This window comes from Orcinus orca, chromosome 14, assembly GCF_937001465.1.
Source record: "Orcinus orca chromosome 14, mOrcOrc1.1, whole genome shotgun sequence".
Taxonomy (NCBI): domain Eukaryota; kingdom Metazoa; phylum Chordata; class Mammalia; order Artiodactyla; family Delphinidae; genus Orcinus; species Orcinus orca.
The window spans coordinates 55,741,758-55,885,936 of NC_064572.1; the positions used below are offsets into that span (position 1 = coordinate 55,741,758).

The 144,179-nt window shown below is 39.9% G+C and overlaps 1 protein-coding gene across 4 annotated transcripts; it reads left to right on the forward strand.

The window, feature by feature from the left end:
- Nucleotides 1-29,479: 29,479 nt before the first annotated feature.
- HECTD2 (HECT domain E3 ubiquitin protein ligase 2) lies at nt 29,480-112,548 on the forward strand. 4 transcript variants are annotated; one of them, XR_007471133.1, is made up of 21 exons: nt 29,482-29,768; nt 42,042-42,171; nt 68,873-69,011; nt 70,074-70,176; nt 70,590-70,679; nt 73,685-73,749; nt 75,970-76,015; nt 77,760-77,869; nt 79,291-79,439; nt 80,021-80,144; nt 82,533-82,629; nt 85,693-85,800; nt 86,502-86,634; nt 87,525-87,613; nt 91,201-91,359; nt 94,622-94,696; nt 95,397-95,484; nt 95,572-95,678; nt 104,708-104,823; nt 105,346-105,536; nt 106,875-112,548. XR_007471133.1 is itself a non-coding variant. In XM_004279390.4 (21 exons), exons 1-21 carry the CDS (start codon nt 29,631-29,633, stop codon nt 106,993-106,995), a joined length of 2,331 nt encoding a protein of 776 aa, XP_004279438.1. In that variant the 5' UTR covers nt 29,488-29,630; the 3' UTR covers nt 106,996-112,548. The 4 variants fall into 4 exon arrangements, 2 of the variants coding, with proteins under 2 accessions (XP_049552476.1, XP_004279438.1); XM_004279390.4 differs by having other exon boundaries at nt 29,488-29,768; nt 105,393-105,536; XM_049696519.1 differs by lacking the exons at nt 94,622-94,696; nt 95,397-95,484; nt 95,572-95,678; ... (1 more) ...; nt 105,346-105,536; nt 106,875-112,548 and having other exon boundaries at nt 29,481-29,768; nt 91,192-91,311.
- Nucleotides 112,549-144,179: the final 31,631 nt, after the last annotated feature.

Below are 144,179 nucleotides of genomic sequence, written 5' to 3' on the forward strand. Positions count from 1 at the left end.
GTTCAATGGATCAGCACCCAGAGAGGAGGATGAACTATTGGCTTCCTAGATGTCATAGATCGTAAGTTTAGTTGGGCAAATCTAATCAACCAAATGTAATTCACTTGAAGAAAGACTGAAAGGAAAGTGAACGGTCAGCCTAAAGCTACATTTAGCCTTCATAAATCCTGTGGAGAACTTATTTAAAATGCAGGTTCCAGGGCCTCTCCATTCTGATTCTGGAAAATCTGGGACGACACCTGGGAATGTGAATATTTAAGTTCCCCAGTGAATTTAGATGCAGGTATTTTCAGGCCAGACTTTGAGAAACAGTGGCCTAGATAATAAAAAGGGGAAATTTAGAGCACCTAAGGTTGCTGGGGTCATGTAAGCAGTGCCCAGGGGATAGTCATTCTGTGTTGGCTACATCCCTACTGTAACTGATATAGCAAACCACCCTTGTTCTGGCTGTGGACTTATCTACACCCTTCAGGCCACAATTCGACTCCCCTTGTCACTTGCCTGCAGGGTGGGGGGGGGGACCTACGGATCTGCTGACATGAAGACTCTGCTCTGTCGACAGCTGTCTTTCTCATTATAAACCAGTATATCGGCATTCACTTATATTTTTATTTCTGTGGCTTTGGTCACTCCTGAAAGCAGAGCTTCTCCTCTCGTGGTGCGGAGGGAAACGGTTTTCTGGCATGACAGAAACGGAGCCTTACTGTCAGCTGAATCGATCTCCTCACGCACCGACACGTCCAGAAAAATGTTCAGAACAGTAACTTCCTGCTCCTACCATCTGCTCTAATTCCAACAGCGTCTATGCTGCGCAGAGCTCCGCCCCCGCCCGGCCTTTGTTCTCCACTTCCAGGGCCACCCACGCCGTCATCCTTTCCCAGGGCACTGGGGAGTCCCTCCCTTTACCGAGTGCTTCTGACTCCCTGCCACCTCTCGTCTTTCAAATCCGTCTGCTCCTCTCTCTGATCTCTCTTTCCCTCCTGGCTTTGGGTCTACGTTGTCAATCATTCTAATCTGTCTCTTTTTTGTTCTTTTCCCCCTCGTGGGATGGAGCTGCTGAGTTTCCAGTCCCTGCTGGTGGCGGAATCTGGTTGACAAAAGACCGCTTTCTGTTATCCTTGTTTAGTGCCCGACCCAGAGGAGCTGGCTGCGTGCGGTGCCCAGGGAAAGGGGGAGGGAAAAACTCATCCGCCCACAGGGTTAAAGCCAGCTGCTCTGCTGTGTTCAATGCACTCCAGTGAGTGTCACCCTGTGCTTTGTCTTGGCAGCCGGCTGGCTTTCCTGGGCGATATGTCGCTGTGAATCCTCTGAACCACATGCATTAGCACTCACATTGCATCGCCAGTCAAGGAAAAAAGCAGAAGAAAGGCTAAACTAGATTAGACCAATCTTCCTTCCCAGGCAGTCCTGGGCTCTTAATAGCAGCCATGACTGACAGGTTGCCCTTCAAGCTATTTACCTCAATAGGTTAGGGACAGCCCCCAAACAGCTTCTTTTCTTTAGTAACCTGTTATTTAAGCTTCTCCTTTATTCCCTCTATCAAACTGGTCATCATGTGCTGCCAATTTCTGTTCTAATTGCTCTAATCCTCATTATCTCACATCCTGGCTCTGAGTGGGTCTGATTTCTGTGCTGTCTTCCCTCAGCCCCACTAGAGAGCTTCTTGGTGGCTTTCTCCATGTCACTTGCTGGCTCAGAATCCTACAAGGACAATTAGATCCAGGCGCCCCTTCCCAGATCTCAACACCCTTGCTCCACCGGACCCCTCCCTTAGTGGTACACCCTTCGCTCTGTATTCTGGCCCAGTTTGGTCCAGTGTCCCAAGGCTTCACCCTCATACCTGCCTGCCGTGCCCTCACATGTACTCTTTTCAAAATTCGACCTCTTTTTAAAATGCCAACCTCAAACCTGGCTCTGTTTCAAGTGGGCAGCTGGGATACAGTGAGAAGGCACTAGGCGTGGTGTCACAGGTCCCAGCTTTCCAGCTTGGAGACCACTTCCCAGCCATGTGACCTTGGGCAGGTAACTCAACTTCTCTGAACTGCAGTGCTAGGAGACAATCATCATACTTCACAGGGTTTTCGTACTTTCAACCAGTTTGTTAACCTGAACTTGATGAGGGACAAACAGGAAACGGTTTTACTTTCCTCCAGCTCCTGCCTTCCACCATGTTATATCACTTCTCCCTTCCTGGCCCTTGAACAGCAGATTTATGGAAACTTCAGGTTACAAGGACAAGCCTCACTTCCAAATATTAAAAAGTACTGTCCAGTACAAATACGAACCTAAAAGCTTCTCCTCACCCCCATTCTTGACTCAACTCAACTTGACTCGTGACTCAGGAACCCTCTCATTCCTTCTTGGTCTTCCCATTCCTCTTTTACCTGCTTCTGGGTCTTCCAGAGTCAGGGCAGGAGGAAAGAGAAATAGAAAAAATGTGGCAAAGTCTTTTCACTTAGCTGGCGCTCTCTTAGACACTGATGCCTCTGCCATGACAGAAGACTAAAGCCTGGCTCTTGTGTGGGGTGCAGATTCTTTGGAGACCCCTCAAGGACCTCTGAACTGCACAGGCCCTTACGGCAGGTGATGTGTTCCCCGCCGGCTTCTAGATCCTGTGCCCAGGAGCACACACCCCCTTGGCTTTTTATGTGGGTGTCTCTCCTTGGCAAGAAGGCCTTTTTACTTCAGTGGCGTCCCATTAAGATGGGAGGAGGGCTTCCCTGGTGGCGCAGTGGCTGAGAGTCCGCCTACCGATGCAGGGGGCACGGGTTCGTGCCCCGGTCCGGAAAGATCCCACATGCCGCGGAGCGGCTGGGCCCGTGAGCCATGGCCGCTGAGCCTGCGCTTCCGGAGCCTGTGCTCCACAACGGGAGAGGCCACAGCAGTGAGAGGCCCGCGTATCGCAAAAAAAAAAAAAAAGATGGGAGGAGCCCACTTTTCTTCTCCAACATCTAACTGGCCCTGAAAAACCTTGTGTATCTTTGCCCTACCGGTACTAGGCACACGTGCTGTGGCCTCCACACTCTCTCCTCCCCCTGCCCTTGTGGGCAGCTGCAGCCTAGCACCCACCTTCAGAATCTCCAAGCAAAAGGCAGCTCAGCCAGCATCCAGCTGAGGCAGGAGATCCAGTCTCCTCGTGGCAGCACCCCAATCATTCTTGGCTCGCACTTCACCGACCTTAGGGGAAGGTGGAGCACAGAACTTAGCTCTAAGTCACCAAGTCAATACCTCTTCTGCCTCAATGACATTTTCAGCCTTCTCTCTTCCAGCCTTCTCTTTACAAAGACTATGGATGGGTAACGGCAGTGAGGGATGAAAGACCAGTTTGTCAACCTCTCAGCTAGTCTTGCAGGGATGTGTCTAAAAACTCCGGTTAAAAATGTGGGGTGAATTTAAAAATGAATGAAATAATGCCATTTGCAGCCACACGGATGGACTTAGAGAATATTATGCTTAGTGAAAGAAGTCATAGAAAGAAATACTATATGATATCACTTACATGTGGAATCTAAAAATTGACACAAATGAATGTATATGCAAAACAGAAACAAACTCAGACATAGAAAACAAACTTGTGGTTAACAAAGGGGAGGGTGGGAGGCGAGACAATTTAGGGGGATGGGATTAACAGATACAGACTACTATATATAAAATAGATAGGCATCAAGGATTTATTGTATAGCACAGGGAATTATACCCATTATCTTGTAATAATATACAAGATATATGTATCTTGTATAATGGAGTATAACCTGCAAAAATACTGAACCACTATGCTGTGCACCTGAAACTAAGACAATATTGTAAATCAACTGTACTTCAATTTTTTTTAAATGTGGGGCTAATTATCATCCATTGTTCTCAGATTTGTAGGCCTTATCTAAAAGTCCAAGATCTTAGGAAAAGTCCCTTTCAATATTCATCCTATGTAGAACAAAGCAAATAATGTCATACTCGCTACACAGAGGCAGCATAGTATATACTCAATAAACGGTCATTGTCATTGTGATGTGGCTGCCCTCTAAGAATGGTAAAAATAGCATATACACATGAAGTAATCTGATGCTGGTGCTCTGTCAACTTTGTGTAATATTTGTTATCTCTGCACTGCAAAATGAATCTATTATATACTATCTATTCAATTATTCTTTCATATATCTATGCATTGGATTTTTAATTAGAATGTAAACTTCTCGAAAGCAGTAGTTTTTTTCTCTATTCCCCATAACATCAGAAATGGGGAGGAGCATGTCATAATTGTTTAATATTGTTGATTAACTTACTCTCCCTTTCCCTTGTTTGATCTTCAATGGTATTCAATTGAGAATTTTATTATATTTTTCTTTGGTGATTTTATTGTTTTGTGGGTACATTTTGCTATACCAAGGAAGCTATAAATTTGCTGAGTGTACGTGTCAATGTATTTGCTTCCTTGCCATCCCCTGTTCAATCTAATCTAAGAGCAAAGGTGAATAGAAGGGAATGATAGAGCACAGGTTGCAGGAAAAAGGTGAGGCCCCGTGAGTATTTTGGATTTAATATAGAGTTAGGTCATTAGTGACTCCTGAAGGATAGTTTAAGTCTTAGAGATTCCTACAGAGAAAATCAGACTAGTTGAGGCTGAGGATTGTAAGCTAAGGGCAGCAAGTGTACTTCAAACTTAAAGGAAGGAGAGAAAGAGAAGAGTGCCTGCTGAGAAAAATTGGGCCAAGGAAGGATAAGGGCTTGGAGCAAGTTTGTAGGTCAAAGGCAAGGAACTGATGTGGCCTGTCTCAGAGGCGGCAAGGGGACCAGCATTGAGAGCCTAAGCAGAGATTGGTCTAGAACAGATCTTCTCAGCTGGGGGTGATTTTGCCCCTCAGGAGACATTCAACACTGTCTAGAGACATTTTTGATTGTCATGACAGGGGGAACTATTGGCATCTAGTAAGTGGAGTCCAGACAAGCTGCTAAGCATCCTACAATGCACAGGACAGCCCACCCACCTTCCCTCCAACGGCAAAGAATTCTCTCACCCCAAATGTCCATAGCGCCAAGGATGAGAAACCTGGGCCTAGAAAGAGGCCAAACGTTACCGTGAAACGGACATCCATTAAAAGCAGCACAGGTGAAACTCAGGGGTTATTGATGGGATTCAAGGGAATTTCCCAGAACCTAAGTTCGGAGGTATAGCTTCATAGGAACTGGAAAGTGATTTGGAAGACGTTCTCTCCCTCTCGCTCACTTTGGAGTCACAGCTCTCTGCTCACCTGCCTGATTTCCTCCTTCCACTCTCTGCTTCCCCCGCATGCAGTTTGTGGTTCAAGTCTGTATATAGGTGTGAGTTGCAATCTTTGTGCTTTTTAATTTTTCAAAGGGAGACCCAGATTGGCCAGTCCTGGCCATTGGAAGGTCTAGCTTTGAGTCAGACTGTAACCAACTATGGCCAGAGGGCAAGAGCCTATCCACTGTCTGCTCAGCAGGGCTATGCCAGGCAATGCAAGAAGTATTTCCTCAAAGATGTAAAGAGAAAACAAAACAAAACAAAGACATTTGAGGCCAAGGGAAGAGAAACCTAAGGAGTTCAAACCATATAGCCTGAAATCTTGATAAATAGATGGCCAGGTCACCTGCCATGAGTGGCCCTCTGAGAACAGCTTGGAAAAATGCTTCCCTTTTCTTGGGGGAAGGGGGGGTGTCTGTTATCCATTTATTGCCTCTCAGTTCCAAATACACTCTTCATTACCTGATCTGTGATGATGCAAATGGACCCTGAGTGTCTTTCCTTTGCCAAAAGGACAGTGTTAAGCTTTATCAGCATAGGACACTAGAGGGACTTTGTAGGAGGAAGAGGCTTCCCTTTCTAGTTCTAGTGTTTCCGTGTGCTTTTTTTTTTTTTTTTTTTTGTATTTGTCATAATACAAAGCTGTAGAGGCTGTGGAGTGTAGAGCATTACTGGCGCTCCACCTCAGCTAAGTGCCCAGAAATGCAGCCCCTTGGCAAAGTTGCAGCCCAGGCCTGGTGACCACCTCATCGTGGCCCTCCTGATGTATGTAACTTGGCATGTCATTTATTTATACAGACACACCCACCCAGCCATGTTGTTAGGCATAAATAAATGACATCCATGTGGTGTGCGTGTGTGTTAGCAATGATCATCTCTATGCTGTGGGATTATGGGTAATTCTTCTTATTACATCTATGTCGAGGCCAAAGATATGAATTCTCGAATTTTCAAAGATAATCTACTTTCTCCTGTCTTTTGGAAACAAAAATCCCCTGGGTTAAACTGGTATATGTCAGTAGACTAGCTGCCCTCATATAAGTGCACAGAAATACTAAACTGAGCTCTTACATTGTTTTGGACTCCACGGAATACACAGAAATAGAGCAGTCACTTCAAGTCTGCTATTTACCTGCTACCAATGACAACCCAACCGGGAGGATATTGTACATAGAAAAATACAACTTTTCTTTCTCAAAACTTGGGAGGTAGGAGGAGAAATTAAAGGGAATGCGGAATGCAAGAAAATAGAGGTAATTACATGTGTGCATGTGTAGTTACTTATTCTTTGGGGGCATTTCATTTAGCCCTTGCAAATGTATATTCTGGAACCACACAGGATGATTAGTATATACCCTGAATCTCTACCTTAATTGCCTTATTGATTTTGGTGTTCCACGAAGGAAAACCCCAGGAGAGAGAGGGGAGTGGTGTATTGGGGATGGGGGTTGCATTTGCAACAGTAATTCTCCTAAAATACTTCTTAAGCCCAAACTCTCTGCCCTCTTTCTGTGGGTTAGAAATGTTTGTCCTTAATGACAAAGTAAATTTATTCTTTGGCATTTAAAAGAAACACCCACGTAATTTAATCTCAATGTGTTAAATCAATTTCAATTTCTGGGAAGTGAAGGAGTGTATGTACATGTGTGTATGTAAACCCTTTTCCAAGTCTCTTGGATTGTACTGACACCATTGTTATTTCTTGAGAATATATCCTTCCTAAGTCACCCACTCATATTTTGAAATTTGCCAGGATTTGAAATAATTTAATGCTAAAATTATCCTTGGAGGAAAAGTTCTACACACCAAGCGTTCACCCCAAAAAAGGACTCTAAAAATGCAAGTGCTCAGTTGTTCATGCCAGGAATCAAGGCTGGAGAAGAAGTGAATGCATCCCTGCCCAAGTCAGGGAGGGAAAAAAATCTGCTATGTCTCTTACAGCACAACTCCATCACCGTCGTGGCTTGGAAGCCTGTTCGTCATGCTGCTGTGGTGCTCATTTACCTCACAATTGGCATTCTAATTTGTGAGCGCTCCCTTTTCAGCTAAGCAAAAGGAGAAGTGAATCTAAGATGTCCACATCCACTGAAGAGCTGGGTTACATGGATGGGATGGGCAAAGGCAGAGTGAATAAATAAGCCATATTGTTATCTAAGCAACTTTTGCCACTTTTTAAGGTAGTTTTTGTCATCTAGAAGACGCATGGGTTTCTTTAAGGAAAAATCCATCACAGGAATATCTGTGTATATAATAGTATTGGCACCATGACTCCGTGGACGATTATCCCTATTCTGATTAGGGTTAGAGAGACCGGTGACTTAATAGTTTTGTTTCATCTTTCATTGGAACATAGCTAAGTTATTGCAGAGAGAGGTAATGGTTTTTCTAAGAAACTTCAATTAGCCGGGCTACACAGCCCATTCATCTCACAGTACCATGTCCAACGTACACATAAGTAAACGACCAAAATGTGACGACCTAGAAGATGTATTTTGACCACAAGTGTGGACTTCAGCTTCTAGCCTCAATAATTTGTGCTTTCTCTTCCTGGAAAAGTCCCCCTCCAGCACCCGCCTCCACCACCCTCTCCCTCACCTTTGCACTTTCCCTTCCCCCCAACCCCCATGCATATTTCTCTCATTATTCACAAGAAAAACTCTTATGTATTCTTCCTGATTCACTTTACCTGCCCACCTCACCCCAAGGATCAATTTAAATTAAGTGCCCTTCTTCTCTGCTTCTTTAGCACCTTCTACCTGTATCACAGCACCTGTTAAACTGAATTGCAGCTGGTTTCTCATCTACCTCTTCCCACCTGACTGAGGGGGCTTCTGGAGGGCAGGGATTTAGTGCTTTACTCCCAGCATTTTATGTGGCACAGAGCAGATTCTCAGTCAACGGTGGTTGAGAGATGTTGAGATGCCCTCCCTCACAGGGCTGGCTGAGGATTCAATGAGATGAGGCATTTGAGATTGAGTTTCAAATGGTAAGGCCCTTTCTGGATGTTAGGTAGTTTTGGCAAAACGGAATACATGTAAAAGTTGTTCTGCGGTGCTCATGTTTAAGCAGAAGTTTGCAACAGCTTATGCTTGTTACAGTGAATGAAGGGCGTCGGGAAGGGAATGGATCTCTACTGATCACGTTCTCTGTGCCAGGCACTTTTCATGTATTCTTATTAATCCCTCCAGTAATCCTGGAGGTAGATGTTAATATCTCAATTTTACAGATGAGGAAACGAGCTCAGGAAGACCAAGGTACTTGCCAGTATCACACAGCTAGTAAATGGCAGAGCCAGGATTTGGTCCCAATCTGTCTGCCTTCAGAACCCAAGTTTGCCCCCTACAGGATGCTGCTTTTGCAGAGGAAAGAATCTTGGGTCATAGATTATAGATAATCACACCTCCATCCCTCCCCCATTCCACAGACCTGAGCGGGAGGTGGGGGGTGGGGGGGCGGGAATGGGCACCAGGAGAAGCTGCCTAAGGCATGCATCTCAATGGTGGCAGAGCTGGGGACGGCCCAAGAATCTGCACAAGTGTTGACTAGATGTCCAGAAGCCAGAAAGGTGCTGCATTTTCTGCACAACAAAAGATATACCCACAAAGTCAGTCAGCCAATCCACAAAACACTGGAGTCTATTAGTTAAGTAATTGTATTTTTTCAAGCTCTGATTTTTTCCCCCACAAATTAAGGACATAGGAATTTTAAAAGGGATGGTAGAAGAAAGTACTATACATCCAGGAAGGGGAGGATGGGAACTATAGTGTGCGTTAGAACAGTGATCTACATTATTAAGAACACATCACTTATAATTTATTATAAAATTGTATTATATGTGTGATATATTATTGTTAGAATCATGATAGGTATAATCATGGTAGAGCAAAATCTTGACTTTAATATAGATGCCTATTTGATTTAGTTTATCCCAACCTCTCTAATATACAACCTGCAGGAAGTTTGTGAAGCGTTTTGTGAGTATATGTGAGTATGCAGGATTATAACAGGACAAAGCACGTTTGAATCTCACATGAAAGGCACCTAGCTGTCACCTGAACACATTATGCATTTTAATAGTTAATAAAGGACCAGCTTCCTTTATTCAGGCTGCTTCTTCAATCATGAAGACACACACACACACACACACATACACACACACACACACACAGGTCTGGAAAACTCCTATGCATTTTTCAAGGTGCTTCTTAAGTGTAATTTGTTTGAAAAGCCCGTCCAGACACACTTAAGGGGAATTGGTTACCTTCTCTGCGCACTCACAGTACGTACTTCTCCTGTAGTTCCTTTTCACACTATGCTGTTGTTAAATACCCCTACTGCTAGGCCAACAGCTCAACAAGAGTACAAACTGTGTCTTAACATCTCAGTATTCTCAGAGCCTACCTCAGTGCTAAGTGTACAATAGATGCTCAATAAATGTTGAATAAGACTAAAAGGAAATGTTTATTGCACTTATACCCTCATGATACCACTAGAGGGCAATGTAATCAAGAGTACGAAACACCACTGATACAGTTCCAAGATGAAAAAGGAAAGCAGCTTTTAAAAAGTGTATATTATTTCTCAGATGTTCTTTGTAATTTTTTGCCATGTCTTTTCATTAATTCTGTATTTAAGTTTGAGGAAACATTCCACAAATGTAAAAAGAACCCTTGAAACGGGCTAAGTGCCAGAGTGCGGAGTCTAGGGATCAGTTCCCTGACCCGGGGAGAAGAAACTACCAGCTACAAGTGTGACTGGAGATGCTCTTACTTCCTCTCAGATATGAAGCAGCTATTTGATATTAGTGCTGTATCTTTTCACATTTTAAAATGCTTGATCCTCCACATTAATCCCAGGGTAAAGTTAAGCATCACGGCGGCGTGTAAGTGAAAACTGAGGGACAGGGGAATAAGTGAGTGCTGAGAAAATACAAATCGAGTGCAACTTTCAGTCTAAAAAGTTCCCGCCTATTTATTTCTGAGGCATAGCAACTCTACAGCTGGTTTTCCGTCTGTTTACATATCAGGCCATAGATAAGGCAAGAACTCAAGGGGCAAGTTTCTAATGAGACATCTCTTCTGGAACATGTAAATAAACTTTGGAGGAAACTCCACTCAGTGGTCCTTGTCATGGTGCCAGATGACGCTTCCTCCATGAAACATTTTTGCCCCTTCCAGCTTCAAGTGAGCCCTCCACCCACTTCCCTCCCACAGCTCTTTGTGACTCCCTGATAGCTCCCCTCACATTCTACCTCGTGTTGTTTGTATGTGGGTACAAGCCTTAGCTCCCCTCCTACACCGCAATTCCTCCGGGATCAAAGCATGTTTGCTCATCCTCATGATCCAAAGAGTGTCTATTAATATCTTACATATAGTCGGTGTTCAGTAAATTTCATTTAATTAAATTGAATGGAATTGAGTTCCCGTTCCAATAACTGAATCTGAAGCTGCTTTTTTTAGTCTGTTTCCACTTTCCCTTCACACAGCTGATTTAGCAGTAGCACTTATCAGTTTTAAATTTGGAAAGATTTTTGTTTGATTAAAAAACTTCTTAGTATAAATATTTAGAGCCAGTACCACAATTTAGCTAACAGTTACAGACTCATTTAACCTAACTAATTCCCCTCATCTGTATGGTTAGAGGTAGGATGTGGACAAACATGTGGACAAACAACATGAAATGAAAATCTTCAAATGAAATCTTGAAAACAGATTAATAACTGATGTCTTTTTTTTTACTACTTTCCCCTGCCCATGAAGCCTATGATTTGAATCAGCTGGCCAATCTAACTTCATTTACAATACAAATACGTTTATTATTACCTCTCTAATGAGTTCAAAACAAGTAATTGGCAACAGCTGAATAATTGTTGTTATAATACTGACTTGATATAATCCTGGCCCAAGTCATTTATTTGATTTTTTGAAAAATGTTTATTAAGTGCCCATTGGGTATCAGGTTCTGTTCTTAGGGATAATGGTGAACAAAAGAGAAAGCATCCCTGCCCTAGTGGTACTTGTATTCTAGTGGGGCTAGAAACAGAGAAACGATGGTTATCAAGTAAATCTGTACAGCAGTATTTGGTAATAAATGTATGACAACGTAGACTTCTAAATATTTGAAATAGCCTGCGGTTTTACACTGTTTCCTGTGTCTAGAGACCTCCTTTGTCCAGGGAGCTAGGGCACTAGATCCATTCTGAGGTTCCTTCTACCTTAAATATTCTGGTCGCATTTATTCCTGACTATATCAGTTTTCTATTGCAATATAAAAAAAATAGCACAAATTTAGGGGTGTAAGATAACACCCACTTATGAACTCACGGTTCTTTAGGTCAGAAGTCCAGGTGGGCTTGGCTGGGTTCTCTTTTTAGGGTCTCACAAGGCTGAGGTCAGGGTGTCGGCCTTGCGTGGAGGCTCTTCTGTGGAGGCTCTGGGACGATCTCACTTTTAAACGAATTCAAGCTGTTGGCAGAATTCAGTTCCTTGCAGTTGTAGGGCTGAGGTCACTGTTTCCTGGCTAGCAGTCACTGGGGCCCCTCTCTCAGCTCCTTAAGGCTACACATTCCTTCTCGTGGTCTCCTCCAGAGGCAAAGCCAGCAATGGCACACGGCAGCGCACTCACACTTCGAATCTCTCCAACTTCTGCTGCCAGCCAGCGCAAGCACTCCGCTTTTCAAGACCCGTATGATTCGATGAGGTCCACCTGGAGAATCTCCCGCCCCTAGGGTCAGCTGTGTCCCATAACACGATCACACGAGGGAGAGAGCTTCACATTCACAGGGGCTGGGATTAGGGTGGGACATTTTGGGGGAGCATTTCAGAAATTCTGCCTACCATACTGACCAATGGAACTTCTGCCTCAAGTGATCAGCCTTGCAGAGACCTCGGTTGCCAGACAGAAAGATTTCAGACCTGTGCCACAGATAAAGGTTTTAGAATCATACAAGGTTATTTTATTTAATCAAATAGAGGTCTTTTAATAGTGCATGTTGGAATTTTATAGAAAACTTTTTAAGATTGTTTTGGTCCCTTTTCCTTCAGGTCTTTTCCTTAGAAAATATCTTTTTGGGAAAGTAACAGGTTAATCACAGATACAATGAGTACCTTCAAGTAAAAAGAATATTAATATTAATGAGTTGTCATTTATGGAAATCTTTTTATACCTAATCCTCCAAGGTATGAGTTAATAATCAATACAATTTTCTTTTGCCCATTTTGATCTATGATTCATTAAATTTTAGTATTTCACTATCTCATCAACAGTGAGATATATTGTAATAGGGAAGAAACTTTGTATTCTATTACAAGTTAATCACAAAAGGCATGTTGCCTATAAGCTTAAATTATACATAATTGCCCATCTTTGGGAACCCTGCCTCCCAGGTAATGGATGTTAAGCTAAAATACCTGTGCTTAGCTTACAGGAAACATCCTGACCAGGCCCACCTGTGAAGGCCTGCAGGGAGGACGAAATTAACACATCCCCTCCGGGGGCTGACCAGACCCTGGAAATGTTTGACTTCACTCCCTCCCCTTTCAGTATGAAAGAAGCCTGAATTCTAACTCAGGCAAGATGTTTCTTTGCGACAGGAGTCTGCCATCTTCTTGGTCTGCTGGCTTTCCGAATAAAGTTGCTACTCCTTGCCCCAGCAACCCGTCTCTCGATTCATTGGCCTATCGTGTGGTGAGCAGTATGAGCTTGGACTGGTAACAATATCTGAAAGGGCAACATGGCAATGATGGTGCATAGCAATTTTATGCAGCATTTTTTACTTTAATGGAGTTGAAGAGTAAAGGAACTCTTAGCTTTGTTGAAATTTTCTGATCTGTTGGCTCTTTAAGGTGACAGTTCAATTTTCCCTAAGTAATGATGACTTAAAACTCATTTTCTCCGATTTACCACATGAGACATAGCAATTGTTGTCATTGTGGTTGCAGTGAAATCATTTCTTACGCTAGCAGAGCAGAAAATGTATGAGTTTAAGTTTCAAAAGTCATTTATCCTTGATGGATGCATTATGGACAAATGAGTCAAAGCTTCAAAACACAACTCACTAAATATGATTTAATTAAACATTTTTTATTAACCTACATATTTTCCTTAGTTTTCAAAAATAAGCTTATGAGGCAGACACCTCTACTCTGTGAAAATGATACCTATCCAAACGTATTAGACTAGGTTCACGGCCACCTAGTTTAAAATCACCTGGAGTAGCTTGTTTACAACGAGGATTCCTGGGGCAACCTCACAGTTACCACAACAGCTAGGACTTATTTCACTGCAAGTAATGACGACAACTGAACAACAAACAAACAAAAAACACCACAGACACACATACATACACACACATACACTGTTTCTCAAAAGAAACAGGAGTTAAGGAGCCAAAGAAATTGAGTGGCTCGTCAATGTCATTAAATATTTGGTCCCTTTTTTTCCTTCTCTGTCCTCCATGGGGTCAGCTTTACTCTGAAGAGCGGTATCCTGAACTCCTTGGGAACTTGCTTATTCTACCACATCTTGGAAGAGAGGAGGTTGTTCCTGTACGTGGTCTATGTAAGAACACATCCTCCCCTGAAAGTTCCCATAAAACACTTCTTCACCTCTTATTGGGTCAGGTGCCCATTCCCAAGCCAAACACTGTGATGGAGAGATGGGATCGTGCTGATGAACTCCGAGCAACGTGTGGACCCAGGCAACCAGACATGGTGACACGGTCTCCTGAAGCACACTGGGTGGGGATAGAGAATGTGTGTATGAAGAATGTGTATTTACCAAAAGATGGGGAAATGGTTATTAGGAAGACTCTACAACACCCACCCTACTTGCAAGACTCTACAGGCACAGAGGTGGTACATTCACATTCTAGAGATTACCATTCTGTTGACTACAGCATGAAGGCCTACCCTTCCCCCATTCCCACCTGAGGATTTTGGAATTTGACAGTCTTAATCTCTGGGTGAAGTCTGAAAGTCTGCATTTTAAAAAGCTACCAAGAGAGTCTGCTACACAAAAGTTTGGGGACCATGGCACTACACTGTAAACTTCTGGGGATAGCTTCATAATCTTGTATCCTAAGCACCCAGTCCAATATGTCGCCTGCTGTATAGTAAGCGATCAGTAATGTTGGCTAATTGGTGATTGAATTATCAATTTTATCAACCAGATAAAGGTGGTCATGTAACCAAGCAGGACCCTATGAGGCCTTCCCAGAATAAGCCCCTATGCATGTCGTCTGGCTGCCTTTTGTCTGTAGAAAAACTTTAGTAAAAATATAGTCAGAGAAGTGAGAAAATGCAGAAAGAAAGGAAAACAGTAAAGCAAGACAAAATAATAATACTTTAGCCATTAAACAAAGTCAAGGACCTTTAGTTCTTCCTCAAGGACTACAGATAACCATTCTGAACCATGTCCTTTCAGCTGTTTTGCAGATACTGAAACCCCCCACCAGGTGGAAGAAGTTAACTGTATGCTGCCCACAAGCACGTAGACCCCAGACCAGTTAGAACCATAAGGTTGATGATGCTGACTCCCAATTACATCACCACCAATCAATCAGAAGAATGCCCATGGGGCTTCTCTGGTGGCGCAGTGGTTAAGAATCCGCCTGCCAACGCAGGGGATGTGGGTTCGAGCCCTGGTCCAGAAAGATCCCACGTGCCAGAGAGCAACTAAGCCCGTGCACCACAACTACTGAGACTGCGCTCTAGAGCCCGTGAGCCACAACTACTGAGCCCACGTGCCACAAGTACTGAAGCCTGCACACCTAGAGCCTGTGCTCTGCAACAACAGAAGCCACCACAATGAGAAGCCCTTGCACCGCAATGAAGAGTAGCCCCCGCTCGCCACAACTAGAGAAAGCCCGCGTGCAGCAACAGACACAACACAGCCAATAAATAAATAAATAAAATAAAATAAAAGAACGCCCACGAGCTTATCACACACTGCACAAACCCCCTTCTTCACCCTGTCTTATAAACCTTTCCCTGAAAGACTTCAGGAAGTTCGGGTCTCGGCACTAGCTGCCTGGGACTCCTTGCTTGGCACCCTGCAATAAAGCTACTCTTTTCTACCTCACCCCAAACTTTGTCTCCAAGATTTATTGCAGCACCGGGGTACAGAGGCCAAATTTTGGCAACAGTCAGGAAGGCCTTCTAAAATTAAAACTTTCAGCGGCACATTATCTACAGTGGGAGATAGCCGAGGGCATTGACATTCATCCTGGCTTTTCTGGGCTTATAGACTAGTGTCCCATCTGCGGCGATGGACAAAAGAAACTAACGCTATGATAGGGCCATCATGAAGAGTACAAATTTGTCGTTAGAAATGGGTTTCCAAAAGAGGTTTGTAATCAATATAATTATAAAAGCATTTGAGTATCAAGGTAGTCATGGAACTTCTTGACTTTCACCGTGAGTTTTTTACCATGTATTAATACTTCTACGTTGACAGCACTTTTTTTTTCAAGTAGATGTTTTAGTGCCATATAGCGTTCTGTCACAAAGCAAAGCTCCTGCATGGTGAAAAGAAGGCTCAGAGATAAGAAACAATGGTCCATAATCATCAGAATGCATTAGCACAGACACTTAAGCAAGGAACTCCTTGACATTCTGGAAGGTGTCCTCATGTTGGCAATCCTCACATCACAGGGTACCTTTATCCTGCCACTGATGAAGTGACGCAGGGCTTCAGCTTCCTATGAAGAAAAATCTGATAGAAATAGAGTCATCCCAGAAAGGTTTAATGCATCTCTTTTGTTTTTGGAGGAAATTTACCATGTGAGTGTATCCCCCAAGTGCTAATGCCTCCACCTAAACAGTGATACTGGGAATCCCAATTTCATATTCGCCTGCCCTTCAGAAATAAACTCTAATACCTAATATATCTAAATAATGTAAGATTTACTCAGATCTTTCCAGAATATTCTCTGTTGCTCTCCTGATCAAAACATGACTGTAACATAGTAACATTTGCAGAGCCTCCAAAAGCAGCGCCTTGGTGAAACATTTAACATTCATCCATTCAAAAATGTTTGTTGAGCCTGTGGGCCAGGAGGTTACAAAAGGCTGGAGATCCTCTGTATCTGTCCTCAAAAACATCTAGAGGCAAGAGAAATTGTTAGCCAGAGATGCTGAACTTGGATTGCCACCTTAATAAAGGATGATTATTTCAGTATCTGTAGTAGAAAATGTTCCATTAGGAAGTCAGGCAAGAGGGAGGTGCTGGGTAAGCCTTCAGTAGCCATCCTTTATCATGGCCAAATCTATGAGTTTACAACATCCTAAATGGTATACAATTACAGGATCTCAAAAGGAATAAAATGCACATCTGTTCCTGCCTGAAGTTTTTTGGGTTTTTTTGAGCAACTATGTTGTGCTTTGTGGGAAGTAAAGAGATGAATCTGCACAGTCTGCTAGATGATTCCTTAATTTCCCCATCTATAAAATGGGGGTGAGTTCCTATTCTATGGCAATATTCAAAGTAGATTCCTAAGGAGAATACATGAACCTATCCTGGGAAAGTGCTTAGCAGATTCTCTTACTTAGTAAGAGCTCATTAAGTTAGATTTATTAAAATGCATTGTAATTCAAAAGGCACTTTTGTTTGTTTTCTCATTTTGCTTCACAACACCCATGTAAGGATCAGGAAGCTAACTCAAAGTTAGTTAGTTTAATTAGTTAAAAACTGGAAGAACCAAAACTAAAAGCCAGTTTTCATAACTCCTAATTTAACTCTTTCCAGTACCTTGAGTTGAAATTTAGAGGCATCTTTTCTAACTCTGAACAATAAAGTTCATGCTTTTATAAAGGTTACTACAATTTCTGAAAATCTTAGAATTAAGATGAGACATTTTACTTGATTAGGGTGTGTCTTTATAACTGAAACAACAGGTTAAACCAGTAGAAATCCAACCAATTAACTAGTTTTGGGATCAACTAAGAAAAAAAAATTGTGGGTTAGTATGTGTGCAAGCTGAGTGTAAAAGAAATGTGTTTAGCTACAAATGACAGAAAAACCAGATATAGACAATCCAAGCTGGTATATCAGTTCCCCAATTTCATGAATGTTCCAAAATCCTTCTGTCTCCCCACTACACTGTCCTGAGTCCTTTGACATTCATCCTCATGCTTGCAGCCTCATGGTTATAAGATTGTAGCACCATATACACACATCACACCCTCATTTCAGGCAGGACAAAGGTAGCAAAAACTTCCCCTAAACCATTCAGCTTACACCTCATTGGTCAGAATTATGTCACGTGCCCACCTCTAGCTGCAAGGAAGTCCAGAAAAGAAACCACTTTTAACTGGGCATATTGCCATGCCAAATTAAATCAGTGTTCTGCTAGCAACACAAAAAGAAAGAATGAATAACAGTGTCTGCCATTCTGACTTGTTTTGCCATCTTCAGCAACCTTAGGACATAGAGAGTTTCTGTTAACTTAGACTCATGAAAATTTGAAATAGGTGCATCATGCATGGAATTATAAATTAATTAATTAATTAAAATTATAAATAAATGCATGCTTTTATTATGAAATTTATTGTTTTATTTTTTTTTGTCTCGTGTGTAGAAAGCAAATGCAAAATTGGGATTAAGATTTAGATGAGGTATAAATATATGTAGATATATTTATCTCTTTGGATATTGTTATTTCTTTGGAAATGTCTAAAGAGGGCATCCAAAACCAACTTGAAAACATATACAAACATTTCAACTTTACTGCCATTAACACTTTCTTTTCCGTAGCACCAGATTAAGGTCATTTCTACATAGCACTGGGCTAAGACAAGAGGCAGTCAAATGTAGTTAATCTCATCCACTTCTGAAAATGCAAATTTCTGTGAAAATAGTAAAGAAAAGAACCGTCCCCCTCAAAAAAAGAAAGAAGCTATTTAGTCTTTTAGGCTTAGCCATTTAGAGCTCGTTTAGACCTGCCCTCATCATTTGGGAAATGTTTGCTTGCATATATTCTGAAGCATGAAGTTAAGATACATTAAAGTTTATTAATAAGGGTGCCACTAATTTGGGGCTATTCTTTTCAAGTTCACACTCTAGAGCTGTGCTGTCCAATATGCTGGCCACTAGTCACACCCGGCTACTCAAATACAAGTTAACTAAAATTAACTACAATTTAAAATTCAGTTCCTCAGTCACGATAGTCACATTTCAAGTACTCAGTAGCCACATGTGGCTAGTGGCTACATATAGGACAGTACAGATAGAGAACATTTCCACCGTTGCAGCAAGTTCTATTGGACAGCACTGTGCTAGAAGATCAAGACTTTTTTAAGAAGCAATACCAGAACAAATCATCTAAATTAGTGCAGCTCGATAAAGAAGATGTGATATATATATAGATGTATGTATGTGTGTGTGTGTGTGTGTATATATATATATATATATATATGTGTGTGTGTAATGGAATATTACTCAGCCATAAAAAAGAATGAACTAATGTCATTTGCAGCAAAAAGGATGGACCTAGAGATTATCGTACTAAGTGAAGTAAGTCAGAAAGAGAAAGACAAATATCGTATGATATCACTTATATGTGGAATCTAAAATAAATGATACAAATGAACTTACCTATTAAACAGAAATAGACTCATAGACATAGAAAACAAACTTATGGTTACCAAAGGGGAAAGGGGATGGGAGGGATAAATTAGGAATTTGGGATTAGCAGATACACACTATCATATATAAAATAGATAAACAGCAAGGACCTCTTGTACATCACAGGGAACTATATTCAATATCTTGTAAAAACGTATTCTTTTCTAATGGAAAAGAATCTTAAAAAGAATATATATATACATATATATATAAAAAACTGAATCATTTTGCTGTATACCTGAAACATTGTAAATCAACTTCAATTAAAAAAAAAAGTGCATCTCATCACTTGAAGCATTTTTGTCATTCCTCTTTGGAAACAGTTTTCAGAGCCCCTTAAAAGCCACGTTAAGAAAACATCTTATTTTCCTTTACTCTGAGTTTACTGAGTGCCTTCTCAACAGCACACTCCAGATAGTGTGCTACATGTGGGGATTCAAGGTGCAATTAGACATGGCCTTTCCCTTCTCTGCCATGACCTACTGGGGGAACAAATAACTACAATGTAGTGTAATAGGTGCATAAATATGTGTGTACAACACTCTGGGAGCAGAAAGAAAGAAACAATTGATTCTAGTTAGGACATTAAGAAAAGGAGCTCTTTATAAAGAATTCAGGTGAATGTTACACTAGGGGTTTCAGAGTTTTGCTTTGAGACATCATTGAAGTATTGTTAAAGAAAGGTCTGACAAGAAGTTATGTATTTTGAAAAGGGCATTCTGGTAGCAATAGGAGCAGGTAAAACACTGAAGGCAAGACCTGTTGGAAAGCTATGGAATTAATTTGGGTTAGAGATGTTAAGGGATTGACTAGGTTAATGGCCATGGGAATCCAGAGAGAAAGAACAGATTCGAGAGAGGTCTGATTCAAAATATAAAGTTTGATCATCATCCACTCTATTCCTCAGTTTGGCCCTCCATAACATTGAGTAATTTTTAAAAATGCATCCTCAAAAGATATATTTACCGCACCACTGAGGGTATTCTCAAGAATGAGTTGCACAGATACAAAACAGTATTTCAGGATGTTCTGTTTTATAAAAACAAAGCAAGAAACACTATGTGTGTGTTTAGATAGATAGGTAGACAGACAGACAGATGGGAGATTTTGTAAACATACAGACCAAGGTCTTAGTGACTACCTGAAGTTGGGAAGGATCCAGAGTTTATTTTCTTCATTTTGCTAATCTGTATTTTATAACTTTTTCTGTAATGGAAATGTATTGTTCATGTAATAAAGGTAAGCTATATTTTTTAACAGTAGTTTTTAAAAGCCACAGCAATTAAATCTAAGGAAGAGTTCTAACAATGTTTTTCAACAGTGTCAACATGGCTAAAGTTCATTTCTCCAAGTTTACTACTTTAGAACAACACTCAGTTGAAATGTGAAAAAGATGTTTTCTTTAAAAAAAAAAAAGTTCACGGCCCTGAACCAAGATGGCAGAGTAGAAGGACGTGCTCTCACTCCCTCTTGCGAGAACACCAGAATCACAACTAAATGCTGGACAATCATCGACAGGAAGACACTGGAACTCACCAAAAAAGATACCCCACATCCAAAGACAAAGGAGAAGCCACGATGAGACGGTAGGGGGGTGCAATCACAATAAAATCAAATCCCAAAACTGCTGAGTGGGTGACTCACAGACTGGAGAACAGTTATACCACATAAGTCCACCCACTGGAGTGAACGTTCTGAACCCCACGTCAGGCTTCCCAACCTGGGGGTCCAGGAACGGGAGAAGGAATTCCTAGAGAATCAGACTTTGAAGGCTAGCGGGATTTGATTGCAGGACTCTGACAGGACTGGGGGAAAAAGAGACTCCACTCTTGGAGGGCACAGACAAAGTAGTGTGCACATTGGGACCCAGGGGAAGGAGCAGTGACCCCAAGGGAGACTGAAAGAGACCTACTTGCCAGTGTTGGAGGCTCTCCTGCAGAGGTGGGGGGCAGTGGTGGCTCACTGTGAGGACAAGGACACTGGCAGCAGAAGTTATGGGAAGCACTCCTTGGTGTGAGCCCTCCCAGAGTCCAACATTAGTCCCATCAAAGAGCCCAGGCAGCCTCCAGTGTTGGGTTGCCTCAGGCCAAACAACCAATAGGGAGGGAACCTAGCCCCACCCATCAGCAGTCAAGCAGATTAAAGTTTTACTGAGCTCTGCCCACCAGAGCAACAGTCAGCTCTACCCACCACTAGTGCCTCCCATCAGGAAACTTGCACAAGCCTCTTAGATAGCTTCATCCACCAGACTCTTAGATAGCCTCATCCACCAGAGGGCAGACAGCAGAAGCAAGAAGAACTACAATTCTGCAGCCTGTGGAACAAAAACCTCATTCACAGAAACATAGACAAGATGAAAAGGCAGAGGGCTAAGTACCACATGAAAGAACAAGATAAAACCTCAGAAAAACAACTAAACGAAGTGGACATAGGCAACCTTCCAGAAAAAGAACTCAGAATAATGATAGTGAAGATGATCCAGGACCTCGGAAAAACAATGGAGGCAAAGATCGAGAAGATGCAAGAAATGTTTAACAAAGACCTAGAAGAATTAAAGAACAAACAAACAGAGATGAACAACACAATAACTGAAATGAAAACTACACTAGAAGGAATCAATGGCAGAATAAGTGAGGCAGAAGAACGGATAAGTGACCTGGAAAACAGAAAGGTGGAATTCACTGCTGTGGAACAGAATAAAGAAAAGAGAATGAAAAGAAATGAAGACAGCCTAAGAGACCTCTGGGACAACATTAAATGCAAAAACATTAGCATTATAGGGGTCCCAGAAGGAGAAGAGAGAGAGAAAGGACCAGAGAAAATATTTGAAGAGATTATAGTAGAAAACTTCCCTAACATGGGAAAGGAAATAGTCAATCAAATCCAGGAAGCATAGTGAGTCCCATACAGGATAAACCCAAGGAGAAACACGCCCAGACACATAGTAATCAAATTGGCAAAAATTAAAGACAAAGAAAAATTACTGAAAGCAGCAAGGGAAAAACGACAAAAAACATACAAGGGAACTCCAATAAGGTTAACAGCTGATTTCTCAGCAGAAACTCTACAAGCCAGAAGGGAGTGGCATGATATACTTAAAGTGATGAAAGGGGAGAAATTACAACCAAGATTACTATACCCGGTAAGGATCTCATTCAGATTCAATGGAGAAATCAAAAGTTTTACAGACAAGCAAAGGCTAAGAGAATTCAGCACCACCAAACCAGCTCTACAGCAAATGATAAAGGAACTTCTCTCAGTGGGAAACACAAGAGAAGAAAAGGACCTACAAAAACAAACCCAAAACAATTAAGAAAATGGTCAGAGCAACATACATATCGATGATTACTTTAAACGTGAATGGATTCAATGTTCCAACCAAAAGACACAGGCTTGCTGAATGGATACAAAAACAAGACCCATATATATGCTGTCTACAAGAGACCCATTTCAGACTTAGGGGCACATACAGACTGAAAGTGAGGGGATGGAAAAAGATATTCCATGCAAATGGAAATCAAAAGAAAGCTGGAGTAGCAATACTCATATCAGATAAAATAGACTTTAAAATAAAGAATGTTACAAGAGACAAGGAAGGACACTACATAATGATCAAGGGATCAATCCAAGAAGAAGATATAACAATTATAAATATATTTGCACCCAACATAGGAGCACCTCACTACATAAGGCAACTGCTAACAGCTCTAAAAGAGGAAATTGACAGTAACACAATAATAGTGGGGGACTTTAACACCTCGCTTACACCAATGGACATCCAAAGTGAAAATAAATAATGAAACAGAAGCTTTAAATGACAAAATAGACCAGATAGATTTAATTGATATTTATAGGATATTCCATCCAAAAACACCAGATTACACTTTCCTCTCAAGTGCGCATGGAACATTCTCCAGGATAGATCACATCTTGGGTCACAAATCAAGCATCAGTAAATTTAAGAAAATTGAAATCGTATCAAGCACCTTTTCTGACCACAACGCTATGAGATTAGAAATGAATTACAGGGAAAAAAACCGTAAAAAACACAAACACATGGAGGCTAAACAATATGTTAATAAATAACCAAGAGATCACTGAAGAAATCAAAGAGGAAATCAAAAAATACCTAGAGACAAATGACAATGAAAACACGACGATCCAAAACCTATGGGATGCAGCAAAAGCAGTTCTAAGAGGGAAGTTTATAGCTATGCAAGCCTACCTCAAGAAACAAGAAAAATCTCAAATAAACAATCTAACTTACAACTAAAGGAACTAGAGAAAGAACAAACAAAACCCAATGTTAGCAGAAGGAAAGCAAACATAAAGATCAGAGCAGAAATAAATGAAATAGAAACAAAGAAAACAATTGCAAAGGTCAGTAAAACTAAAAGCTGGTTCTTTGAGAAGATAAACAAGATTGATAAACTATTAGCCAGACTCATCAAGATAAAAGAGGGAGAGGAATCAAATCAATAAAATTAGAAATGAAAAAGGAGACGTTACAACAGACACTGCAGAAATACAAAGCATCCTAAGAGACTACTACAAGCAACTCTATGCCAATAAAATGGACAACCTGGAAGAAATGGACAAATTCTTAAAAAGGTATTACCTTCCAAGACTGAACAGGAAGAAATAGAAAATATGAACAGACCGATCACAAGTAATGAAATTGAAACTGTGTTTAAAAATCTTCCAACAAACAAAAGCCTGGGACCAGATGGCTTCACAGGTGAATTCTATCAAACATTTAGAGAAGAGCAAACACCTGTCCTTCTCAAACTCTTCCAAAAAATTGCAGAGGAAGGAACACTCCCATACTCGTTCTATGAGGCCACCATCATCCTGATACCAAAACCAGACAAAGATACTACACAAAAAGAAAATTACAGACCAATATCACTGATGAATATAGATGCAAAACACTAGCAAACAGAATGCAGCAACACATTAAAAGGATCATACACCATGATCAAGTGGGATTTATCCCAGGGATGGAAGGATTCTTCAATATACGCAAATCAATCAATATGATATACCATACTAACAAAATGAAGAATAAAAACCATATGATCATCTCAATAGATGCAGAAAATACTTTCACCAAAATTCAACCCCCATTTATGATAAAAAACTTTCCAGAAAGTGGACATAGAAGGAACCTACCTCAACATAATAAAGGCCATATAAGACAAACCCACAGAAACACCATTCTCAATGGTGAAAAATTGAAAGCATTTCCTCTAAGATCAGAAAAAGACAAGGATGTCCACTCTCACCACTATTATTCAACATAGTTTTGGAAGTCCTAGCCATGGCAATCAGAGAAGAAAAAGAAATAAAAGGAATACAAATTGGAAAAGAAGAAGTAAAACTGTCACTGTTTGCAGATGACATGATACTATACATAGAGAATCTTAAAGATGCCCCCAGAAAACTACTAGAGCTAATCAATGAATTTGATAAAGTTGCAGGATAAAAAATTAATGCACAGAAATCTCTTGCATTCTTATATACTAATGATGAAAAATCTGAAAGAGAAATGAAGGAAACACTCCCATTTACCATTGCAATAGAAAGAATAAAATACCTAGGAATAAACCTACTTAGGGAGACAAAAAACCTGTATGCAGAAAACTATAAGACACTGATGAAAGAAATTAAAGATGATGCCAACAGATGGAGAGATATACCACGTTCTTGGATTGGAAGAATCAATATTGTGAAAATGACTATACTACCCAAAGCAATCTACAGATTCAATGCAATCCCTATCAAATTACCAATGGCATTTTTTTACAGAACTAGAACAAAAAAATCTTAAAATTTGTATGGAAACAAAAAAGACCCCTAATAGCCAAAGGAGTCCTGAGGAGTGGAGCTGGAGGAATCTGACTCCCTGACTTCAGACTATACTACAAAGCTACAGTAATCAAGACAATATGGTACTGGCACAAAAGCAGAAATATAGATCAATGGAACAAGATAGAAAGCCCAGAGACAAACCCACGCACCTATGGTCAACTAATGTATGACAAAGGAGGCAAGGATATACAATGGAGAAAAGACAGTCTCTTCAATAAGTTGTGCTGGGAAAACTGGACACCTACATGTAAAAGAATGAAATTAGAACATTCCCTAACACCATACACAAAAATAAACTCAAAATGGATTCGAGACCTAAATGTAACACCGGACACTATAAAACTCTTAGAGGAAAATATAGGAAGAACACTCTTTGACATAAATCACAGCAAGATCTTTTTTGATCCACCTCCTAGAGTAATGGAAATAAAAACAAAAATAAACAAATGGGACCTAATGAACTTCAAAGCTTTTGCACAGCAAAGGAAACCATAAACAAGAAGAAAAGACAACCCTCAGAATGGGAGAAAATATTTGCAAATGAACCAACGGACAAAGGATTAATCTCCAAAATATATAAACAGCTCATACAGCTCAATATTAAAAAAACAAACAACCCAATCCAAAAATGGACAGAAGACCTAAATAGGCATTTCTTCGAAGAAGACATACAGATGGCCAAGAAGCACATGAAAAGCTGCTCAACATCACTAATTATTAGAGAAATGCAAATCAAAAGTACAATTAGGTATCACCTCACACCAGTTAGAATGGGCATCATCAGAAAATCTACAAACAACAAACGGTGGAGAGAGTGTGGAGAAAAGGGAACCCTCTTGCACCATTGGTGGGAATGTAAATTGATACAGCCACTATGGAGAACAGTATGGAGGTTCCTTAAAAAACTAAAAATAGAATTACCATACGACCTAGCAATCCCACTACTGGGCATATACCCAGAAAAACCCAATGACAGACGAATGGATAAAGAAGACGTGGTACATTTCTGCAATGGAATATTACTCAGCCATAAAAAGGAATGAAATTGGGTCATTTGTTGAGACGTGGATGGATCTAGAGACTGTCATACAGAGTGAAGTAAGTCAGAAAGAGAACAACAAATATCGTATATTAGTGCATATATGTGGAACCTAGAAAAATGGTACAGATGAACCGGTTTGCAGGGCAGAAAATGAGACACAGATGTAGAGACAAATGTATGGACACCAAGGGGGGAAAGCCGTGGCAGTGGTGGGGTTGGGGGTGCAATGAATTGGGCGATTGGGATTGACATGTATACACTGATGTGTATAAAATGGATGACTAATAAGAACCTGCTGTATAAAAAAAAATTCACTAATTCATAGCTTTACCTTATATAATTAAGGTGTTATTTATAAACCACTTTTAACCAACCTGTCAGAACTTACTTTGCTACTGTTCACTGTAGTATCACTGTATATAATTACAGTAGAATGTTATCTATAATTTATACCTTTCATTACCTTGTAATTTGGTCTTTGCTTTTCTTTCACGGAAATAACCAGATCTGTAGCTTCCCCACCCTGCCCCCAAACTCCTATACCCCATAGGTATATGAATGAGCTCACGGTGAAATGCTTCTCCTGCCTCACTCCCACTTTTTCCTGGGCTAACGGGTTTGTACTTAGATGCCATCACTGTTGCACTTTTTGCTGACACTTGGCAGAGCTGAAAGGCATCTTCTGCACACCTCTGTACAGAATGACCAGAGCTCTCTGTATGTCCTGTACCACAACCCTTTCACTCCTACCTGGGCCTTCAGAAGCATGTTGGTGGCAGGTAGGAGTATGTTTCTCAAGCCCACTGGAGCCATCACTCTGCAGCTTTCCAGCAGCCCCTTTCCCACTCTCCAGCCTCCATCCTGGAGCCCATGAGCATGAAGAAGGGATGCGGTGGTGCATTGAGAGCAAGGTATTTAACAGGAAGTAAAAGAGAACATCAACGAATTATCATTTTTTTGTATGTAACTCACAGGTGAATTAATCAGTGGACTTGTGTAGAAGTGGATTATCTATTCTGGTGCAGTAGCAGAAATTAAAATTTCCGACTTGCCTTGTTTTGCCAGTATTAAAGCATTTTGTTCTATTGAATGTGACATGTACAAACTTTTAGTCTCACACATGAAAAGAGAAGGCATAAGGCATGTAATTCACGTGGTTTCTCATCCAATCATTTTAATCACCGATTACTAAATCTAGTTGAAAACACTAGGAAAAAGGATACAGTTGTCTCTCCAACCAAGGGGGATTGTTTCCAGGGCCCCTGTGGATACCAAAATCCAAGGATGCTCAAGTCCCTTATAAAATGTTATAGTCTTTGCATATAACCTACACATATGGTCCCACATACTTTATTCATTTATTTTTTATAAATTTATCTTTGGCGGCATTGGGTATTCATTACTGCATGCGGGCTTTCCTCTAGTTGTGGCGAGCGGGGGCTACTCTTCTTTGCAGTGCGTGGGCTTCTCATTGCGGTGGCTTCTCTTGTTGTGGAGCACAGGATTTAGGCGCGCGGGGTTCAGTAGTTTTGGAGCACAGTCTCAGTAGTTGTGGCTCGCAGGCTCTAGAATGCAGGCTCAGTAGTTGTGGCGCCCGGGGTTAGCTGCTCCGCGGCATGTGGGATCTTCCCAGACCAGGGTTCGAACCCGTGACCCCTGCATTGGCAGGCGGATTCTTAACCAGTGTGCCACCAGGGAAGCCCCCCACATACTTTAAATCATCTCTAGATTACTTATAATTCCTAATACAATGTAAATGCTATACAAATGGTGGCAAATTCAAGTTTTGCTTTATGGAACTTCTGGAATTTTTTTTCTAATATTTTCGATCGGTGGAGGCAGAGCCTGTGGGTGTGGAGGGCTGATTGTGCTACTTTCCCTACTATTTGTTCTATTAACCTAGCTTCGCAGTATAGACTATCTTGAACTGGAAAGTCTTCCGTTTATAAAATAACATTTCAGTTGTTGCTGTATCAAAAGATCAGCACACTCACCTGCTAAAAGTAGGAAATAACTGTATGTTCCTCCCTATAGAATGAGTATTTCAGAGGTCTAAGAAGGAAAGAAAATTCTGAAAAAGAATTCAAGAAAAATAGAAAGGAGAATGCTTCAAAGTAATGTGTCCACATCATTTCCCTCCAAGGCTAATTAGCAATGAAATACTTTTTGCCGACTATATGGCACTTCAAACCTTTTCCTAACTAACATTTAAATAGGTGATGACAGCAACTATAGTAAAACTAGAAAGCCTTTCTACAAATGAACGTCAGAATTTACAATTTAGAAGGTAATCTGGAATACTAATTATTATATTCATTACATGGTTTGCTTCAGATCTGCTTGTTACAAAGTCTGGGTTTGAAAAACATGCAACCTCATTTCACGATGCACTGTAACTAGTACTTAGTTATGCTAATAACTCTGAATTATGTAAAATAATAGATAACCCAAACATCGTCTCAAACATGTTTCAGAGATTTTTTTGGTTATTTGGATCTCGGTATCCTTGATCTGAAAATTCACTCAATCTCAAGTAAAATAACAAAGCCGCAACCGAAAAATCTGAAGATGTGAACGTCAAGAAATTCCCTACTTTTAATAGGCGATGCAGCGCATTCTTGCTCTCTCCCTTCCCTTAAATCAGCAGGTGTCTCCGCAGCTCCAGCAGACTGAGAAAAGCAAAAGGAGGGGCGGAAAGGAAAGGAAATGTCTATGTGGCTTCATCGTGGGGGTGGGGATGGAGGCGGGGCTGGGGGTGGTTTAGTATCATGATTAAAAGCTTTCCTCCTCGGTTTTAAAGTTCGTTCCCATATTAATGATGACATTAATGCGGCAGAGCTTGGGTCTGTCCATCTGTAACTTATAAAAGGAAGGGATCGGAGGCAGCAAAGGGATGCAGGGAGAGAGCGAGATGTAGGCGCGTGGGGACGGGAAGGGAGAGGCGGATTTGGCAGTCCAAGTGGGGACGAGAGGAACAGGAATGGAAAGTGTGGCCTGGCCGTCCCACCCTGCGGTGCGGAAGGTGGGGCCCACGACGTCTCACTTCCCTTCCCCCCACCCTAGGCTTTTCCTTTGTAGGTAGGGGATCTCTGGGCATCTAGAAAGGGTCGGTCGACTAAAAAAGGATGCGCACGCTCGAGACCTCTCTCCTGGGGCAAGCGGGCGTGTGGGCGGGCAGGGGTGGCAGGGACAAGCATTGGCCCCAAGGCGACGGCTTTGCGGGCGCTGGGGAGGAAAAGGCCACCAGCCTAGATCCCGCGGGTCTACGCGCCCCAAGTCAGGGCCGTCCGTGCAGAGGAGGCTGCCGCGCTCGCCCCGCCCCACAGACGCCACTCGGGAACGCTCTATCCCTGCGCGACCCTTTGCAGGCCTCGCCTTGTCCCCCCCCAGTCCCGAGCCTCTAGTCCGAACCCCCTCCTTGCCATCTGGGGCGACAGTCCGCAAACAACAGGGCGGCGCAGCGGCGGCGGCGCCTCGTCTCCTGGCCCCAGGGGTTAGCAAGGGCGGCCGCGGCCAGCGTCCAGGACGCGCGACCCGCGAGCCCAGCAGGGGGCGGGGCGGGGGCGATTGAGGAGAGCAGCAAGCGGGAGCGGCTGGCGGGTGGAGCAAGCGGGGGCGGGGGCGGGGCATCCGGGCGCGCGCGCGGTGCGGGTGCGCGGCGGGTGCGCGGGCGCGGCGCGGGCGCGGGCGCGGGCGGGGGCGGAGCGGCGGCTGAGGTTGGACGCGACGGCGCAGAGCCCTCTCGCGGCCGCGGCGGCAGCAGCGCCAGCCCCAGCAGCAGCCCGGCCGCCGCTGCCGCCGCCGCCTAGCGCTCCCGCTGCTCAGCTTGACATGAGTGAGGTGGATCGGGTGCCCTCGCCCGCCGCGCCGCCGGCTGTGGCGGCGACTGCGCCCGAGGAGAAGAAAGGGAAGGAACCGGAGCGCGAGAAGCTGCCGCCCATCGTGTCGGCTGGCGCCGGTGCGACTGCGGTAGGTGCCGGGCGGGGGCCGCGGGGCGCCCCGACGGCAGGTCGGGACGGGGGGAGAGGGCTGCCCGGGGACCCGCGTATCCTCCGGGGAGCCCCGGACCCGCCCGGGGAGAAGCGCTCAGGCTCCCCTTTCTCGGGCCGAAATCAAAGAGTTGTGCCTCGTGGGCAGCCGTGATCACTTCGCGATCTGCACCTTCCACCCTCGGGAAATGTCGGGGTGGCCGGATACGCTGGCTGTTTTCGGTTATTTTCTGGCTTGGGGGGTTCCCACTTTCTCTAAGGAAATGACCAGCATCTTGGAGTCGGCATCATCTGTTGGATAAGGATAAGGTGTCAGGCAGGCGGGAGTGGGTTTTCCGCTGAGCTTGGGAGAGCGAATATTTCCCCCTTTTCCTCGCTTTTCTTTCCGTTCCCCTTTCAGATTGAACAGTCTGCGGCGAGTTTCCACCTAATTGTGACCTTTCCGTTACTGTCAGCCTCGATGGTGGTTTTATTTTTCATATGATACAGGCGTGTGACGTAAGGTGGGGAAGCATTTTTAACCTTTTATTTAAACTCAAGTGATCTAAGCTTCACGGGGATGATTTCCCAGATGGATTTTTTTAAGGATTATTTGGAGAGCGCTCTCAGGCTTCAAACTACATATTGCCAGATGATGTAATGGGACAGCCCCTCTTCCCCGTTTCTACTGGTGGTTTTGACTGTTTACTTTGGAGCACACACACAAAATTAACCTCTGATTTTTGAGATTTTTATTTGACATCATATTTAAATACTTCTTGAAACTTTAGTACATTTAAAGCGCATGACTTGTCATGCAGCCGTGCATGACAAAATGGTAAAAGTTTAGAGACCATGGTACATTTTGTTTATTCCTGCTTGCAATTCATTTCTTAAAACCTCCCTCTTAAATGACTAAGAACTTACTAAAATAGCTCACTCTAATTTAAAGTATTATAGGAATAATGTTTTGATTTGGTAGGTTTTTCGAAAATGTCTAAGGACTGTGAACTGGAAATTGTTAGAACAAGCTCTTTACGTTAAATGAGCACAGCAGAGTGTAGACAGTGATAAAATGACACTTTACAAAATTAGTACAGTTGATTGATAAGTTGGAGTTGCGGGTAGAAATTACCTTGGGAAATGCTTTGAAGGAATTTGTCACCCAACTGCTTGTAGACCCAGTTCTTGCTGTTGGTTTCCTGGGCTTTCCGAGCTTATCTGGGAAGTTCTTAACTGGCAAATAGGCAGTGTTTCAACAGTTCATTTCTAAGTCAGTTTAAAACAGTGAATGCATACATGCTTATAGGAACAGTTATGTGAATGAATTTAGGTCCTCAAGTAAGCACGCTCCCCCAAACTTATTTATTTCTGTGTAATTGAAAAACTGAAGGCTTGAAATAAAAACTTGGAGAAATTGATACAGTGTGGATACAGGTCTACAGACTGTTATCTGAAACCTTGGGGCTTTGAAATTCAGAGTTCTTCGGATTTTAGAAAGGTAATTCAGTACATAAATTATGTATAATATCCACAGTGGGGTCCTGGCCATTTCCCCATAATCAAGCATATTAACAGCTCTGCAGTGAAATGTATGTGTTGTTCACACCAAATGAGGTAAGGTCTATAAGTAGCTTCCTGTCAGTTCAGCTCAGGTTGGATTGTCGGAGAGTTCAGATCAGGTACATGTTTTATCACCAAATAAGCTCTTTCAGTTTTAAGAGCTTAGAGGATTTTGGAAGTGTAATAAAGGAATATGGACTTGTACTACTAGACAAACAGAAGAATAGAGTGCAAGAAGTTTTTTAAGATCTTGAATAAAACCTTGAAAAGACCGGTTAAATCAGAAGAGGATACGAATGAATAGTAACACTTGAGATTTCTGAAGGCAGTTTCTGGTGCCTTACAAGCAGGGTTGGTAGCATTGTTTTTTTGTTTTTTTAAGTGACATTCAGAATTTAAGCCTCTTAGAAATGACAGAGGTTTATCATTAGCACTGATGTTCTGAGTCACATCAGGAGAGAAAAGGACTTAGGTTTTGCAGCAAGAGTTAGGAGAGCAAGGGAGAGATGAGCAACTTATTGATGATGATATGTGGTATGTATTTGTCAGAGATTTCTAGAGCTGGAATTCTGAGCTATAGCAATGTAAAGCCTTAGTCAAGAAAATCTGTGCTTGGTCCTCCAGAGGGCGAGAAAAGCAGGGAGCTGGCACAATGTCCGAATTCATCTGTAGGTGGAGAATGCCTTGGTGTGGGGGGCAGGGAAAGACAGCTTGTGGCTGCTTGGTTGTTTTCCAGCCTCCATGTGGATCAAATAGAGCTTCTGGAGGTTTGCTTAGGAACCTGATTGCCATCAATAACTTAGCTCTGAACCATTTTAGTGATTCTTCCTTTTTGCCCCAGGTTAACAGCTCTTTCTATGTAGATTGAGTTTATGACTCAATTACTGTAGCCCTACAGTACTAGCTTTTTCCAATAATCATTGTATCACATTTCTGTGAGAGTTTGGAAATAGTTTAGAGCGACGGTTCCCTGAAATAAGTAGAAGGTCAGGTTATGATGACCCCAATTAAGCTTAAAGAGTTGGGATTGTATCCCAAAATTTTTTAAAAAGGTGCAGGGGTGGGATTGAGGGTGCAGGAAAGAACAGGCCTAACATGATTGATCCTAAGACTGCCTAAGTGTGCAGGAAGTGCATTCTAGCCAGCAAGTGCCTAACACGGTGGTCTCAAACCTGGCCATCATTGCCCAGGCCCGAATGCAGGCCAGTTAAATCAATTTCTGGGAGTGGGGCTCAGGCATCTTCTTTTTTTACATTCTCAGGTGTAGCTAAGATTGAAAATTGACGCTCTGTGTAGTGAATTAAAAGCTCCTTGGAGTCTGTATTTTAAGTACACTGCCCCGAGTCTGCTTAGTTAATGGAGCAGCATTTGAAATGGAGTAGTGAAAGGTATGGATTAAGTGAGTGAGGCACAGCAGAAATCAGATTTAGTGGGGAATTGAGAGAAATGGCTGCAAAGGTGGTTCTAGTTAGAGATGCTCACAGGTCCAAGATAGAGCCCTCAGAGGCCTCTCAGTGTTCGGGGTTGGCCTTGCTGCTGTGGAGAGGTGATGTAGGCCTACAGAGCTAAGGGGAATAAGGAATATGAAGGGCTAACGATATGAATATTTACTGAAGTTGACAGATTAGAGTGGAGAAGAATATTATAAAGTAGTTGCTGCTGTAATACAGAAGTTAGAAAAAATTGGTGAATGGGGAAGAGGAAAAGGGTCAAAGGAGGAGCAGATAATAGTGATGAGTGAGGATGAGTTTGCCTACTTCATCATTTAAATCAGGTGAGAAGAGAAAGGGAGATTCTCCATGGCATAGGGTTCAAGAAAGAGCTAGACTTTACTTAGGTCAGAGAGGTGAAAGGAAACGGAGGAAATCATTTTAGGATGGTAAAGGGAAGTTTGCCTACAATGAAGGTCAGGAGACTTGTCAAGCAGGGGGAAGGTGAGAGCAAAGCTTAAGGTATGTGGAGAGGATTTGGTAGGAAGTCGGTAACAAGAGTGAGAAGTTTGTACTTGTTGTGTCAGGAGTGTTTAAAGGGGCTTGATGGAACCTCTGGGCCAAAATGTAACTACCAATTATTGAACATCTATTATGTTGAGCTTTGGGCTAGATGCTACAGAAAACACAAAGTTTTAAAAAAAAAAAAGATTCCTGCCTCAGGGTAGGCAGGGCTGACACATGAAAACACAGCAAAGCAAAGCAATGTGTAAAAGCCACCATGTGCCATAGAAACAATTTGCTCTATAGGAGATCAGAGAAAGGATATCAGTGGGTGCAGAACTGTAAAGAGAGGGCTTAAAGTAAAGGTAATTTTTTAGGCTGGCTGGCCATTGAAGGATGATAGGATTTGGATGGGCAAAAGCAAGTGGGAAAAGTAATCCAGTGGGGAAAACAATGTGAACGAGGCTTAAAGGGAAGAATTAGGGAGTAATAAAGTAAGCCCAATGGGAGCATGCTGGCAACTTGTGGGAGGTAAGTGAGATTGCATGGGGGCTGGACCAAATCAGCAGGTGGGGAAGTTGGGACTTTTTTTTTCCTGTTCTTAGCAAGAAACCATTGGAGTTTCTTAAATAGAGGAACAACATAATGAAATTAGTGGTAGTAATTAGAGGTAGTTAGACTGGAGGAGGAAGGAGAAAGAGGGCAAGGAAGGAGCTCTGCAGTTCATACTGGAGATCATGGGGCATCCGCTAGAGTTGTGGCCATGTGATAAGGTATAAGGGATGGAAGAATCCACACGAAGTGGAATCTAGTGGAACCTAGATAACAGGGATGAAAGAGAAGGAAGATTAATAAAGAAAAAGGATTCTAAAGTTTGCAGATGAGTTCTCTCAGAGAAAAACATTTACGTAAAAAGGCAATCCAGCCAACAGCATTCCAAATAAACGTGTATGTGTGAACTTCGATAAAACTTGCCCATCTAGGTGTTTGGAACAAACTTATTTTTGGAAAATTTTGTACCCTTTTCAAACGAGATGAGATGGGAAAGAATGAAGGCTATGGTGGTAAAAGTGTCTTAAGCAATTTAATAAACCACAGATATTACAAAAATGCATCATTTATGCATATGTGTAATACATATAAATAATACAAGTGATTGCCACCGTTTACTTCAGTACCTACTCTGTGCCAGGCATTTTCCATGTATCTTTCATCTAGTCAGTTAGTGCAACCAAAGCCAATCACCTAACTGCTGTGACCATGAGGAAGATACTGTTCCCACTTAACAGACAGGAATCTGAGAGTCAGGTTATGTGTAGTATACCTTGCCAGAGGGTAAAATGACTAGTAAGGGGCAGAGCTCGGTTTCAACTGAGACTTTTCTGGCTCAAAAAAATGCCATGCTCTTTGCCTTATTCCATGTACTCTGTATCTGTGGTCAGAGACCATGGGGTTCAAAGAACCCGTACCTATAGCAGTATTTCCTAGTTTAGAAGAAAGGATGTGGCCCAGGGACAAATTTGTTCAAAACTTTGTTCCTAGAGATAGAACTGGTACGGGAGAGAAATATGTATTCTAGAATATCTGATAATATCAGTTTTAATTATGGTATGAATGTATCATTAAATTCTATGTAAAGTAAAGCAATCTCATTAAAGAAGAGTGACCAGAGATTCATAAGACACAAAAAGGGAAGGCTGTCGCTACATAAATACATAACCAAGGTGTGTCTAATTTTGAGTGGGTTGTAAAGTCGTCTGCCAACTGTTTTTTTAATTGCAAAGCCATATTGTAGTTGCTACTTATCCTCCCATTCAAAATTAACTCAGGATGTTAGGACATGAATAATTTGACTATATTTACAGTTGAAGAAAAATGGTCATTATAAGTTACAAACCAGGGGCTTCCCTGGTGGTGCAGTGGTTGAGAATATGCCTGCCAATGCAGGAGACACGGGTTTGAGCCCTGGTCTGGGAAAATCCCACATGCCGCGGAGCATCTAGGCCCGTGCGCCACAACTACTGAGCCTGCGCGTCTGGAGCTTGTGTTCCGCAACGAGAGGCCGCGACAGTGAGAGGCCTGCGCACCGCGATGAAGAGTGGCCCCCACTCGCTGCAACTAGAAAAAGCCCTCGCACAGAAACGAAGACCCAACACAGCCAAAAATAAATAAATAAATAAATTAATTAATTAATTAAAAAAAAAGAGAATCTGCCTGCCAATGCAGGGGATACAGGTTTGAGCCCTGGTCTGGGAAGATCCCACATGCTGTGGAGCCACTAAGCCCGTGCACCACAACTACTGAGCCTGCGCTCTAGAGCCCGCGAGCCACAACTAGTGAGCCCGCGAGCCACAACTACTGAAGCCCGTGCGCCTAGAGCCCGTGCTCCTCAACAAGAGAAGCCACCGTAATAAGAAGCCCACGCACAGCAATGAAGACCCAACACAGCCAAAAATAAATAAATAAATTTATTTATTTATTTAAAAAAACCCATAACTTATGAACCAGAGAACCTCTAGAAGTGTCCAGTATGATACTGCCTTGCTATTTGTAGCTCCCTTTCTATAAAATGGGGAAAATAGTAATAGAACTTACCTCACAGGGTAGATAAGAAGACTAACTTAGTTAATACACATAAAGTATTTAAGAAAGAGCCTTGACAAAGTAAGCATTCACATAAGCCAGCCAGCCCCTTCCCATCCTGTCCTGTGGCTTCAGTACTTTCCTTTACAAGCTTTCTTGGTTTTTTTTTTTTTTTTGGCTGCGACTTGCACGCATCTTGCGGGATCTTGGTTCCCTGACTAGGGGTCAGACCCGGGCCACAGCAGTGAAAGCCCCGAATCCTAACCACTAAGCCACTAGGGAACTGCTTTACAACCTTCTATATCAAGCCTCAAGCTCTACAGATACCACCTTTATCAACCTACCTGCACCACCACCCCTACACACACACACACACACACACACACACACACACACACACACACACACACACACACACACACACACGGGCCCTCTCTGAATTAAGGGATGTCACGCGCTCTCTGAACTCTTCAGGGCTGGGGTATGGTACATATGAATTTTTCTGAAAGGGAAAAGCAATGGCTTCAGAAAGGGGTACTGCTCACTGTTCCAGTGTAGCAGCTTAGTCTGGCATAGTGTACGGAAATTAACTTGCTTATATTTACTTGAATTGAGGAAGAGAGAGTAGCGAAAGATCAACAGAAGATGAATGAAGAAGGAGGTGGAGCTGAGAAAGCTCTGGAAAGTTTGGATTTTTCTACTTTTTCTCCTGTGATAAGGATCCCTTCTTGCACTATAAAAATGTTAAGACTGCTAAGCCTTATATGAATAACTAGTTGTTCTTAAGTTGATATTTATAACTTGGTGACAGTTTAGTAAGCAGTCAAAAAACATTTTGCAGGGAATAATTATAATAAATGTCTGTGCCTTTTAAAAATAGAAACTATTAAAATTTTACTAATTCACCTTAATTGAAAGGTCATTGTGAAGTTTGAACCTAGTCATTAAAGAAAGCTGTGTTTCGAATTAACTTGGTTTTGATCCAGACATTTTTATTAAAGAACAGTAAATTGGTTGAGAATTGTGACTACCTCAAATCACACATTTTAAAAGTAGCATTTTATCCTATAAGGGTAACCTGTTGATGCAATTTCCTTTTTTCCCATCTTGTGAAATAAGTGAATAAAATCACCCAGGCCAGTTTGCCTTTCTGATAAGCAAACACTGAAATTTCTGAGCATCAGGACTAACATTTCCTTTGTATTAAGTAGACTTAGTTTTCAGTTATCTATAAGGTCAATCGCATTGTGATTTTTTTTTTTTGAGTGTTAAAGTTTTGTTTCAGAATCCACATCCTTCCTAGTCTCCTTTGAAAGATGTGGTTTACATCACTTAAAGAAAGCAGTTTCACTTGGGCCGGTGCTATTTAGTTGGGGAGGGAGATTCTTCACACCTTGAAAGTAGCCAACTTTTCACATCTTAGTAGAAGGTTATAGAGCACTGATTTTATAACCTAGTATCCTAATAAGGAACTGTGAAAAAACATACAAAAAAGAAGAACAAAATACCTTTACCCAGGAACAGGGCCTAAAATAGTCTCCTTTGTAGACTCTAAATACGGTTAAGGCCTCTCATCTGGTGTGGCCCTAACTGGTAGTTTAGGTCAGTTTATTTTAAAAGTTGGTAAAGCAAAGTATATTCAGTGCTTTTTATTTTAACTTAAAACATATAAATGTACATTTGTTCACCAATCTTTTGACATAGTAACATTTGCTTAGTATCTCAGGAAGCTACTCAAGTCTTTTGTAAAGTAGTTTTTCTATGCACCATGGGTATTCCCTGGACTCATGGAGACTGAAGGATCCCTGCTTTATATTAAGAGCACTTAATGTATTGCTGAACTATTCATCTTTGGGTTTGAAAAATAAATTTCATTGAGGTGTGACCAAAGTGTACAGATTGCCATTGTCCCTATATACATATCTGAAATGACCAAAGCAAGAAACTCAGTTTTTATTACTTCAGATATCTTTGATTCTTCGTCTATATTTTATACCGTATTTAAATTTGCTACCTGTCCAGCAAATCTTTTCTTCCAGAATGATGCAGGGAAATGATGAAATCAGAATAATAATTCTGTCCTAATTCCTAAGATTGTATGTTGGATTGGATCTAGTTTAGGAAATTATTCTTTCATCTATATCAGCTCTGTCCAATAGAAATAGAATGTGAACCACATACATAATTTAAAGTTTTCTAATAGCCACATTAAAAAGAATAAAAATAAAGATGTAAAATAAATTTTAATAATGTATTTTATTTAATACAGTATATCAAGAAATTTACCATTTCACCATTTAATCAATATAGACGTTTAATGAGATATTTTATCTCTTCTTCATACTAAGGCTTTGAACACTGTGTATTTTACACTTACTAGCACATTTCAAGTGCTCAGTAGCAAATGGTTATATTAGTGCAGATTTAAATGTTGTCTTCTTGTTCTCCCAAGATTTCTTAGATTCATTCTTCGTTCTAATTACTGTTTATTCCTACTGCAGCAGTCCTCAACATGTGGTCCTCAACATCCTTTTAGATGTCCATGAGGTCAAAACTACCTTTGTAACGATACTGGGATGTTATTTGTGTTGCCTTGTTCTCTCTCATTCTCTCGAGTGTACGGTGTAGTTTTCTGTGTGACACATGATATTGCAACAAATTGAATGCAGAAACAGATATAAAAATAGATTTGCAAAATGTAAACCATGCCACTCTTCTCACTGATTTTTGTTTGGGAAAATAGTTAATTGTCCATAAATGGGTTTATTCTATTTTAAAAGGAATTGTACATACATACAGTAATTTTTAAGAATGCAGAGAGGTCCTGAAACTAGAAAGTTTGAGAACCACTATGCTAGTGTATGTAGAATTTCCTTTGTATTATTACCATTAATGCTTTTTATTTGGTATTACTGATGACAGATATTCTACATAAGTGAATTTTCCAACTAGCCAAGTGTTGTTGGACATTTTAGAATACCCAGTCATTGATTGTATGGAACATTTTCTGAAATAACATTATGTACATCTCTTCTCAAATAGAAGATACTGAACATAATTTAACATATCCTGGTGACTGGATCCCCTATGACAACTTTGCACAGCCAACTAAACCAAAGAGCTCTATGGAGAATCCATCTACCTGTGCATTTGTGTGTGTTGTCTCTATAGTAAATAAAACTTCTGCCAGTCTCACTTATCTAATAGCTAGAATGCAACATTAATTTTTACTTGATATGATTTAAAATGCTAGCATTTCCAGCTGGTTGCAAAGCTAGTAGTTTAAAATATGTTGTGAATAATGAATTTTGTAAACATTACAAAATAATGAATTTTGTAAACAGTTAAAAAAATTTACTTCAGATACTCTAATATAGTGAGATATTATGACTTTAAAAAGTGTTTCATGATGGAACAGAGCCAGCAATTATTCTTTTATCAAAGATTGGTTTAGGGACTTCCCTGGCGTGCATTGGTTAGGACTCCACGGCTTCCACTGCAGGGGGCAGTTATAACAAGGAATGATATACTTTTTCAAATGTGTAGGCTATTTTAATTTTATTTTTCTAATTAGCTAGGTCTGTGAACTTGAGCATATTGTTTTAATTTACCAAGATTATGCAAATTATGTAATTTACAAAGACTTTTATAGAAAAGTATTGCATATAACTATTTTATTAATCTCTTTCTCCAATTTTCTCTGTCCTCCTTGGGAATCTACATTATAAATCTGTTAGAGATTAGAACTGATAGTTGTTAAATGGCTTTATTGATTGAATCAGTTACTTGTGGGTTTTTTTAAAATTATTTGAAGATTCCACAAGTGAACCAAGCAATATTCTTTGGGATCTCCTTTTATTAAGAAGGAGTAGAGGAAGGGGGAGAAAAATAAAATAAAACATTGAGTCTTTCCCAGATTGCTAGAATATCAAAGATTTCCCTAAAGTACAGTTAGTTTTTCTGCTTATGTTAATTTCCTCTGGTTAGGTGAGTTGCTCCTGAAGCTATTATATTTCATTCAGCATATATCTATAAAAGTAGAGAAGATAACATCAACCACAAGAGTTGTGAAAACAGGCTGATATATGTAACATACTTCCTATCGCATGATAAATCCTTAATAAGTGATAGCTACTGTAGTGAGAAACTCTGAGCTATAGTGGTTTAAGAATACAGACATTAAGGTTATTCAGACTAGAGTTTGAATTCCCACTTCCCAGCTCTGTGAACTTCGGCATGGTACTTCAGTTTCCTCATTTGTAAAATAAAATGTAAGTATGCAACTCATAGGAATGTTGTATTAAAGCACCTAATATAATAGTAGGCATATACCTAGTACTCAATACATGACTTGTTTTAGTGAGTTATTATCATAGGAGTAACCATTTGTGAAACACTCAGCGTGTCATATGTTCTGTACAAGACCCTAGATGACGTTGTCTGTGATTCTGAAACTTCAGATTCATATCCTACATCTGTTAGAAGATGACTTTATTTCAGTTGGGCAATATGTTTAACTTTTTTTAGGCTGGATCATGTAGCCTAATCCTAACACAGAAATATTGATTCAGACTTCACTGAGCCTAAATTTAGCCAAAAAGCAAGCAAAAACAAAGCAAACAAACAAACAAACCCAAATTCTTTGAGCAGCCAAAGATGTCACACACACAAAATCGCATATGTACTTTCCTTATGGAAGCATTCCTCAAGTTCTCATTTAGTGCCCCTCACATCTCTGTTGTTTTGTTAGCTGAATGACTTTAGGTGAGTCTCAATTCCATTTTCCTCATCTATGAAATAAAGGAGTTAAATAACTAATTTCTAGAAATCTCAAGTCCAGAAACTTTTAAATTCTATGTGTATAGCATCTGAATTTTTTATGGGTTATTTTTCTATACTAATCTCTTAAAAAGAAAAAACAATAAATTTACTCTGAAGTATAGGATCTATGCACAGGATTCCCTGGACGTCAAGCTCTGTGATGAATAAGGAATTTCTAGTCCAGCATGAAGGACCAGTATGACACCAATTATAATTTCAGTGGAATAATTTAAGTAAATCACAAGTATAAATAAGAGTGATTGATTTTTGTGGAAATGGTGACCACCAGAAAAAGCTTTGCAGAGAAGTTATGATAGAATGGGTTAGGCTGCATTTACAAGGTAGTCCCAAGTTTCAGTGTTTGAAAATTGTAAAGGTGCATTTATTGCTGATGGTATAATCTAATGTTGGTCAGCAGTGGCTCTGCCTCACATAGTGATTCGGGGACCCAAGCCAACGAATGCTGTAGCATCTCAGCTTGTAGCCTCTGGGATTATTACAGTGGAAGAAAAGAGAGAGGAACTGGAGATTGTCCCACCAGCCTTAAATGCATCAGTACTTTCTGGTCCCAAAATGGCAGACATCACTTCTGCTTCTGGCCTGTTAGAATTAATCAGATGGCTGCATTTAGCTGTAAGAGAGTGGGCGATGTGGGAAAGTGAATATTTGGTGAGTGTAAATGTTTTTGCAACATGGCATCTGAGTTGATTCTAAAAAGCTAAGTGGAAATCAGTCTGGTAAATGAGGAAGGAGGAAATGAAAAACTCTCTACTCTGAAAGCAAAGAATGCCTAGCCATATTTTTCTTAAGTCCCCTTACACCCAAAGTCCAATCTCGTGTTTAGAGAAATAAATGAACTCTAAAAGGTTTATCTTTTGACCTGAGCTTTTGAAGTTGCATCAAGACTAGAAAACCTTTAATCAATCAACCTGCGAAGTATCATATGCATGTTAACTACTGAAAAAATATTTGTGGAGGTCACAAAAACAGTGTTACCTAAATACCAAGTTAAAATAGCAGATAACATGAATGAAACGTGTACTGTGGGCATGGAACTCTGCTCATTGTTTTACATGCATTATCTCAGTTAAACCTCACAGTAACCCTGTGAGGAAGGTACTGTTATTATCCCCATTTCCAAACTTTATCAACCTGTAAGCAGTTAGATGGCATGACTGTTTTCCTTTTATACTTAAAACAATTTGGTCCTGGAAAAGGTAAGTCAATAATATATACAGGTTTTATCTATCTATCTATCGTGCATCTATCATCAGATTAAAATCTCTATTTTAAATGTTTATGATTTTTGCAGTAAAATAATTTAAATAGAGTGACTAGGAATTATGCTGCAATGTTAACTTTTCTGTTTTTAGGGTTTGGACAGGGGATCCAAAGGCCAGATTTCTACTTCCAGCAGTTTTGTTTCAACTGTTAACCAGAAGAAAGAAGCCGCTGAAAACAGAAGTTCACCTACACATCTTGTTTTCCCTAACATCAAGAATGGTAAAAAATTTTTAATTTTAAAAATTAATGTAGTTACAATTATTAAAAGTATATGTAGTATGTGTATCTTGGCGCAAGTATATTATTGAACTATTAAAAAGTAGATTTTAATTATTCAGTGTTGTTCTACTAGGTCTAGTTAGTTAATACAATAAAAAATAAGCTATAAATATTTACAGAAAGGAGCAAAATCATTATTTTTAGGTAATTGTTACCTAGAGTAAGAGAATCACATACAAAGCTCATGAATAAGAAAGTTTGGTTAGGGAGCCTGACACAATATAAACATACAAAAATTCAGTAGATTTCCTTTATTTGAGCAGTAATCAATCAGAAGAGTTGATGGAAAATATACGAAATATTTAGAAATAAACCAAGGAGAAAGTGAGCAAAACCTATACGAAGAAAAACTATGAAACTTTATCAAAAGGCTAAAAGGTGGTTTGAACGGAAAAACTTAAATATCATAGAGATCTCAGATACACCCGATTTACTCTCTAACATTTAATGAATTTTTCAACAGTTTTTTTGGGGGAAACTTAAGAAAATGATGCTCTATTTGATTTATAAGAATAAATGAGAGAATGCAAGGAAAAGTAATGAGGGAACCCATTCCTTCGTATTACTATATATTATAAAGCTGTACCAATGGTAGGACTACCACCAGGGTAGCCAAATACATGGAGATGGATCAGTAAAACGTAGTGTATATAAATGATATTAAATTATTCAAAAGATGGAATTAGGCCAACTAGCCAACTTTTTGAAAATGGTAACTTTAGATTTTTAAAAACTACAAAAGTACTAGAAGAAAACACAGGAAATTGTTTTTATAATAAAATTCTTGGAATGATAGCAATGTGAACAGCCATAAAACAAAAAAATTGAAAAGTTTGAAGGCATAAGAAAATTTAAAAGTTCTATAGGAATTTTAGAAGGTCATAAGCAAAGTTAAAGTAAGATGTCATAGTCAGTGAAAACAAATCCTTGAATCATAGAGATCATTAATAAATCAGTAAAATGAACATTTCATTAGGAAAAAAAGACAAAGTGTATGAACAGACCCATCAAAAAAGGAAATATGAATAATTAATACACGTGAAAGGATGCTCAGTCTCACTAGTATTAAAGGAAGTACAGATTAAAACAAGTACTTAACATTTCCCTACTCAGTGGCAGAGAATGAAGACATGTGTATCTGTGGGGTTGTCTAGGGAGTGTGAAAATGGGCACTTTTATGAGTAGAGGGCTTGGAAATTGATACAACTTTTCTGGAGAGCAAATTATTTGACATACATTCAATTTTTAAAATGTTCATATACTCGCTGATCTAGTGTTACATTTCTAGGAATTTATTCTAAGGAAATTACGTATGTTGAAAGACCTATGGAAAGAATGTACATTGTTTATAATAGTGGTATTTGAAGCAATCTAAATGAATTGGTTGACTAAATTATGGTAATCCATATTGTAAATACCATGCTTTTATTAAGAGATGACAGGTATATAAATTTTCTAGGAGAAATACTTATAATACATTGTAAAATGAAAAATGCAAGTTACACAGTAATAGGTAGAATATGACTCCAATTTTTTTAAGTGTGGGGAAACCTTTTATACTTCTTTGAGCAGAATAAAGAAGTATGGAAGGATGCCCACCAGCCTGTTAATGGTTTCCTCAGGAAAGTAGGATTGGGTGGATATTATTAATATGCTCGATTTCTTTATACAACTCTATATTGTTTTATCACAGGGAATATATACTACTTGCGTAATTTTAAGTGCCCCTTGCCCTGTAATAAAACAAAACAAATCTGCAAAGGTTTAGATGTCCCTCACACCTGGACAAAAAACAACAAACCTCAGAATGTTTAAGGACCTTGTTCCTGGTAAATTGCTGTGTCCATAATCTGCACATGGCATAAATTATTCTTGCACATATTTTCTGTTGACACTCCAAAGGATTGCTAGACCTATTCTACACTCTTGCAAGTTAGTATTTATATTGTCTCATTTATCAACCTTTGCCTTTGATAATTTCTTCCTTCTTTTATTTATTTTTATTTTTTTTATATTTTATTTTATTTTTTTTTTTATACAGCAGGTTCTTATTAGTTATCTGTTTTATACATATTAGTGTATATATGTCAACCCCAATCTCCCAATTCATCCCACCACCACCACCACCACCACCACCCCTGCCCCACTTTCCCCCCTTGGTGTCCATACATTTGTTCTCTACATCTGTGTCTCTATTTCTGCCTTGCAAACCAGTTCATCTGTACCATTTTTCTAGATTCCACATATATGCGTTAATGTACGATATTTGTTTTTCTCTTTCGGACTTACTTCACTCTGTATGACAGTCTCTTGGTCCATCCACGTCTCTAAAAATGACCCAATTTTGTTTCTTTTAATGGCTGAGTAATATTCCATTGTATATATGTACCACATCTTCTTTATCCATTCGTCTGTCAGTGGGCATTTAGGTTGCTTCCGTGACCTGGCTATTGTAAATAGTGCTGCAGTGAACATTGGAGTGCATGTGTCTTTTTGAATTATGGTTTTCTCAGGGTATATGCCCAGTAGTGGGATTGCTGGGTCATATGGTGATTCTATTTTTAGTTTTTAAGGAACCTCCATACTGTTCTCCATAATGGCTCTATCAATTTACATTCCCACCAGCAGTACAAGAGGGTTCCCTTTTCTCCACACCCTCTCCAGCATTTGTTGTTCATAGATTTTCTGATGATGCCCATTCTAACCTGTGTGAGGTGATACCTCATTGTAGTTTTGATTTGCATTTCTCTAATAATTAGTGATGTTGAGCATCTTTTCATGTGCCTCTTGGCCATCTGTAGTCTTCTTTGGAGAAACATCTATTTAGGTCTTCTGCCCATTTTTTGACTGGGTTGTTGGTTTTTTTAATACTGAGCTGCATGAGCTGTTTGTATATTTTGGAGATTAATACTTTGTCCATTGATTCGTTTGCAAATATTTTCTCCCATTCTGAGGGTTGTCTTTTTGTCTTGTTTATAGTTTCCTTTGCTGTGCAAAAGCTTTTAACTTTCTTTAGATCCCGTTTGTTTATTTTTGTTTTTATTTCCATTACTCTAGGAGGTGGGTCAAAAATGATCTTGCTGTGATTTATGTCATGGAGTGTTCTGCCTATGTTTTCCTCTAAGAGTTTTATAGTGTCTGGCCTTACATTTAGGTCTTTAATCCGTTTTGAGTTTATTTTTGTGTACGGTGTTAGGGAGTGTCCTAATTTCCTTCTTTTACATGTAGCTGTCCAGTTTTCCAGCACCACTTATTGAAGAGACTGTCTTTTCTCCATTGTATATCCTTGCCTCCTTTGTCATAGATTAGTTGGCCATATGTGTGTAGGTTTATCTCTGGGCTTTCTATCCTGTTCCATTGATCAACATTTCTGTTTTTGTGCCAGTACCATATTGTCTTGATTACTGTAGCTTTATAGTATAGTCTGAAGTCAGGAAGAGTGATTCCTCCAGGCCCGTTTTTTTCCCTCAAGATTGCTTTGGCTATTCGGGGTCTTTCTTCTTTTATTTACATACACACATACAAGCATATTTCATTACCTCAGTCTTATTCTAAGGAGGCACCAGTGCCCGTATGTCACAGTCCTGCAACACACAACAAAACAAACTTATAATTGTGATACCATTATACCATAAATAAATAAAGTGAGCCTATTTGATGGGGGAGAGGAGTTGAGAGAGATGATTTCTATTTTAGACATGAACTAGATACTAACTGTAACCTTTATTTGTATAATATTTACAATTTAGGGAAACCTTTCATGTAATTTTCTTTGAGCAATCACATAAAATAGAATAGGTATTAGAATTGTTGCCATATAGTTTTCTGTTGCTGCTTAACGAATTATCACAAACCTAATGTCTTAAAAACAACACCATTTATTAGCTCACAGCTCTTTTAAGTCAGAGGTCTTGGTGGGTGTGGCTGGGTTTTCTACTTGGGCGTCTCTCAAGGTGGAACCTGGGCTGGACTCTGGGGAAGAATCCTCCTCTGAGGTCCTCAGGTTGCTGGCAGAACTCACTGTATGCAGTTGAGACTGAGGTCCCGTCTCCTCGCTGACTGTCAGCCAGGGCTGCTCTCAGCTTCCAGGGACCCTCACAGGTTGCCACGGGCTGCCCCCAGGCCCTTTGGCTGTATCTCAGCCTACTGTTTCAGGGCTGGCAGCAGGATCCCTTGTGTCGAATCCCCTTAGTACTTCCAGTGCCTCTGCCTTTGCCTTCTGCAACCAGTGGGAGAAAGCTCTCTACTTATAAAGGCCTCACATTACAAGGTTTTGCCTACCTGGATAATCTCCCTATTTTAAGGTCAACCAGTTAGTAGCCTTAATTAGATCTGCACAACCCCTTTTGTCATGTTATGCAAGGTGATCAGGATGGAACACCAGGAGGCTGAGAATCGTCCAGCCATCTTAAAATTCTGCTTCTCACACCCATAAGAGAATTGGCTCAGACAGGGTAAGTGACTTGGCCACAGTCATGCTGCTAAGTGACAGAACCACACACAATTCAATCCCACATTTTCTGACAACAACTCTTGTTCTGAGAGACAGAGGAAACTCCTGATTGACTTGTTTCTCTTGGCTGATTAATCATATCACATTAATCACACAACTCTAATTACATCATCTCCATACTCCCTAGCTTCCAAAATTAAATAAAAATTTTTTACTTTGACACGCAAGGATATTCATAATATGACAGCTTTTCAACTTTATCTCCTGTCTTTCTCCTACATACTTACATTTCAACCATTCTCCGGGATGCCTCACACCTTTTTACCACAGAGTTTTTGCAGTTTTTTCCCACTGCCTGGAACACTCTGTCCCCTCTTCTCTACCTGTCAGATCCTGTCTGTTCTTCAAAGCTGCCTTTTTACTAAACCTTTACTGATTCTCCCTAACCAGATGTAATTCTTCCCTTCTTACAATTTAGGGTTTTTTTTCTCACCTCTTTTAGTCTCTCAACCTTGTGTTGTATCACTTGTGTACTTTAATCTCCTAGACTGTATGTTTCATGAGGGAATAAATACCTTTGTAACCCCTGCAGAGCCTAGGACAGTCCCCTTATTCATCAGGGGATCTTAGCAAGTATGTATCGCATAGGGTGAAACGAGAGAACTCGGGACTGGAAAGAGCTGTGCGAGTGGGCGCACCAGAGCAGTAACACCAGCAGCCACACCAGCGACTTCATATAGTGCCTACTGCGCATCGGGCACAATTCCAAGCACTGCACAGATATAGACTCCAGTAGTCCCTACAGCAGCCTGAGATAGGAATTATTTTCCTAGTCCAAGGGTATGGAAACTCAAGCCACAGAGAGTTGTAAGTGCTTGCCCTGCATGAATTTATGTAGCTAATGAATGGCAGAGACAGAAAAAGGAAAAGAGAGTCAAAGGTAGTTTAAAAGGAGAGTTGGTAAAAAGAAAAGGAAATGAGCCCTGAAGGAGCTAAGAGACCCAGGTTGTGCTATGACTTGGAAATTCAAGGGAAAAGAAAATTTAAAGAAGAGGATTTAGTCAATAATGCCATTGGTAAGAGAGGACAAGATGAGTAAGCACTGCGGCAGAGCCAAGGATTTGTTGGTTAATGTGTTTATGGTGACTTTGAGAACAGTTTCAGTAGGATGGGATGAGGAGAATTCAAATTGTAAAAAGTTAAGGATAGATCTAATTAAGGCTACTAACTGGTTGACCTTAAAATAGGGAGATTATCCAGGTAGGCAAAACCTTGTAACGTGAGGCCTTTACAAGCAGAGAGCTTTCTCCCACTGGTTGCAGAAGACAAAGGCAGAGGCACTGGAAGCACTAAGGGGATTCGACACAAGGGATCCTGCTGCCAGCCCTGAAACAGTAGGCTGGGATACCGCCAAAGGGCCTGGGGGCAGCCCGTGGCAACCTGTGAGGGTCCCTGGAAGCTGAGAGTCAGCGAGGAGATGGGACCTCAGCCTCAACTGCATACAGTGAGTTCCGCCAGCAACCTGAGGACCTCAGAGGAGGATTCTTCCCCAGAGTCCAGCCCAGGTTCCATCTTGAGAGACCCCCAAGTAGAAAACCCAGCCACACCCACCAAGACCTCTGACTTAAAGAGCTGTGAGCTGATAAATGGTGTTACCACTAATCTGGTAAGAATCTAGGGGCAGTGTAGACAGCCTTTAGAGTAGCTTGAACTGGAAGGAAGAAAGAAAGAACAGTGGAATTTTTTTTTTTTAAAGCCAAGTCAAAAAAAATTTTTTTTAACATCTTTATTGGAGTATAATTGCTTTACAATGGTGTGTTATAAAGTTGAAACTAGAACAGTGGAATCTTGCAGGGTAGTGTGGTCAAGCAAAAAGATCTGGCACAGGGAGAGGTTAAAGTTGCAGTAGGAACGTAAAATAATAAAATGAACAGAGAGAATAGGATCCAGGATGAAGACAAGCACAGGGGTTGAGGTGTTGGCTCCAGCAAGGAAAGAAGGGCACCTCTTGCTCAGACTATGGACTTGAGGGAAGAGAGGGAGTGGGAGAAGGAAATGGAAGTTTTTCTTGCCATGAATTTAGTCATCTCCTTGGAGAATGTGTTAGTTTCCTAGGGCTTCTGCAACAAAGCACCACCAACTTGGTGGCTTAAAACAATAGAAATTTGTTCTCTCCTGGTTCTGGAGGCTCTAAGTCTAAACTTAGGGAATTGGCCGGGTTGGTTCCTTTTGAAGCTTCTGAGGGAGAATCTGTTCCATGCCTCACTCCTAGCTTCTGCTGGTTGCCAGCAATTCTTGGTGTCCCTTGGCTTGTAGATGCCTCACTGCAATCTCTGCCTCTATCTTTACATGTCCTTCTCTCCTGTATGTCTCTCTGTGCCCAAATTTCTCTCTTGTTGTAAGGACACCTGTCACTGGATTAGGGCCCACCCCAATCCAGTGTGACCTCATCTTAATTCAGTTACAACTACAAAGACCTTATTTCCAAATAAAGTCACATTAACAGGTCCTGGGGGTTTAGGACTTCAACATATCTTTCTGGCTGACACAGTTCAGCCTACAGCAGAGGGTTAGAAACCTTATGAACACTGAATTGTCTGCTAAGGAGAATGATAGGGAATCAAAAGGAAAGGATGCATAGCCATAACCTTCTTCATTTGGGCTGTTTGTTCAAATTCCTTAGCTTTTGATTCCCACTGACACTATACTCCATTCTTTCTACACTGCTACTATCTTAATCTCTGAGCCCAGCTCACCAGCGTGTTGCCCACACCTGCCTGTCTCCTCCCTGGGTGCATGTATTGATTCAGAATGTGGTCCACCTACTTGGGCTCCCGCCACTTGTCTGCTTCCCTCTCATCTGTTCCATTATTGTGGAATCTGCAGTCAGCCCGACCCTAAACTTGGAGTATTTGTATATATGTCACTCTATAGGAATAAGCCTGTTAGCAGACTTCCTTTACCATGTTGGAACTCCTAGTGCTGACTTCTCCTAGCTGTTCTGTCTGGATGCTGCTTGAGTTCGGCATGGAGTTCATATGTCAAGGCTGCTGCAAAAGAAGTCTTTTATTGAGTGGGAAGTTAGACAAAGTCTTCCAAATGTAAGTGTGTTTATAATTCCATGATCTTTTGCAAAGCCTCTCTTGCCAATAAGTTTGTTTCCTCAAAGATGCCTCATTCTTGGCATTTATTACAATTTCCCTCCCTCTAGCGGGACCTGTGCTGGGTATTCTCTAACAGCTTGTCTCCCCGTCTGATCTTCAAATGGTATTAGAGAAGCTGCAAAAGCCCAGCGTGGGTTTACCTAACAGCTGAGGGATGCCTTTCCTCCCTGTAGATCACATGACTAGGTATGCCTCTCGAGTTGGCTGTCCTTTTAAAGATCAGACAAGTGTGGGAGTTTTACCTACTATAACAGCTGCTGGAGATGATACATCTTCAGAAAAACAATGTAAATGGTAAGTAATGGTGTGGGGTGGTAAGCACTACATCCTCTCTTACTCTTTTGTACCTTCCTTTCTACAGTGATTATGCTCCTGTCAGATTATTTAAAACATCTTTAAACAGCACAGACCATCTTTAAAAGAAAGGAAATAATTCCTCTCCAAACCTTTTAAAATATCTTTGCGCTCTTGGTAATTCAGAAAGAGTTGACATTAACTCTGACAGTGCTCCGGGGCACCGTTCCTCTCCCAGCTCAGTCTGTTTTATGAGTTTACTCTAGAAGAGCCCTGAGGTGACATAATGAACTGTGCAGTTTTTACACGCTCTGGAGAAATGCATCCCATGCTCTTTGCTGCTCTGAAAGAGCCAAGAGAACAGAGTGGTCTTCAGCTCAGATGGTGCTGGATCTGTGTGTGGTGGGATGCTGTGATCTATTCGCAGGTGAAGTACCACAGAGTTTTCACAGTTTCTCCAAAAGCAGCTTTAGAGGCAGACAGGGAAACAAACTGTGAGAAGAAACCCAGCACAGGACTTGCCATCTGGGGAGAGAAAAGTACTCACAATAACCGCTGTAGGATTTCCATCTTAGAGAAAGTATCTCCAAGGCCTCAAATGACCCCATTTCCAGGATTCCTGGGAGAATGAATTGATTTTGGACTAAATCTCCAAGATCCTTTTGTAGGTCCCTCAGTAACCTTGGACTTAGCTTTTCTTAACCATGCCTATGGGAGCGATATATCTGTCAAGAACTTAGAGTACCTTGCTGCATTAATTTGTTGATTCGTCTGTCTCTTTACTAGTCTATAAACTCCTTAAGCTTCTTTTTGGAGAGGGAAAAGCCTAGTCTAATTTTTTTTATATTAAAGTTAATTTTTTGAATGGGTAGCACACTTCCGTGTTTCAAAAATCAAAACTATAAAATTAGGTATGTTTCAGATGTCTCACTTTCACACTCTTCCCTGCTGTCTTCTGTATTCTTTCCTGTGTTTCTTTATGTAAATGAAAGCAAATATAAATATTCATTCTGATTTTCCACTTTATCTTAAAATAAAGTAACTACCTACACATTATCCAGCACATTGGTTTTTTTCTTAATGTACCCTGGATAGCTTTCTATGTCAGTACATAAAGAGCTTCCTTACTCTTTTTTTATAGTTATATTCCATTGTATTGGGCTTACTAAGAGCCTATTAAAATAAATTAGTTGTTTTTTTGTCTTTTGCTATTGTAAACAATGCCACAATGAATGGCTCTGTACATATGTCATTTTGTTCCTGTGCAGGTTTATCTGTAGGATTTCTTAGAAGTGGAATTGTTGAGTCCAACAGTAAGTGCCTTTGCAATTTCTGTGTATCTCCAGGATCCAGTGTCCATGGTACACGGAGTCTTTACTCAGTAAATAATTTACTGAATGAGGAAATATATGGGAGGTACTTTCTCTGGGTTTCTGGCCAGTTCACCCTGTAACCTATCTCAAGGCTACAATAAGTTCTCTAAGATACGTCCAGTATAGGGTGTCTATTCTATTAGAGATAACCTTGTATAAAAAGGACTTTTGAATATTTTTATAACTAGACCCATAAAAGAACATTTTATGTATGCTTTCATTGTAGTTTTACAAACACACATACCATTGAACTTAGTAAAAAGTACATCTCCAAACACTAATGAATGTGTCACTTTATTTGTCTCTGATGGCTAAAGTCCTGTGAGTCAGAGTGGGTTTTTTTTTCCCTTCTTTCTTCCTTTCTCTCTCCCACCTTCAATTTTATTTTTTGCCAAATGTTCAGAAAAGTCATCCTATAGACAAGGATGTAAACACCACCTGTTATGAGTAATCCACTCTGGTCTCTCCCTGTTTCCACGGCTTGCCACTACTGAAGTAGTCGGAAGCAGTACAGAGTACTGAACTGCTAGAGGGATCCTTCAGATTGTAGCTCGCTTATTGCCTGCCCAGCGCTCGCAGGTTGTCAATTATGATACTAAATAAGAACTGCGTCTTTGAGTTTACTACTACTAGTAGCTGTCATTGGGACCTTAGACGTTAAACCTAGCCCTCGAGACCCTTCGTTTACTCATCTATAGACTGAGAAAATGGAGAATTATGAGTTGTAAAATATCTTCTACACCTGAGTTTTTTGATTTAAAGGGTTAATTTTCCAACATACTGATTTTGTTTGATCCTTGTTGAGTTTTGTTTGACATTTCATAGTTTACTAGCACCTACTTCCATGTAAATTTAGGATTCAGTTTTGCTACTTGTTTTTATACATGATAGAAAGTTCAGCTTTATTCTGTAATCTAGTCATACAGCATTCTGCCACATTTTTCATCCGCAGAGAGCCACTAAAGCTGGCCCAGGTTCAAAGGGAAAAGAATTAGACTCCATCTTTTGATGGGAGGAATATCAAAGAATTTATGGACATATTTTAAAAGTACCACATCATGCGAGTTGTAAGATGCAGATCCAGAAAGAGAAGCCAGGTCTTCTGAGGCTTATTTCAGAACTTTTTCCTTTACCCTGTTGTAGGGCAGGAGGTTGTAACTAAAATCAGGTGTTTAAATGACATATTCATGTTAAGTTTCCAGGCTCCTTCAATTTTTCTATTATAGGTCATTATATTATATTGTATAATAGAGAATTTTTACCTTTTTTGGTCGGTTTATAAGTCCTGTCCATTTTGTTCTTAAAAGTTTTAGAGATGGAAGTTAGAAATTATTGAACCAGTGGTTTTCAAACCTATTTTTGTTACTTTTATTTTCGGAGCAAAATACTTTTTGAAAAACAATTTTTCTCAGACCATCAGTATATTAAGCAGAGGAAAGCTGAGCTTCCCTGAGTAGACACGTCGACACAGCACCATTCCCCTGAGGTGGCCCTTGAAGTTCTTCTTAGGAGCCTTGGGAACAACAGACTTAGGCCATCTGTTTCATTTTATAATGTCACAGCTGAGGCCCAAGGAGTTTCACTGACTTGTCCACGGTTATGAAAGTTAGTAACCTAGCCAGCAACAGGACCTAGGGCCTTACTTCCAAGGCTGGTGCTTTCTCCATTCCTTATTACTTATTTAATTACAAATTATTTGAGATGACACTTAGGGTATAGCATTTTGCAACAGTGTGTCACCAGCAGCAAACCTTTATATCAGTGTTTCCTCTCCAGCAGTAGGGGGTTAAGGAACAGAGACCCAGGTGACTCCTACTGGACACCTAACCTACATAGAGACTCTTGTTACCTTTGATGCTGCTCTTGCTACCTGTGCTGGCCGACCAGGAACTGTCTTCAGTCTCCTAATCAAATGACCAGTTTACAGTGTCAGTCTTCATCCTGGTGGTGCAGCTGTGGAAAGCTACATATTACTCATCTCCAACCAGAGTCAACCTGCACTAGCTTCTTGTAAACAGTCAGCTGGTAAAATTTGGCTAATAATCTCACACCCATATATATCGTTATATTATGATCTTCACATTTTTAAAAATACACTACCAGCCCCCACCATAACCCTTATTCTTCTTGCATGGCATTAAGTGTTTTACTTAATGTTTCTAAGCAACCAAGTAAAATTGGCAACACTATATTAAAAGAAAGGGAGAATGATTACCGTTTATCAATTTAGCACAGAGTAGTCCCAAGTATTGGCTGAATGAAACCTAAATGACAGGTTCACTGGTAAATATATTTTGACTTTTCTCAGTGTATTACGATATTCTGTATTGCAAAGAAAGCTGCATATGATAGAACAAAGATTTGCCTGTTCTATATAATATCGGTTTGAGATTTAATTAATCCTTCATCACCACAGTTATTGATTTTCTCTTTTGAATTAGATTTTAATAACCATCTGCGAGAACAGGCTGAAAGCCTGTCTCTGGAAACAATGCCTTGATATTCGGGGACGCGAGAGCAGCTGTGAGCTGTTAATTCTTCCTTTCTTAATAGGTGAATGTCACATCCTGTAGATTGGCTTTCATTCACTAATGTGAGCAAAGGAGTCTGCCTTTCTTTCTGACTCCAGTCCCATTAACATCGTACGTTAGCATTCTGCATTACTCTTCAGTCCAAGTTACCTTCCAAACTAAAAATAAATTCCATCTAGGCCTCTAATTCTAACCTCACCCTATAATCCTCTCGGCTTTGGCATTGCGATTTCTCTTATGTAAGAATCTCCCCACTCTCAGTCTTTGCCAAAATCCAGTTCTCTTACTAAATAAAATTTCACTCTTCCACCTCAGTATGGTATTAATAAAAATGAGTGGGTATAAAAATGTGTATATATGCTCTATGAGTGAATAAGTTAATTTATATATGAATGAGTTTGTTTCTTTCTAATAGTGGGTGTTTATAGCCAGGTTGAGAAAGGTGTGCAGGAAGAGATAGGAAAGGGTAAGCCTGGTGAAGAGGAAGAGAAACTGTAGAGGAGCCTCAAAATATAATAATAAAAGACTGGTGTTGGAGAGAGGTTCTTGTCTGCAACATTCTTTCCCTTTAATAATGATTGCCAAACATAACCCATAACAAATAATTAACAGAGATACCAAATTTTACTCACTAATAAATTGAACTTCTGTCCAATTTGTACTTAAAGTACAAATTGCTAGAAATTAGTTATTTCCACATTTAATAAAGGGTTTAAAACTCAGTTATAGAACTAAATTAAAGAAATTTAATCATCTGTTTTATGTTGTCGGCATCATTGTTCTCTCCTTAAACCACTGAACAACATTTCTCAGTGTGATCCTCAGACTTGCATGTTAGAAATGCAGATTCTTGGGCCCCACTCCAGACCTACTGAATCACAAACTTTGAGAGGGCCTAGTAGTCTTTGTTTTAGTTCAACAAGGTCTTCAGGTGATTCTGATAGACAGTAAAGTTTGAAAACCGTTGCTGTTGAGTATAAGAAATTGGCATCTCTGTACTATCTTCTAACGTGAAAGGTTATTTTAAAAGATACTCTTGGGACTTCCCTGGTGGCACAGTGGTTAAGAATCTGCCTGCCAATGCAGGGGACACGGATTTGATCCCTGGCCTGGGAAGAACCCACATGCCACGGAGGAACTAAGCCCATGCACCACAACTACTGAGCCTGCGCTGTAGAGCCCACGAGCCACAACTACTGAGCCTGCATGCCACAACTACTGAAGCCCGTGCACCTAGAGCCCATGCTCTGCAACAAGAGAAGCCACCATAATGAGAGGCCTGTGCACCGCAACAAAAGAGTAGCCCCGGCTCGCCACAACTAGAGAAAGCCTGCACACAGCAACGAAGACCCAATGCAGCCAAAAATTAAATTAAATTTAAAAAAAAGATACTCTTAACACTAATAAAATTTGAAGTCAGTGATAGATCCAAAGTTAGCTGCTTAATTGGGAGAGTGAATAAGGAAGGAAGGAGGACCTTATAGCTGTGTTACTGCTGTGATGATTGATGATTCTGTTTGCTTAGTAGAAAATATATTTTGATTACATTAGAATGGAATTACATTTCATTATTGTAGAATTTAGAATCTGTAGAATATTCATCTATTCTATTGGTTTGGAAGTATTAATACTTGACAAAATACAGTGACCAAAGTAAAATGCTTAGTGGATAGACTCAGCAGCAGAATGGAAGAGACAGGAATTAAAGAGCTGGAATATAGAACAATGGAAATTACCCAGTCTGAACAATAAAGAGAAAATAGACTGGAAAGAAAAAGAATCATCTCAGAGACCTGTGGGACTATAACAAAAGGCATTACATTCTTTTTTTTTAACATCTTTATTGGAGTATAATTGCTTTACAATGGTGTGTTAGTTTCTGCTGTATAACAAAGTGAATCAGCTATACATATACATATATCCCCATATCTCCTCCCTCTCGTGTCTCCCTCCCACCCTCCGTATCCCATCCCTCTAGGTGGTCACAAAGCACCGAGCTGATCTCCCTGTGCTATGCAGCTGCTTCCCACTAGCTATCTATTTTACATTTGGTAGTATATATAAAAGACATTACATTCTTGTCATTGTAGTCTTAGAAGGAGAGGAAGAAGAGGGTAGGCTGAAAAAGTACTCAAAAAGTAAATGAAAGCTTCCCATACTTGGCAAGAGACATGAACCTGTAGGTTCAAGAAGCTGAGCAAATCCCATACAGGGTAAACCCAAAGAAATCCTCATCAAGTCATATCATAATTAGACCTCTGAAAACTAAAGACAACAGCAACAAAATGTTTAAAAGCAGCCAGAGAAACAGGATACCTTTACTGCTAGGGGAAAACCTTTCAAATAACAGCAGATTTCTTATCAGTAACCATGGAGGCCAGAATGAAGTGGCTGGGAGAACTCCCAGCACAGAATCCTACACCTGGTGAAAATGTTTTTCAGAAATGGAGAGGATATCAAGACATTCTCAGATGGAAGAAAACAAATAGAATTTGTTGCCAGTAGATGGTCTAAAAGAGTGCATTAAGAGGTTCCCTAAACAGAAAAGAAACAATAAAAGAAGGAACCTTGAACATCAAGAAAAAGAAATAACATGATAAGCAAAAACTAGGTAGTACAATAGACTTTCCTTTTCCTTTTGTGTTTTCTAAATTATGGTTGACACTGGAAACAAACATTATAACACTGGTATGGTTCTAAATGTATGTAAGTAAATACTTAAGATAATTATAAACAGAGAAGTGTAAAGAGATGTAAAAGCAGGTACAATTTCTACACTTTACTCCAGCTGGTAAAACGATGACACCGTAGACTAAAATAAGTTAAGTGTATGTAATGTAACATCTAGAGTAACCTTTCGGTAATGCTACAGATAAATCAAAATGGAATTCTAAAAAATGTTCAAGTAACTCACAGGGAGGCAGGAAAAATAAGAACGACCAAATAGAAAACAAAAATATTAAATGGTAGAACTTAAGCCCTAACATATCAATAATTATATTAAATGTAAATGGTCTAAATACATCAATTAAAAGACAGAGATTGGCAGAGTAGGTTAAAAACATGCCCCAACTATATGCTGTCTACAAGAAACTCAATTCAAATGTAGCAATATAGGCAGGTTGAAAGTGAAAGGATTGGAAAAAGGTATATAGTAATGGCTATATTAATATCAGATAAAGTAGACTTAGAACAAAGAAAATTACTGGAGGCAGAGAGGGATATTATGTAATGATAAAAAGAATGATCATCAAGAAGATATAGCAATCATAAATGTGTACATACCAAACAATAGAGTTATAAAATATGTAGAGCAAAAACTGGTAGAACTGAAAGGAGAAATAGAAAAATCCACAGTTGGGTGTTGAAGTCTCTAACTGTAACTGTGGGTTTGATAGACAGTAGAATACACATGCCTTTCAAGTGCCCACAGAATGTGTACCACACTGACCACATCCTGGACCATAAAACAAATCTCAGTAATTTTTAAAAATTGAAATAATGCAGAATATGTTCTCTGACTACAGTTGCATCAAATTAGAAATAAATAACAGAAAATAAAAGGAAAATCTTCAAACACCTGGAAACCAAACAACATACTTCTAAATAACCCATGGGTTAAAGAGGAAGTCTCTAGGGAAATTTTAAAAAATGAATGGAACTGAATGAAGATTAAAATACAGCATATCAAAATACTTCTAAAGCAGTTTGGAAAGGGGAAATGTATAGCAATCAATGCATGCATTAGGTAAAAGGGAAAGTTTCAAAACCAACATCTAAGCTCCCACTTTAAGAACCTAGAAAAAGAAGATCAAAAGAAACCCAAAGCAAACAGAAGGGAGGAAATATAAAGATAAGAACAAAAAATCAGTAACAAAGAGAAAAGAGAAAAATCAGTGAAGCAAAGAGCTGGGCTTTTTTTTAACAAATGAATAAAATTGAAAAACTTCTGTCATAAAATTGACAAAAAGAAGACATAGCTCATCAATATCACAAATGAAATGGGATATCACAACAGACCCTACAGGCAGTAAAAAGGGTGGGCAGGGGATGCCACAAACAACTCTGCATAAATTTGACAACCTACGTGAAATTGACCAATTCCTCAAAAAAATACAAACTACCACAACTCATCCAGTATGAAGTATATAGTTTGAATAGCCCTATAAATATTAAAGAAATTGAATTCATAATTTTAAAACTCTTAAAAAAGAAATCAGGTCCAGACAATTTTACTGGAGAATTCTACCAAATGTTCAGAAAAGAATTAACACCAATTTTATCCAGTCTCTTCCCAAAGTAGGTAAGGAGAGAACATTTCCCATTTCATTTTATGAAACTAATGTTACTCCAACACCAAAACCAAACAAGTATAGTAAAAAAAAAAAAATTATAGACCAATCTTTAACAAAATATTAGCAAATAGAATTCAGCAATATATAAAAACAATTATACACCATAATCAAGTGGAGTTTATTCCAGAAATGCAAACTGTTTCCATATTTGAAAATCAATCAATGTAATTTACTATATTAGCAGTCTAATAATACAAATCATATGATTATATCAAAAGCATTTGACAAAATTCAACACCCATTCATGGTAAAAAAAAAATAAACAAAACATAAAAAGAAAGTCTCAAAAAATAGGAATAGAGGAGATCTTCCTTAACTTGGTAAAGAGCATCTATAAAAAATGTACAGCTAACATTTTACTTAATGGTGAAAGACTAAATGCTTTCTCCTTTTAAGATTGGGAACAATGCAAAAAAATGTCTGTTCTCACCACCCTTATTCAACATAGCATTGGAAGTTCTAGTCAGCAAAATAAGGCAAGAAAAAGAAGAGCCATCCAGATCAGAAAGTAAGAAATAAAACTGTCCCTATTTGCAGATGACATAATTATCTACATAAAAAAATCCCCAGAAATCAACAACAAAACTCCTAGGACTAATAGACGAGTTTAGTAAGTTGAAGGATATAACATACAAAAACCAATTGTGTTTATGTTAGCAATAAATACATGTACACTGAAATTTAAAATATATATCATTTATAATCACATTAAAAAATAAAATACTTAAGTATAAATCTAGCAAGCATTACAAGACTTATATGCTAAGAATTACACATTGCTAATGAAAGAAATTTTAAAAGACTTAAATAAGTGTAGAGACATACTGTGTTCAGGGATGGGAAGACTCGATGTAGTAAAGATGCCAATTCTCCCCAAATTGATATACAAATTTAATATAATTTGTATCAAAATCCCATAAACCTTTTCTTTTTTTTTTTTTAGCAGCTATAGACAAAATTATTCTCAAATTTATGTGGAAGGGCAGAGGAACTAGAAAAACAATTTTGAAAAAGAATAAAGTGGGAGAAATCAGTCTACCTGATTTCAAGATTTACCATATAGCTACAAGTAATCAAGACTGTGAGGTATTAGTGGAGGGATAAATACAGGGATCAGTGGTATAGAATAGAGAGCCCAGAAATAGATCCATGTAAATATGCCCAGTTACAATTTGACAAAGGAGCAAAAGCAATTCAATAGAAGAAAGATAGCCTTTTCAACAGTTGGTACTGGCATAATTGAACATGTATAAATATCGACCCAGATCTCACACCTTATACAAATATTAACTGAAAATGGATAACTGACTTAAATGTAAAACTATAAAACACTTAGGGAAAAAAAAACAAAACAATAGGAGACAATCTTCAGGATCTAGGGCTAGAAAAGAGTTCTTAGTCTTGACACCAAAAGCACAATTCATAAAAGGAAAAACTTGTAAAATCTGACTTTTTGGTGATGGCCATTCTGAGTGGTGTGAGGTGATACCTCATTGTGGTTTTGATTTACATTTCTCTAGTAATTAGTGATACTGAGCATCATTTCATGTGCCTGTTGCCCCCATCTGTATGGCTTCTTTGGAGAAATGTCTATTTAGGTCTTCTGCCCATTTTTTCATTGGGTTGTTTGTTTTTTTTGATATTAAACTGTATAAGCTGTTTGTATATTTTGGAAATTAATCCCTTGTCAGTCGCATTGCTTGCAAATATTTTCTCCCATTTCATAGGTTGTCTTTTCATATTATGGTTTCCTTTGCTGTGCAAAAGTGTTTAAGCTTTTAGGTCCCATTTGTTTATTTTTGTTTTTATTTCCATTACTCTAGGAGACAGACCCAAAGAAATATTGCTGTGATTTATGTCAGAGAGTGTTCTGCCTATGTTCTCCTCTAGGAGTTTTACAGTATCCAGTCTTATACTTAGGTCTTTAATCCATTTTGAGTTTATTTTTGTGTATGGTGTTAGAGAATGTTCCAATTTCATTCTTCTACATTTAGCTTTCCCAGTTTTCCCAGCACCACTTAGTGAAGAGACTGTCTTTTCTCCATTGTATATTCTTACCTCCTTTGTTGTAGATTAATTGACCATAAGTGTGTAGGTTTATTTCTGGGCTTTCTATCCTGTTCCATTGATCTGTGTGTCTGTTTTTGTGCCAGTACCATACTGTTATTACTGTAACTTTGTAGTATAGTCTGAAGTCAGGGAACATGATTCCTCCAGCTCTTCTTTAAAAACTAAACATGCAATGACCATTTAACCCAGCAATTGCCCTCCTGGGCATTTATCTCAGAGAAATGAAAGTTCACCCAAGAACCTATACACGAATATTTATAGCAGCTTTACTCATAGTAACTCCAAACAGATGTCCTTCATTGGGTGAATGGTTAAATAAACTGTAGTGCACCCATGCCATGGATTACTGCTCAGCAATGAAAAGGAATACTGTTCATACATGCAACAACCTGGATGAATCTCTGGAGAATTATGCTGAGTAAAAGAAAGCCAATCCCAAAAGGTTACATATATGTGATTCTGTTTATATAGCACTTTTGAAATGACAACATTATAGTCATGAAAGAACAGATTAGTGGTTGCCAGGGATTAAGCAAGGTGGAGACAGGGGGAAGTAGGTGTGGCTATAAAGGGTACCATGAGGGCAACACGGTGATGAAATGTTCTATATCTGACTGTCTGTGTCAGGGGTACATGGGATGTCTCTGTATTATTTCTTACAACTACATGGGATTCTACAGTTATCTCAAAATTTAAAAAGTTTAATTATAAAATTAAGTATGGCAACTCTAGAAGTTTAGGGAAAAACAGTTTTTTGATCCTCCGATGTACAGAATTTGATTAATCACAATTCTGGTTCATGACACTTACCTTGGTCCATGCAGAGCTCTATTGGTTGCTTTATTTTAATAATAGGGATATGAAATAGTATAATATAGTATAATATAACATATTACAGTGTCATAGTTTATTTCCACTGCATGCTGTGTAAATATTGTGTTGTCTAAATATACCACAATGTATTCAATTCTCTGAGTAATGGATAACTGGATTATTTTCAGATTTTTTTTCCTGAAACAATACTTTTGTGAATATTCTTGTATATGTCTTCTGATGTACTTATGCAAAATTTCTCTTGGATATGTGTTTAGGAGTGAATTGCTGGAAATTATTACCTTTTTTTTTTGCGGTACGCGGGCCTCTCACTGTTGCGGCCTCTCCCGTTGCGGAGCACAGGCTCCGGACACGCAGGCTCAGCGGCCATGGCTCACGGGCCCAGCCGCTCCGCGGCACGTGGGATCTTCCCGGACCAGGGCACGAACCCGCGTCCCCTGCATCGGCAGGCAGACTCTCAACCACTGCGCCACCAGGGAAGCCCTGCTTTTCAGTTTTTTAAAGTGTTTGTGAAGTTAATACACCTACCAACAATACGTGAAATATCAAATTAATCTACATCCTCTCTAACATTATCATACTTTTTAATTCTTGCCAATTGAGTGGATATAAGATTGTGTCTCATGTTCTTTATTTGCATTTTCTTAATCACTAATGAGACTGAATGTCTTTTGATGTGTGTATGGTATATGTGTTTCTTTCTCTAGAATGCCTGTTTGATTCTTCTGCACATTATTCTGTTGGATTATTTCTCTTTTTCTCAATGATTTTTAGGAAATATCTCTCTATTCTTGGTGCTCATCCTTTGTTGTATGTGTTTCAGATTTTCCCTCCAACTTGTAACTTATATTTTTAATTCAAGATATCTTTGATGATCAGAAGTTTTTAATTTTAACATAGTCAAAAATGTCTGTTTTTTTTATAGTTGCACTTTTTAGTTTCTCTTAAAGAAACATTTCTCTGTCCCGAAATCAGAAGGATTTTCCTATTCCTAGTTTTTAAGGTATGAGATAGGAATCCAACTTCATTTTTTCCCCATGTGGTTAACCATATTTTCAAATCCTTTCTTTCTTCCAATGATCTGCCATATATTTCATATATTGAACTTTCATGTGTGATATGATTCTGGGTTCTCTAGTCCACTGGTCAACTTATCTAATCCTGTGTCAGTAAAACACTGCTTTAGTTACTCTAAGCTCAAAATTTTTGATATCTGGTAGAGCAAGGTCCCCACTTCTTACTCGTGTTTCTTTAGAAATGCTTTTCTTGTGCACTTCGTCTTCCATATGACTTTTAGAATCAGTTCTATGACTTTTAGAATCAGCAAGTTCCAAAATATTGCTGGGATTTTTATTGAATTGCATTGAATCTGAAGAACAGTTCAGAAAAATTGTCTTCTTTATGATCGTCAGCATTTCTAGCCATAAACATGGTATTGCTTTCTATTTGTTTAGACGTTTTTTTCAATCTCTCAACAAAGTTTTAGTATTTTCTCTACAGAGATTTACAATTTATTTATTAGTACTTAATTTTTAATAGTTCTACAAATTTTTAAAAATTGTATTTTCTAGTTGTTTGTTGCTGGTGTTTACAAATGCAGTTGACTGTTATATATTGATTTTTTTAAATCCATCCACCTTGCTAAACTCCTCTATTATTTCTAATTGTAGATTCTTTTGGATTTGTCTGTGTTTATAATCAAATCATTTGAAAACGACAGTGTTTTATCTTCCTTTCTAATCCTGAGTCTTTAAAATCTCTTTTCTGTCTTTATACATGCTAGGACCTCCAGCACAGTGTTGAATAAATGTGCTGATAGTACCTTTATTCCCATGTTATTCCAGTCCTTATTTAAAAGAGAATGTTTGTAATATTTCTCCATTAATTATGATGTTTGCTGAAGTTAACTCACTTTGTCCCCTTCAAATAGAATATAAATCTTTTAAAAAACAAAATTTCATAATATATGGACAGAGTTGTTTTCAATAAATTATTCATATGAGGGATTGTTAAGTTTATATTCCTTGACCGCAATGGCACAAAACTAGAATTAATAATAGAAATTTAAGCATACTGGCTGAAAAAAATTTTTAAATAGATTCTTTAATTTCTACATTAAAAAAATTAAAACTGAACTTATAGGTTTAGAAAATAGCAACTATGAGAATACTGCATGATGAATTATGAGATAAGACTAGAGCTATATTCAAAATAAAAGTCAAGCCTTTAATATTTTCACTTTGAAATAAAAGAGGGAGAATTAATTAGCTTCCAGTGTTGGATTGCTCCAGGGCTCAGTCCCCAGAACTCAGTTCTCAGGCTTCTTCTCTATTTACACTCCCCTTAGGAATCTCATTAATCAAGCATTTTAACTGAGCTATAAACCTTCACACTTCCCTGAACTCAAGATTCATGTCTACTCAACATCTGCATTTAGATGTCTCATGAGCATCTTACCTTTAATGGGGCCAAAAGAAAACTTTTGACTCCTCCCCCAGCCCCACTCCCCCATGCCAAAAAACTTTCTCTAGTGTTCTAGTGTTCTCCATTTCAGTAAATGGTCTCACCATTCACCCAGTTGGTGAGGCTAAATTATCAGTCATCTTTGGCTTATCTTTCTTTTAACAGATTCTGGCATTTCTACCTTTCTGCCAATATACCTTCCAACAGCATATCCTATTAATTCTATATGCAGAATATGTCACAAATCCAACCATTTCTCATCAGTTCTACTACCACCGCTCTGGCCCCAGCCACCAACCATCTCTCACCAAGCCTACTGCCTTACCAGGTATTGATAGATATTATTAAACTATAGTAATTGAAATTGTTTGGTACAATAATAAACAGGTCAGGGGAATCATATGAATAGCCCAATAATAGACCCCTGTATATAAAAGAACTTAATATATGATAAGAGTATCAAAAAACATTGTGTAATGACATACTTTCATAAATGATATTCTGAAATGGGCCATTTAGGAAAAAATACTTATATTTTATATTGTATTACCTCTTATATAATAAAATAATTTCTAGAAATGATAGAGAACATTTATTGAGCATTTACTCTTTGCCAGGCAATGTGGTAAGTGTATCCTTCACAAGTACTATAATGAAGAAAACAAATTAAAATAGATAAAAGGTTATCTGATCTCTAGAGAGGGAAGGCTTGGCTTACTAATCATAAAAAATACTAAAGGAATAGGTTGATAAAATTAAACTAATACAAGTATTATTTAAATACTTTTCTGTTTTCAGAAATAAAATTAAAAGGCAAAAAGATTTTGTGAAGGTAGCAGCAGAAGCAGCATTGTTTTTTAATCTCCCTGAATCCCCAATGAAACATGCACACCACTTATATAGCAGAATTAAACATCATGGACATCATTTACTATAAAATTAGCTCGTAAGATGTTCCCATAAGCCCCAAAAGACAGCAGGACAGATCACCAAAATCAGAAGATCTCTATGGTGTAAGCAGAAGAAAGCATCTGGGCTGTTTGATGGACCCGAGAACAAGAGAGCTTAAGAATAAGCAACATGTACCTGTCCAGTTTTCCCAGCACCACTTATTGAAGAGGGTGTCTTTTCTCCACTGTATATTCTTGCCTCCTTTATCAAAGATAAGATGACCATATGTGCGTGGGTTTATCTCTGGGCTTTCTATCCTGCTCCATTGATCTATATTTCTGTTTTTGTGCCAGTACCATACTGTCTTGATTACTGTAGCTTTGTAGTATAGTCAGAAGTCAGGGAGTCTGATTCCTCCAGCTCCATTTATCATTCTCAAGATTGCTTTGGCTCTTCGGGGTCTTTTGTGTTTCCATACAAATTGTGAAATTTTTTGTTCTAGTTCTGTGAAAAATGCCAGTGGTAGTTTGATAGGGATTGCACTGAATCTGTAGATTGCTTTGGGTAGTAGAGTCATTTTCACAATGTTGATTCTTCCAATCCAAGAACGTGGTATATCTCTCCGTCTATTTGTATCATCTTTAATTTCTTTCATCAGTGTCTTATAGTTTTCTGCATACAGGTCTTTTGTCTCCTTAGGTAGGTTTATTCCTAGATATTTTATTCTTTTTGTTGCAGTGGTAAATGGGAGTGTTTTCTTAATTTCACTGTCAGATTTTTCATCATTAGTGTATAGGAATGCCAGAGATTTCTGTGCATTAATTTTATATCCTGCTACTTTACCAAATTCATTGATTAGCTCTAGTAGTTTTCTGGTAGCATCTTTAGGATTCTCTATGTAGAGTATCATGTCATCTGTGACAGCCTCTTCAGTAAGTGGTGCTGGGAAACTGGACAGGTACATGTAAAAGTATGAGATTAAAACACTCCCTAACACCATACACAAAAATAAGCTCAAAATGGATTAAAGACCTAAATGTAAGCCAGAAACTATCAAACTCTTAGAGGAAAACATAGGCAGAACACTCTATGACATAAATCCAGCAAGATCCTTTTTGACCCACCTCCTAGAGAAATGGAAATAAAACAAAAATAAACAAATGGGACCTAATGAAACTTAAAAGCTTTTGCACAGCAAAGGAAACCATAAATAAGACCAAAAGACAACCCTCAGAATGGGAGAAAATATTTGCAAATGAAGCAACTGACAAAGGATTAATCTCCAAAATTTACAAGCAGCTCATGCAGCTCAATAACAAAAAAACAAGCAACCCAATCCAAAAATGGGCAGAAGACCTAAATAAACATTTCTCCAATGGAGATATACAGACTGCCAACAAACACATGAAAGAATGCTCAACATCATTAATCATTAGAGAAATGCAAATCAAAACTACAATGAGATACCATCTCACACCGGTCAGAATTGCCATCATCAAAAAATCTAGAAACAATAAATGCTGGAGAGGGTGTGGAGAAAAGGGAACACTCTTGCACTGCTGGTGGGAATGTAAATTGATACAGCCACTATGGAGAACAGTATGGAGATCCCTTTAAAAACTACAAATAGGGCTTCCCTGGTGGCGCAGTGGTTGAGAGTCCGCCTGCCGCTGCAGGGGACACGGGTTCGTGCCCCGGTCCGGGAAGATCCCACATGCCACGGAGTGGCTGGGCCCGTGAGCCATGGCCACTGAGCCTGCGTGTCCGGAGCCTGTGCTCCACGAGGGGAGAGGCCACAACGGTGAGAGGCCCGTGTACCCAAAAAAAAAAAAAAACTACAAATAGAACTACCATACGACCCAGCAATCCCACTACTGGGCATATACCCTGAGAAAACCATAATTCAAAAAGAGTCATGTACCAAAATGTTCATTGCAGCTCTATTTACAATAGCCAGGACATGGAAGCAGTCTAAGTGTCCATCATCGGATGAATGGATAAAGAAGATGCGGCACATATATACAATGGAATATTACTCAGCCATAAAAGGAAATGAAATTGAGTTATTTGTACTGAGGAGGATGGACCTAAAGTCTGTCATACAGAGTGAAGTAAGTCAGAAAGAGAAAAGCAAACACCGTATGCTAACACATATATACGGAATCTAAGAAATAAAAAAAAAAAGGTCATGAAGAACCTAGTGGTAAGACAGGAATAAAGACACAGACCTACTAGAGAATGGACTTGAGGATATGGGGAGGGGGAAGGGTAAGCTGTGACAAAGTGAGAGAGAGGCATGGACATATATACACTACCAAACGTAAAATAGATAGCTAGTGGGAAGCAGCCACATAGCACAGGGAGATCAGCTCAGTGCTTTGTGACCACCTAGAGGGGTGGGATAGGGAGGGTGGGAGGGAGGGAGACGCAAGAGGCAAGAGATATGGGAATATATGTATATGTATAACTGATTCACTTTGTTATAAACTAGAAACTAACACACCATTGTAAAGCAATTATACTCCAATAAAGATGTTAAAAAAAAAAAGAAAAGAAATGAATAAGCAACAGGTATTCATTGGAAAGCTCAGGAGCCCAGTTTGAGAACAAAAGCTGAAACTGGGAGGGGTTTTGCCAAGAACAGGTGAATGCAGAGGGCCCATGCTGAGATCTGAAGGGAGCAGGTAACCCCTGTGAATTCTCCAAACTAGGGATCCCTTCCAGGAAGGGGGGCGGAGGGGCACATTCTGAGATTAGAATCAAATTTGAGCATCACTGGGACAATAAAGATTAAAGACAGAGATCACCTGAACAAAAGTGGAAGAGGGAAACAGGGCCTGGAAATCCCAGAAAGAAGCTACCATGTATTTGAGTTCTACATAAAAACAAAAAAAGGGGGTGCTACACCTCCTTCTGAAAGTTTGGGAAGATTAATTTCAAATAAAATTGGCTAGAGAAAAGAAACAAGGTCAAATTCTATAATTTTTAATTACAAAATTGTATTATAATAAAAAAGAATAAGAAACAGAATAACAGCCACTTGAACAATGGGAGCACATCAGAAACACATGCCCACAAAAGTAGATAAAATACTATTTCAAAATGAGCTAAAGCTCATTAAGAAAATGATATGACACTTGAAAGAATGCCATAAATCAGAATTGCAAAAAATGAAAAGTGAGGTGACAATAAAGGAAATAATTAGATTTTTTTTAAATTTTAGAAATAAACTAGAAGGAACACAAAAGCAAACAAATGTAACAGATAATGCCTTAAGAGAACTAGAAGATGAGAAGAAGGAAGTATTTAAAATTTTAAAAAGAAATGAGGAAAGAGATAAAAAGAAACTGAGAGAAATTAAAATTAGAATAGGCAGAACAAGAAAGGGTTGGTAGCACTATTCCTTGACTGGTTAGTGGTTTCAGAGGTGTTTGCCTTATAGTAATTCATTAAGCCATACATTTGTTTTGTGAGATTTTTCTGTGTTTGTTTTATTTTACAATTAAAAGGTTATAAAATGCAACAAAAAGGCAAACGATGAACTGGTGGATAGTTGGAAAAAAAGAAAAATACATAAAATGTTCATGCAAATTGATGATAAAATGCTAAATCTCCAATAAAGAATTGCAGAGGATATAAATAAATGATGTACATACACAATTGACCCTTGAACAACATGGTTTTGAATTGGGTGGGTCCACTTAATGTGCTGACTTTTTCAATAAATTTCGATAAATACATAGTATAGTACTACAGAATCTGTGTTTGGTTGAATCCGCAGATGCTGAACCACAGATGTGGAGGGCCAGCTGTAAAGTTACATGGGGGATCGGTGCCCAAACTCCACATCATTAAAGGGGCAAGTGTATTCAAAAGCTAATAAACACTAAAAGCATCTAGTCTCACTGAAATAATCCCTGAAAGAAAATTTATGGGAAGGGAGGCGATGAAAGAAAAACTCTGTATTGTATCTACAGATAACTTTTAATGTCAGATACAGCCTAATTTATCTGCTATGGGTGAAGTTGGGTAGGTGGCAACAGACCCTCCAGTAAGTGCCCTTCAGTGTGCTGGGTTTTTCTGTTATATGATCCCAAGGGAATGCAATACAAAATAATCCGTTGTTTTCTGTTCATGTTGAGTTAGCCTGGCATTTTATAATTTGGAAAGATTTTATGATCAATTACATTGAAAACTTTTTTATCCTTCACAGTGAGAGACCTACCACCAATTTGCCTTGATGTTAGACAGAAACAGCGCACCTCTACAGATGCTTTATCATCTGAAATGAAGACCCCGGTTCTTCCAGAACCCATCCTTCCCATTCAGCCGAAAACTATGAAAGACTTTCTGTAAGTTTCGGCTCACTGTTACATGTAGACACATAGTCATCTGCATGTCAGCACTTTACATAATTTAATATTTTTGTGTGAGAAATTAATTGAACTTGTGGCTCATTATAAAGTATTAGCCAAGAGTGAAGACACAAAAGACTACCTGTCTCAAGTTGAAGGTGAAAACAAACATATAATTAACCAGTAAGGGATAGATAATGTTACAGCAAAAGACACTAAATAAGAGAAAATGAGTCAAAACAGGCAAGAGAGACTTCCCTGGTGGCACATTGGTTAAGAATCTGCCTGCCAATGCAGGGGACACGGGTTTGAGCCCTGGTCCGGGAAGATCCCACATGCCGTGGAGCAGCTAAGCCCATGTGCCACAGCTACTGAGCCTGTGCTTTAGAGCCCATGAGCCACAACTACTGAGCCCACATGCCACAACTACTGAACCCCACGCTCCTAGAGCCCATGCTCCACAACAAGAGAAGCCACCACAGTGAGAAGCCCGCACACCACAACGAAGAGTAGCCCCCGCTCGCCGCAACTAGAGAAGGCCCACGTGCAGCAACGAAGACCCAACACAGCCAAAAATAAATTAATTAATTAATTTTAAAAAAGAAAAACAGTCAAGAGGAGGTAAAGATGGTAATAAAATAATAGAACGTGACATATAAATCATAAAAACCATGTTAGTAGTAAAAACTACTAAAAAAACCCAAATGGACACTTGAAGGACGAAGTGGGAAAGAGAAGGTAGGGACAGAATGTAAACAAAATCTGTCAAGAAATTTGGCTCTGAAGTGAAGGAACGGAAGAGTGATAATTGTAAGGAGCACGTCAAAAATTAACTTTTTAAAAAGCAAATAAATGGGGAAGTTGAAGCTGGATTAATATCTTAATGCAATTAAGAATTATAAATTCATAAGCTACCTTTACATTAACTGGAACATATTTCTGTATTCAGCTTCATTATTTCAAGTTGCATGTTGGGTGACATTTATCTATAAAGAATTAATGCTATTTTATCTGAATAACATTTTTATCCGTTAAGGCTAATAAATGTTTTTATTTTAGGGAAGATGTAGAGAAAGCTAAGTCATCAGGAGATTGGAAACCAGTACATGATTTTTATCTCACAATGTTTGATTCTTTCCCAGAACTAAATGCTGCATTTAAGGTAACGATACATAAAGCACATTTTTCACTTTTAGTTTAAATTTTCCAAAAAAAGATACTATAAATTAACTTCTTTTTCTACCCAGTATTGGCCTAAGCAGCTGTTTAAGCAAACGTAAATAGGTATTAATTCTGAAATTGTATGTATCACAAATAAGTATTACTTAAGTGATATCTTAAAGATTGTTTTTATTTGTACTAATGTTAATGTTTGACTCCATTCTTTCAGTTTTAAAAAGGAAAGTTACTAAAATAACCCTTATATATTCATTTTTAGCAATCTTGCCCTGATAGTCCTTTTTTATCATCATACTAGGAATATTAGAAATTATGTAGGAATAGTTATGGTTCAGATATTACTTAGATTAGTTCTTAAAATGTTGTATACACTTGGTTCTTTAATTGAATTTGCAGAAAGATGCCTCTGCCTCGTTTAATACTATCGAAGACTCTGGGATTAATGCTAAATTTGTGAATGCTGTATATGATGCCTTACTTAATACTGTAAGTATTATTTATGAACACATGCAAATAGCATAATTGTTTGACTCTTCTGTATTTTAAAAGCAGCCAGACAAATATTGTAAAACTCACCTTGTAACATAATTACATGAGAAACTCTGATATAATTTTTGGTAAATTTAGTTGAAATTCTCAGAGAGTTAGATTATTTTATTCTTATATTTTTCTAATTAAATGAAAATTCAGTAGAAAATACTTTTATGTTCAGTCCTTATTTAAAGGCTTGCTAAGATAAAAATCATGCTTTACTGACTCAGCAAAAGGAGGTAAATTATTTGGTTGTATTGGAATTACATTGAATCTGTAGATCAGTGGTTCTCAAATTTTAGCATGTATCAGAATCACAGAAAAGGCTTCTCAGTATTCAGTAGGTCTAGCATAGAGCCCCCAAATTTGTGTTTCTAACAAGCTCCAGGATATGTTGATTCTCCTGATCCGGGGGGCTCTCTGTGGCCATGTGAGTTTGAATTTCATTGTAATTATAATTGAAAGTCATTGAAAGATTTGTGTTTCTAACAAGTTCCAGGATATGTTGATTCTTCTGATCCGGGGGCTCTCTATGGCCATGTGAGTTTGAATTTCATTGTAATTATAATTGAAAGTCATTGAAAGATTTTAAGCTGGGAACAAAGGGGTGACAGACATGATTTATAGTTTAGAAAGATCTCTCTGGATGTTATGTGGAGGATGGTCTATAGTGGGGCAAGAGAAAGGAGTTAGGAAGGCATTGCTGAAACCTAAACGACGGTCAGTGTTTGGACTAGGGTTTTGGCAGTGGAACTAGTGAGACGTATTCAGACTCTGAGTATATTATGGAACAGAGCTAAACATACTTCTGTAGATTGGATGTGGGACTTGAGGGAAGAAGGAAACTGAGTGGATGGTATTGCCATTTAATTAGATGGATAGGGCTCAGCTATCAGCAGAGAGAAAAAAGGTGTTTCAAAGAGGTAATAATTGATCCTGTCAAATGCTGCTGAGAGATTTAGTAAGATTTGGACAGAGAATTGAGCACTGTCTTTGATAAGGTGAATAATTGATGACTGAGTTTAATAAGAGCCGTTTCCGTGAAGTTGTGGAAACAAAGCCTACTTGGAATGGGCTGAAGGGACCGTGAGAGGAGAGGAAGTAGAGATAGTGAATACAGACAGCTCTTGGAGAGTTTTGCTGTGAAGGGAAGCAGAGAAATTAAGGGTTAGCTGAAAGAGTACATGGGTCCAAATGAAAGGTTTTTAGCATGAGCAATATATTAGCCAGGGTCCTGGCAGGAAACAGATGACACACTCTAACTGGTAACCTGGAGAGGACTGTTTACAAAAGTATTAGCAGAACAAGGGAGGCCCTCAGGAGTAGTACAGTAGAGTGAATCTGGAGATGAGCTGTCGGGGGGAGAGGGCTGCCTTACAGGAGATGAGGGGCATAGCCAGCCCATGGTGACCTTGCAGGGAGGGCTTTGGGGGAATAAATACCCCAACTTTCCTCTCTTCCCTCTTCTGTCAGTGTTCCCTATAGCTGAATCCAACCAGAAGGCAAAAAAAGGCAAAGGAGTCTGGTTGATGTAGTCCTTAGTAGTCAGCCTCTTAGGGCATAGATCAGGGTGGCGAAGAGTGAAAATGCAGAGACACATCTGTGCAGATGGTATTAGGATGTCGTGTTCTACTGATGGGAACGACCTAGTAGTGTGGAAGAAATGGATGATATGGGGGAGATAGAAGAAAACTGAATAACCAGGTCCTTGACAAGGTGAGAGAGGATGGAGCATAGGGCTCAAGTGAGGGGGTTGGGCTTGGTCAGTTGTAGTGCAGGTAAATGATTAGAATAATAGTGGCAAGATGAATCTGTTCTCATTTGGGTGCATCTGTTTTCTCTCTAAAGTGTGTGGCAAGATCAGAGCTGAGAGTGATGATGGGAAGGAGGTGTTGGAGGTTTGAGGAATGAGAAAAAGGTTTGAAATAGTTGTCTTGGAGAGCAGGGAAGTAGATGAACTAGGGAAATGTTGAAGGACTGTCAGTGGTGTTGAGTGTCCTTTTGAGATTTGTGACATAAACTCAGTGTGTCTAGTCAGCACACTTGTGTGATTTTTCTCCTGCAGCCTTCCATTGCTCTGGGGTGCTGTTTGCCTGCTGGGTGTGAAGGGTCACTGCAAGCAGAGGAGGAGAAAGGAATGATGTATTAAATAAGTATATTAAGAAAGGTGCTAGGCTGAATGAGTGCTGACAGACATGTCTTAGAAGTGATGATTGTGTTTTTTTAAAAAATAAATCCATGATATATGCTTGTTTTCTTGACGTTTGCCCCTTTCATATAACAATATGACAGAGAAATTTTAATGACTGTTTGGAGCTTCTAGTTAATGAAGGGTTTAGTCATTACTTCTTATAAGCTAAAAGCACCATCTAGATGTGTTTTCATTCATTCTTATGGGACATATTTGGTAGTAATTAAGTTTTTTTAGTATTTGAATTATTAAACTATAAAAAATGTTATTTAGTACCTTTTTTGGATCCTATAACAAAACATCTTTATCTTGTTATTTTTTTATTGAACATAATTTGGTTGTACTTAATAATGAATTGTGGGCTTAACTGCTAATTATAACATGGTATTGGTAGGACTAAATATGTCCAAAACGTATGCAGTCATTTTATATTGTTAAACATGCTATTCTTAGACTTATGTTCATGATTTTATCCTGTCAATCCAGAGAAAGTGAAATTGTTTTTCTTTTTCTGTTTTCAGTGTTATATAAAACTGATGGTAGTCATCAAACAGCCACCATGTATGTTTGTGCAGGTTGTACAGTGCACACCCCAGGGAGCATTCTCATTATAATCTCTCAGATGTGAAATTGAGACTACCGTTAAGTGGTAGTCCTTGGTCATCAAGTCTGGTTTTAACTATTGAAACAGATCTGTAAATATAATTAACATATAAAAGTCACCTAAATAGCTAATCCTAATTATTTCATGATTTTCTTTTGCCTACAGCCTCAAGACATTCAGAAGACAGTATTAAAGGGAATCATTAACAGCCTGTTACGAGAATGGAAAGGGTAACTGAAACTAATATTTGGCTAATCAGTGTAGATGGTTAATATACACAGCTCATCCATCTTTAATATATACATATGTGTTTTACTCTCAGAAAAGATTTTAGTTGCTACAATAAAAACATAGATCAGAATGAAATTATAAACCATTTATAACAAAGCTTTTTAACTTGAGACTTATGACTTCTCAGGATGGTCCACAGGTGAGCTTCAGAGGACCTGTGAATTCTTTAAAATTGTATGTAAGATCTGTCATGTACAGATATATGTGCTTTACAAAAATAGGATGGGTACTTAAATCAGTCACCTAGAATGAAATAATATGGGCGTTAAATTTAGCCTTGGGCTTTCTGGTAGCAGAGCAAAATTTTTCTTATTTCTAATATAAGAGAAGTAAATTTAGCTACTGAAATATTTTTTCCTGGAACTAAATATTGAATTGTTATGTAAGGAATGATGGACAGTGTAATTGATAATGTTTTGAACTGTGAATATGCAGAACACAAAAATATACTTTTAAAAGTACATATGATTTAAATTGGTGTTACTTAACATTATAATTTAAATGATAGCTTCTATTAAAGCCAAATAATACCATTAAATTATAATTTAAATGTTTATATTAAGCCCAATTTGAAAATACCAAACTAGAGTTCTTAACTATAATGTTAAATGTACCCTATATATTTTAATAACATTGTTCCAACTTTCAGAGGAAATTGTGGTTTTTATAGAAAATTGAGAAAAGTCAAGGTAGTATAAAAAAGTAAAAATGTAACATTTTGCAGTTTTTTTCTAGTCATCTTTTTAAAACAATTGAAATCATACTGTATTTTTCATGTGATTTTTAACTTAACAGTATTTTCCTAGTTTATCATTCTAGTAATACTTGTGCATTTTCCTTGAATTTTATGTTTCTGGTTGAATACATAATGCTTCATTGAAAATGAAGAGGAAAATTTGGAATGTAAAGTGAACACTTAGGAGAGTGGGGAAGTCCAGTGGTCTGAAACTGCTGGGACCTCAGTCCCCTCCAAGCATGCTCACACAGCTTTCTAACCCCCGCTTCTCAAATGTGTGCCAGAGACAGATTAAAATAATTTGATGCAACTTACTTATCAAAGGATCATGTGGTCTTTACCCCCAAAATCTTGTTTTATTTTGGATTTATAATAACGACAACAAGATCTACAGTTTATTGACTATTTACTATGGGCTAGGCACCTTTCAAACGATTTTGCATGTATTTCTCATTGAATCTTCACTACAATCCTGTGAAATAGGTAATATGATTAGTTTCATTTCACACTTGAGGAAACTAATTTACAGAGAAGTAAATTGCCCGAGTTAACACAGTAAGTGCCTGAGTCAGAATTAGAACCCAGGCTGTCTGGCAAAAGAGCCTGTGGGGCTTCCCTGGTGGCGCAGTGGTTGAGAGTCCGCCTGCCGATGCAGGGGACACGAGTTTGTGCCCCGGGAAGATCCCACATGCCGCGGAGCAGCTGGGCCCGTGAGCCATGGCTGCTGAGCCTGCACGTCCGGAGCCTGTGCTCCACAACGGCAGAGGCCACAACAGTTAGAGGCCCGCGTACCGCAAAAAAAAAAAAAAAAAAAGAGCCTGTGATCTTAACTACAATTTCTGTACCCAGAACTGTATACTGTACTAAAATACTAGTGCATAGAACAGGAAAATGGAAGTTTTCATGGCACAGCTATAAAATGGGAAAACAAAAAACGGACTCTCCTATCACCAGGAATTTTAATATTTATGAATTGCTTTGAGCTTTTTAAAATGTTTTCAAATATAATTTCTAAAACAAAACAGTAGTCCTATTGAGAAAATAATCTGACAATTATGTAGAATAGTATAGAAAGAAATAGTTTAGATTTTATTTAAACCTAAATAATTTAAATCATTATTCAGTCAAGATAATTCTTCCACAGAGAAATATTACTGCTAATTTAAAAATTATATATATACATGTGTATATATATCAATTTCAAAATGTGATACATATGTTATATATTTATATTTCAGATGATGTGGCTTTATATCTTGTAAAGATCATCTAGTACACTTTGGGCAATGATTTATGTTTTCAGGTTTCAGTCTAGTTTTTGGCTTTTATCAAGTCAATTCTCACAGAAACATTGATCATTTTTTATTAGATACTGTAAGATTAAACATTCATCTCTAATCAATTACAATTATTTCTGTTTCAGTCCACGAACAAAAGATGATCTTAGAGCATATTTTATACTTTTACAGGTAAGAAAGCAAAAACATAGTTGAAGTGTGTAATTCATATCTCAATCTATGCATGTGTAAGTGAAATGATATCAAATACTAAGTATTATTTTGAGCAACATTTTTGATGCTTTTTTAGATTATAATTACTTGTAACCAGAGAATTAAAGCTATAACAAATAAACAGTGGAAGGCTAAATTATCTCCAGGATTAATATTTTAACTTGCCTTCCTGCTGTGGGATTCTGGAACAAACAGGATGGAAGCACTTTTCCTCCTCCAGTCAACTTCCTTTCTTGTAACTAGTTTTTTAAGGGACTCCAAAACTTTCTTTTATTTCCCAATTAGGGGGTTTCCAACTTTTCTGTGTATTTTCAATAAATGTTTAAACTAGAACTCTAATGGAAAAATCAAAGTGGTTGTTTATATTTGCTAAAGCAAATATGATGAATTTTTTCCTCTTGAGAAACACAGATTCATTGATACAAAAAAAAAATAAGGTCCAAACAAATGAAAAGCAATTTTAGTTTTTATAATTTTTTGAGAAGTATGTTATTCCCATAGCTAGCATACTATGTTTGTATTATTCTTTACAATTTACCAAAGGTGTTCATATAAATTATTATCTCATTTAAAGATAAGAAAAAATTATATTAAATAAGATAGGATATTTAGTTCAATATTATGTCCAATAAAAGGAAATATGGAAGATAGGGGTAGAAGAAGGAGGAGAGAGGAAACAAAAAAAGGGGAAATAGATAAGAGGTGTTTGAGGGATGTAAGGAGAGGAAGGGAAGTAAAGAGGTAAGAGGAGAAAGACAAAACTAGAAAAAAGAGGAAATATACCTGGAGAATAGTAAAAGCTAGAAAGTGACAACATGAAGCTCAAATTTTTAAGTGAGTGTATTGGTCAACAGTAAGCTCTGCTCATGACATCTTGTTCTTATGAGCTATCACTTGATGAGTTTATCATCTGGGGTCACTCCCTCATTTTGAACCATCCTGACCATAAGTCAATTTTGAAAAACACATGGTGCTCTTTTATTTTTTTACAATTTTGGTTTATTCTTCACTAATACTCATTTTTCCCATGGAGCTCTGAAATGTACACTGTGATGGAGTTTTAGATTTTGGAAATATAACTAGAAGTTTTGCTTGGTTTACAAGCTCTACTCTAATGCTTAAAAGTTCTCTGAAGCTATTATGTGGTTCTCCCCTTGTTCTTTGCGAAATATGCAAATAACTCATTTCACAATGGCAAACGTTTCATTACCAGCTTTTACTTTTCTAGCATTCTCTCTCCCCTTTTTTTTTTTAATCAAAGAAGAGCCAGGTTTTTGTTTAGTTGGATAGTAGTGATTGCCGCCATTTATACCAGGCAGTGAGCTACGTGCTTTACATACAGTTTTTTTTAATACTCAAAACAACCTCCAAGATAGATGCTATCATTCCCATTTTTCAGATGAGGACGTTGAGAATCAAAGTTTAAGGAACATTCCTAAGGGCATATAGAGTAGTAAGTGGTAGAATTAGCCCTCAGACCCAGATCTGTCTTAATTCCAAAGCCACTGGACCATAGTGGAAATCCAAGTCTCTGTTAATTAAATAATTAAACAAATAGATTCTTGTTTTCAAGGATTTCACCTAGTATTTCATAATCTCAAATTTAGTTTTCTGAATTCGCCACTTAGCTCATTAAGCATAGTGTCTTTCCTTTTACATGTTAACAAAATTTTAACGCAATTATCTTTAATATCTTTTTCAGAATCCTCAATTTAATAACACATCTACATATGTCATCTATGCTCACTTGCTACGACAGATAGCTACCTTAGTGGAAGCTGACCATCATTTCCTAGTTCACTGGTTTAAAAAGTAAATTATTCTATGATATTAAGAACTTTTATAATCTTAAAGTTTTAAGTTTGTTAGTAACTTTATAAGAAAATATATTAAATGTTTTCAGGTCTTGAGAAATGATACTTATAATTCACAGTGCTTCAGAAGCCAATTATAAGCATATTCTTTAGTACTACATAGAGGATACATTAAAGATCTGTTTTGTATGTAAGTAATCGTTTTGCTTGTGCCAGCTGTTGTTGAGATTTCTGTCCACTGCTTTTGCATTTTATACAGCACATTCCTATCATTGATTTTTCACATATCTCAAAGATGGTGACTGAATTTGCTCATACATTACTATTTTAATTTGTGTCTTTTTATTTCCTATCAATAAATTTTACCATTATTTACACAATGCCTTTTCCTTACCTAAAACATCATTGTAAAACATACTAGCCATCAATATCAATTTATAAAAGTACAGTACTTTTTTTCCACAGAACAATACTTACATTAACATTTACATTTCCCCATGACTAATAAAAGCTAAAGAAGCTAAATATTCCCAAAATTAATTTTAAATACGGTTAATTCTTATTATTAACAATAGTTATGTTCTGTAAAGCTACTGGGAACACTGAATTGGTGAACAGTGAAATACAGGGTTAGCTTCCTGCGAGCCTTTGGTCACAACATTTTTATCAACCAATCAGTACATAACCTTGCTTTATCTGTATTTCTATTTAAAGACACCTATTTGATATAAATTTTTGTTTTATTAACATTGAACTCACGGCCAACAGCACCATAACTCATGTCTGAGCAAATTTTATCTGACATAAGTACCTTCTCCATAAGGCACATCACATCCTTCTTTACTTAGGAACACTAGACAGAACTTTAGCACTATAGTTAAGGGCCATTTTAAAACAGCAGAATCGTTAACAGAAAGCACAAGAATTTGAAGAACATGACCCTAAGTAGACTGCATAAAGGACACTTGTTTGCAGTATGAGAGCTAAAACAAGAAGGCAGAGCGTGGCCTTGTTCAGCCTCGGCATAAGCAACTCCCATTTTTTGCCACTCTTTGCACAGCCATGAAATGACCACGAAAGCGCCACAATTATTGATTTGGGGATTAGAATTAAATTGTAGGGAATGGGTGAATTTGCAAATACAAAGTCTGCGAATGAGGATTGACTGAATACTAAAAGCCTTAAAAGTGAAATGTTTAATGCTAACTTTATAGTAATTTTGGTGTTTATTTCTTATTTAAGAAATGATATTCGAGGTAAGATTTTGCATCGTTTCAAAATTTTGGCAATTTAAGAAATAGAATTTGGGGGAATAGTCTAAAATTTTATGTATAAAGGATGAACTTTGATCTCTAACAAATATATTGCCAAAGTAGAAAATGTGAATTTTGATTGGAATTATTTCAAAATCTTTACCAGATTATCCCAGAAGAGGTTCAAACAATTGGTAGAGAGATTGCTGCAGTTTATTTCTTTACGCCTGTTTCCTGCAAAGCCTGAAGAATTTCCACCTATATCAAAGTGTTCCTGGTGGATCCCATCAGCATCTAAAGTGTTGGCTTTACTTAGTAGGTTTTATTATTCAATCATCTTTACTTTTCTTTTGTTAAATATAAGAACATTTCCATAAGGATCTCAAAATACTATAGAGGCATTCTTACATCTTAAACCATTCCTTTGAGGAGAAGAGTTGTAGTGATTTATTTTCTCTTTTGCTAATGGATTTCACAATTAATGTATAAGCATGAAAAAGCTTTATGCATTTTATTGGGCAATATTCTGTTTTATGGCTCTCAGCTGCATACTACCTGCTAAGTAGTGATTCCTAAGAATACAAGAACTTCCATTCATTCCTGCGGACCCCGAGAACACCCTGATGGGGAAATAGGATGCATAGCTGGCCATCTGCGTACTCCCTTTACTATACGATTATAATCCCCACGATTCAAGTTTTTTTTTTTAAAGCAAGAAATTATTGGCTGCATTTTGACCACAATTTTAAAACTACCTTTTCGTTTGGCACTACAATTGCTTAAAATAGGAATTTCTAGATAAAGCTTTCTGGTGGGCATTAAAATGTTCTTCTTATTATTAGAATGAATCATGTACATGTTAGGAAAGGTCATTATGTTAGAATTTATCTTTACAGATACTGCAAACAATTTGGTTCATCCTCCCCTTATTCCTTATACTGATTTCTATAATTCTACATTGGATCATATTGATCTCATGGAAGAATACCACACCTGGCAGAGCTTTGGAAATTCTCACAGGTATGATCAAAAGCTCATCTGACTACTCACCTAAATAAAATGCTATTCAAAATAATGACTGGCTTTTAAGTTTGTGTAAATAAATTTAAATATACACATACCTCTGCATATAAACTTATAAATGTAGTTTAGATATCCAGCCTTGAAATATCATTATATTTCTTAAAGCATTTTCTTTTTCTATTACATTTTGAATTTATAGTTACGTTCATATGGTTTTGGCTTGATTAGTAGCATCTTTTTAAGAAGGGAAAAGTTCTATCTTAGTATGCAGTTTCTTATATCTTCTTATTCTATGTGCCATCACCTAGCACAGAGGTCGACCAACTTTTTCTGCAAAGTACAGGATTATAAATGTTTCTGGCTCTTTGGGCTATACAGTCTCTGGTCTACCATTATAGCACGAAAAACAGCCTTAAAAAATATGTAATTGAAGGGGTATGTCTGTGTCCCAAAAGCTTTATTCACAAGCCTAGGTTGTAGGCTGTATTTGTCCCATGGGCCATAGGGTGCCGGTGCCTGATCTAACACAATGATCACACATGCGTGCACATACACACATACATTCACTCTTTTTCTCCCTTTTTCTGTGGATGAAGTATTTGTCCTTTATACACAGTATTAAAAGAATGGATGTTACAGAGAAATGGCTTTACTAGAAATGATTTATCACAGTAGTATAATAGATTTTGGAAACACTTGGCCGAATTCTTTATTACCCTGCACCTTATATCCACACTTACATTTTGGATTAAACCAGCAAGACTATCCCAGACTTAATTTATTCCCAGACCACAAGATATCCTGCAGAATGCATTATTCTAAAGGAGACTGACTAAGAAATAGGATGTGGATATAAGTAATCTAAAACGTCAGGTTACTTCATAAATTGGTTCGAGCTCCCAGGGACCCTTTCTACCAGAATTGGCCTAAAACATAGACTAGCTTTCTGGACGTATCTCAGTCCACACCTGACCTAAGAATTCCGTTTGTGGGGACCTTGGTCAGTCTGATGGATATTTTCTTGACAAAGTTTATTTTACACTTTAATGTAATTGTAATGTTGTAGACAAAACCACAATACAGTTGCGAGAGTTATTGTGCATATTTCAGTGACATCTTTTAATGCAGAGCTCCTCTAAACACTGTGCCATAGCGTTGTTGTACCAAAAAGGAGTTAACAGAGGTTTGATTCTATGATCTCTTCAGCCCTTGGGAAGCCACCCTGGACCTAGAGGGGGACCGGAGCCCCAGGGCAAGTCACATGTCTGGCCATGGGCAGCCTCATCTGTTTATCTCAGTGTGTCATACACATAGTATGGTGTCTACGTGCCGTGACTAGGGAAAGGCTGAGATGCACTGTTTTAAAGTACATAAGACCAACATTATCCTACTAAGTTCATTGCACTTCTTTTTATTTCCAAATTTCTAGTTAGCACTTAGTGATTCGAAATTATTACACATTAATACTGAACAGTTTTCTTACTGCTTTTTAACAGTTTCATCCCAAGGGGAAAGCCATTTCATTTTCAGTTCACACTAGGGCTATTTCCTTTTTCCTCGTAATCCCTGTCTTGCACAGTGGTCACAGATGCACTGCTTGACTGTCCTCAGTGCATTCCAACTGTAACTGATGGATGCATTACAGCCACTTCTGGGGGGAGTCTAACTCCTGAAGTGTCATTGCTACGATACTAGTTCTCTCTAAGTGCATTTCTCTGTGTGGTTTGTGGCTCTTTTATATAACATAGAATGAGCTCTGACCCAGGAAAGAAGTTATTTTCATAACTTTTGATCATATGTTGTATTTTTACAAATACATACCATTTCATCTTACTACATCATTAAATACAGTGCTAAAGCAACACACCTTTTTCTAACTTTTACTTTATTGCTCTTAAATTTACTACTTTTCCTACCATAGTTATTGCTAGATTTCCTCATTTCTGAAGCTCACGCATCAGAAATATCCATATAGTAATGGATTCTTATATTAATTTCTGCACATGAATTTTCTGTCCTAAATCCTTCATCAACACTTCTTCCTCCTGGTTGTGCTGTTGCCCATATTTTTCCCAGGTAATGATATACAAGTGACTATCTAAACTGAAATTATTTGTACAAACAATATAAGCAGTTAGCACATATTTCAGAACATTAGGTGTAGTTTCCTCTAGAGAATAAAGGCACTGCACATCTAATAATGAAGCATACTTCACAGGGCTGTGGGGATTCAAAGAAGTGATGAACATAAAATCATTCTGTGAATGGTAAAACACAATACAAAAGTAATGTTTAATATTGTTAGAAGGGGTACCTTAGATTCCCTTAGTATAATTTTGCTAAAAATACACCATTTTGCTTTTTCTGTTTTCACTTGTTGAGCAGGTTTTCCTTCTGTCAGTACCCATTCGTTATTTCTATAGCTGCAAAAAAAATCATTATTCAAAGAGACTCAGAGCAACAGATGATAAGCATCGCAAGGGTAAGCCAGCTATGAAAACATTTATGCTGACTATAATCAATATATAGTAAATAATTTAACAAATAAGTCAAATGTCTTGTGAATTGTTCTAGCATAATCAGGAAATGTTAAAAGTAAAATTCATATCATACTCCCTCAAAAAGTACTTAAACCTGTTCATGATATGGGGAAAAGATACCCCTCATCAACTTCTCATTATATTATAAATATAGCATGGAGATTAAATGCCTCTCACAGATCCAAAGTACTCGGAACTTGTTGGACATCATTTTGTAGATAACGTCCTCCAGGGTCACTAGCAGAGCACTGGTGAGAAAGAAGTACAGTGAGGTCAAGGAAAGGAGTGTCCTTAAGAGCAAACTACTCAAACCACTGACACATTTTCTAGATTTTATGACAGTCAAATAGAAACAACTGAAAAATTAGAAAATGTAACAAAAAGTATAGTCTTGAAAAACTGAGAAAATATGTCCAAAGAAGGCGAGAGATGTTTAATGATCCTTAGGGAACCAAAATGCATGGGGGCCCATTGAAACTGGGGTAGCAGTCAGGCTGGCTTTAGACAAATTAATGGAGCAGGATGAAGTTCATCTCTGGGCCTGTCCTGTTCACAGCCTACCATGGTTTCAGCACAGCACAGTAAAGTTAGGTACTTTAATATATATCAGATTGACTGAGCTTTTTTTTTTAGGTTAGAGCTCTAGACTATACATTTAAATGCTCATATATTTTGAGTATCTGCTTTTGTGACATGATTACTTGCAACTTTAAAACTTAGAGGGAAGGTTTGGCTGTAGTCTTCTTAAAATAAAGAGACCCAAGACAGACCCATAGAGTAAAAGGAAATGATTTCTGTGTCTTGTCCAAGAATATAAAAAGAATCCTAATGCATAAATTGTAATACTTCAAAATACCATAAAAATAAGAATTGTTTATTCTTCAGTAATTCACCCGAAGGTGAGTATTTTTTCCTGTCACAGAGCGGGACAAAAGATTCGCGTGATTAGTGACATCCGAGAGTCAGTTTACACTGAGTATTGGAATATTACAAGAAATGTTATTGCCTATGTGTACCAAAGGAGTAACATAGCCACATTACCCTGCTGAAAAGTAGATTTCAACAGGTATATTTAGCACCAGAATTATTACCTAATCTTGGGTAGATATTGGCTCAAAGATGAGTCTACATAGCTTGTCATTTTGACGTTTTCGGTTAGTTGCATTTATGCAATTTCATGTGCCTTTTTAGTGCTTTTTTTTTTAACCTTGGGTTATGATTTTTTTATATTTATAAGGGAAAAATCCAAAGAGCTAGAAGTTTATCTAAGTTCCTCTGAGCAGTCTTCTGCTGTGTCACTCACACTTAAAATATTAAATAATCTTCTTTTAATTTTTCTTCCAATTAAAAGGAGAGTGACAGCTGTAGACTGTGTCCCAGGCTATCTTCCACAGGGCATGGGCACAAATGAGTAGCAATTGAAGTGTCAAGTAGCATTGTCGGTTATGGGTGTTTCCCAGCATTTTAACTTGTAAACTGCCATACCACTTGGAATTAATGACTGGTAACTATTTTGACACAAGGACAGCCTTATAAGTAGTCAATGCAAGCAAGAGCTTATATAGTATACTTTAAAGTTGCAAAAGACATTCCCCAGCCTAAAAATAACTTCCTCATCAGACTATGTCTAAAATTCTACCATTGTTATTTCTTTCATTTGAAACACTTTCTATTCAATATGAATTCCTGATGGGAGGAGTAGCCACTAAGCCTTGTCTTCCATTAGCATCCTAATTTAAATTTGTGTGTTGGATATTTCCAGTGTGACAGCTTCCCAGGAGCTAGACTGGGAAGAGAAGATAGTAAAGGGTTGGAAAACAGGTCCATGACACAGCATACTATCCCGGAAATATAGATCTCTTTGAGCACAAAAGAGAGGACACAGAGAAGGAATAAAAACTACTAAAAGCCTTTAGAATTGAATATTGGAGAGATGAGGAAGGGCTCTGAATTAGTGTATTATTATAGTAATCTACAAAATCATGAAAGTAGCCTTATATAGATTTGGGGTATTAAAATTTTACCTAGTAAGCAAATTGCTGCATGTATTTAAAATGTCTGAAGTGTTCATCTTTAATCTGTACAGTAATTCATTTTCTTTGTTACCAAAGAGGATGAGGTAGTCTGAAAAAGATTTAGATAAAGTAAATATACAAGCATGATATTTATATATTCCTTATATTTTTTAAATCATATTTCCGTCACTCAAGCATAACTATTGTTAACATTTTAGGAAATTTTCTTTTGATAGTTTTTACCTATATTGTCTTTAAAAGGCAGCAGAGTTTAAACAATATTGTGTATACAATTTTGTTTCTTCGCTTTTTTTTCAGTTGTATATTCCCTAAACATTTTCCATGTTATTTACATAGTTTATGAACATCATTTTTGATAGCTGTATTATATTCCATTAGAGAGATACATACTTAAGATATTTCTAAAGTTTTGCTCTTATAGATAATGCTGTGATGAACATCTCACTGTATAAAATATTTTCTGTGTTTAGAATTTCCAGAAGTGGAATTACTGGGACAAAGGATATGAGCATTGTTAATGGTTTCTGAAATATGTTGAAAATTACTTTCTAAAAGTAGACTAATTGTGCTTTTAGAGTAAATCCAGTATCCAAAAAAGCTTAAGCCAAGTTTATCGTCAGAAGTATATACCTTGTTTCCAATGTTCCCACTTTGCTTGTATTTACTAAACAGAAAACTTTGCTATTTAAGAGATGAGACATACGGAAACAGTAATGCAACATTATTTTACTAAAGAAGATGAATTATTTTAGGTCCTCCATTTTGGATCCCCTTTGGTTATTATTGTCCCCAAATGAAATAATTGTAGGGCATTTTCATAAATCAAAATTTGTATAATCGAGTTTATGAAATTGTTTATGAGAGATGGCAAAGAGAAGAATATAAGTGATTTTTACTAAAGTGTTTAAATGTTCTAATGAGATTATAGTTTAAGTATAAATGAAAATGTTTGCTTTCTTTTTTAATTAGCAAAGTCTGGTGGATAAAGTATCTCGAAGACAGAGACCTGATATGAATATGTTATTTCTAAATATGAAAGTAAGGCGGACACATCTGGTCAGCGATTCTCTTGATGAGGTATTGATCATTTATTCCAGAATAGTATTATTTGATTAAAGCTTTAAATAAATTTGGTAATATGGCTTATTACTAAAATCTTAGTAAGCTATCTTTTGTTTCTGTATGCCAGTAGTGTGCTTGCTTTTGTGTGTGTGTGTGTGTGTGTGTGTGTGTGTGTGTGTGTGGTACACGGGCCTCTCACTGTTGTGGCCCCTCCCGTTGCGGAGCACAGTCTCCGGACACGCAGGCTCAGCGGCCATGGCTCACAGGCCTAGCCGCTCTGCGGCATGTGGGATCTTCCCGGACCAGGGCACGAACCCGTGTCTGCTGCATCGGCAGGCGGACTCTCAACCACTGCGCCACCAGGGAAGCCCTAAGATAATATTTGATTTCGTTATGTGATTTTTTTTAAGTTTAGCGTTGAAGGCAAGTTAAAAGGCAATGAACTACTTTGTACTGTATTCTGCTAAATTAAAATCTTGGGGACAATATGGTGCTGGGAGACAGTAACCTTGGGCAAGCTACCTGAGCTCTCTAATTCTGTTCCTTGATCTCTACAACAAACATTACCATACCTGACTAATACAGTGTTGGGAGACGGATGGATGGATGGAGTTTTGTGACATTGTAAATAAGATAATACATATTCCAAAATTTTAAAAATTAATTTCCTTTTTACTGCCCTTTGTTCTCCTCTACTTTATAATTTCTTCAAATAGTTAACCCGGAAAAGAGCAGACTTGAAAAAGAAGTTGAAAGTTACGTTTGTAGGGGAAGCTGGTTTGGATATGGGCGGCTTGACTAAAGAATGGTTCCTTCTTTTAATTCGCCAAATTTTTCATCCAGATTATGGTGAGTAGTTAATTTTTATGAAAGTGTTTTCTCCCTAATTGTTAGATTCAAGTAGTCGCTCTTATTTTTAATTTAGCCTATGATTTTACAGATTTTTTTGTCAACCATAAATGTTGAATGATTTTTTAAAGACTGTTAGTTACATTTTTTAAACTGACCAAATTGATGAACATAATATTCATTATCTTACTGGGAATCCTATGCAAGATGTCTTTGCAAGGAAGCATCCACATGTTTTCTGACTAAGCCAAATGCATGAAAATTTGTCACTGAAACAAAAAGAACATTTGAAATTAAAAAACAGAACTATAGTTTGCTCTTCACTAATATTCAAAGTCTCTTTCATTAAAATATGAGCCATTTTAATAAATAGGAATCATTAAATAAACCTTTGAAATTTAATTAGATTTTATTTAGCGAAAACACCTATACAATCCTTAGTATCATTAAATGTTTTTCTTCAAAAGAGAGTTTTAAGTGTTTTTCTTATTCTTTATTTTTCTTAATTTGGTATATACGTATATACAGCATCTCTCTGGTAATGGGAAATGGAGAAGACAGAGGTAAATTGAAACCTCCAGATAATCCTCAAAATTAATTTTGATCATAACTTATAAAGTATAAAATTATAGTTTTTATAAATCAACTGATTAATTTAGTTTCTGTCTTTTTACCCTGTTTCTACCCTTGGTTCAGGATACCAGTGAACAATAAAGTGCTCTTGCAAATTCGTTGGACGTGTATTTGATACATTTTAACATGAAAGGTAGTTTCTAACAGAACTGTTGCTGAAATGTTTTGCTTCTAATAGATGAGATGCCATGTACATGTTTACTGCTCTGGGTTTTTTTAATCAATCATATTGATGAAATTATGCTTCTATTTTCCAGGCATGTTTACGTATCATAAGGATTCATACTGCCATTGGTTTAGCAGCTTTAAATGTGACAACTATTCTGAATTCCGATTGGTTGGAATTGTATCCTTTAAACTTTCCACTAGGAGGTGCTAGTAGACTAGAGAGTTTTAAGAATTTTATCTGAATTTTGGAAAACTGTTAATAAGCATTTTATTCAGATTAAACATTCTTGTCAAATTACTGGTAGATTTTTCAGTAATCTTTATTATTTTGTAATATCACAGCTATGTAATATCAGCAGATTTAGTTAATTGGAAGGAGTGACTGAATTGTTCACACTTTTCTCTGAAAACCTTATCTCAAAATAAATATTATTTCCTATTTCATATATAACCTAAATTATCAGAAATTTAAGACATTTTTTAAAAGTCGTAGTGTCTTTCCTATTCATAGTGAACTATTTTTCTGTTAGTTCTTTCACTTTGTGCTTATTTCACCCAGTTTTCTAAATTGAAAGTATGGAAATTAAGTCTAACTCTTAACGTGGCCTCAAATCCTGGGACATTCATAAAAAATTAAAAGTTGAATGGAATGGGAACATTTAAAGCATACGGCATTATTTTATAGTGTTTTTTAAAATTATGTAAATTTCTATGCCATCCTCTGATCCCTATCAGGTGTGTTGGAGAGGGCATTCCTGCATTGGGTGGGAGACTGGACAGGATGACTTCTGCATTCATTTTTAAATTCTAAAAAATATAATTGTGGAAGAAAGGAGGGAAGAATAAATAAATAAGCAAACACTGGGGATACATAGGTTAAAAGAAGGAAAAGAAAACTACCTTTAAGAAGCTTACCATCTAGACAGACAGATGACCACCAATTCAGGGTGGTCTGTTCTCAGAGTCAAATGACCATTTGGCATTAAGTTCTGAAGAGTTCTGAGAAGGAAACGATTCAGTGTGTTCTTCCCAAATTTTAAAATGGAACCAATATATTTGATTAACACAGGACTGGAGAGAGTAGGGCATAGACTGGGAGAAAGGCTGGGGACAAGTCAGCGTTGTGCTGGCCCTGTTACGGAGCAATGTGGAGGTCCACTTGATGGGAGCAGAGGGTGCTCCGAGATTTATGGAAGGTGCTGGCAAAATAAGAATTAAGAGCCATCTGATGGAGAGCTTTGAATGTCTGTCTTTCTTGCATTTGTTGGAGTAAATCCTGAAGAATGTATATGAAAATTGAGAGGCTGGATGGAAGAAAAGGTAGTGAGGAAAACCACACCTTGTGGTGGTAAACTTAATCTGAAATTTTGTATGTGTTGTCGTATCTAAAGGTCCAAAGTGGTAAGCCCACAGTAAGGAATGTTTAACAATTATTAGACTCCTGTTTTTACTCTCTTATCTCCAGTAGTCACTTGTTGAATATTTCGACTTCATTGAAGGCCTGAGTCATTGATGCTTCTCACCACACTAGGAGCTATTTGAATTTCCTGATAAATATGTTTGTCATTACTTTACATTCTTATCATGGCTTAGATTTGGCTGATACTTTGACTTTCTAATATTTGTAATAAAGTATCAGCTCTTATACCACATTTTTAGAGTGGTATATGTAATATTGTGAATTTGCTTTTTGTGTGTGTGTTTTTTTTTTTTGCAGTAGGCATTAGTTTCTATTCAATCATTACCCAAAAGAGCATATTAAGTGTATTTACATGTTGTATATTACAAGTTAAACAATCTAAAATTAAATTATAGCCACTATTATCTCATTATTATGTGTATGTATCTCACACACACAAAAGAAACTACAGAAAGTAAGATTGATGCCCTAAACAGCATGATAATATATACAAACATGTGGGATGACAGTGGATTGTGATCACGTAAGTGGTGGAGAGATCTGTCAAGGATGAGGAGAACAAAAAATTGAGAAGTAACAGGTATGATGATTTAGAAAATAGAGTTGATTCCATACATAGTTCCAGTTTCTAAATTTCAGGACCAAAGATTTATTGTTCTAGTAGTTCTCACAGTATTGTATTTCTAATATAATTATTTTTAAATATTAAGGCCTTGGAGTTTACAAGAAGTGTTATAGTAAAACCTATAGAAATAATTATAAAATGTTTTGAAGAGTGTATGAAGAGCCATAATCTAACAGTTTTTTAGGAGTAGAATTACCAAAGGGGCACTGGAACTAAGGGTAGGGGGCGACATAATATAGTGCAGGGTTTTCAAAGTCTGCTCTGTTTGCACCACATGACACTTCAGTGGCTCCAGCAGAATTCCCACATCCCCACCCCTGCTTCAACCAGAGCAACTTGATTTAGTGCAAAATGCAGCATGATTCTTCTGGGTATGGAAGTGCCCTGAAGCAGATCCTATGAACCTACTTCCTCATGTGTTAAAAACCTTCCTTCAGGATTATAATTTTTTTTTGTAATTTTTAATGAAAAATGCTTAGAACTTGTCACTATAGTAGATGATCATAAATGGTAACTACAGTAGTATCATGCTTATTACTGTTATTGCTATTATCACAATTACAGGCATATATTAGAACTTAATTTCAGTATCTTTACCCTAGAACACATTGCTCAGTCTCTGTTGATATGGTTACCTGTAAAATCACATATCTGTTCCTTAAATTATTATTAGCCTTCATTCTGCCTTAGCAAATTGAAATATTGGCTGTCTTCTAATCTTTTAAATTGTTTTCAATAATTTATCCAGCCCATATATTTAGATTCCCTTTTAAGTCAATAAAATTTGACTTCCTTAAGCACTTGATACTATGATGTTTATTTGACAGTTGAAATATTATGAAATTTGATCTAAAACACCGTTTTTAGAAAATGGATAAATTACATTCTGCTGTATAACTGATAAACAAAATACAGTCGGGCAAAGTTTATAAATATAACATCTGTAGCTTTTTAACTTTAACACTTTAAGTAAACTCCATATCAGTAGTGCATGTGTATGTAGATGTCAGTGTGTGTGTATCCATAGGACTACTCAATACAGCTCTCTCTACATAGCCTGTATTTAGTTGGGGTTTTTTTGTTTTGGTTTTTGGTTTTTTTGGTTGTTTTTTTCTTGCGGTACGCGGGCCTCTCACGTTGCGGAGCACAGGCTCCGGACGCGCAGGCTCAGTGGCCATGGCTCACGGGCCCAGCCACTCCGCGGCATGTGGGATATTCTCGGACCGGGACACGAACCCGTGTCCCCTGCCTCGGCAAGCGGACTCTCAACCACTGCGCCACCAGGGAAGCCCTGTATTTAGTTTTAAAATAGCCAAAATGATCACCAAAATCAATGGTGGTGTTCTGCAGTGAGTTCTGAATAAATTGCTGCTGCTTATGAAATCACCTACATCTTTAAATTTAGAAAGTTTTCTTATATGTTAAATACTTTATAGAAATGTATGAAATTGCTATCTTTTGTGATCTTAGATAAACTTTTCTAGGGAAATCATTAAATACTCTCACCTGATCCTCTCCTTTTTACATGATTTTTGGTAATTATCAATATATTCTGTAAAATAAAGGGAAAATAAATGAAAGGAAAGAGGAAGTATGTGGGATTAATTAGAAAGTCAGTGTTAGATCTGAAAGAAGTATGCAAGAAATAGACTGATGCATAATTCAAAACTCATTTGTTGTCATGGATTTTATGTTAATGCTTAACATTTAGTATGCATAGCTTATGGGACTAGCTGTTTATAACAGCATTACTTTGGATATTCGTTTCCCCCCCTGCTGCTACAAGAAATTATTGAGCCCTCCCATCGTTCCTAATGACCAAAGTATGCCAGTAGGCATCTGCAGTGTTACCACTGATGACCTGTGTCAAATTATGCCTGTAAGTATAAAGTCATTTAGCATCTTATCCCGTAATTCTAGATCATCTCTCTTCTACTGCAGTCTCTCTCCTCCTAACGCTATTCTTATGTTTAAATATGGTTTCCCTCTACCTTTGTAACCCATCTCCTTTTTTGTCTAATTTTCTCCTTCCTTATAGAGACACATAACCCGCTTTGCAGCACTTCTAAGTTCCTCTAACATTAGTAGAACAGGCTTTGAGTCAGGGACAGAGATTTGAATCCAGCCTCTGCCACGTATTAGCTCTGTGAATGTGGATAAGTTGTTTATGTTTCTGAGCTCTAATTTCCTCATGTGAACAATGGGATAGTAGAACTTCCATACTGGGAAGATTACACGAGATAATAAAGTACTTAGTACATGATCGCTACTGTGGATTCTTATTAACGTGTCACTGTGCAATATCGTTAACAACATCTGCAACACCATCCCTGAATAAAATTAATGAATTTCACAGGCCTGTCTCTGATAACAGTCCTCAATTCAGAAATTAGATTTCCAATCATCAAGTTTAATCCAGTGCAAAAACGTAGTAGAAGAATGGATAATATACACATCATCCTGAAAATCCTCTACAGTAATAATGCTTTTTTACAGCTGGGTTTTGGTAGCCATTGGTCAGCAGAGAATTCCCCATAATATTCTTAGTAAGTACCTGGATGTGGATTAAGGGCCTGTTTAAATATCTCTGTGTCTGGATGGTCAGATGAGTTTGGTGTAGGATTGGAACCTTCCTATCAAAGTTGAGAAACCTCTCCAGAACATATGACTAATTAGAAAACCATTCTTCATGTGATATCCGATACATTTTTGGAAGTTGGTTTGGATTCTTTCAGATTAAGAGCCTAAATCTATATTTTTATAAGACTCAGTAGTTGGAAAAAATTGCAAAAGGTATAGAGCAGACTACTTAAGAAACTGAAAGGTTTGCCCTTTATAGTCTTGTATTTTGGCCACACACTACCTATGAGCCCTGGACGATTCAATTAATTTCCTTATTTGTGTAACAGTGGGAGTTATTGTTATATCTATACACTGATATATATAGTAGTTAGTATATATTATATATATATATATATATATATATATATATACACTAACGGATGAGCTACCTTCTCATTTAGATTTCTGTGATTTTTTAGTCCCATATATGCAGTTTTTGTTAGATCATTTACCAATAAATTTCCTAATTTTATTATTGGTTTTTACCAATAAATTGTCTAATTTTATGATTAAAGCTATTTGAATTTGACTCATTTAGATCCAGGTGTTTTTAGTCAATAATAATGGATATTTTATGAATGACTATACCAGTACGTTGTTTTATATTATGGAGCTGAAGGTGATACTGAGTTAATTTCATGTTCTTATATTGCCTCTTTAATAGTGAATCAAGATTGTGCATATGCTATGAGATCAGCTGTCGAAAAAACTGAGTCTCTATGCATGCATGAATAAAGATTGAAAGGAAGCAAGAAAACAGCCATGTTAGGATAGTGGAATGTGGGGAATTTTTTTTTAATTTAAAAATGGATTATCGATTTATTAATGGCATCTATTAAAAATTAACACCTAATTCCCATTTCATATATGGTAAAATATATCGATAAAAAAAGTTTTAAGTGCTTTTTTATTCAGTACTTTGTTTACCATTGGTATTTGTACACTATGTGTTTTAAGAAGAGTAAACAGGAAAGCAAAGAGAAACCTATAGCGATACATTTCTTAATTTAAACACAGTATCTGTGAATAAGGACAAAAAATACAGAAAGTAAGCAAAATATTCAATGGTGGAGCCTTCAATAAATACAGTGTTAATAGGCCAGTGCTTTTCGATGGCCATGTTAATGAAAACTCCATTGGTTTTATAGAGACGGATCCGTGACTCAAAGCATCAGAACTGTCCAGCAGCAGCAACAAATCTTCCCCACACAGCCTTGTGAAAATTACCCTTGAGGTTTTTAGTTGAGAATGGAGGAGAGGCTAAGTGTAACCTTGAATCAGGAACTGCTATAGCTCTTTTCTTTTTGCTTAAGTCACTCTCAAATATACTCTATTAAATAATACCAGGGTATTCAAACAGTGTGTAAAACCAATAGTCTGTATCTTCACACACTCTTAATTTTACATTTACAAAATTATAAAGGTGTTGAACTATATGGGTAATTAATATTTTAGAGATAACGTATTACAGTTAAGAGTCTAAGAACAGATAAACAACAACAACAAATCAACAGAAATTGGGTTTTGAAATACATAGGCTGGGAATAAAAGGCACTACAGTCCTGAATAAAGCAGATCTGAGTATATAATTTTACTACCTAATTGACTTTGTATTTTATCATTAAAAATTTAATCTTTGAAAGAAGATGGTAAATACTTTCCATTAGATTCATCTACTAGTCCCTTGAATTGTTTAAAAAACTGCAAATCTCCCAATTATAATTTTCAGCATCCATAATTTTATTAATAATTGAAACAAATGATGAAAATCATATCGGAACCTATGCCAGACTAGATTTGTTTAAATTTTTCTTATTTTAATGGAATGGAAATTTTAATATGTAAAGTGTGTAAGGTCATTCTAATCATGCTGTTCCTTATATTTTCTACTAATATTTAAAATAAATTAAAACTTTTTTTCATAGAACCTGAAATTTTAAAAAATACTGGCTTAGTTTTTCTATTTTTCAATCTCTGTTCAGGGAAATCATGAGTTACAATGTAGGAAAATATTTCCTCCAGTGTTCTCAAGTTGTTCTTGGGAGAGGAAGGCACTGTAACTGAAATGTAAAAGCCACTTAACATGTATGAACTGTGTATTTTTATGTTTAAAAGATGAATCCTAAAACATTAACAGAGTTTTTTAAGAATATAAACTGAAAGTGAGAAATACTGCAAATTCATAAACAGTGATGTTACAGATAGCAGTGAATTATGATGGAAACTGTGCTCTTAGCTCACTGAATAAGAATAGACCCCAGAATTATTCCTCTGTGGGTATAATTGGGTATGTTCCTTTATGTGACATTTTCCAATAAATTTTTCCAAGCCCTTTACATGGTAGAAATCATTAACCAGCATTTTGTGCCCTGGAAAAAAAATATCAAATATTATCATTATTTCAAAGTCTGCGTTTATCTACTCTGTCTCACATGTAACTGAACTGTAGTAGATCTGCTTAACTATTTTGGGTAGTACTATTTGATTTAAAAACACAGATAACAGATTTCTCTTTATAGGAGTTGGCCCATGGATTAAGTGAACTCCTGTCATATGAAGGCAATGTTGAAGAAGATTTCTATTCAACATTTCAGGTATCCTTAAGGGCAAATAGCTTTCCGTTAACCAGGTATTTCATATGTGAAAATTACCCTTTGTTACCATACACCCACCATTAGAAAAGATGAACAAGGACTGATCAGTACATACCACCCCCTATCTTAAAGGATCTTAACCTGAGAAAGTAGAGATAAAGAGGCAGACACATATAGGTGAGCAGTCAAGGAAAGTGCTTAAAGAACATCAACAAGGGTGAGTGCACTCTGCCAGGCACCTGGCCTATGTCCTTGACTCAGTTACTTTCTCAGAGCTTTTCAGCTTCTAACAACAAGCCCCTTCTATCGCTTCAATGCAAGAAGTTAGAAGCAGAAGCTAATCGACCAGACCAAAACTCTCTCACTTCCACTCCCCTGACAATAATCAGGAGGTGGGAATTATAGTAATCCACATGGCTCCAAAGACCTGAGTGCTTCCCTAAATGCCCGCGCAAATTTTGTTAACATCAGTAAAGTATTTAACTGTATTCAAGAGGGTTAAGTCCCTACCTTTTTACCCCAAAATGCTTCCACGACTCTATTCTTAATACAAATATCACAAAAGCCTAGCCATTCTGTAGTTTGTATATTTAGAAGAGGGGGGAAAAAGTTTTCTTTTTAAATTTTACAAACCTGTTCACTGAAGTCTGTTAATATATCAGCATACCAATAAATACACTGTGTTGGAATCTCCCATCAGGTGTTTCAAGAAGAATTCGGAATAATTAAGTCCTATAATTTAAAGCCAGGTGGTGATAAAATTGCAGTTACCAATCAAAATAGGAAAGGTAAGTTAAAACACGATTTATTAATTAAAGCGCATTAGTATTTGCCATTTACTTTTACTACTTAACAGATATAAAATTGTTTTCCAGAATATGTACAGCTTTATATTGACTTCCTTCTCAACAAATCCATCTATAAGCAGTTTGCTGCATTTTATTATGGATTTCATAGTGTGTGTGCTTCAAATGCCCTAATGGTGAGTTTAAAACTTCATGCTTTCAGTTAGGTTTTGTAATACTATGATATTGACAAATAATTCCTTAAATATTTTAGTAGATAGGCTTTTAAAGTTTAAAAAAAAAGGTTTCTAGGGTTTTTTTTGTCTTGAGGAAAATAATAAAGATTTTTTTTAACGTCTTTATTGGAGTATAATTGCTTTACAAAGGTGTGTTAGTTTTTGCTTTATAACAAAGTGAATCAACTACACATATACATATATCCCCATATCTCCTCCCTCTTGCGTCTCTCTCCCACCCTCCCTATCCCACCCCTCTAGGTGGTCACAAAGCAACGAGCTGATCCTGTGCTATGCTGCTGCTTCCCACTAGCTATCTATTTTACGTTTGGTAGTGTATATATGTCCACGCCACACTCCCACTTTGTCCCAGTTTACCCTTTCCCCTCCCCACGTCCTCGAGTCCATTCTCTACGTCTGCGTCTTTATTCCTGCCCTGCCTCTAGGTTCTTCAGACCATTTTTTTTTCTTTTTTTAGATTCCATATATATATGTGTTAGCATACGGTATTTGTTTTTCTCTTTCTGACTTACTTCACTCTGTATGACAGACTCTAGGTCCATCCCCCTCACTACAAATAACAATTTCGTTTCTTTTTATGGCTGAGTAACATTCCATTGTATATATGTGCCACATCTTCTTTATCCATTCATCTGTCGATGGACACTTAGGTTGCTTCCATGTCCTAACTATTGTAAATAGAGCTGCAATGAACATTGTGGTAAATGACTCTTTTTGAATTACAGTTTTCTCAGGATATATGCCCAGTAGTGGGATTCCTGTGTCATATGGTAGTTCTATTTTTAGTTTTTTAAGGAACCTCCATACTGTTCTCCATAGTGGCTGTATCAATTTACATTCACACAAACAGTGCAAGAGGGTTCCCTTTTCTCCACACCCTCACCAGCATTTATTGTTTGTAGATGTTTTGATGATGGCCATTCTGACTGGTGTGAGGTGATACTTCACTGTAGTTTCGATTTGCATTTCTCTAATGCTTAGTGATGTTCAGCATCCTTTCATGTGTTTGTTGGCAATCTGTATATCTTCTTGGGAGAAATGTCTATTTAGGTCTTCTGCCCATTTTTGGATTGGGTTGTTTGTTTTTTTGGTATTGAGCTGCATGAGCTGCTTGTATATTTTGGAGATTAATCCTTTGTCAGATGCTTCATTTGCAAATATTTTCTCCCATTCTGAGGGTTGTCTTTTGGTCTTGTTTATGGTTTCCTTTGCTGTGCAAAAGCTTTTAAGTTTCATTAGGTCCCAATTGTTTATTTTTGTTTTTATTTCCATTCCTGTAGGAGGTGGCTCAAAAAGGATCTTGCTGTGATTTATGTCATAGAGTGTTCTGTCTGTGTTTTCCTCTAAGAGTTTGATAGTTTCTGGCCTTACATTTATGTCTTTAATCCTTTTTTTTTTTTTTTTTTTTTTGCGGTACGTGGGCCTCTCACTGTTGTGGCCTCTCCCATTGCGGAGCACAGGCTCCAGACGCGCAGGCTCAGCGGCCATGGCTCACGGGCCCAGCCGCTCCGCGGCATGTGGGATCTTCCCAGACTGGGGCACAAACCCGTGTACCCTGCATTGGCAGGCGGACTCTCAACCACTGCGCCACCAGGGAAGTCCTTTAATCCATTTTGAGTTTATTTTTGTGTATGGTGTTAGGTAGTGTTCTAATTTCATTCTTTTACATGTAGCTGTCCAGTTTTCCCAGCACGACTTATTGAAGAGGCTGTCTTTTCTCCATGATATATTCTTTCCTCCTTTATCAAAGATAAGGCAACCATATGTGTGTGGGTGTATCTCTGGTCTTTCTATCCTGGTCCATTGGTCTATGTTTCTGTTTTTGTGCCAGTACCATACTGTCTTGATTACTGTAGCTTTGTAGTATAGTCTGAAGTCAGGGAGCCTGATTCCTCCAGCTCCATTTTTCTTTCTCAAGATTACTTTGGCTATTCGGGGTCTTCTGTGTTTCCATACAAACTGTGAAATTTTTTGTTCTAGTTCTGTGAAAAAATGCCATTGGTAGTTTGATAGGGATTCCACTGAATCTGTAGATTGCTTTGGGGAGTATAGTCATTTTCACAATGTTGATTCTTCCAATCCAAGAACATGGAGGAACATCTCTCCATCTCTCCATCTGTTTGTATCATCTTTAATTTCTTTCATCAGTGTCTTATAGTTTTCTGCATACAGGTCTTTTGTGTCCTTAGGTAGGTTTATTCCTAGGTATTTTATTCTTTTGTTGCAATGGTAAATGGGAGTGTTTCCTTAATTTCTCTTTCAGACTTTTTCATCATTAGTGTATAGGAATGCAAGAGACTTCTGTGCATTAATTTTGTATCCTGCTACTTTACCAAATTGATTGATTAGCTCTAGTAGTTTTCTGGTAGCATCTTTAGGATTCTCTATGTATAGTATCATGTCATCTGCAAACAGTGACAGTTTTACATCTTCTTTTCCGATTTGGGTTCCTTTTATTTCTTTTTCTTCCCTGATTGCTGTGGCTAAAACTTCCAAAACTATGTTCAATAATAGTGGTGAGAGTGGGCAACCTTGTCTTGTTCCTGATCTTAGTGGAAATGGTTTCAGTTTTTCACCGTTGAGAACAATGTTGGCTGTGGGTTTGTCATATATGGCCTTTAGTATGTTGAGGTAAGTTCCCTCTATGCCTACTTTCTGGAGGGTTTTTATCATAAAGAGATGTCGATTTAAATATGACAAAGGATCTGAATACACATTTTTCCAAGTAAAATACACAAATGTTCAAGGGCATATGAAAAGATTCTGGATATCATTAGTCACCAAGGAGATGGAAATCAAAACCACAGTGAGATTCCACTTGACAACAATTAGGATGGCTAAAATCAAAAAGTGAGGCAATAAGTTTTATTGAGGCTACACGGAGAAATTTGATCTCTCATATGGGGTGGAATGAAGATAAAATGGCAAAGCTGCTCTGGATAAAGCTCTGGGAGATCCTCAAATATTAAACCTAGAATTATCATAGGACCCATCAATCCCACCTAGGTACACGCTCAAGAAAATGAAAACACATGTTTGATCAAAACTTATATATAAATTTTATAATAATGTGATTCATAGTAAGCAAAAGGGAGAAACATCCAAATGTCCATTAACAGGTGAATAGATAAACAACATGTTTTATCCAATCAGTAGAATATTATTCTGACATAGAACAAAGGAAATATTCACACATAGTTGTCTCTTGAAGAAATTATGCTGAGTGAATGAAGCCCTTCAAGAGGCCATGTATAATTCTTTTAATATGAAAGAGCAGAATATGGAAATAGAAAGTAGAGTAGTGGTTTTCTAGGCTGGGGCATTGGAGGAGGATAAGAAGATTAGCAATGATAGCTAAAGGGCAGAGGAGTTTCTTTTTCAAGTCACAAAAATCGTCACAAATTGTGGTGATAATTGTGTGTATCTGCAAATATACTGAAACCATTAAAATGTACACTTAATGGATGCCTTCTAAAGTATGTGCATTATATCTCCATAAAGCTGTTAAAATAAATCAATGCATGAAGTATTTTGCAATGTAAAAAAAAAAAAAGTGTTGAATTTTGTTGAAAGCTTTTTCCGCATCTATTGAGATGATCATATGGGTTTTGTCCTTCAGTTTGTTAATACGGTTTATCACATTGATTGATTTGCATATATTGAGGAATCCTTGCATTCCTGGAATAAACACCACTTGATCATGATGTATGATCCTATCAATGTGCTGTTGGATTCTGTTTGCTAGTATTTTGTTGAGGATTTTTGCATCTATGTTCATCAGTGATATTGGCCTGTAGTTTTCTTTTTTTGTGATATCTTTGTTTAGTTTTGGTATCAGGGTGTTGGTGGCCTCATAGTATGAGTTTGGGAGTGTTCCTCCATCTGCCGTATTATGGAAGAGTTTGAGAGGGATAGGTGTTAGCTCTTCTCTAAATGTTTGATAGAATTCGCCTGTGAAGCCATCTGGTCCTGGGCTTTTCTTTGTTGGAAGATTTTATTTTATTTTTTTTTTTTTTTTTTTTTGCGGTACGCGGGCCTCTCACCGCTGTGGCCTCTCCCGTCGCGGAGCACAGGCTCCGGACGCGCAGGCTCAGCGGCCATGGCTCACAGGCGCAGCCGCTCCGCGGCATGTGGGATCTTCCCGGACCGGGGCACGAACCCGCGTCCCCTGCATTGGCAGGCGGACTCTCAACCACTGCGCCACCAGGGAAGCCCTGTTGGAAGATTTTTAATCACAGTTTCAATTTCACTGCTTGTGATTGGTCTGTTTATATTTTCTATTTCTTCCTCGTTCAGTCTCGGAAGGTTGTGCTTTTCTAAGAATTTGTCCATTTCTTCCAGGTTGTCCATTTTATTGGCATATAGTTGCTTGTAGTAATCTCTCATGATCCTTTTATTTCTGCAGTGTCAGTTGTTACTTCTTCTTTTTCATTTCTAATTCTATTGATTTGAGTCTTCTCCCCTTTTTTCTTGATGAGTCTGGCTAATGGTTTATCAATTTTGTTTATCTTCTCAAAGAACCAGCTTTTAGTTTTATTGATCTTTGCTATCATTTCCTTCATTTCTTTTTCATTTACTTCTGATCTGATCTTTATGATTTCTTTCCTTCTGCTAACTTTGGGGTTTTTTTGTTCTTCTTTCTCTAATTGCTTTGGTGTAAGGTTAGGTTGTTTATTTGAGATGTTTCTTGTTTCTTGACGTAGGATTGTATTGCTATAAACTTCCCTCTTAGAACTGCTTTTGCTGCATCCCATATGTTTTGGGTCATCGTGTTTTCATTGTCATTTGGTTCTAGGTATTTTTATATTTCCTCCTTGATTTCTTCAGTGATCTCTTGGTTATTTAGTAGTGTATTGTTTAGCCTCCATCTGTTTGTATTTTTTACAGTTTTTTCCTGTAATTGATATAGATAGCATTGTGGTCGGAAAAGATACTTGAAACGATTTCAATTTTCTTAAATTTACCAAAGCTTGATTTGTGACCCAATATATGATCTATCCTGGAGAATGTTCCATGAGCACTTGAGAAGAAAGTGTATTCTGTTGTTTTTGGATGGAATGTACTATATCAATTAAGTCCATCTTGTTTAATGTATCATTTAAAGCTTGTGTTTCCTTATCTATTTTCATTTTGGATGATCTGTCCATTGTGAAAGTGGGGTGTTAAAGTTCCCTACTATTATTGTGTTACTGTCGATTTCCCTTTTATGGCTGTTAACATTTGCCTTATGTATTGAGGTGCTCCTATGTTGGGTGCATAGATATTTACAAGTGTTATATCTTCTCCTTGGATTCATCCCTTGATCGTTATGTAGTGTCCTTCTTTGTCTCTTGTAATAGTCTTTATTTTAATGTCTATTTTGTCTGATATGAAAACTGCTACTCCAGCTTTCATGTGATTTCCATTTGCATGGAATATCTTTTTCCAGCCCCTCACTTTCAGTCTGTATGTGTCTCTAGGTCTGAAGTGGGTCTCTTGTAGACAGCATATATACAGGTCTTGTTTTTGTATCCATTCAACCAGTCTGTGTCTTTTGGTTGGAGCATTTAATCCATTTACATTTAAGGTAATTATCGATATGTATGTTCCTATTCCCATTTTCTTATTTGTTTTGGGTTTGTTATTGTAGGTCTTTTCCTTCTCTTGTGTTTCCCACTTGGAGAAGTTCCTTTATCATTTGTTGTTGAGCTGGTTTGGTGGTGCTGAATTCTCTTAGCCTTTGCTTGTCTGTAAAGCTTTTAATTGCTCTGTCAAATCTGAATGAGATCCTTGCTGGGTAGAGTAATCTTGGTTGTAGGTTTTTCCCTTTCATCACTTTAAATATGTCCTGCCACTCCCTTTTGGCTTGCAGAGTTTCTGCTGAAAGATCAGCTCTTAACCTTATTGGGATTCCCTTGTATGTTATTTGTTGCTTTTCCCTTGCTTCTTTTAATATTTTTTCTTTGTATTTAATTTTTGTTAGTTTGATTAATATGTGTCTTGGCCTGTTTCTCCTTGGATTTATCCTGTATGGGACTCTCTGCACTTCCTGGACTTGATTGACTATTTCCTTTCCTGTGTTAGGGAAGTTTTCAACTATAATCTCTTCAAATAGTTTCTCAGATCCTTTCTTTTTCTCTTCTTCTTCTGGGGCCCCTGTAATTCAAATGTTGGTGCATTTAATGTTGTCCCAGAGGTCTCTGAGACTGTCCTCAATTCTTTTCATTCTTTTTTCTTTATTCTGCTCTGCAGTAGTTATTTCCACTATTTTATCTTCCGGGTCACTTATCCATTCTTCTGCCTCAGTTATTCTCCTGTTGCTTCCTTCTAGAGAATTTGTAATTTCATTTATTGTGGTGTTCATCATTGTTTGTTTGCTTTTTAGTTCTTCTAGGTCCTTGTTAAACATTTCTTGTATTTTCTCCATTCTGTTTTCAAGATTTTGGATCATCTTTACTATCATTACTCTGAATTGTTTTTCAGGTAGACTGCCTATTTCCTCTTCATTTAAACCCTCTTCTGGTGGGTTTTTAACTTTCTCCTTCATCTGCTGTGTATTTCTCTGTCTTCTCGTTTTGCTTAACTTCCTGTGTTTGGCGTCTCCTTTTCTCAGGCTGCACATTCGTAGTTCCCATTGTTTTTGGTGTCTGCCCCCAGTGGCTGAGGTTGGTTCAGTGGGTTGTGTAGGCTTCCTGGTGGAGGGAACTGGTGCCTGTGTTCTGGTGGATGAGGCTGGATCTTCTTTCTGGTGGGCAGGACCACGTCCGGTGGTGTGTTTTGGGGTGTCTGTGACTTTATTATGATTTTAGGCAGCCTCTCTGCTAATGGGTAGGGTTGTGTTCCTGTCTTGCTAGTTGTTTGGCATAGGGTGTCCAGCACTGTAGCTTGATGGTCGTTGAGTGGAGCTGGGTCTTAGCGTTGAGATGGAGATCTCTGGGAGAGCTTTTGCCATTTGATATTACGTGGAGCCGGGAGGTCTCTGGTGGACCAGTGTCCTGAGCTCTGCTCTCCCACCTCAGAGACTCAGACCTGATACCCGACCGGAGCACCAAGACCCTGTCAGCCGCATGGTTATAAAGAGTTCCACAGGGCTTCCCTGGTTGCGCAGTGGTTGAGAGTCCACCTGCCAATGCAGGGGACGCGGGTTCGTGCCCTGGTCCAGGAAGATCCCACATGCCGCGGAGCGGCTGGGCCCATGGGCCATGGCCGCTGAGCCTGCGCGTCCGGAGCCTGTGCTCCGCAACGGGAGAGGCCACAACAGTGAGAGGCCCGTGTACCGCCAAAAAAAAAAAAATATATATATACGTGTATATATATATATATACGTATATATATATATATATATATATATATAAAGAGTTCCACAGATATGGCTTGAAGTCTATAGACAAATCATTGATCATCAACTTGTATTGTCCTCTTCCCTCACAGCCTGGATACAAACCTCCAAGCTCATTTAGATTGATGGCAGAATTCAGTCCCTTGTGGTTGTGGACTAAGATTCCCATTTCCTTGAAGACTTGGATGGGGTGACTCCCAGCTCTCTCCGATTCTCTCACATGCTCCCCTCCATTTCAAAGCCAGCAGCAACATGTACTTGGAAACTCTCTGGCTTCCTCTTCGGCTACCAGCCTGTGAAGACTCTTTTCTTCTTTTCTTTTCCTTTGTGCTTAGTCTTGTTTCACTTGCTCATAGGGTGCCGCGTGGGGAGGACTCGCGCCAGGCACTTCGCAACAGAGTCCCTAGTCAGTTTTCTAATTTTTAAAGTCAGAGCTAGAAATAAAAATAGTTCTCTCATTTCAGCCTTAATTTTCTAAAGGGAAAAAAGACCCGTCAACTCCATTCCCTCCCCACCCCACTCCACCTTACACTATGTCTTATACTATGGCTTTTAAGGCTTTAAAAAATTTCCTCAAGCAGAGTGGATGAAGAGATCCCAAGGGCTCCAGGTCTTTAATACTGCGGGGCAAAGCACAGAAACTAGTCAACAATAAGCTCCAGGGCAAAAGGCACACCTTCTTACTGTTTAAGGAACAGGTTTATAACTGCTTCCTGCCTCTTCAGGGGTCCCCCCAGCAACTCTTGAGTTGCCTTTTACCCACAGGATGTAGTTTGTCACCAGAGTCATGGTGGACTCCAGTTGGTTTGACTTTTTCTTAGCCTTGTGAGTATGGGTCAGTTGCTGTTGAGAACACTATGTCGGAAATGTCATAAGATAAAAGCGTAGTTTCTCTTCACCGCTGCTCCCCTGGGCACACTCCATCAAGCCATTTGCACCTCCATGCAGTTTTATAAGCGGGGTTGGGAGCAAGGTCTTCAATGTGAATTATTTTGCATAGGAGAGAGCTTGTTTTAGAGTGATCTTTGTCACATGTTTATTGAAAGTACCTTTGGAAATGGAGCACCTGTTGATTTCGAATTGAGTTTTGTCTGTGACGCACTATAGTTATGGGGGTGGAGGGAGGGAAAATAAATAAATAGCATAGCAGGTCTCTGTTTTTAAATTGTAATCTCTTTAGGTGGGAGACAACCTATGTAAGTGAAAAAAAAAACAAGTGAACAACACAAGACAGACTAACCTACTACTCAAACTCTACAGTGTACACAGGAGGCTTTATGGATGTTGGAACCAGGCATGTCAATAGATGCTAGAGTATTGATAGCTGAAAGAGTTTCAGGCTGGGTTTCAGGGAAGAGTTGTAATTTGGACTTATGCTTAGTCATCTGCTTGTTTTTCTAGCAAACTGCTAATTGCTATTATTTGCAAAAGGGGGAACCTAACAGTTTGACGAGATTTATAAACTTTCAGAAGCAAAAATACCTTACCTTAGTAGGAAAAATATAAATGGAGATTTTTCTTTAGCAAAAGTGGTTTGATTTACTGTAAGAACGTCATGATTTTTGTTATTTGGTTCAGTGAAAATAGTTCCAATTTCACTTTTTTTAATCATCACTTTCTCTTATCATTTTTGATAAATAATTATTGACAGCTGCTTCGTCCAGAAGAGGTTGAAATTCTGGTGTGTGGAAGTCCTGAACTGGATATGCACGCCCTGCAGAGAAGTACTCAGTATGATGGCTATGCGAAAACCGACCTGACTATACGGTGAGCTTTTTTTACTTCTGAGAGTGAGGGTGCTGAAGAGAGAATGAAAGAGAGTGTTGTTCGTTTATTTGCATAACTTACAATCTTTGAATCAAGTTAAGTCAGCTGAAATACTGTACAGCCCACACTGCTTTATTTTATCTCTTGAAAATAATGTGAGAATATTAAATATGAAATCACTTAGCAGTCCCCTTAGGAGAAAGTAATATAAGTAAGTTTCTACAAAAGCATAGAGATTTGACTTTTTTTTTTTTTTAATTACTTTGGTTCTAGAATTGCAGGGATGCCATGCTTATAAATAGCCTTTTAATAGCACTGTGTTGAAAAATAAGGAAAATTATATAGGAGAAAAACGGCTTTTGTACTCTCTACTGTTGGACTATTTTTATAATGATGTTAGTCAAAAATCTAATTTATATCAGAAGCCTGTCATTCCTCAATTTCACATTAAGGGTATTATGTACCTTTAAGGGAAGTTGTTTCCCTAGAGCTTACTTTATATTACTTTATTCTGATCTGCAGGATTTTTGTCAAGACATTTTATATAAATATCCTTTGGTGTTCTCTAGATACTTTTGGGATGTTGTGCTTGGATTTCCTCTTGATCTTCAAAAAAAGTTGCTACATTTTACCACAGGAAGTGACAGAGTACCTGTAGGAGGAATGGCTGATTTGAACTTTAAAATCTCAAAGAATGAAACTTCTACTAACTGGTAAATTTCCAAATTGTAATTTTTTTAATCTGTAGGTTTGGCTAATAATAATATGTTTGGAATTAGAGGATTCTTTGATTCTGAAGTTGTTTTCATAGAAAAATCTTGGGAGTAAGCATGGCTTTGAAATAAGAGAGACTATGGCTTAAGGTTCTGTATGAATTTTGAGAACTACCAGTACAAACTGATAATGATTCCTGTGCATCAACTTTTTACTTTGATAAGTCAACTGCTTTGTAGTTGCTTCCAGAATCTAGCTTGCTTTTCATAGTAGATTATCGAACCTTCATTTTTACTTAAAGGTGTTTTTTATTTAAAATACTAAGGTGAGTTTTTTGGCTGTTATAATTAGTTCTTGTGCTGGAATACCTCTAGTGCTAGTCTTTTTTTCTTTATCTAGTGCTCTTTGCATATGAAAGTGATGCCGATGATGGCTTTAAATTATTTTCTATAGTGTTGATGGGTTAATGCTAATCTACTTACTTCTTTTCCCAATCTCCTTGTAATTTCTAAAGCTAATTTGAGTAGACACTACTTTGATTATAATCATTTTTTTCTCCTGCCCCATATATTCCCTGAGCTTTGTCAGTTCTTCCTTTCATAAATTAGAACTGAAATCTGTCCTTTCCTTTCTCACCGCCACCACCGACAGCTGTTCTGATGCTGTGGAGTTCCTAAAGACTGAGGGAAAGGGTCTAAGAAATCTGTAGGAATTTTGAATAAAGATAACAGTGTCATCAGGTAGAGGGTTGGGAGAGCTGAACAAAAAGATTCAGAGGATGAATGTTGCTTGTACCTTGAGGGCAGCAACATGAGAAGCATGGGTATCAAGTGTCCCAGAAATGTTCTTTTTATTATTTTTTGACAGTCAAGACTAAAAAAGTAGTAACAGTTATATTATCTACTATTCTGCTGGGGGTTTTATGTAGATAGCTCTTTTCATCTTCCCGCCCATTCAAATAGTTTGCCTTATGATGGCGATGAGGCAACTGAGATTTGGAGACATGAAGCCGCTTGAACAAGGTCTCACAGCCAGAAAGTGCAGGAGATGGTATTCAAATTCAGATTTGTCTGACTCCAAAAATAATGCCTCTAGAATATAAGTTTTGTGAGAGCAGGGACATTGTCTTGTTGGTAAACCCAGCCCCAGTGTCTAGAATGGTGCCTAATACACAGCAGGTACTCCAAAAGTATTTGTTCAGTAAAGGAGTGGATGCGTCATCTCATTATAGTAAAATAGATTTGAATGTGTGTATCCAGGTACTTTGAAAGTTGCTTACCAGTCATTCTGTGTTTGTTTTAGGACTTGGTATCTTTAAAAAAAATTTTTTTCTCTAGGTTGCCTGTGGCCCACACCTGCTTCAATCAACTTTGCCTTCCCCCCTACAAGAGCAAAAAGGACCTGAAACAGAAACTGATTATTGGAATTTCAAATTCAGAAGGTTTTGGACTTGAGTAACCTAGAAGACTTGAAATATATTTTATATGTAGCATTCACTTCCCTCTTACTGTGCCTTTAACCTTTTCATGTTTCTGTCTCAAAACACCTTGACAAAGCTCACCAACTTTAAAATACTGATTTTTTTTAAAATCAAATATGAAGTATGTTCAGTAGAGGCATGGTTTTCTAAAAACACAACACTGCTTGAGTGAGAAAAAGACCAGATGGCAGAGACAGGTGTGGGTCCAGTCCCTCTTTTTTATAGCACTTTATCATTCTCCATAAGTAGTTGTCACAGGTGTTCCACTGGGAGAGCATCGTGCAGTAAAGAATGCACAGATGACAGAGTGGAGCCCAGTGGCACCTTGTGCGCTGCTAGCACACGGTAGCAACACAGATAGCTACATCATCATTAATGTAAGGCATGTAGCCATATTTTCATATAGCGGTTAAACAACAGTATAATTGCAAATGCAATTTACAGGGTTTTTTGATATACTGGCTTTGGTCCTCTAAGATTCTTTTCAACCATTGCTGAAAAGCGTGTAAATAACTACATAATAGCCTGAGAATAATGGGATTTTGATAGTGCCATTTATTGCTAAAGATTTATTTTTACAAAGTAAATTCAGGGTTTTAGATGTGTATACAGCTTTTACAAATCAATAAAGATGATTGTACAAGAGTGTAACTATTTTCAGACTAATTGGATTCAAGGTTATATTCTTTTACATATTGTTAGTCTGCATGCATATGCGCAGTAAGCTAGTTACTTTGAGCACTCTGTAATATTTGTATAATCATTTCTTCTTAAGGGTCAGAATATTATATAGAAAGGAAGTAGAACTGACTAATCACTGATAAATTAAGTCAATTACAAGCACAAAAAAAGAGAACTGTTTTTATATATACTTTGATTGATGTACAAGACTTATTTCTAATATTTTTTGATCACCAGTTGTACTGAAACACTAATTTTTGGAAAAAAGTAGGATAAGATATTTGACAAAAGTGAATACAATAATATTTGTGTCCAAATGACGTAGCTTGGTGTAAACATAAAGTTCAACATTTTGGCCGAAATGTTTGTTTTCCACTGGATTCTGAATATAGCAAATTCAAAAGTACCCTTTTTGGAGTTTCTTAATAAAGTAGCATGTAAAAGGAAACTGCATTTTTTAAGTCAGACAGTAAATGGTTTTCTTTTTAATTTACAGCAAATGAAGCAGTTTTATTAGCATGTTATAGATATTTCCAAATCAAGAATTCTCTATTATACTTTGATAGCTTTCCTTCAGAAAACTCTGAATATATATTTGCAATAATAATGAAGCCAGCACTTAGTACCAGCACATGGTTCACATGCAAATAATACTTTCCCCAAATTTTTTCTGAGTTACACTACTATCTTATTACTATGCTTCCTACACCCCACCAGCAGAATTCTTTTAGGGTGGAGGAACTAATCAGCTTGTTCTGCTTTTCTTCTGAAGCCAACTTGTGAATCTTAGAGGAAAAGGAGTTAGTTAGTTTACTGTTCTCTTGAGGCAGAAGTGACTCCGCTTTTCCACTTGGACATACTATTTAAAGGATTTTTCTTACAATTTTTGGAACACCTAAGATTTAAAGGCATGTTGGTTTTGTTTTGTTTGCTCTGTTTTTAATCCATATGCAAATAAAACTGCTTCTCTCTTATACTGCTTGAACTAGAAAGTAAGATTTTAACATAGGTTACTACTAACTAATAAGCACAAAAGAATCATGTGTAAGAAACCAGATTTAAGTGTTTTAAATAAAATGTAAACAAAGTTTTTATTTGGTAGAGATGGAAAAATTGTGTTGGTTTGGTCTGCATGTTTAATGATGTGCTTTGTATATCAATAGCTATGTCATTTTTAAATAAAAGTACACAAGCAAGCCAAATTTTTAAATGACAGAGTCCATAAATAACTGGAAAATTTTTGTTGTCTGTTGTTGAAATTTATAATCATTTATCACTAAATTGCACATTGCCTTTATTTATTTATGCTCTGGTTTTGGTTTACAGTGTAATTAATACCTCATTTTTTAAAAGAACCACTACTGTTACATTTCGTTAATTTAAACAGCTAGAAAATTCATATAGTTGCTTTTTTTTATATATAATCTGTTAATGAATTCTTGATTTTTGTATCTGCCACAGTAAATTAAAGCATTGCACAGTATTTATCAGTATTTACAAAATGTCCTGTCCTTTTTTAATCTTTCCTTAATTAATCATATTTTTGTCTGTATGATCAGAAGTTTTAACAGTCCCTCTTTTTTGTACAAATGTGTATTGTATTACGTTGTTAATTTCTGGATAAATTTTTTTCAAATATTAAAGTTATATAATCAGCCAGGCTTCAGTTCATTTTTTGAACATTAGGCAATGAATTAAAACCACAAGTTTAAAATATAAATGTAAACTACTCTCTTTGTTACACTGTCTCTTAAACTGGTGCTTAGGAAAATTGCTAATACATACACCTTCAAAAGATATGTGTTGTTGACACCAAATATAACTAACTTCTAGCATTATTTTTCAGTACAAAACAATGTATAGCCAATGGCTGCATGATCACACAGATATTCCACCAAATGAACGTTATACCACCATCAAGGCCACCTAGAAATGAACTAAGTATGACATTTCATTGGCCACCGATAGACAACTTCAGATCTTAAGTATTCCCCTCCAAAACCATTAATTTGGCCCTTTTTTCCCGCATTTTCTATGCTTAATGGAAGAAGAGAGGAGATTATGAGAAAGTAGGAGAGAATGTCATGGGTGATGGATGGAAGAAGAAGGTAGCTGGGTGGAAGACTAAGGAGAGTTTTCACAGGGGAGGGTACAAGATCAATTCACCCAGACCACACACAGCCTTTAGTCCAGTGAGTGGTTAAGAACTGTGCTTTGGAGCCAGACTACCTGGGTTTGAGTTTACTGTTCAATAGTTGTGTTTCCTTGGGCAGGTTACTTAATCTGCCCATGCCTCAATTATCAAGTGAAAATAATTTATAAAATGGAAATAATAAACCTATCTATCTCTCTGATAGGGTTCTAGGGAAGAATAAATGAATTAAGATGTGTAAAGAACTTACACAGTGCCTGGCATATAGTAAACCAGATAATGTGATGCCAGAGGAACCGTGGTGCCAATGGGATTACATCTTACAACCACTGCTTCTGAAGCCTTCTGGAGGTTTTTGACTCTCAGACATCAGGTGCGAACGCAGATTAAAGAACACAAAGTGTTTCTGAGGCATTAAAATTGTGTTAGGAGAATATTCTTATTCTAGAAACAATGCTTTAGGATTTATCCTTATAGATGTCTCAGTAGGCAAGGGCTTTTAATACTGTTTTGCAGATGTGTAACAAGATGTCATTTTAAAATTCAAAACTAAATGAGCAGTTTATTTTTTTAGCATCTTTGAGAATAATTGCTTTACAATGTTGTGTTAGTTTTGAGTAGTTTATTTTTAATGAAACATTTCAAATATAGAGAAAAATTTCAGAGATTAACTTAATAAAACATCACGTCCCCAACACTCAGATCTAACAAATGTTAACATTCTGCCAGATTTTTTTTAAAAAATTAAAAATTAAAGATGCAGTGACAGCCCCTTTTTGTGCTCCTCTCCAAACCCAATATACTCACTCTTTTCCCCATTAAGCTGCAGTTGGTGTGAATCCTTCCCACACTGTCTTACATTTGTACTATACATGTGTCTCTCTAAACACAGTTGACCCTTGAACAATGCAGGGGTTGGGGTCACGACCATCGTGCAGTCAAAAAATCCAAAATCTGCATATAACTTACGTGGTTCCTCTGTATCCACAATTTGCCATCCTCAGATTCAACCAACTGCAGGTCATGTAGTGCTGTAGTATTTACTGTTGAAAAAATCCATGTATAAGTGGACCCTCACAGTTCAAACCCATGTTGTTCAAGGGTCAACTATATAGTATTGTTATAGTTGCATATACCATATATCATACTCTCCCTATCTTCACACAACTTTTTATACTCAGTATTGTCTTTTCTAGATTTATCCCTGATTATACATTAATTCACCCATTTTAATGTAGAATAGAATCCTGTTAAATGAATATACCACAGTTTGTTGATCCATCCTCCTAAGAACTAATGTTTCCATGTTTTCTCCAGTGTGGCCCAGGCTGTGATGAGCACCTTGCCTATACTAAGTATGCATGTACAGTCCCCCAAGGTTGCAGCCCAGGTGTGGAGTGGCGGGATCACAGGCTGCATATCTTCAGCTCTACCAGGTATCATCCAGCTGCTCTCCAGAGTAGTGCTTCCAGCATGAATTTCCACATTATAGGCGTTGTAATTCTCCACATTCTCCCAACACCAGGTTTTAGTAGATTTTTTTTTTGCTAATCTGACCAATGTGTTTTAATTTGTCTTTCCAAAATTGATAATGATGTTGCACATTTTTGTATGTTTACAGGCCATTCGGATGTCTTCTGTGAATGGCCAGTTCAATATTTTTTGCCTAACTTCTATTCTTTTCCTCACTGATTTTCAGGAGTTATTTCTTTATTCCGGACATTGATCCTTTGTTAACGGTTATGAGCTACATTGCTTCAGTTTGAATCCCAGATCTGTCAATGACTATGTGACTTTGGACAAATTACTTAACATCTCTTGACCTCAGTTTACCTGTCTGTAAAATAAAGAAAATAATAATACATAGCTCATAGAATTGTTAAATAAGCCTAAGTAGAACAGAAGTATATATGTGTGTGTATATATATGTATATATCTTTTATATAAATATAAGTAATGTGTGCATATATATGAATTAGATATATAGATATATGCTTATACATAAAACATATATATACTTATATGAGACATAGTTAACATATAAATGTATATATATAAAGAAGTGCTTATATCATGCCTAACCTATAATAAGCATTATGCGTTTGGTATTATTACTATTACCTTATTATTATAGCTCATGCATTGCAGAGATCTAGTTGTGGCCAGACTTTTATCTTTTATAATATGAATTTTTAATACACTCCATAAAATATTATTCTATATATTAATAGTTTGTTTAGATTTAACCACGTATTTATAGTTTCTTTGCACACCATTCCCTCTTCTATTGTTCTTCACAGCCACCCCTGGGATCAATTTTTTTCCTCCTAAATTACATGTATTAGAAGCTGTTTTAATGACAGTTTGTTGGTAGTAAATTCTTTTTCCACTTGTCTGAAAATGACTTTATTTCACCTTTATTCATGAAAGATAGATTCATCAAGCATGCATTTCTATTGTGGTGCTTATTGTTTTCTTAGGCCTTTTTTTTTTTCTTCTTCTTTTTGTGGTACACGGGCCTCTCACTGTTGTGGCCTCTCCCGTTGGGGAGCACAGGCTCCGGACACGCAGGCTCGGCGGCCATGGCTCACGGGCCCAGCCGCTCCGCGGCATGTGGGATCTTCCCGGACCGGGGCACGAACCCACATCCCCTGCATCGGCAGGCGGACTCTCAACCACTGCACCACCAGGGAAGCCCTCTTAGGACTTTTAATGTATAATCCACTGTCTTTGAGTTTCATTGTTGATAGGAAGTTAGCTGTCAGTATAATTGTCATTCCTTGGTAGATAATCTCTTTTACTCTGGCTACTTTTAAGATATTTTTTTTCTCCTGAAACTGCAAAACATCAAAGACAATGTGTATATTGTGTATTTTTTTATCCCTCTTAGGATTTGTTATGGTTCTTGAAACTAGGAATTTCTTTCAATTTTAGAAAACTCTTCAGCCATTTCCTCTTTGAATATTGCTCTTCCCTCTTCCCTCTAACCTCTCCTGTTAAACATAGGTTGGACCATCTCACTCAACCATTAACTCCCTCTCGGTGCCTAAACTGTTGTTTAACCAATGTTTATTTCAGTGGTTGTATTTTTTATTTCTAGGAATTCTTTTTGTTCCTTTGCAAGTCCACCTGCTCTTTTTACATACTGTTCTTTCTTTCATGTGTTTTGTTAAAAATAATTTTCAGCATAATTATTTGATACTCTCTTTTAGATTGTTTTACTCTTCTCAGTTCTCGAAGTACTAGTTCTTGTTTTGTTCATACACTGGCTCTCATAGTGATTTGGTTCCTTGAGTGATTTATAATTTTTTATTTTTGCATTTTTTATTTCATTTTGTGCCCTGAATGGCGCAAGCGCCCCTAGCAGAGTAGTTTCATGTTGTTCTCAACCAAGGCCCTATGGGTTTCCCACACCAATTTTTTTTCCTTGGATTAGGGTTTCTTCCCCACTTGTGTAAATTTGGACCCCCTCACCTAAGTGGTACAGGTTGGGGGTTATGAGTAAAGTTTTTCTATCCCCTTTTCATAGACGTAGTAACCCTTTTAAACTCTAGGCTTTATGAAGTGGGATCAGCTATGGCTCCTCACCTTGAATAGGCTTAAGGCATATCTGTTGAATTCATGTGGGCATTAAAATCCATTAGAGAGTTCATGACCCCCGTGAGTCACCTAATCCTGCTTACTTCTTCTGACTTTTCGTTTCTTCCTCATTTCCTATAACTGATGACTTCCCTTCTTCCCTTCCTTTTAATCTTGGACATTTATATTTTAAGATTTTTGTAGCTATATGTTGCCCCAAATTTATAAAAGTTTATAGTAGTAAATGGCCTCTTCCCTTTCATCTCAGCCTATAAGGCCTGCCCCTTGGTTTTTTTTTTTACCCTATCCAATGCATACAACTTTTAAATACATTGTTCTCTGTAGATTATCTGCACCAATGTTTATTTATTTGTTAATTTGACATTTGTGTATTTAGTGCCTATTATATTTCAGCTGGAGGCTGATCTTCAGCTCCATACGTCATTTGCTTATTCTTTACAAACATAAGAAGCAAATGTAGTTCTGAATACTTACCTTGTAAAGCATTAAAATGTGTATCATAGCAAGAAAATTTCTCCAGGACTTACATGACAATTATACAAATCAATGTTTTCCTGCCATTTAGATATTACAACTCTGATATACATACCATAGAAGCATTAGTCACCACTGAGTTAAGCTGCTAGATTTTTTTGGCAACCCAACTTGACATTTTCTATGTACGCACACACATGCGCACACACACACACGTTGTGATAGAAAAAAATATAGACTTATTTCAGTAGGGTTCCTCAAGGAGCATAATCTTGTGCTGTGTTTCCACCTGCAAATAGACCAGCTCTGCTTATAAGGCCTTCAATATGCCTTCCTTAGGTGTCTATTTCTGTCACTGGCAATCTTATTCTCCTGATTCACTTGGCTTGTAAACATTGGTCTCGTTTTGACTTTTCATTCTCTTTAACCTCATGTCTGCAAGGCTCATCTTTATGCTGTTTCTCAGGTTTGACCCTTCTTTCTACTACATTCCTACAGACCCCTTCTTAGTTTAGACCCTCAGTCCTTCATAGCTGACTGGCTTCTCTGACTATAGGCTTACTCTTCCCCATTTATCCTAAGGTCTCTACTGTTAATCTTTATAAAATTCTGTTCTTACCACGTACCTTGGTATCAAGTGCTTATCTGACCTCCCAACTCCAAAGCCTAGAGTGTGTTCCACTTTCATTTTGCATATTCCCCAGTACTGACTTCCAAAAGGATTGCTCCTTTACTGTCTCCCGAGCACACCCTGCACTGTCACATCACTCCTCAGCCCCGTGCTTCTGAGGTGCTCAGGTCTCCTGCACTCCAAACTTCCCCAGAATAGAATTTTCTCTCCCCTGCCAAACCTTGTCCTGAACTACCACCAACCCCCAAACAAAAAAGCTAGCTGGAAGGCGTCTCTCCCTCTTTTTCACACCCATCCTACCCATCTTCATTGCTCAGGTGGCTCTTAGTATTTTCAAACTTGCTGTGGTTCATTGTGTGCATATCAGCAACTTGAGAACAGAGGCATTTCCTGTGTCCCCACCTAGCACAGAGCGGGGTCAGTCAACTCAGATAAAACCCTACCTGACTTGTTGACTTGACTGGGCAGGTGAAACACTCATCAAATCAGTGGAGCAAACCAGAAACCCGCCTGAGTTTCATCTTTCATTTGTAGCCTCTTGCCCTGACTCTTACAAACCTGCTGTCATCCTGGTTGTCCAGGCTTCAGTGTGTCAGCCTCAGGGAAATGCCTGTGAACCCCCGTCTACGACCATGTTCCCATCAGTCTAGGCCGGCCTTTCCACTCCCAACACACAGAGCCTTAGCCTGCCCACCTCCAGTTACCAAGTGCTCGTTCACCAGACGAAACAAAACCAGTGAGCAGCAGTGCCATTGTGCATTAACTGCGTAAGGGGAAAAAGGTGGTTGCAGAATAGCTCTAAGGTATCATCCAACTTTTGAGGGTGCATGTGTGACTGAGGGTGAATATATATGAATGTGTGTATGTTCTGAAAGATCATATCACACTTTGTTAATAGTAGCTATCACTGGGATTATACATGATTTTATTTTTGTCTTTTTGCCTTGTTTGTTGTGTGTTTCTTTTTAATTTCTCTGCAATGAACACTTTGTAATAAGAAAAGAAACCATTTTGTTTAATTTTTTAAACCAGTTATCCAGTACCTCAAGCATCTATAGAATATTACTTGAAGGAGCAGAGATGGATGTTTATTGATCACCTGTGGTGTATGAGGTACACTATTTCACGTTTCATTTAATCTTTACAACAGCATAAAATTGATGTTATCATCACCATGCTGTAGGTAAGGAATTGAAACTCAGAGAGACCTAGAAGCTTGCCCAAGGTCACACAGGCGTCAAGGAGCCAAGGCAGAATTTGAACTCGTGTCTCTCTGACTCTAAACATCATGATTTCCCATTTCATATGCTCCCTCAGCTAGTGAGGCTTTCCAGAAACTCCCAAGCTTGAACTATTCTGCTAGATATGGATAAAAAAAAGTTCTCCCTGTTCGGACCAGGAGTCAGTCAATGTGAACTCTAGTCCTGAGTCTGACACTTAATGGCTGTATAACCTTAAATGATTTTTTTGCTTCCCTTTTTGTCTTCCAAAAAAGTGATAGATATCCTTAGAATTTTAAAATGTAGTACAGATTAGGATTTGCTCTGGGTCAAGGAAGAAATTAAGTCTATAATAAGGACTACTTAGAAAACCATGACGGTGACAACACTATATATTTGATCACCTGGGATATAGGCAAAGGGTATTCGTGAGGAAATTTATAGCTCTAAATATTTTTATTACTAAAAGATAAAATTAATAAATTCAACAAATAAACTTTCAGGGAAAGGGGCAATGGAGAGGGAACAAAGAAAAACAAAGAGAAGAAGATAAAAGCATCAATAAATAATTCAATTAGAAAACATAAAAACAGTATAATTGCGGCATAAACTCAAAAGGAGATTTGAACTTGAAAAAGCTGATAAAATCTATAAACTTCTAGCAAATATTAATCAGGTAAAAAGGAAAGACACACTAGATTAGAAACAGTAAGCAGTTGTAAATAAGCAGGGGTGTGCCATGGAGCGCGTTGATCCTACTCAGCAGACATTCACCCCACTCAGGCTCTCCTTCCAGGTCTGCTCTGTCCCTCACCCACCCTCTCCTCCGACCTCCACTCTGCTCACACCACCCTGGAGAACGCTCGGTCACACACAGTCGCAGGCTGGATTCTCCGGACGCAGGTGCTGACATGAAGTTTGGGGGCACACGAAGGTTACTGGGAATCAATACCTGTGAAAGGAAAAGGAGAGGAAGCAGAATTGGGCAGTGGGAGAGGTCAAGCTGTAACACAGTCCTGACAAAGCAATGGAGCCAATACTACTGGTCAGAGTTGTCCTCTCTTGGGCCGAAATGGCCAGCCTTTCTGTCAGGCCTCAGGCAATCAGGCAACCCCTTGGAAGGGCTGGACATGGGGCGAGGCAGCTCTCCGCAGCTGAAGCCAACCCCGAAGGAGCTGACAGCCAGGACTCTCTGCTGACTGTACTTCCTGGCCCTGGGCAGCAAGGCCTTCCTTGGGGGCGTGGTTCTGGAGGCCTGCAGTCTACCTCTTATGGCCACACCTGACTGCCAGTGAGTCAGAGGAATGTGGTCCCGCTGCCTAAGAAGAGGGAGAGCCAAGTGTGGTGGCATCTGGCAACCAGACAAGATCTCAGCACGTTCTCCAAACCGACTTTCCAAAGGAGCCTGTGCTTGGGAGTTACCTGATAAGAGCAGGCAGTATGATCTTCATTTAGCCGCTGGTTTACCCCACCTGCTAGGACCCTAAAGGGATCGGGGTGGCAAGCACAGGACCTAACCCTAGCAATAATGTCTGTAAAGTGCCTGGACAGGAGGTGCCCGATCAATGCGGCTTCCGTCTCCAGCTTTCACAGCTGGGTGGGCTTCTTCCAAGAGCATGACCAGCCCCACTGGAGCCCCGCTCATCACTGCTCGGAGTGATTTATTAAGTAAAAGGAGGAGATGAAAATGGCCTCTGGGTTACACAACTGCCCTTGTTTATGTGTGGGCCTGTCAGCCTTGACCTCCGAGATACCGAGGGCCTACAATCACTTTCAGGTCCAAGAGAAAAATCTGGAGACCTAGAAATAAATCCCCCACTTTGTACCAAGTGACCTACTTTTCCCTTTTGACTGTCACTTCTGAGGTTCCCGTGGTCAGAGGAAAAGTTGGGCAGTTCTCTGTGCAGGTCACAGATGCCAAGCACTCCTCTTTGACCCCTTACATGAGAACATTAGGAAATTCCAGCCAAACACAGGTCCTGACCATCCAAGGAGGTTGAGAGTTAGCTCCTGGTCATCTGGAAACAGGATTGGGTACCACGGCACCTCCCCAAGCAGGAAACCTGGCTGGCTACCAGCTGAGGTGTGTGAGGAAGGGCCTGGCTGGATGGGCAAATGTGGGCCCTCCCCTCCTCCTGCCACCCCTCAGTGGTGCCCAAAGCTGTCATTCCCCTTAGGGAGCCCAGGAACCATCACAGAACCAGGTGGAAGAGACCATCTCAGCCCTGCTCAGGCCCTAGCCCACTCCGTGACCTTGGGCAAGTGACCTCACAGAGCCTCCGTGATCCAACCATTAAATGGAGCCAGAATACTAAGTCCCCCTACCTCTCTGGTGGCCTTGTAAACCAGGAGGTCCATGTGCATTCTCTGGAGGTCACTGGGCTCTTCTCTGTCATTTTTCTTTTTTATCTTGATAACCTAAAATGATTCCCACAAGCCGACTGGCTACTTCCTGGTCATCTGGAACCACAGATGCGTCATGATTTAAGTAAGACACAGCATTTGTGTTTCGATCCAAGGAAGAGCCAAGTGTCAGCATGCTAGAGACAAACAAATGAATGGAGGTGTCCTCGTTTCCTATTGCTGCTGTAACAAATTACCACAAACTTAGAGGCTCAAAACAGTACATATTTATCATCTTATTTATCATCGTACATATTTATCTTCTGGAGATCAGATATGTGAAATGGATCTTAATAGGCTAAAGCCGAGGTGTCAAAAGGGCTGCATTCCTTCCGGAGGCTCTAGGGGAGAATTTGTTTCCTTACCTTGTTAAGCTGCTAGAGGCTGCCCGCATTCCTTGGCTCATGGCCCCTTCCTTCTTCATCCTCAAAGCCAGCAGTGTAGCACTCCGACCCTCCTGCTTCCTCTTTCACTTATGAGAGCCCCTGTGATTACATTAGGCCCACCCAGATAATCCAGGATAATCTGCCCATCTCAAGATCCCTAATTTAATCATATCTGCAAAGTCTCACTTGCTATGTTATGTGAGGTAACATTCACAGGTTCCTGGTATTAAGGCATGGACATCTTTGGAAGCCACTATTCTGCCTACCACAGAAAGTTTTCCATTGTCCAAACAGTCCAGTTGAAGGCAAAATGGACAAAAACAAAATAATAAGGAATGGTTAGAATAGGGAAGTGCATCTTCCATTTATTCACTGATTTCCTACAGCAATCCCTATCGTTCCTGTGATCTTTTTCTTTAACTATAACTGAAGTATTTAAAAACTAATTTCAGATATTCTCCATTTCCTAAATACAGCAGAAACAATACTGAAAATGAAAGAAAAACAACAAAAAACAAGCTTTATATACTTCATGGTTACCTCCTTTTTCTAGATTCCCTAATGCATTAAGAAGACCTCTTCCTGTTAAAAGGAATGAAACAAATCAATATGTGTTAACGCGGACAGATATCCAAAACAGGTGGTTAAGTATGAAAAACAGCCTTCAGAGCAGCATGTTTAGTGTGATCCAATTTCCATAAAAGTCATAAGATTTATTTTTGTTTTCACATAGAAAATACCCACAAGAATATAAACCAAACTGTCAACTGTGTGTTCGCCCGGGCGCTGGGGCCAGCAGGAAGGAGGCAGCCATAGAACTCCAGGAGACTTTCACTTTCTAAATCATCATGTCTGTAACGTTTAATTATAGTTATATGTATTATATATATTATAGTGTTGTACTTAAAATCGTAAGTTTGCATATATAATATATAGTTACTGTGTATTATATCAATATAAAAATATGACATAATACATATAACATATCATAAATAATATAATTACATAATATGATAGATATAATAAACTCTTCTTACCTTTTGTAACTATGAAAAAATAGAACAGTGCTTATTTGTGTTTAAAGACTAAGGGGCGCTTCTAAAATACAGCTTTTTCTGGAGAATAGCGTCAACCTGAGTTTCAGTATTCTGCCCAACTGATGTGAGCCCAGCCTCACCTGAGTGCTGTCCATTCCCTCCTTTCCAATTCTTCCTTAGAAATCTTAGCTCTGCCCCCAGCCATTGCAATCACAGGGCATGTAGGTCAGGTAATTAGTAACCAGGGTTTATTTCCTTTGGAAAACAGTACATTTGGGCGAAATAGGCCAGTTCCCATTCTTGATGGCAGAATCCTAGAGCTTTCTCGAGGGGAGGGGCGCTGAGGTCACTGAAAGCCAGGGCCCCCCGTTGTACCCTGGGGCCCACAGCTAGGTCACCAGCTAGTAAGCACTAGTACTGGGATGCAAGCCAGGTCCATGGGACTCCTGAAGTCATGTCCTTGCCACTTGACTGCCCCTGGTCAACCACTGAACATGGTCCTCCCTGGGATTCCAACGTGGGGCTCCAGAGACTGGCAGAGCCCAGATGTGCAGTAATGGCCCCACTCATGCCCCACTTCACCTTGGGCTGGGACACTGGTGACCACAGGGAGTGACTGGGAGCATTTGTCACTCACACAGCCCAGAGATGCACATGTCACAAGTGGCTGGGCTGCCCCTGCTGCAATCCACTGCAGTCTTGATGAGCTCTTGGGTGGATTTTGGCTCCTTAAATGTAGAGTTTTACAACCAGGACACTTTCTTGACTGACCTAAATATGATATGACTCATGGATCCCAGGATGGTTCTGGCTAGTGAGACTATCAGTACAGACAAGTGGGAGCAGCTTCCAAACATCACTGGGTGGGGGTGGGGGGGTGTTTATATCACGTACCAAGCATCAAGTGAGCTGGAAGACTCACACACAGAAAAGCCTGAGACCCACCCAGAGGGTCAGGACAGGAGGTCCCAGGACACAGCGGCAATTGCCCCAGGGCTCACAAGTGGGCAGGAATCTAGACAGAAAGGTAGCCCAGCTGGTAACCAGCTTGGAAATGCTGCTGGGCATTTTCTTCCCAGACTCTTTGCTGGTATTGATGTGGCCACCATCCCCTCCCCCAACCAAGCCAGGGCAAGCAGTGGTGGATGCTGGGGACACATAACGTTGGTGAGCAGGGTAGAGCTGCTTCTGTGTGACACCCCCAGGGTGTCACCACCTGTGAGCAAAGCCTGACCCCAGGAAATCACCAAGCTTTGTCTCCAAGGAACTTGGATCCCAGCGCCACACCACGTGGGTCCAGCTACTGCCCTGCTCCGGCCCTTGAAAGCTGGAAACACGTGCTTTGTTCTGTGGAGGTGAGATGAAGAAGAACTGGAGCGTCCACCCCAGATCAGCATTCTTTTACCACTGAAGTGTCTCCTCCAGAGCCGCCTACAGTTTTGTTCTCATTGATCCCAGTTTGCAAGGACTCACCAGTGGGGGAGGACAACCAGCTGTTCTCTGTGCCAGAGGGGTGGTCCTTCTATCCCACCCAAGAGCACAGAGAGGGCCCTGGAAAAGGAGCCATTCTCCCTCCCACTGCCACCCCCAACACACACACACAGCTTATAAGCCTGTGTCGATAAGCAGGAAGCACCCCATGCCTGGGTCTTCCACCTAGAATCCTACTCAGGACAGCAGGCTTGAGCACGTAGGGCAGACGTGAGACATCAGGGAGCTCTGTCTCCCGATGGAGGCATTTCATTCCTTCTGAGCTCCTCTGTTCAAATGCCTGGGGACCATGAAGTCCTTTCTGTATCACTATGGGTTGATTTGTTAAAGGCCTGCCTCTTTCTTTCCTCCTTACCGTTGCCAGTATGGCAGCCTGACCTTAAGGGAGGTCGGAGCCCACAGGAGGACCAGAAACCTCCTAAGCTGGGTCAGAACTCAGAGACCACCTAGGAGGGAACAGAGTCACAGCATTGGGAACTTTGTACACAAGTTCACAAAGGAGATGAATGATCTTACGGCAAATACGGCCCCCAGAGCTCTGTGAATCATCTCAGGAGAGTAGCCACCTTTGCACGTCAGCTTTTCAGTTTCACTCTCCAGGCTGTGCCAGAAAGCAAGAAAGGGCAGGTGGCTTCCCCCGCATCCCACTGGGCCCCCGACCACCTTGGCAGCCTTCCCTCCCTCCTCCACTCCCAGGAGTCGAATGACTCACCACAGCATCGCCTTCCCTTCCTGAGGCTTCTTCCCTGTCTAGGGGAGTGGGCTGTACTCCCCTAGAAGGAGCCAGGGTCCAGGCAAGGAGGAGAGAAGGGCGGTGAGCAGAGATGAGGGAGCCCGGGGACCTGCTCTGCGAGGCCCCGCATGTATGGAGCAGCGCTAAGGGGAGGCCATCTCCTCACCCCCTTCTGGATTCTGAATTTTGAATGTGTCACTGTGAACGTGCAGTAAGGAACCGAGTGGAATTTCTTCATGGCTTGTGCATGTGTATGTGCACTTGGGCTCTTCAGCAGAGGCGGGGGAGGAAGGCAGAGCGCTGGACAGCACAGGCTGGAGGAGGGAGAGACGCTTGCAGCCAAGCACGCAAACCAAAGAGAAGAGCGGCTTCATGTAACATGGGGGTGAGGGACTCAGGCCTCCGGCCACCTGGCCTCTGTCTTGCAGCTCCCCCGAGGCCTCTTTGCAGAACCTCAGGGCTTCCAAAACCCTAAGCAGAAAATGTCAGCCATCCAATCCAGCCCCTCGGGGTGCAGCTGCAGGAGGGAAAAGCTGCCCCGTCGCCTCACAGTCCTGGCAGGGCTCTGCCCTCGCTCCCCTGGTGGCTCGGCCTTTACTGAGCCGCTCTTCCTCTTTTCAAGATTTCCTGGAGCTCTGGCAGCCACGTCAACTTGCAGCAAGGCCCGCGGTTGCATCATTCCTTGCCCCAGACAGTATGCAAGAGGGTTTGGTAACCCTGGCTCCTCAGTGCTGGTTGGCCCAGAGCTGAGACACATGGCGGGGTTGGGGGCTGCCCTCACCGTCTCCCTGTCCCCAGTCCGCCTCTGCTCACTGTGTCTGATGCCTCTAAACGAGCGACTGTAGGACACGGATGAAGCACTGTGTGGACAGAGGGGTGACAGCAGGGGCGACACAATGGTCTCTCTGGCATCTTTTAAAGGGCATTCCAAACAACAAGGATGTGGTGGGGGACATGTGTCTGTAAAGCCCTAGGGACTGGCCTGTTGGCTGGCATCAGCTCTCAGAGCCTCTTGTATCTCTGACCCCCTCGCTGACCTCCCCACTCCTCCCTAAGTCCTTGTGCAGGTGCTTAATCCCCAAAGAACTTAGGATCTCCACCCCTCTGCCCTCCATTAATGGGACCTTTGTCCCAACTTACTACTCCCTGCCTATAAGATCTCAGGATCCTTCCTGCTAGTCTCAGCCCCCAGAACTCTGCCCAAGGACTCTACAACCAAGCTTCTATACAGTCCTGCTCTGGACCACCTTCTCTGCTCCCTTGGCACCGGGGCACAGAAAACAGAGATGAGGTAAGACCTAGCCCCACCCTGGCAGAGCTCTCCACCTGGTAGAGATGGGATCTCTATGCACTGGTCCCATAGAGCTCATGGCAGGGTGTGCTGTGGGAGAGAATCATCACAGAGCCATGGAATCCCAAGAAGGGAACAATCATATCTGTGAGCAGATCCGGGATGGCTCAGGGAGGGTCAGGAGCATAGAAGGATGAAGAGCAAGGACTCTTGGGTTGGGCAGATCACGTGTAAACCTCCCACTTCCTGCTGTGTCTCTTTGTCCATGCTAATATCTCTGTGCACAGTCTCATCTATAAAGTGGGGGTAACACCCCCCTTACAGGGCTATTGAAGGCTTATTGAAGATTGCCTGCTTGGTGCTTCCCCCCTTGTGGATGCTCACTAGGAATTTCTTTTCCCCTTCAAGGAGCAAATAGTGTAAACTCTGTGAAGCCAAGGGCCAGAGCAGGATTTGGACATGCCTGTAGAATTAGAAGACCTGGGTTTGAATCCTGGTAAAGGATGTGGCCTTCCTAAACTTCAGTTTCCTCATCCATAAAATGGGAATGATAACAAGACCCAACTCAGAGGGTTGTTGGGAGGACTAAATGCAACAAGCTTGTAAGACGATTAGCTCAGGCCCTGGCATTTATTAAACACTTAATACATGCTGGCTACTGTCACAGCTTGTGGGCTCATACAGCCTAGGCTGACTGGTACATGTCACTCCCCGACCCAAATCCCAGATGGCCTGTAATGACACAGGGCAAGGGTCTCTCGGGGGCCACAGTGAAAGCAACCACAACCACAAGCTTCTGATGGGTCCTTCCACCAAAATGGGTCCTTTCTGCCCAAAGTCACAAAGGCTTTGTGGAAACTTGTGTTTGCTCAACTGGTTTCGACACCCCTCCTGTTCGCCCCACCTCCATCCCATGAATTCTAACCTGTTTGAAACTTTCTTCCTGACGAATGGTTTACAAGTTCAGCTTCAAGTAATCAATGGTATGTATCATCCACCCGCTCCTCAATTTGGTCACTCTAAAGACGAGTCAGGTCGGACTCTGATCTCGCCTCTGAGCTGTTATGATAAATGTTACTTACAATGGTGAATAACATCTGTCTGGCATATGCAGCATCTTTGCTACACACTCTCACTCAAATCTCACAACAACCCCATGAGGCTGATGGGGCAAGTCTGTCCCAGCAGGTTAAGAGTAGACGGACCGGGCTTCCCTGGTGGCGCAGTGGTTGAGAGTCCGCCTGCCGATGCAGCGTACACGGGTTCGTGCCCCGGTCCGGGAAGATCCCACATGCCGCGGAGCGGCTGCGCCCGTGGGCCATGGCCGCTGAGCCTGCGCGTCCGGAGCCGTTGCTCCACAATGGGAGAGGCCACAACAGTGAGAGGCCCGCATACTGCAAAAAAAAAAAAAAAAAAAGAGTAGACGGACCTTTGGCATCTGCTCTAGGTTTTCTAAATTGTCATTTCTTTGGGTCAGCCACCTGAAAAGGGGATTATCTTGAAATTTGGTGTGCACGGAACACACTGTTGTGGGTTGATTTGGGGGTGGCTTGGGGAACGGATAGCTGCCCCTGGGGACCACCAGACCTTCATTATCATGTAATTTAACTTTCTCATTCTACAAATGGAATAAGTTGAGGCCCAAAAAAGGGAAGCAAGTTCCCCAGGGTCATGAGACAGTCAGTGCAGAGCCTGGGATAAGACTCTGGTCTACCAAAATTAACATTTTCTTGGCCACCTAATAGGTGCCCAAATTGAAATTTAAAAGGTTTCTTTATGGCAGGGCTTCTCAGTCTTTAATGTGCATTAATTTCTAAGAGTAAAATCATTTTTAAACTTCTTCCAAACTTTAAGTCCCTTTTCCGCAACAAACACTTATCAACGTCATGGTAAAGAACACAGTTGAGAACAGTTGGTCTCATCTTGCCTGTCTATTTACATCTAAACAAAAATCATTTTGTAAGCCAAAGATCAATCCTGATTAAGAAGACAAAGATAGGGACCTCTTCTTGGAAAAAAAAAAAAAAAGTCCCAGGCTTCCCTGGTGGCGCAGTGGTTGAGAGTCCGCCTGCTGATGCGGGGGACATGGGTTCGTGCCCCGGTGCGGGAAGATCCCACATGCCGTGGAGCGGCTGGGCCCGTGAGCCATGGCCGGTGAGCCTGCACGTCCGGAGCATGTGCTCCGCAGCAAGAGAGGCCACAACAGTGAGAGGCCCGCGAACAGCAAAAAAAAAAAAAAAAAAAAAAAAAGATTTGGTATGAACATGAGATTACCTTGGCTGCAGGTCCTTCCGCCAGTACCCAATGCCTGGAAGTTGGTTCCCCAACTCTCAGCAGGGGAAGCTTGGGGGAGTGTACCAGATTGAATCTTTCAAAGATGGCTGCAAAAATCTCTCCTGTCCCACATCCTTTTCTACAATGCAGACTTGCTAAGATGTTATTAGGAGGCAGAATCAGTTTCCCTTCCCCTTGAGTGGCAGGAAAGTAATGCTGTGACTTCTGGGGCTGAGTCATAAGAAGTGATGCAGCTTCTGCCTTTTGCTCACTGGAAATTCATAGTCATGTACAAAGTCCAGCTACCCTGAGGCGGCCATGCTGTGAGGAAGCCCAAGCCCCATGCAGATGCCACATGTAGGTGCTTCAGTCAGTAGTCCTGGCCTTGAAGTCAAATCAGCCCAGTACCAGACATGTAAGTGAAGGAAACTGCAGGTGATTCCAGCCCTGTGGATGAAGAATGTCGCCTGCCTTTCAGTAAACAAAGGATGTTGTGGCCATCGAGTCATCAGCCACTGTAGCTGTCCCAGACTGTGCACCCTCAGGGGATTCAGGATGGAGAAATGCAGGATACTGGCCCTAGATAGCTAAGGTGTATAACAAAGGAATGATTTCAATGAGCCCAGACTATTGCATCTTCCCATACATAGAAAAGCACTAAATGTATTAACTTGATTTAACTTTATTAAATTAATTAATTTATTAATATCTGGTTTTCCTTAATTTACAGTAATCTTTCAATGTTCCAACTACCTGGGGTTTTTTTGCAAAAACTCCTATATATCCTGGCTCCTCCCTTACCTCTTCAAAGCAGTCCCTCATAGTTATCTGAGAGGCTGTCTTCTGGGCTTAAGTCCTCAGTATGTCCACCAAGTAAAATATAATTCTCAGCTTTTAGGTTGTGCATTTTTTCAGTCGACAGCTCCCTGTTGAGTCACCCCCAGGCTTTGAGTCTTCCCAGCTGAGGTCCCAGATGTCACGGAGTAGTGACAAGCCATCCCCTTTGTGCTCTGTCTAAATTCTTGACCCAAAGAACCTGTGGGCATAATAAAAATGGCTGTTGTTTTGAGCCACTAAGTTTTGGGATAATTTGGTATACAGCAATAGGAACTGGACTGTGCATAACACAGGCATGAGTAAGCATGTTTAAGTTGAGGGTTTAGATTGGTATCAATGTTCTCTTTTATATCGAGAGGGGATTCCCTTCTGTAAGCTTTTTTGTTTGGCACTCAACCTTTTGATGGAGGACTCATCTACTCAACAATACATGTTAAGATATAGCTCTATGCAGGATCAAAGAGACAAAGCACTAATATGGTACCATCTGCATGGAGTTTCTATTCTATGTGGACACTTAGACAAATGCTAGTACACACAACTGGAAATACTCAACAAGAAGGAGTGACCAGGGGAGGAAAAAGGCAGAGAGACACCCCTGGGTAACCAGGAAATAAATAAAGCTCTGAGAGCTTCAAGTCATGGAGATAGTAAGTCAATGGCTTGAAGCCGGAAATGGTTTTCCAACCAGCTGTGACTCTGAAAATCCCATACGTGGCACACCATTAAGCTGCTATTTCGGATAGTCTTTCATCTTTTTCAGAGACATCTCAGGGGCCTTCCTTCCTCTTGGAAGGCAGCCAGTTCTCTGCAGAAATCACTTCATCAGCAGGAGCTCAGGCATTTCACATGCAACTATACAATTCTGGAAACGTGGCTTGAAACATATTCTCCCCTGGGTGAAGAAAGAACAATTGCAGAGCAGTGTTTCTGTGAGCACCAGCTAGGCAGCTTTGGATGCACTTTCTTTTTTTTCTTTTTCCCTTTCGAAATGGCACCTGCATATGAGCATAATGCAGCCCTGTTGATTTCCTTAAAAGAGTGATGAGTCCACTTCGGAGTTACCGGGGTTTTCCATTATCACTAGTGTCCATGGCACCAGTGGTATCCTCTCAGATGTTCGGTTGAATTTATAATTATTCGTTGAGTATCTGTGCCTAACACTGTGTTAGGAGTTGTTGGTGGAGTAATGGGCAAGACAGTCATAGCTCCTGCCTTTACATAATTCACACTCTAGGAGGGACAGCAGGCGTTAAACAATTCTAAGGGTATAAGTATGACAAAGGGAGAGTAAGTTGCAGGTGCAACTCAAGGCCAGGGAAGTTCTCTCCAAGCAGATACTCAAAGGAGGAGTGGCAGGTACCAGATGAAAAGAGGGAGTAGAGCAGAGCTGGTGGAGGAAAAAAGCATGACCAAGGTCTGGCCACTAGAGACAACTGCAGGTGTTTGAGAAACTGAAGGAAAACCAGTGGGTGGAGAAAGTGGGAGGAAGAGTGGCCTGAGGTGAGCGTGGGGAGGGGGCAGGGCTGGACTCAGGCAGAGACTGCAAGCACGCGGAGGATTTAGATGTTGTCTGAAGCACAATGGGACACCACTGACGTATGTTAAGCCATGTGAGCACATTAGTGTCTTGGAACGACCACTCTAGCTTTAGTATAAAATATGCATTGGAGAGAGCCAAGAATGATGTCACAGAGGCCAGGTAAAAGGCTACCGCGATGGTCCACGTGAACAACTGTACTAGCCTGGACTAGCTCAGTGCCAGAGGCTTCAGAGGATGTAGGGACGGGAGCTGGGAAGCTGAGAACTCTGACTTTTGTTTAACACAACACTCTGATGGGCCTTTTCATTGTAGTAAAAAGTGCTAGGGCTTGTGCAGAGGCAGAGGAGTTAGACCGAGGGAACTTGGTGCCTGGCCTGATAATGTGAGAAGCAGCTGAGGTCACTATGGGCAATCCCAAAGGAAGCCCAGGGATGGAGAGACGTTGTGGCAACCGCAATGGAGAGGGGACCCAGCGAGACGGGCAGAGGCCAGGATTCTGGAGAGAAGCAAAGACCAGGGACATTTAAGAACCAGGATGTGGGTTTTGTGCTGTGTGTTGCTACCATTGAATGAGTTCTCCTCCCATACCACTGCTGTTTCCAATCCCCCCCACCTCCAAATCCCCTGAGAGCTATATGCAAGTAATGTTTTGAGAAAATGAAGGGAAATGGGCCACCATCCATGTCTGCGTGGGTGCTGGAAGGAGAAAAGCAAGAAACCTTGAAAAGTGTCTACTGAGCCTTCCCAAAACGGAAAATTGGAACAAGAGGCGCCCAGCAGTACTGTCCAGGGAAAGGCGCAGGACACAGTGTGTGCAAGGGGTTTGAGGCATTTGTAGCCAGATACCACAGGTCAGGTAAAATATCAAATGAATACTGTCTGTGAACTGTGTTTGGATTCTGATTTGAAAACCATCTACAAAAACTACGAGCTTTCCTGCAGGAACAACCTTCCTATAAGAACACGCCTCTCAAAGGATCTCCTTCATCTCTCCATCCCTCTCCAGAAGAGGAGAGGAAACACGAGAAGTGCCTGGTTCAGAGCCTCAAACCCTACTTCACGGATTCAAAATGCCCAGATGCTATCGAATCGCCATGGCCTGTAGCCAAGCACAGATGGTGGTTTTGTGTGTTGGCTACTGCACTGTCCCTGCCAGCCTGCGGGAGGTGAAGCAAGGCTTACAGAAGGATGCTCCCTCAGATGGAAGCAGCACTAAAAGCAGCAGGATGAGGGGGAAACCATCCTAATAAACACATTTTGGATAATACAAAAAGAAAAAAAAGTAATTGAGACAATCAGAGCAATTTTAATGTGAACTGGATCTTAGGAATTATTAACTATGTTTATGTGATAATGGCGTTGTATATGGGTGGGTGGTCATTGTTGTTTGTTTTTTGCTTTAGTCCTTTTCTGTTACAGACGCATACAATATTTATGGGTGAAATAATATGCTGTCTGGGATTTGCTTTCAAAATGTCTGGGAAAACACACACACAAACACACACACACACACACAGAAATGCCCCAGACCCAGACAACTTTCCAAGAGAATTCTACCAACCCTTCAGGAACAGATCATTACGAGGCTGTCTAAACTGTTCAGAGTACTAAAAATGTATTCACGCATTTTATCCTCACAACACCCCTTGAGGCAGATGGTATCCTTAGTTTACATGAGGTCACTAAGTCACAGAGATGGGAAGAATCGACCCAAGATCACACAGCTGGAGGTGATGTAGCCAGATTTTAAACCAGTAGATGCAATCCAACGCAACTGCCCCTAACCTAGCGTTGCCATATATGATCCTTGTGAACAGCGCCCCCTGGAGTCATGCAGAACATAGCACAACATTTAAGAAGGTTCATGTGAGGCTACATTTACCACTATGATACTCAGCCTTTCATAAATGAATAAGTGAGTGAATAAATACATGATAAATGAATGAATGAATTCTCTTCATTTCTTCTTACTAGTTTCACCCTCAGCAGATGGGTTCCCTAAATTCTGCCTTGTTCTCAAGAAGGCTGAATGCAGAGCTCTCCATGCCAAGACTGCACTGATGGAGTTCCAGCAACCTCTTTGCTAATTCGGCTTTCCTGCTTGGCAACAAATCAATTGTCAAAATTGCCTGTTGGGAGATGAAGTGATGTTGGCCTGGCTCCATTTGGCTACCCTGGCTTCCTCCAACTGCGAGGGACAGCAGTCAGTCCCCTGTCAGAAATCCTAGCCTGAGATGAAGGCAGAAGCCACCCACGCAGTGGGGTGCAAAAGAAGCCAGAGGCCCACCTGCCCCAAATTACTTATCTTCCCTGGACTGCTTCTGTGCTTGAAACTCCTGCCATTGGCTTCTCCTGCCTGGATTAAGTAAGGCCCAGTCAAAAATGTGAATCTGTAAGCTGAGAGTAAGAGCACACAGCTAATCCTTGGTAACACAGGTAACATGAACACAGACTCCTTTATCGTCGAACTAAGAAAAAGCAGCACCAAGAGGAATGGGATCCAGATGGATGTGATGAGAGGAGAGAGGAATCCCCAAAAGCCCTAAGTGTGGACCTTTTTGTTGAGAGGAATCTGCCATTTTGACGGGCGGGATGGTCTGGAAAGATGGTGCCATGTGCACATGTGGACCTCAGGAGACCAACAAAAGAGGATCTGGGAGACTGGGAGCTGTGAGAAGAGAGAAGACTGAGAGAGAGCTGTGATGGATATGATGGTTTTCATTTTTGTGCATCCGGCATTCCTTCCCATGCTCTTTCCTTTGGATTCTTTGGGGAATTCTTCCCATTTCATAAGGTCCCTGGCGTGGCTGTCAGTCAGAGTGTCTGACCCTCATGAAATGAGTATGTGACACAGGCTAATAATCAGTTAGACTCTTTTATGAGATTGATACATGGACTTTGATAGATAGAGGTCTGCCATAACAACATTTTTTTTTAATTTTTAAATTTAAATTTTCAAAAAATTCAAACTTCCAGAAAAGTAGCAAGAATAGTACAATGAACTTAATTTGTCCTTCACCTAGATTAACATTTTGCCAAAATTGCTTTATCATTCTCTTCCTCTCTTCCCCTTCCCTGCATATCCTATTCTAGTCTAGTCTAGTCTATTCTGATATTATATTGTTGTTATTGCTGTAATTATTACAGTATTTGAGAGTAAGTTGCAGACGTCGTGCTCCTTTATCCCTAAATACTTTGCATTTATCTCTTAAGAACAAGGATATTCTTTTATATAATCACAATACAAAGATCAAATTCAGAACATTTAACATTGAAACAATACTACTGCTTAATATACAGTACATTTCTTGATAACAATTTTTTCCAAGATCCCATCCAGGATCCAGGTTGGTGCATTGCATTTAATTTTCATACATGAAAGTGAGACTCCTTAGTCTCATTTAGTTTGAAGAGCTCCTTAGCCTTTCTTTGTCTTTCATGACGTTGGATTTTTTTTAATATAGGCTAGTTGCTTTGTAGAATGTTCCTGAATTTAGGTTTGTCTGATTATCTCCTCATCATTGGATTCACTTTTGGCAGGAGTGCCAGCAGCTTCCTGGACAGTCATGTAGAGAGAACCAGTTGGAGGAATGAAGTTTCACAGAAACTAGATGAACAGGGAGATGGAGAAAGAAAACACTCAGGAGCCCCTTGATCCAGCTGAAGCCACTTGCAGCTCTGGACCCTCCAGTTACATAAGCTAATAAAGTCCTCTTTTTTGCTTAAGTTAATCTGAGTTGGGTTTGTGGCTACTCTGACTCACTCATACCTTAGCCAATAATCTTGGGCCACACGGTATCCTCAGAAGGCCCCATGTCAGTAGGATCAAATGAATCCTGACTAGAAGAACATACCCCAGGCATCCCTCACTAAATTTGCCATCTCTCCTAGTAACAAGCCAGAGACCACACAGAGGTAACTACTTTCTTTCACTTGATTCCCACCTGAGAGTCCTTTTCTCTGGACAAAGCCCATAACCAGCTACGGTCTGTCCAAGACCTAGTGGCACAAGAGGAATCTTTCTTTTCTCTCTGCTTCAGGGCCTCCCCATGGAGACCTCCCCTCACTGTGCCAAAACTGTGTGTGAAAATAATATGGTTTATGTTGAACACCTGCTTTCCTTCTGGAAGTCTGGAATATTGGTACCTGCTAGGCAAAGAGTGCCTATATGACCAGTTTCCTGTACAAACCTGGGCACTGAGTCTCTAATGAGCCTCACTGGGAGACAACATTTCACATGTATTGTCATAACTTGCTGGATGAATTAAGCGTGTCCTATGTGACCCCACTGGGAGGAGATCTTGGATGCTTGCGCCTGGGTTCCTCTGGACTTTACTCCATGTACCTTTTCCCTTTGTGATCTGGCTTTGTATCCTTTCCCTGTAATAAACTTTAGTCGTGAGTACAACTCTGCACTAAGTCCTGGGAGTCCTCCTAGCAAATCACAGGAAATGGGGGTGGTCTTGGGACCCCTAACACAGATACCCTCCAGGATCTTAGATTTATCCCCTGGGGCTGGTCACACTGGGGCTTTGTCAGTGGAGAAGATGAGTGGAATGGCTGTGGGGAATGTCAAAACTCCACCGGACATATTGATACTTCACTGACAGTATCAATTAATCATTCCAACACTTAATGGAATGCCATGGACACCAGAAAACATCTGTAGGGTTTTTGTCACTTGCAACCAGAGTTTCCTGACTCATTACAAAGGTAATAAAGATGTGTTTCATAACTGGAACAGAAATCTAAATTGTAAGGAACCTTACTGATAATCTCATTCAAATCCACCCTCCTCTTTGACCTCGTATTCTGTCAGAGAAGCCACAACATCATGGAGAGGATGTATAGGGGAAAATTCCAAATGCCAGGGACAGGACGACCAGCACATTGCCCCATCGCAGGCAGCTTTGCACTCTGAATAAGGGTGGATGTCCCCACGGTCGGAAATATTGGAGATTCAGCGGATGGTCTTAAGATCCAGGGAGCTCCTGGTCACTGTAATTGGATGCAGTGGTTCAGTCTGAAACCCCGTGTAATGATTAGTCAAATCCATTTCACCTGCCTTCACTAATCAAGGTTGTTTTAATACTTGCATGTCCTCCAAACTGGACGTAGCCTAAACAATAAGATGTTTGCCTGAGCTATTTTCCAGGAACTTGGGATCAGCTGTGTCTAGTTGGAACTGAGCTGGTTAAGACTGGAAGGGACCACCGACCCTCCAACTGGGCATGCACGAGTGTCCGCTAGGTGACCTTCTGAACGTGAAACCTGGCGCCTAGCTACGCCTACGCAGAATGATTACCACAACTTTTTCCAATCAGCTTTCCCCAAGCCTCAGAGTGCCCTGCTGCTTTATTCGTTATCCTGTAAGTACCCTAGCCCCTTGCCTTCCTGGAGGCGGATTTGAGATTTTTTTTTCTCCTGTCGTCTCCTCTGGCTGCCTTGCGAATAACCCCTCTTTTTGCTGCCAACCTCTGTGTCTCAGGGTTTTGGCCTGCTGCGCGTGGGGTAAAAAGAAGCTGGGTCGGCAGCAAGATCAGTGGTCGATTCTCTCATCACAGAATGAGCAGGGGAAATAACTCCCAAGTCTGTTTTCACTCTGGTGTTTTCTGTCTCTGTATATCCCTCTGGGCTATGTCCATGTGAGGAGGAGAAGGTAGAAATGGCTCTAAACAACTGAACACCCAACTGCTTACCACAGTGTTTGACACCTAGGATCCCCAGACATGTGAACATAGCCATGGCTAAAGAAGACCTTGGTGGAAGAGTCTGGGCTATCTAAGCACTCTGACTCCTCTGACCTCTTGCCATCGTTCTCCCATTTCAATCAATCAATGATCCCAGTCTTGGGTTGGGACAGAGAGAGAAGAAAGTAAAAGGCATGGTGTATGCCCTAAAGGAGCCTGCATGTAGCTGGGGACAGGAACAATGAGAAGCAGACTTGTGGGTGTTCTGAACCATATATGCAGTAGGATTTGGGGAATGGGGTTGTCATTGTGGGCTGAAGTGACCAGGGAGGCTCTCTGAGGTTTCCAGAGCGTGAATAGGTCTTGAGAGAAGAGTGGGCGTTAGACTAACATAGGAGGCGTAAGAACTGCAGCAAAGCGAGGCACAGCACAGCGATGAAGTCAATCTATTGGGGGCTCACCAGGGAGCCCAGTGGCTTTGGTGGGAGAAAAGCAGGAAACCCGGCGGCTGGGAAGGGGGAGGGGATCTTGAAAACAGAGCAGTGCAAAGAGTTTGAGGCTGATGAGGGCCGCCAGCCATCAGCAGCTGATGCAGGCTCTTGGGCAGTGGTGTGGCCGGGGTCCAGCTGAGGTGCACAGAGGAAACTGGAGACAAGGAGAATGACTAGGAGACCTGCCCAGCCTGGCCTCCCGCCCCCACTGCCCCAGAAACGGAGGTCTGGGTTTGGAGGCTCGAGGGAGGAGAATTCTGCCAGAGCTAAGAAAATGGACAGATTGGAGAAGCCCAAGTGAAGGCAGAAATGGCAGAGCTACAGAATTAAGCACAGGGAATAGACGCAGAGACCAGGTCTTCTGCCCGGGAGATGCGAGTTCCTCGTGCACGCTTGAGCACACAGTCACTCCGTCTCTGCGTAACCCTCACACTGGCACCCTGAAGTGCTTAGGAGAGGAGCTCTTAGCACTGATGTTCCTCAGCCCCTTCCAGCACAAACACTGGGCTTGGTCAGAGAATCCTGCCACTCCCTCTGTGCCGGGAGCTCCCTCACACATCAGTACTCCCCTGGGACTCTGCTCCCTACACCCTCAGGGCTGAGAGGCACTGGGAGGGAGTTGGTGATACCAGGAGGCAGAGTCTGAACCTGATCAGAGAGGCTGCGCTGGAGGCCAGAACCAGACTAGGGATTCCAGGCCTGGGCAAAGCCTCACCACCTTCCTCCTCAGGCAGGAAGTACCCTCGAGGTGCTTTGGAGGACCGTGCTGCACAGTAATTACACCTGGTGACCCCAAGTACTTTTTCTTCTTAATTTTCAAAAAAAAAAAAAGACGTCATTTTCAGCAAGCTGTGAGCGCTTTCTACCTTGCTAAAAGGTACTTTTTGATCATCCCTGTTGAACTGTGGGCCCATTAAGGGCAGCATCTGCTACTTAGTCAACTCTATTATCCCCAGGGTCTAGATAATTCCTGAGATATACTAAGTGTACAGTAAATATTTCCATGTCTTACTAATTGATTCTGATTTCAAATGTGATAGCACTCATGTTGTTATAAAGTCCCAACAACACACAAATGATTAAACTTAGTAAGCAGAACGTTTTCCCAAACACAAGTCCATCCTCCTTCCCCACCAGTAACCATTACTAACAGTTTGGCAGCAAACATTCTTTTATACTAGGGCTTTTCAACCTTGCCTTATTGGCATGTGGGGCCAAATAATTCTTTGTTGCAGGGTGATCAGCAGCGTATCTGGCCTCTACCCAGAATATGCCAGTAGCATCCCCTCAGTTGTGACGACCAAATAATATTGCCAGACATTGCCAAATATGGGAAGGAGGAGACAAAATCACCCCTAGTTGAGAACTACTGTTCTGTACACCTAGAGAGAGAGTGAACCAAGTAAGCAAGAGCAAGAGAGCAGGGATAGCGATGGGCAGACATAGGTATAGACAACTATCTATAAATGGTTGAATGTTAATTACAATTCCTGTTCCTGATTCCCAGTCTTCTGTGGCCCTAGTCCACACATTCATTCTTTCCTTCATTCACCCAACATTTATTGATTACTTACTATGTTCTAGGAACTGTGCTCAGAGATATATTTAAAATACTAAACTATAACTGAATTTTCCACCATCACCCCCTTCTTCACAGATATTTTCACCCCCATAATGAAGAAGGGAGTGGGAGCGAGTCATCCCCAGGTTGGGGACAGTTACCCCTCAATCTCCCACCAGCACTGACCAGCCTCCCTCCCTGCCTGCTGCCCACACACCTCCATCCGACTGGCTGCCATATTGGGCTGGGAAGTGAGAAAAGGGCAGACAAGAGCAGAGAAAAAGGGAAAGGTGTTGCCTGTAACATTGGCCTTCCTTGGAAAGGGACGGCTGGAATAAATGCCATCAGGAAAGCCAGGGGCTCTGGGTCCTCTCATACCCCCCATACCCAGCCCCACACATGCCAGCTCCCTGCAAGAAGTCCCCAAGCACTTTGTGAGGATCCCCCTCCCAGAAGTACTTACTCCCGGTCTTACTCAATTGGCCTCAGCCATAACTGTTTACCTGGCCTGGTCTGTGAGCGGAATCCGTGGCCACCTTCAAATCAAGCAACTGGCACAGCCCCTGGCTATTGACTAATTCAAAGATTACAGTTCAGCAAACAGCAGCATGTTAATTTTTAATTTCACTGTGTTGACTGGTGATCAGGCTTCCTCCTTGTCCTGTGACCGATAATTACCTCATTAGAAGAAAGCAATCCTTGCCCCACAATAAGAGCCCACCTGTCTGGCCTTCCTGGCCCTAGCTGGGCTTCTTAAAGCAGCTCCCATACTGATTTGACCTTAATCAACAGAGAAGTAAGGGACTTCTTCTGAGTTGGGCAGCCCTGGATCAACATGAGAGCAGGTCTTTGAGTCCTGGGCTTTTGGGTAGGGACAGGGTCTTTCCTCTGACAAGGAGAGATGTGACAGAGAAAGTGTTTCTTCCCATGGCTCCCAGCTCATGATAAGTCATCTCCTGCCACAGACACGCTTGCACCCTGGAGCCGGGCTGTTCTCAGCAGTGATTTCATCACAGCCCATGAGGCCAGAAAACAGCAGGGACACGGCGTCACCTCATCCTCACGGGGGCTCTGCTGTTTGCTACGTCCCTTATTCACATGGACGTCGTGCCATCCCCTGGGAGCTCATGGCCAGCACCCCATGGTGTGGAAAAGGAAACTGAGGATAGCTGTCCTGCCCAGGGTTCCACAGTTCACATCCTTACAGGGTCTGGTCATTTAGTGCAGACGTCTGCCAGAGATGTTCCTCTTTCTTTTCTCCTTTTGCTTTTTGGGGCCAAATCGGTTTCAGTTTGAAAACCATGATGAATTTAACATAGATCAAGGAGAGCCACAGAAGCAATTTTTCTCATCTGAGATGGAATAGATGCTTCAATTTTATGCCATTCGTCTACCCTGTCACTAACTGCAGAGAAAACATTCTAACACTGTCCTTTGTGGCCTCAAGCCGTTTCCCTGGGGCTATTGAACTAAAAAAATAGAAAACCAGAGAAATGAAAAATGTGGTCAGAGCCTGAGTGAAACTGAATTTTAGAGACCCGCGGAGCAGGAATTCATTCAGTTGGCTACTTTAAATAATTCACTCCAGAAAAAGACTGGTTGAGTACAATGTGTGCATATATATATATATACATACATAGCTATAGATATAGATATAGATAGATATATATAACCAACTTCAACTTCATTCACAGTTGTTGGCAAGTGACTAAAATAAGAAGGGAAGCTTTGTTCAATGCTCAGAGATGAATGTACCAAATTATACAAGCCCCACAGAGTTTGAGAACTGCAGGGAGATGAGGAAATCAGTAGAGCAAGCCAGGGCTGGTAACTTTTTTCTGGGGAGCTACTTCTGAGTTTCCTTAAATTTCATGGTCACCAGAGACATAGCTGGAAAAGGCAAGGGTGGGGTTTACTGAGTTATCATCTTCCTGCTTTCAGGTCTCACAAGTTTCCCCATTGCCTATAGCAGCGTTTCCATGAACGTCAACCTCATGGGATTGCTCTCTGCAAAGCTTTGCCTGGTCACACATGTTTGGGAAATGCTACTCTGGGATAGTTGCAGTGCACATCTGCATACTGAATGCTGCTGCATTGAGAAGTCCTGGAATCAAGAAAACCTCATTCACTTTAAATCCCTAGTCTTATTTTGTGATGGTATCAGGTAGGACATCGCTGCAAGTCACAGAAATGCTGACTCAAAGCTGGGATAAACAATAAGGACGTTGACGCCTCACAGAGCAGCTGTTTAGAAATGTGGAGCAGGCTCTGGAGACTTTTCCTCTTGTTCTTCTACCCTGGCATCCTCACTGTCAGCTTCCACCTCAGGCAATCATGAGATGGCTGTCCCAGGAGTCACATTTAGGCCTGATACAGGGCAGAGAAGGAAGAACGACCATCTCTTCATGAGCAGAAACTTTCCCACAAGGACCCTGGCATCCATTCAGGTCTCGTTGGCCCGAATTAGGTCACAGGTCCACTCCTGAATCAACCATTGGCAAAAGGAACAGCCTTTCCATCTGATCAGTCCCCCTCAGGCTGGTGGTGGGTCAGCTCCCCTGAAGCAGGTGGCTGCAGGGAGCCGGAAGGCATCTCTGAACAAAACTGGAGCTCTGTTAGGAGACAGAGGAGAAGGGGTGGGCCGCCCACAGCATCTACTCCAAGTGCAGACCCCCTTTTACACCCAACACCTGTCATGGTCCATTCTCTGTGTCACTTGACTGGGCCATAGGGTGCCCAGACATTTGGGCAAACATTACTCTGGGTGTGTCTGGGAGGGTGTTTCTGGGTGAGCTGGTAGACTGAGTAAGGCAGCTGCTCCCTCCACCCGCTCAGTGTAGGTGAGCTCATCCAGTCTATTGAAGACCCGAATAGAATGAAAAGGCAGAGTAAAAAGTGAGCTCCTCCAGCCTGGCTTCCTGAGCTGAGACATGGGTCTTTTCCTTCCTTTGGACTCAGACTGAAACATCATCTCTTCTTGCGTCTCGAGCCTGCTGGCTCTCAGACTGGAAATTATACTGTCTCTTGGGTCTCCAGCTTGCTGACTGCAGATCTTGAGACTTCTCAGCCTCCCATTCCTTATAATAAATCTCTTTATACACAAACATTTACTACCAGTTCTTTTTCTCTGGAGAATCCTAACACACACTTCTACGTGTCCCTTAGTACCTAGACTCCTTTGTATACTTTGGAAAATGCTGGAAAGCTTTCCTGGATAGAGTTCAAATTCCCTCATATAGCATTCAAAGCCCATGATGCTGTGGGTCCATACTGTTTTCTAGTCTCTGTACCAGTCTCCTCTCTAGCAAACCAAATGGTCTTTCAGGCTCCCGTGCTTTTGCGTGTGCTATTCTCTCTGCTAGTTGCCCCTTTCCATCTTTCAAGTGCCTACTCAGCTTTCAAGCACGGTTCAAACATCACATCCCTATGAATCCTTCAATGAACCTCAACCTCCAACCCCACAGACTGAGTCCTGGCTCTGCCGCTTACTAACAGTGGAAACTTGGGCAAGTTACTTAACCTCTGTGCCTCAGTTCCCTTTCCAGAAAATGGGGATCCTACAAGTAGATACCTCACAGGATTAAATGAGCCAATGCCCGCAAGGGTGTGGAGCAGTGCCTGTCTTTCCTCTTTGAGACTTGACACAAGTGGTATGTGACTAGTGCTCAGCAAATGCTTGGTGAACGAGTGGCTGAATGGTCATCAGACCTGAGGAACTGAAATTCCAACAAGGTGAAGTGAGTTGCACCACATCCCACTGACCCGAAGTGCCAGAACTTGGAAACTGGCTCTCCTGACTGCGGAAATCAGGAGCTCTGCCTGCCACCTAGAGACGGCTTCGCACCGTGTGACAGCATTCCTGTATTCAACTCAACAAATCTTACTGGATACCTATGTGCCAGATGCTCTGCTGGGCGTCCATGATGCAGAAGACACAATCCCTCAAGACATCAGAGAGCCTTCCCCTGGACCAAAGCCTCTGCTGGCCTCCCTGCCTCCCAGCATCTGCCCCTCCCATCCATCCTTCAAGACACCATCAGAATGGCTTCTTGAGCCTAAGTGCTCCAAAAGTCATGGCCTCGTGGGAATAACATGTACACTCCTGGGCTGCCACTCTGGAAACCCAACCAGCGTCTAACTTCATTTATCCACACAGGCTCATATCTGACCACTGGGCAACCCACTCCTTCCCACTATTGGGACAAGACTTCTCACCACACCACAAACCACACAGCAGCAGACTTGTTTCCGTCTCCACATCTTTGCTCATTGGGTACATCCCACCTGACAAACTTCCTTTGCTTCTCAACCTGTAACTGGTGTAATCTACCTCATTAGCCTAGAGTTGTCACTTCTTTGTTCAGTGAAGCCCCTGGAGGTCCTGTATGTTCCTATTAGAACTGTACTTCCCTCTTTATACTCTCCTAAAACTTGTCTAAGAACCCCAGGAGCTTTCTAAGTACAAATGAAACAACAACTAGAAAATCTAATCTGTTCACTTCCACCTTTGCTTCTTGTCCCCTCATGCAGTTGCAGGATCACCCCTAAACCATCTTAGAACATTTGTGTGTCCCAACCCAGGTCGCAGGTTATAGCTCCTATAATCACACCTCTCTGCTGAGCCATGTCCCCAGAGCTGGATACCAGTGGCTTTCCACAGCCGCCTGTGTTGAGCCCACATCACAAAGCCAGGCACTGTAGACCTTGGAGTGATTTGCTACCAGTCAGTCAAAGGTCCTGGCCACCCCAGGCCACCCCCATCAGATTCCCCTCACTTCCAAGCTCTGCAAAAGGAGGTGGTGCTCTGGTCCTTTCCCATCCAGAAGATTCCTGGGCCTCAGATGCCAACTGACCCAACCTTCTTCAGAGCACTGCACACCAAGGGGGGAAGCAGCTGCTGTTAAGCCACAAAAGAAAACAAGTCCCCATTTCACCTTCCTCTCAGGCCAGTAGGGGTCTGCTTATACTTGCTTAACTGAGAGATGCCGTTTGAAGGACTCTCCGTGAGCCAAGGCGACCAGCCGTGTCCATCTTCTTGGAGGCATGCTGGCAGCCTCCCACTCCAAGCTGTTTTTTAGATTGCTCCTACCCAGTAACTTATTACACAGTCATATCAAGTCTCATCTTTCAAGGTCCTGAGAAAGTCTAAAATAATGTCTCTCTCCTAAAATTCCTATAGAGCTTATATTTAGTCCACATCTTGATTTACTCATTTACTGAGCAAACATATATTGAGCACCCACTATGTACCAGGCCCAGGCACTAGGGATGCAACATCAAATGGGCCACAGCCTCTGCCTCCAGAACCTACCAAGCCATTGTATTTTATCAATGTACTGGACTGTGTCACACTGTCAGTGTGACAGTTGCCAAGGACCTGTGCCCACTGCTGTAATGCCAGAAGGCCCGCTAGCTCTATGACAGTTAATCTGGTGGATGACAGATAAGGTTGCAGCTTTGATCAAATTGCAGCCCAGCTTCTGCCTTCCCGTGATCATTACTGTAACATCTTTCTTACCCCAGCCCATCAGCACCTGCTCCATTTGGAAGGACCATGAAACAGGATCGCCTACCATCCTACACGAGTATGGACGTGGTAAGGCTGAAAGCATCTTAGCTGAGCGTACCCACTAAGGATTGGGTTGGATTTCTGAAAAGGATATAACTCCTCAGAACACTAATTCAGTTCCACAAATGTATGGCCTGATGAATAGTCAGGTTCCATAAACATTTTGGACCTTCCCTGTTTTTGTTGAGACAAATAATAACCCTAATATACATAGAGGTGCTTTGTAAATGTAAATTCCTCTTTGAGTGAAGGGGAAGTAAAAGAAAAAGGAAGGCCTGGGAGTGAGTGGGTACCTGCCTACAAAAAAGATAACTGTTTGATTGAGATCCTGGATGTTAATAAAACTTTCCCCCAGTTTGGGGGCCCAGGTGGAAGAAATAGTACAGGTTTCCAAGTGAGTGTAGAATCCAGGAGAAAGAACTAATAGCCCTTAGTGTCTGTAAAAGGCTGGACTGGAGGTCCAGCCGGTAAGGACCGGGCTTTATCAAGCGCTGGGCTGAGCGAGCATGCTGGCCAGACAGGGCAGCGAGTAGAATGCACACAGCTGGGCCCACCTGGACTCTTGACTTTAGAGCATAGCTGTAAATTGCCTTCCTACATAACACATATACCCTGAAATTCCTCACAGGGGAGCCAAATTTATCTCTGGGTGGATCATATGCTTAAGATGATTCACCACGAGAGAAGTTGAAAGGGGAAGGAGGAATGAAGGAGTGGAGTCTTAGCCTCAGGTCACAGGTGAGTCAAGCAAAAGGCCTCAGCTCCTTGAAGGGCTGGGAGTGACCAACGGTGAAAGGGGTAGCCTCCCATTTGATGGTGTCCTGGGTAATGTGACCATCCAGGACCTCACCACAAGCTACAAGCATCGTTTGTCTACTGGAGAGACCACGAAGTCTCGTAAAGGGCCAGTTGGCAGGGAGAAGGCAATCACACTGTACACACTTGGACAGGGTCCCAGCTGCAGCCCAGCTCTCCTCTGAGTGGTGGGTCTCAGAGATGCCCTTGCCATCCCCAACTGGCCAGCATCAGTGAGCTGAGAGTGGGCCACTTCCTGGGTGAGCTTCGAGGCAATGCACAGTCATGAAATCTTAGCTCATTGTCAAGGTGATGCCCACAGAGGACATGTGGAACAAGGATTGGCCAGGACATGTTGTCCAGGGTGATGCCTCAATCTTCCAGGAGCCCAGACCATAGGTCTGGGGTATAGGATAGGGCAGCTTTCCAAAGCATTCGAAGAATTAAAAGAAAAATTTCTTGGGGTGTGATTGGTGAATGGCTTTAAGAGCAAGCGATCAGAGAATTAGAAGGGAAGGGTTAAGAAGTAACAATTAGGGGCTTCCTTGGTGGCACAGTGGTTAAGAATCCACCTGCCAATGCAGGGGACATAGGTTCGAGCCCTGGTCTGGGAAGATCCCACATGCTGCGGAGCAACTAAGCCTGTGTGCCACAACTACTGAAGCCCGTGCACCTAGAGCCCGTGGTCTGCAACAAGAGAAGCCACTGCAATGAGAAGCTCGCGCACCACAATGAAGAGTAGCCCCAGCTCGCCACAACTAGAGAAAGCCCGCGTGCAGCAATGAAGACCCAACGCAGCCAAAAATAAATAAGATTTATTTTTTAAAAAAAGAAGTAACGATTATCAAATATCTACTATGCACCAGCTGTTTTATATGCAGTATCTCTCTTAATCCCGAAAAAATGCCATAAAGGAAATGTGACCTCTCTGCATTTAAGTGAAGGAACAGATTGAGAGAAAGAGAGTGAACTGCCTACGAATGCTAGTAAGTGTGCGGGTTAAAATGCAAACCTGGCTCTTATTATTGGCAGAGTCTATGTTTTTCCCAATTAGACTAAAAATCTAATTCAACAACAATGTTCAATGCCTACTATTTAATAAGGCATAGAGCTGGGCCTGCGGGCGCATGCAAACGTGAACAAGACGCACAGTCCCTGCCTCACAGGCTAATGGGAGTCCCAAGACCTGTAATTATAATGGCTGAAAATATTCTAATAACAGTTAAAATAGTCAATATTAGCAGCTCAATCTCACCTTGCACCCTCCTCCCCTCAGTCACTAGAGCTCAGTAGACTAGCCTTGCTGGTCCGCACAGGCCCAGCTCAGCTCCACCCAAGAGTCTCTGTGTTTGCCTTGCCCTCTGCCTATCCTGACCTCCCCCAGCTCCAAGTCACTTTCTCAGAGTCCTTCCCTGATCTCCCTTGTCCCCTCTGCACACATCCCCTCAGTCCCCTTCCTCGTTCTGTTTTATTTTGCTGGCTTTATTTTCTTCCTAATACTTAAGTGCAGGTTTGAAGTCTTGTCTGGCTTCTAGGTGTGTGATTTGGGACAAATCGCTAACTCCCTGACCTTTATTTCCTGTCTGTCAGCAGATAGTAATTATACATAGCACAGAGGGTTTTTGTGAGGACCAAAGGGAATAATAATTAATGAAAATATTAGAGCACATAGAAACTGCTTAATACATGACAGCTATTATTGTTTTTATGTGTTTCTTGTGTTTCTTCCCCACAATGTGAGCTCCATGAAGGCAGAGACTTGGTCTGTTCACCATGGCATCCTCAGGGTCTGACACATCGTAGGCTCACAAGAATATTTATTGAATGAATAGCTAACTTTCTATGTGCCAGGTTGATCCCACTTGAGCTTCACAATCACTCCATGAGGGAAGAATCATTTACCATCCTCATTTTATAGACCAGAGCCAGGAAGGTTAAGTACGTTTCCTAAGGCCACACAGGCAAAAAGGGTGAGCCAGGATTCAGACCAAAGAGCAAAGTGCAGTGAGAAAGAGAAGAGCAGAGGATGATGGACACTCAAAGAAGAGGGAGAATTCGTTGTTTTGTGACCTTCAGTTTAGGTATCCATGAAAGGCTGGGTGCAAGTGGGGCTTCTGAGCAGGCCTCTGAAGGATGGGCAGCAGGTGTGGGTGGAAATTGAATAGAGAGCATTTATGAAAGAGAAAAAATGAAGGAGGTAGAGCACAGCCCTGCAAACAGGAAAGTTCTGAGTATGTTTAAGAAACAGCAAATTGTCTGACTAGGACAGGAACGCCACAGGCAGTGGCCCATGAGTCGCGCTA

What these genes read in the sequence shown, in the direction of transcription:
- HECTD2 (XM_004279390.4), top strand. Translation starts at nt 29,631, where the DNA reads ATGAGTGAGGTGGATCGGGTGCCCTCGCCCGCCGCGCCGCCGGCTGTG. An exon ending in CTGGCGCCGGTGCGACTGCG is followed by an intron (nt 29,769 to 42,041) that starts GTAGGTGCCGGG and finishes TTCTGTTTTTAG; the next exon opens with GGTTTGGACAGGGGATCCAA. An exon ending in TTTCCCTAACATCAAGAATG is followed by an intron (nt 42,172 to 68,872) that starts GTAAAAAATTTT and finishes TATCCTTCACAG; the next exon opens with TGAGAGACCTACCACCAATT.